Here is a 144179-nt window from a genome sequence, read left to right on the forward strand (position 1 = left end):
GAATTGGACTTCTAATTGCTTCCTCATCCCAGATAAATATTCACCAGCTCTGGCCCCCAGCGACTCTTTCCTGTTCTCAGATCTCAAAAGAATGCTCGCTGAGAAGAAATGTTAACTCGAAACTCAAAAGAGTTCCCAGCAATATTTCTACGACTTCTCATACGATATGGTTAGCGCTTAAAAAGGAAACTGAATAGCTTTTACACAGACCTACTTCCGATTTTTCGTCACATCAGTTCAGCAATAACGTTATACGTAAATATATCATTATTTTAGATTAAAAAAAATATGTGAAAACTTTGTACCTGTCTTTGAAATGTTTTTACTCGATTTCAACCCTCCCCCTCCCCCTTTCCCATCAAATCCTCACTTGGTTCCAACGGGACCACCTCGGAAGTACACTCTTTCGAATAAAAAAATTATTTTGAAAATCGGTTCATAATTGACCGAGAAATCGGCGAACATATATTAAAAAAATAGACAGCCGAACATAAAACTTCCAAGAAGTCTTCTATTTTCTTTTTAGAAGTCGTTTAATAAATAGATTTTACTTAAATAGGCGAAACCCAGTAAATATTTTGTGTAGTCCCTCCAATGAAGGAACTGAGACCACTTTTTTGATTATTTCGTTTGAATTAACCCACAAGGGCATTTGATTGGCTCATTTCTATAACGCGATTGTTTCTTTCAGTTTGTTTATGAATACCTTTTTGTGTGCCTGATATAAACTACGTTCATTATTGTAACTTAATTATAATCACTATTTTATTATAATTTATCTTGTGTATTTATCTTAAAATATTGTGTATATCCACTGTATGTAGGGAACTAAAAAAAAACGAGAAGTTCCTTGGAAGAAACAGTCCACGTTAGCTAGTCGCTAGCCCACCCCTATTACAATACAACTATCGCCTTGACCACAACAGCCTCAAGTCAGCGTAAATTATTATTATTATTATTACATAATTTATTATCCTGCTATTACATTCCAAAATAGTTTTTGGTCAACAAATAGGAATAGGAATAGGGCAAGCAAAATATCTTTATAGTTATTATACATCTGCATAATATTGTATTTATATTCCATCCAACCCTAGAAGACATATCTCAGTATTATATAAATATTTCCCCACTGTAATATAAATATTTAGATATCTTCATATTATATTTTGACATGAAGGAATTTTTTTATTAAAACATTTAATAACGTGTTTACCAAAGAAAAATTACTTGTTAGTCATGTTAGTCATTCTGTCTAACAATAAATATAGTAGGTGAAATATTTTAATAAAAAATAATTAACAACGTTCTTAATATTTGCTTAATATTGTCCTTTACTTTATTTACAAATTATTTATTATTATTTACTTTACTTACATAATTTCTCAAGTAATGTCCAAACAAAAGACATGGATATTTCTGTCAACTTATAAACATATTCGTTCGTTTTGTTCAATTGCTAGCTATATCAGTCATCGTTCAACCAATTTCAAAAAGTTCTTATCAAAATGGCACATGGCACTATACGAGAATGCTATACGAGACAATATTTTATAAGGGGATATATTGTTTTGGTGTCCTTCTACTACTACGGTAGTACCACGACTTGATAGATATTTCATCAAAAATTATTTTTTATTGCCGTGAAATTAGTTATATGTTAAGGATGCATTCATACGTTGACTTAATCCAACCCATATTATTACCTGAGCTATAAGCTCATGGTGCATCTCAATATCGCATCTGAAAACAAAGATCGGAATAAGCAGTTCCAAAACATTTATATCAAGATTATGTGATTTCTTTGGATTTTTTTTAAACGTTTTGTAGGACATCTATATATCATACATTCTTATATCAAGAATTTCTACAGAGTAAATTTACGAGTGCTGGTAATAATAAAAGGAGAAAAATAACGTGTTTAGATTATATCTTAATAAAAATCACATCACATTATTTGATTTAGCAAAGGAAGCTAGTGAAGATATTATTACATTTTTATTTAGAAATTGCTTTCAAAGCAATTATTTTAGTCATTCTTATCTCATCTAGCCACTATCAGATCATAACTTTTTAAACTTTATCAAATATAAGTATCTTCTAATAATTGTTTAGTTAAATTTGGCAATAAATGCGATGAGAAGTAACATTATATTTGTAATTATGGTTATATATAGTTTATTACAAAAACAATTCTACATAATTTGTTTTTCCTCCAAAATACTCTTACTTTACTGTCAGTTCGATTTACTGGAACGTATTATTTTTCTAGAAAATTTAAGAGCGATTTTTAATATTTTAAAGAGTGAGTCACTGATAGATAGCGTTTCACAAACTACTGTCCACTCAACCGAAGATTTTTTGATTTAGGTATGTAATTTTCTCCAGATCTGGCCCCCAACGATTATTTCTTAGTTCCCAAAAGGATGCTCGCTGGAAATAAATTTTCGTTGAATGAAGAGTTGATCGACGAAACTGAGACCTATTTTGGTGCAAAGGATAAATCGTACTACAAAAATAATGGTATCGAAAACATGGAGGGTCGCTATAATCAGTGTATCACCCTTGAAGGGAATTATGTTGAATAAAAAAAATTATTTTGCCAAAAAATTGTGTTTTACTATGGTAGGTTGGGGACTTTTCAATTGATCTGTTAAGATTTAAAAAAATTGAACGATGGAAGTTCTTTGTTAGATTAATAAGTGGTGATGTGAAGGAGATTTATTACGTAACGTGCAATTTAAGAATTTGTTTTGATTCAAAACTATGTAGAATTAATATTACATAGATATAATAAGATTAGTTTAAATTGATTAGAAAAATACGATGACACATACTTGACGGAAGCTAAATATCTTAACGGGAAATTATACGGCAATAAAACTTTCTCTAAATCAACATTACACATCCTGCGGAAGATTGGTTTGTATTCCTTTAATTTCTCTCATTGTGCCTTCCGCCCTCATCGCATATTCATATTATAATTAGAATTTTGGAAGTTTTGGAGTTTAGGCTATGAGGCGCTTAAGTATTACGGGCGCTGTCGCGGGTTCGATATAAGTTCGCTTTATGACAGTCGACTGAAAATTACCATTTCAACGGTTCTGAATTAGTTTCGCCGGATATGGGAGCAGGTTATTGTCTGCATGGGATGGAATGCGGTGGCAGGCCAGGTGGTTATTGTGGCCGCCATGATGCTTTGAGAAAGTCGTCTTGGTCTTGAATATCACCAACATAACATTTCGGTAGCCATCTTTCAAACCCTGAAGCGTGAATTAAACTAAATTAAATTTTAAAATTGTTTCCTATGGCCAGTTACTATTTTTTCATAGTTTAAGCAACATTTGGTAAGATTCTAGGTCCCATTCGACTTTAATTTTATCCCTTAGTATTGGTTATTGAATATTTATAGTTCTAATGTATAAAAAAAATCAGTTTCTTCAGCTTAGCTTATTAGTCATAATAATCAATACCGGCATTTACCATATTGTTCTTAAAAGCGGTTCAAAAGCATCGTATTATCTCAGCTAGAAGTAAATTCATCATCATCATCATCAATCCATAGCCAGAGCTCTGTCTACTTCTCAATCAACAAGCTGCTGTTGTTCCCGCAGGATTTCGAATATTCTTCACTAAATCTCGCCACATTTGACGATTGGCCGTAGATGTTCTGGCGTCAGACAACGTCAGTCTTACATTTCAGATAACTTTCGATGAGCTCTTTCGATCTATGTCTGTTTGGGTACTCTCCACTATATCTTACAAAAGGTTGATTTAGAAACTAAGAGCAATAGAGTTAAAGACTTCAAAGGGCTAATAAAAGGGGTAGCGCATATAAGGTACAATTTTGATTTTCAAAAGAGACAATTCACTCTGTCAAAAATTTTTATCATTTCAGGATGTAAATGAGCTTCATCTTAAACTGTAATCTGGGAAATTTATAAACTTAGTAACTAGTGGCTATTTCTGGACTATACGGTGAGTTCAATTTTTCTTTCGCTCTTTCTAATCATTGTTTTATCTAATACCAATAATTGTTTCACTAAAATCACTATAACTTTTAAACTACACATCATATTGTCATAAAATATTGATGGAAAATACTAGATACAGTTAGAGACTATACATTGCAGCGAAATGATAAAAACTTAATAAACGACTTTATATACAACCAAGTTGATTCAACCAAAATATACCGACAACCATCTTGACATCCGTTTAAATTAGAAATATCACGTTAAATCAAAAGTATAGTTGATAAAAAGAAGAAGTTGATCCTACTCAAAATCAAAGAAATGTACTGGTTACTCGGAAGATACTCTCAACTTGAATTTAGATACTACACTCAGTGTACATTCATGTGTTGGATTGTGTAGATAGTAAAGAGAAAACATTCCGGCGATGCATTTGGATTTTCCATATTTCTCTGAAAAATGCGTTGGCATTCTTAAATAATATAAAAAATGATAGGACCTAAGTCGAATACACTGTTATATATATATATAGGTAGATATATACAATTTGTGAAATATCATAAATTGTTTCGATATGACAACTAAATATATGTTTAAATAAATTAGTTTAGCAGCGAATTATAAATCCTCTATGGACTTATCGGGTGCAATTATGGAGTTGCACAAGACATCAACGATATCAAAAGTTCCAAAACTCAAAATAAAATGGATTTACGAATTTATCTAAGATTTCGCCTGAAAACATGAATAAAGATTACTAAATTACATTTTGCTAATTACAGTAATTACAGTATCGTGAAAGAAATATTGCTATAAAACTACACGTAAGCAATCAGAGAATTGAAGCAAACCAAACCACATGACTTTGTGTAGTGTAAAAGTGTTACTTCTAACGTAAGCTCAAATAGTCTAATTTAATTTATTTCAGGATATACATATTAATATATTTGTTCAGCATTCGTCTTGCTTGTGTTTGGCACAAGTATAGCAAAAAAATAGCAAAAGATTAATTTGTAAATTAAGATTGACCAACCATATCTAATGTGAGATAAAAATTCAATTGAAAAGTTCTCTGGCACATAGATGGCGTTACTAGAATTAAATCCATATATTGTTTAGTTAGCAATAACATTCAAAAGATGCGTGTATAAATTTCAGAGAGATATAAACTAAAGATTTAATAAATTAAAGAGACATATCACTCTGTCAAAAACTTTATCATTTCAGGATGCAAATGAGCTTCATCTTAAACTATAATCTGGGAAATTTAATTTTATTTATATTTAAATAGTAAATTAAAATACAATTAATTTGGTCAATAAATGGTCAGTGGTGTAGTAATTTAAACTTATTAATACATATTGATTATTAAAACTTAACGTAATTTAGTTGTATCGATATAAACATGGCACCAATCAACACCATTGCTCAAGAACAATAAAAGCATGAAAGGAGTAAAAAAAATAGCATAGTATGATGTATTTTATCTAATATCAAATTTGTTTTACAATAATTTAAAATATCTAAATAAACCATTATCTTAAATTATAATATTTTCGATTTTTCATAATTTCGAGGAGCATGATTAGCCTTTTATTATTAATATAGTAATTAGGTTTAAATTACTATATTTTTAATACAATTGTATATCCTATCTATATTTAGTTATTCATAAATTCATTTTCACATTTTAATCTAACCCTCAAAAGATGCGTGTATAAATTTCAGATATAAATTAAAGATTTCATAAATTAAAGAGACAAGTCACTCTGTCAAAAATCTTTATTATTTCAGAATGCAAATGAGCTTCATCTTAAACTATAATCTGGGAAATTTCAAGTTTATATTAAATTAAAATTGTATTTATATTTAAAAAGAAAATTTAAAAAATTTAAAAATTAATTTGAAAAAATCTACTTATATATGATATTCTACATGATACGTTTGTTATAATGGTCAGTGGTGTAGTAATTTAAACTTATTAATACATATTGATTATTAAAACTTAACGTAATTTAGTTGTATCGATATAAAGATGGCGCCAATCTACACCATTGCTCAAGAACAATAAAAGCATGAAAGGAGTAAAAAATAGCATAGTATTATGTATTTTATCTAATATCAGATTTGTTTTACAATAATTTAAAATATCTAAATAAACCATTATCTTAAATTAAAATATTTTCGATTTTTCATAATTTCGAGGAGTATGATTAGCTTTTTATTATTAATATAGTAATTAGGTTTAAATTACTATATTTTTTGATACAATTGTATATCCTATCTATATTTAGTTATTTATAAATTCATTTTCACATTTTAATCTAACCCTCAAAAGATGCGTGTAAAATTTCAGAGAGATATAAATTAAAGATTTCATAAATTAAAGAGACAGGTCACTCTGTTAAAAATCTTTATTATTTCAGAATGCAAATGAGTTTCATCTTAAACTATAATTTGGGAAATTTTAAGTTTATATTAAATTAAAATTGTATTTATATTTAAAAAGAAAATTTAAAAAATTTAAAAATTAATTTGAAAAAATCTACTTATATATGATATCCCACATGATACGTTATAATGGTCAGTGGTATAGTAATTTAAACTTATTAATACATATTGATTATTAAAACTTAACGTAATTTAGTTGTATCGATATAAAGATGGCGCCAATCTATACCACTGCTCAAGAACAATAAAACCATGAAAGGCGTAAAATAATAGCATAATATTATGCATTTAAGAGGAGTATGATTAGCCTTTTATTATTAATATAGTAATTAGGTTTAAATTACTATATTTTTGATACAATTGTATATCCTATCTATATTTAGTTATTCATAAATTCATTTTCATATTTTAATCTAACCCTCAAAAGACGCGTGTATAAATTTCAGAGAGATATAAATTAATGATTTCATAAATTAAAGAGACAAGTCACTCTGTTAAAAGTCTTTATTATTTCAGAATGCAAATGAGCTTCATCTTAAACTGTAATCTGGAAAATTTAATTTTATTTATATTAAATTAGAAAATTAAAAAAATAATTGATTTGAAAAAATCTACATATACATGATATCTCGCATGATACTTTTGTTATAATGGTCAGTGGTGTAGTAACTTAAACTTACTAATACATATTGATTATTAAAACTTAACGTAATTTAGTTGTAATAAAATATTATTTAAAAATGTTTAGTGAGTATTAGTTTTTAAGATAGATTACATATATTTTAACATCAAGAACATCAGAAACAAGATCAACTTAATAAATGCAGTCAAATTTCAACCACAGGGCAATCACTAGTATATATTAAATCATATATTCAAAGCAAAATGATTTAATTAGAATTGAACTATTTTACTCGAATTAATATATAACCTAAAGCATCATCATCCAATGAACGTTAATAATATGTGTAAATAATCCCTACCAGCAAACAACATTTCCAGAACTTTAAGCTTTTAAATCAATCTAATGAAGGTATTCCACGCGATAATAATTCAATACGGTACTGATTTCCAATTATATCGTAAATAGATGCCTCAATACATGAATGTTTCAGTGTAATTAGTTTAATCCAACAATTTGGTCTAATTCAATTACAGAGTTATATCTACTATAAATTAAACATCGGCTAGAACTCTACATTTCATCTCATGGAAGGCGTAAATATTTAAATAGAGAATCTATTTATAAATAACAAATGCATATTTTATTATGTTTATTAATATTCTCTAATGATTCAATAGAGTTTCAGCTTATATAGAACAACATATTTATGTATTTTAGGTACTCAAATTAAATTTTTTCTCTTTGGCAAATCTCAATAAACATAAATTCCTAAAATTTGGACTACAAAAAAGCAGAAAAAATCGTATTTGCTTAAAAATAATTAACAAATTATAATTCTAAAAAGATCTAATTAGTATAAAAGTAATATCAATTAAATTCCATGTAAATTAATGTTTTTTATAATACTTGATTTTCAAACACGTTATATACACAATAAATTAGTTTGAATAATGATTTAGGACTATACGAAATTTCTGTGAATATTTATATACACACTTGTATTTATTTTATATTATATTAGTAATAATAAAACAAAATTTACTATTAACAACGATATTTTGCATCTATTTTCATAGTTTTCCATTTACTCGTCTGTCAGATAAATTACACTTTACCATATACTCATATTATTTTAACAAATAAATCTCTATATTAAATTGCAAAATATTTCTAGAAATCTTGCCGTAATGATGTAAAATTTCGATGCAAAAATCAATAAAATTATAAAAAAAGCAAAATTAAAATAAAACACAATAACATACTATTTAATTCAATACTTAAATTTCTTTAACATAACTTTAAAATATATAAGTAACGTTTATATTAAAACTTTTAATATTGCAATTTTAAATAAATCTGGTTTCTCGTAATTCCGAGAAGTATGATTAGGCTTTGTTATTAATATGATTGTTAAAAATTATGTATGTCAAAATATGTATCCAAATCATATCAACAAAATACAATGGTCAATTGAAATTTTACGAAAAATGAACAAAACTAAACAGCAGCAAATATTAACAATGACCAATCGATTCAAATACAATAAATTCGAAAAACACACAATCAGGCAGAAAAAAATTAACAAGTTAATAGTAATTAACCAAACAAAAACAAAATAAACTTATTATTTTAAAGAAATCAATACTCCTTATTTTAAAATAATATTCAATAATATAATTTATAACACCGAATTTTCAAACAATTTTCAAATCTATAATATACATATTCAATTATTTTGTATAACAATCCGGACGTGTACGAAATTCAGTGAATATTCATATATACACTTGCATAGAAATACTATATACCGGTATTATTTTAACAACTAAATTTCAGTATTAAATTGTAAAAACTTTCTAGAAATTTTGTCTTGATTTTTAATTTCGATATAAAGATGGCGCCAATCTACACCATTGCTCAAGAACAATGAAAACACGAAAGGTGCAAAATAATAGCATAGTATTATGTATTTTATCTAATATCAAATTTCTTTTACAATAATTTAATATATCTAAATAAACCATTATCTTAAAATTATAATATTTTCGATTTTTCATAATTTCGAGGAGTGTGATTATCCTTTTATTATTAATATAGTAATTAGGTTTAAATTACTATATTTTTTGATACAATTGTATATCGTATATATATTTAGTTATTCATAAACTCATTTTCAGATATTAAATGATTTTCATAATTACTTACACATATTTATGAGTAAACAAACAATAATAACAAACACCGTAATTCACTGGTCACTATCCAAAGTAAATCTCGTTTTCAGAATGAGGAACATAAACATTTTGATACATGTCACAAGGGCAAGCGATATGAGACGCGCGTCAATTGCGCAAAAATAGGGGCTCACTGCGAAATATCGCCCGTTTTGAGGCAACGAGCGCTATGTAAGTGCTCCGGATGACACAAAGACACTGAATTCCGAATCAGTAAAGCGCGAAAAGTTTGGCCGGAGCGGCGCAAGTCCCGGAATCCACATTCTCCCTCTGGATCCGAATTATTTTAAAGTTTAATTTCTAAAAATATCCCTCATCCCTTTATTTTTATCAATCCATAATGTCGGCTTCATTATGATTGACAGAGGCAACAATAACCCTTCATTTTATACATACAGTATTCATATTTTAATAATTATTGCAAGAAAAAATACCAGAAAAGAAGTTATTCACTGTTAAAATAACCATCGCATGGATAACCAGCAACACGATCTAATCTATAGTTTATTCAAAACAACAGTGAACTCACATCATCAAGATGTTCAATGTATTTCAATTTATCATATTGTCCTTCTCATTTTATCTTATATATAAAAATGAATCGCAAAATATGTTCCTAAGCGCATAACTCAACAACGCCTGGACCAATTTGGCCAAATCTTTTTTTAAAATGTTCGTTGAAGTTCAGGGATGGTTTTTACGGCGAGAAAAATTAGAATTATTGCTGGAAAAACCCTAAAAATAGCCCTTTTTGTTTGAATTTGTTTCGTGTATCAGTTGACAATTCATCTGTCATCTGTCAAAAGTCATCTGTAACAGACAACTTTTTTTTTTTAAATTTGATATGACTTGAACTCAAATCCTTTTAATCCGTACGAATTGTTTTATTTATTTAAAATTTTTTATTTGTTTAAAATTTAATTCAAATTTTAAATAAATAAAACAATTTGTACGGCTTAAAAGGATTTGAGTTCAAGTCATATCAAATTTTAAAAAAAAAGTTGTCTGTTACAGATGACTTTTGACAGATGACAGATGAATTGTCAAGTGATACACGAAACAAATTCGTATATCGTGTTTTGTGCAGAGTGTTTAGTTAGTTAGTGTTTGTTTAGTTCGTGATTAGTGAAAAAATAATTTATATTTGATTCGCGTGAAGCGCGAGCGCGACATTCAACTAATAATCGCGCAAGTTTGAATCCAGCTGCTTTCAGTTACGATGTGTCAATTGACTACAGTAACTACCAATGTGTTGTTATTGGTTCTATGAACTTGGTTTGCTCACACTGTAAGGCATTAAAATACAAAAACGAAGCCAATGGATTGTGTTGCGCAAATGGTAAAGTGAAATTGATACAATTGGATCCACCACCAGAACCATTGTACTCATTGGTTTCTAGAATAGGAACAGATTCTATACACTTTTTGACACATATCCAACAATATAACAATTGCTTTCAAATGACTTCATTTGGGGCAACAAATGCAGTTCGGGAAAATTTTATGCCAACTTTCAAGGTATGTATTATAGCAGTTACTCATAATTATTTTAGCGAACAAAATTTTCTGTCACCAAAGTTAAGATGTGTTACTAATCTTCAATTTCTTAATCATTACGAAATATATCACTTAGTCATCATATTATATGGTGATTCAGTTTCAGTGACACTTTTATTATATTTTATATTTGATAGATATTAGTTAAAACTAAATATATACTTTTTAAGATCAAATATTATTTAAGTTTGATCATTGACAATCCATTAATTTATACCACACCATAATATTTTTTTTATTTACAGATACAAGGGCAAATATATCACAGAGCAGGTTCACTGTTACCAGTGTCAGATAGCGACAACAAATTCCTGCAAATTTATTTTATGGGCAATTCACCACAAGAAATTGATCTGCGTTGTGCACATAACAATTTAGTAAAAAGGTCTATTGTAGAACAATTACAAACTTTATTTCATCAACACAATCAATTGATTATATTGTTTAAAACTGCCCTGGATCTGATGCCATCCGATAATCACAAAATTGTAATCAGAGCTGATAAAACACCTGCAGGTCAACATACAAGACGTTTTAATGCACCAACTATTGACGAAGTTGCTATCGTTGTAGTTGGAGAAAACTTGGAATCCCGTGATATTGTTTTACATCGTCGGAATTTTCAATTACAACCTATAAAGGAAACACACCGCTCATATGATGCACTGCAATATCCCATTATATTTTGGCAAGGTGAAGATGGCTACGATTTATCAATAAAAATGATAAATCCCATTACAGGTAACTAAAATATTAGTTTAGCTATGGCGATAATATCTCAGTCACTATATTATGTATTTGAATGTTATTAAAACAAAATCTGTTTACAGGTTCTGAAACCAACAAAAAAGTCAGTTCAATGAACTATTATTCATACCGCCTAATGATTCGGGAAAATGCAGATAATCGCATATTGAAATGTCGGCGATTATATCACAAATATGTTGATGACATGTATGTTAAAATTGAAACGGAGAGATTAACATTCATCAGGTTGAATCAAACCAAACTCCGATCTGAAGAGTATATTCACCTTCGAGATGCGATTAATACTGATGGAAATGCACAGAATGTCGGTCGGATGACTATTCTTCCAGCAACATACATCGGAAGCCCTCGGCATATGCACGAATATGCTCAAGATGCCATGTCGTATGTTCGTCATTATGGTACAGCAGATTTGTTCATCACATTTACATGCAATCCGCAATGGATAGAAATTAAGCAGGAGTTATTACCTGGGAAATCATCCATTGATCGTCATGATATTACAGCCAGAGTCTTTAGACAAAAGTTGAAATCTTTAATGAATTTCATCGTAAAACATAATGTGTTTGGTGAGACACGCTGCTGGATGTATTCTGTGGAGTGGCAGAAACGAGGATTGCCACATGCACACATTTTGATTTGGTTGGTTGAAAAGATAAGGCCAAATGAAGTTGATGCAGTGATATCAGCTGAAATCCCTAATGTACAAGTAGATCCTGGATTGCATGAGGTAGTTATCAAAAACATGATACATGGTCCCTGTGGAACTCTTAATCAAAATTCACCGTGTATGATGGATGGTAAATGTTCAAAACGATATCCACGGACATTAATATCGGAAACAATTACTGGTAATGACGGTTATCCATTGTATCGTCGCAGATCGACAGCAGACAATGGAAAATCAACAATTGTCAAATTAAATCAACAAGATATTGAAATAGATAATCGTTGGATTGTTCCATATTCACCCATTTTATCAAAGACATTCAAAGCACACATCAACGTTGAATCTTGCCATTCAGTGAAATCGATTAAATACATTTGCAAATATGTAAGCAAAGGGAGTGATATGGCTGTGATTGAAATTGGTGCAGAGAATTCTAATGATGAAGTTACCCAATACCAAATGGGCCGCTATGTCAGTAGTAATGAAGCAGTTTGGCGAATATTTTCTTTTCCTATTCATGAGAGACACCCTTCTGTTGTTCACTTAGCTGTGCATTTAGAAAATGGACAAAGAGTGTATTTTACAGCACAGAACGCAGTACAAAGAGCTGCTCAGCCACCATCTACTACATTAACCAGTTTTTTTGAGACATGCCAAAACGATGATTTCGCACAAACATTGCTATATTCTGAAATGCCAAAATATTATACCTGGAATCAATCCTCAAGGAGATTTATACGACGGAAACAAGGAAAACCAGTTCCAGGATATACAGATGTATATTCCACCGATGCGATTGGCCGGATTTATTCAGTACATCCAAGCAATGATGAATGTTTTTATTTACGACTGCTATTAGTCAATGTACGTGGCCCAACATCATTCCAACAGTTACGAACTGTTGATGGTGAATTGTGTGGATCCTACAGAGAAGCCTGTCAACGTTTGCAATTGCTTGAAAATGACGCTCATTGGGATCAAACTCTCAATGATGCTGTAATATCATCACACACTCATCAAATACGAACATTGTTTTCTATAATCATATCTACATGCTTCCCATCAAACCCAATTGATTTGTGGATGAAGTACAAAGATTATATGTGTGATGATATTTTGTATCAAATACGGAATAGAATGGGAAATCCAAATATACAAATCAGTGAAGAAATTTACAATGAAGCATTGATTTCAATTGAGGACATGTGCTTGATAATGTCAAACAAACTATTAATTCAATTAGGCCTGACCGCGCCCAATCGTCCAATGCATGACGCTTTTAACCAAGAGTTGCATCGAGAAAGACTGTATGATCTCAACGCTTTGAAAGAATAAATTCAAACAAATCTTCCACTGTTAAATGAACAACAGAAGTATGTATTTGAAACTCTTATGAAAGTAACAAATGATGAAACTGGAGGGATTTATTTCTTAGATGCACCTGGTGGTACAGGAAAAACTTTTTTTATTTCATTAATATTAGCAACAATTCGCTCACAAAATAAAATTGCACTTGCACTCGCTTCGTCGGGAATCGCAGCAACTTTGCTTGAAGGTGGTCGAACAGCCCATTCAGCACTAAAATTGCCATTAAATATGCAAAGCAATGAAACTCCAACCTGCAACGTTTCGAAGAACTCTGCAATGGCAAAGGTTTTGCAGCAATGTAAATTGATTGTTTGGGATGAATGCACGATGGCACATAAAAAATCTTTGGAGGCTTTAGACAGAACCTTAAAAGATCTACGTAGCAATAATAACCGATTTGGTGGTGCAATGATTTTATTAGCAGGAGATTTTCGTCAAACATTGCCAGTGATTCCACGATCAACGCCAGCTGATGAACTCAATGCATGTCTAAAGTCCTCCAATTTGTGGAAACATGTTAAAGTACTTCATTTAAGCAAGAATATGCGTGTCGAGTTGCAAAATGACCAATCTGGAAACATATTCTCTAAATAACTCATTGACATTGGTAATGGCAAATTTCCTATAGACATGTTGACGGCTTGCTTTTGCTATGACTATAAACAAGTCCCAGGGGCAATCATTAAGTGTTTGTGGTATTAATCTAGAAAACCCATGTTTCTCACATGGTCAATTGTATGTTGCCTGTTCCCGTGTTGGAAAACCATCAGATTTGTTTATCTATGCGCCAGGTAATCAAACAAAAAACATCGTATACCACAAAGCAATATAATGATAATAATAATAATAATTATGATTCACATGATTAACAATAAAGCGATTACTTACTTTTCAATCCTTATATATGTTTTATTTAATTATTTTTTATTCACAACGCCCTATCACCAGGGTGATGGTTCTGTTCAGGAGAATTTTTTAAAATACGTAGGCACAAAAACTGCCACATTACAAATCTTTTTGACAGGACGAAGTCTGTCGGGTCAGCTAGTTCTAAATAAAAAGAGACAATGTTGTCTGATAAGTTCGAACATGTAACCGAACCAGCCTGCAAAAGTCGTTATAATAACTCTAGGTTATTAATCGGCAAATGTTTTAACGCTTTGCTTTGCTTGTTTTGATACATTTCAAATCGCTCCTTATTATTATTTTGTTAAATATTAATTTGCTGCGGTTTTATTGGGAATATTTTTAGCGTGTCGCAGCTGCGCTGAATACTAGTATGGAGACGGTCATTGAAATATGTCAAAAAATAAAATTACAATATTTTTATAATTATATAATTTACATTATATTATATTATGGATTCACCGAAACCGTGCTCATACGATGCGGTTGACAAATCAAGATCAACTTAATATTAACTCTGTCAAATATCAAATATATGAAATGTATAAAAATACTGAGTAGTTTTTTCAATATAAACTGATTTAATACAATTATTTCCGCGTAAAATGGTAAAATGGAACTTCCAGATATAGTTTTTAAAAGAATAAAATTTTAAGGAAGACTTTCTATATTTATTTGGATACTTAGAAGAGACATGGATATTTTTGAATGGGACCAATACATCTAACGGTCATGCACGGCAACATGATAATACAAATAGTGTTATGACAACGAAAGCTGATGGAGAAAGGTAAACCTTGGAATAATAATTGAATAGGTTTAATTGGTCAATACATTTATTAATAATTACAGATATATTGTTTCTCATGCTGGAAACAGGAATGGTAATAACACCTTTGGTTTGAATGAACTCGATGAGACACATTGAAGAAGAAATCGACAAAGGATAAAATTGTAAACAAATGTTAAATAAATAAATAACAGTTTTTATTTTCATTATTCAGTGAATGAAACTTTCTCAGTATGATTATCAATGATGACAATTTCCAAGACAGGATGATGAGAATGTAAACAACTAAAGGTGAGTATATAATTAATATACTACAACTGTAGGATATTGTATTATAGAGCGTGAAATATTATTTGATATGTGTGTAGTTGTGCAGAATATACATACATACAATAAATAAAAATTTTGAGGAGATAAAGAATACTTACTGTTTTACAGTAAGTACTGTAACTGAACGTAAAAGGTAAATATACTCTCAAATGGAATTAAAATGTATTACTTGGATCTACAATAATTAATAAGGCGAATCATGCTATTACAAAAAAAGCAGCGTTTCCTTTTGCCAATGGAACCTATTTCATTGTTGGGCCTCTCTAAATATCTAGTTTTCTAGATCTCTAAACAGCATTACTGAAAAGTAATAGTATTATATATAATACTAATATATTATATAAATTGTATTGCTATACTTGAGATGAAGTTCAAGAAAAATGAGGTAAAAATATATATATTAACATATACCTGCTGCAATCTCACAAACTCATAGAACCACTCGAGGACTTCCTTAAAAACGTTTTCTTACTAAAAATATCCTCGCACAAAATACCCAAGCGACAAGAAATACTCAAAGAATCATGATCTATACTATCCTGAAAACCCTTTACTATACTGAGGGATTTCTAACTACAATCAACTTCAATGTTATAGGGCACGATCAAAAAAGGTGCTGTTATGCAAGCGCTAGCCCCATCGATGCGAAAGCTTCTCATCCCAATGATTTTAATACTTCTTTGCTTGAATTTGTTGTATGAAACTGTGTTCAAATCACTACTGTGTCGAAAACACGTTTCACATGTGTCTATAGTTGGGGCATACTCACCGTAAGTCATTACCAGCAAACGGTGACTTTCAACAGCTTTTCAGACACAAAACTCAAAAAACGATAGAATGATAGAAAATGAGAGATCGTAACTTGTGCTGTTTTGATGTTAATGTCAGTAAAATAAAATTATATATGTATCAAAGCATGACACTATATAGTTATGGCTAATAAAATCTGTTACAAAAACCGGAAAGTAATTACCAACAGACCTGATAATGGAGAACAGTATCAATAGAGAATCCAGGACCAAAATAAATGTATAAACATAACACCATAACAAGGCTTAAGCAAGCTTGAAAATTGACTCTTGAAAAAGTGCAGATATATTCGAATAACTATTAATAAAATTACAAAAATTTGGATGAACCATCGTCGGAACGATGATCGGTTACTTTGCATTTCAACATTATGTGTTATATGTGTATTACAATAAAATTATTATATTTCAATCAAATCGTCCATGAAGAAAGCCCATTGCTGCATCCTTTTTATGGCACGTTCAATCTGAGATTTACAAAATTGCTTATCATTAGTCTACAGCGCTTGCCATTGATGGGATGAAGAAGTATATACTAATAACACCCCTAGGCTAAAAGCTTCACCAGGTAAACCTCGTATGGGTTGGTATGAAACATACCAATTTATCGAAAAAATGCACTTCTCAACTTGACTTTGAACCAAATTTGGGTCCCATTGATATGGACCCCAAATTTGAATCCTTTTCGTCATATTGATAATAAAATTTTAAAAATGTTACGATTTGTCATCAACTAAATATTAACAGATATGATAAACAGATTCACATATCCACCCTTATTGAAAATCCCCATAAGTAAATTACTACAATTATTTTACTTGTATAAAAAAATATGTTGATGCTTCTCTATATTCGAATCAAGAAGAAAAATAATAAAAATAAAACATTTCCAATATTCTTAGTGATGTAATCACACATTTAAAATATCAGATCGAGAACTATTATCAAGTAAAGTATTACTAGCTGTATGCAATATTAACGAACATTGCATGGGCTAATTATTGAAACGCTGAACTACCTATTTATAATTAAATTCTCAACCATTTAAACACAGTGAAATCAATAGGGAGTAATTAAGAGAATGTTGTTATTGCGCTCTAGTGTTCAAATCAGGCAGCTAAATCCAAATCAAAGTTGCACTTAATAACTGAGTTGTTTCATGTCCTGCAAACAATAAAAAAATCAAAATGCATTTCTATCATATCCATATTGCAAAAATCGGTCAGTTATGTAATTTAATCAGTTTATCCAATGCTAAAATAAGCTTATTAACTGATTCGGAAATACTCATTAAATTGATTATCACTATTTTGAAACGAAAACTAAAAATAACTTCTATAAGTATCTTATCTATCATTTACATTATATATATTTTTATATTATTTCATGTTTGTACGTGTAAAACCAATTTGTAACTAAATATAAGCATTAAGACATATCAATACATATATACTTTTTCAGCGGGATTATCTGAATAAAAACCCGAACTATTTCCATTAATGTTATTAAATATTTAAACTTTTTGAACATTGATTAGCTTAGTTCGAGTTTTTGACAGAGTGCATGCTAACACACATTCGCTATAGTAGAGAAGTGGAATAAGAAAAATAACATTAAACCACATTCACTTTTTGGCATTACTGTTAAAACAATATCTAACAATAACTATCGTTAATAATAAAGTTAACGAACAAGTTTCAAATATGTATAAACAAAATGAAAACATTTCAAAATTGTAGTAGTATTAGAATTAGGTAACAATGAAACAGCCCTAAAATGTATCTCGACTAAACTGTGTAAATAAAATTATATAAAATGAGATGTAAAAAAAGAAAGCCTGGCCAGAGCTTAGTTTAAAAAAACAGAAGTTTTTCTGAAAATGTTATTACTCCAAAGCAAGCTTAAAAATAATAAGCAAATAAAGGAACTATTCAACGAAACCACCAATAATTTTGTTTCAAAACCAAATACAAAATTAACAAACAAATGAAACATAAGTTGCAGTTCAAAAATTAAACCAAAAATATATATTTATAGATATAAACAAGGGTGTGGCATGCAGAAAATCCATAAACAGAAAGGAACAACTCTAGACTACCCACAATAATAGCATACTTGGCAACAATTAAACTTGGCTTACTTAATAATTTAAATTTGATAACCGTTTTAAAACACTAAAAAGCAATCTTTTTGATATTGTCACTGACTGAACTTGGGTAATTTTTTTTGTATAAAAACATCAAACCATTTAATATCTATTATTGCGGCAACTATGTTATCAATAATGAACTAAAGGTAGTATTATTTGTATGTACCACCATTGTAAGATAAAGCATTACTGATATATTATCACAGTTATCACAGTGATAATTGTTGACGAGTCCTCGAGCTAAAAAACTCTTGCACTATCTGCAAGATCAACTAATAGGAAATATAATCTACAAAAAAATTATTCTAAGTTTATATAAAATGTTACATTAAAATTAAGAACATAAAAATCTATGGCATATGTCTAGTTCAATCTAGATTCAGATAACAAACATGCGCAAACGAATAAAATACCAAAAAATTGTTAAATATTTTATTAAATATAAAGTATTACAATATTAAATATTATTACACAATTATTACAAGTTACAATTTATATTCGACCAATACAGCAAAATATCATTCGTTTAATATTCAAAGATCTAATATACAAGCCCTGAATGTCGAACATTGAACATGACAGGGTTTAAAATACTCGAGTTCTAAAACCATATAAAATTGTCAGAGATATGTATATATAAAGTAGGAATGTAAAATTATATCACAATGATTAAAGCTTAAACTATCACCTATAACAAAATATCATATTGACCCAACTAGCATTTTGTTCATTAATTAACACATTTTTACTTAGAATAAACATTCAATAAGTGTAAAAAATATAAATATGTATCAAAAATATCTAATCATAACCCACACCAGTAAAGCATCTATAGAAGTACTATGAGTAAAATATTCTAAAAGCATATATGTATTTTGATTTTCTTCTATTTATATGGCATATTTCGAATCCAAAAAATGCTACGGTATATATAGCATCATGACTCTGTACAGACACTGATTACAAATTTCAAAAAAGAAAATTAATAAACATCCCAAAATGAAGTTTAATATTATTTTTATATACATATTTTATATTTTAAAATCTCCTTTTTACCAAAGAGGGTTTATTTGCACTGGACCTACAGTTTAACGTGGGTTCCAAACCACAGTCCTCGGCATTAAGCCCACCGACTGGCGAGTGACCAACTTAGAAATCATCCCAGAAGATATCCGGTCATACCCAGCCTGATTGCTGGCCTGACTGGAATCATTTTCCTTGTTGGATTTTGCACTCTTGCCTTGGACAATCACAAACATACATTTACGACCACGCCCCAGCAGGAACCCGCGATTTTCACAACAGTAGGAGGACCGTCCTGTCACCTTTACCACTGCGCCAACCAAGCCGGCTATTAAATTTTTATAAAAGTAAATCTACATTTTCAAATTATATAAAACTGAATCCTTTACAGGTAATTAAATATCAAACAGTGTCTGAATACCTTCATAAAATGAAAAATGTAACTAGTAGAGAATGCATACCTTCAATATAGAGATTCTTTATAAACAATGGAGACAAAAGATACTATATATAAAAATGCTAGTTGGTGTATAATAACAAAAATATTAGAAACGTCATTAAGTAGAGTAAGGTAGACTGTGCGAGTAAAAATTCCACCACAATCTATTGGTCAAACGGTCGATTATGGTATTTAATACAATTTTACTTTTATAATGGTTACATGTTAATATACAATGTTACAATGGTTACGCTGAATACAAAATATATAATTTCAAATACAAATTTGACAAATGAATAGTCCGGACGAATACGTTCAACTGCCGATTCGAACTTCTACTCGCTCCACGATCTGCAAGTTTTCCAATGGTTCGCTGGACGACTCCCACGCGGTCCTGTACATAAAATTGTACTAAACCGCAGTGGGAGCCCTCAATTGTCAGTGATGCCATTTCGCTTTCTGAGCGAAAATATCAGCTCGCAAGTTTTGTGCGAAGCAGATGCCTAATATCTAAAATTACAATAAATCAATATTATCAAAGCAAATGGTATTTCACAAGTGGAAGACGCGACCTCAAAAACTAAATTCTGAATAAGATTTGATAGGTTTTCACTATAAACCTTAGCCTAGTGCTAAAAAGCACAAGCAACAATATCTTGAAAATTCAGGTCATAGTATTTACCTCTATGCAATTCCATTTTAAATACACTTTAACTAAATAAAGGCATATTAAATTTTATTACTGATTATGTACGTTCTTAACTATAAATCAAAAGCATTGATTTACAATCCTGTAATTATAAGCTCAGGAAAACGAGCATATATTCATAAATTAGTAACTGCATATTTATCAACAATAACTTAAAATATTTCATATATTACAATTCAAAAATTACAAAAATATTTACATGTAATATGTATGACCAAATTTATTATATTTATAAACCGTTGCCTGCATTTAAAACGTATATATTCCTAAATATTTTTAAAAAAAGTAAACGACCTCGGAATTTAGACAATAGAATCATTAATTAACTAGTCGACTTTGATTTTTCTGCAAGAGAGCTGTACAATTAAAGTTGAAAGAGCTCTTCCTTGAAATCGCCTGATTAGTTTTAGTATATGTATATGGGTAGACGTACATAAACTGTATACTGTAGCAAACTTATCAAATTCAATCACGCACTCAGTTTCATAGATCGCCTTTCAATAGCTAGTTGAAAAAATTCTATAACCTAAGCATATTAAAAATATATGTATATAGGTCTTATTTATTTCCTAAGCCCAATACAATTCTTAAACTTATAATTTTAATAGATTTCAAATCTTCAAAATCAACAAATATCAGACAAAACAACAAATCAGCAATCATAAACACGTATGCTGAAAATAAGAAATTGAAGCAAATTGATACAACCACCAAGCAGATGTATATACATATTTACGAATGATAAATGAAATAAGCGATACGATAAATGTAATTCCTTGCTCAAATTATATTTATGAACTCAAAAACAAGATTCTCTGAACAATATAAAACTCAAATAATTTAATAACGGAAACATATTTAAAATAAAAAATAACTTACTTGTAAAAATAAAATCACAAACGAACAGGACACAATAGATATAAAATTCTTCTCGGTCCATTCCTCCACAGCTTCAAGACAGCCTTGCTCATTTATAATTTTTGACACATCAAAAGCCTGAAATTTGTGCAAACATGCAAATACAACTAAGTAAACCGAAACTATTCATCATGCTGCAATGATGTGCTAATGAAGAAATTAAAAAATGAATGGAGACACAGTGAAGTTTGCAACTGGTACCTGTAGGATCATTGTTCCTACTTTAACAGCAGCCACAGGTACTAGATTGCTTTCAATCCATTCTTCACCAGCTCTTAAACAACCTCTTTCAAATATATGTCTTTCTCCTGGCTGCATGATTACAAAATATGAATAATTTGAAATAATATTGTACATATACATATTTGAATACTATTACACATATACAAATATACTTACAAATCCAGGCTTCCGAACATCATATCCACATTGCTTATTCTTAATAATTTCCTAAATCATATTTCATTTTAAGAGTAGATCTAACTTATATATATAAAAAATATCTTACATTTGGTTTACGTTTGCAGCAAGAAAAAGGAACTCCACAAGCTTCTCTACTTCCTACATCCTTTGAGGAACAATTAAAGTAATTATTTCTGTCCCAGTCTTTAGGGCCTTCAATTCCACAACATTGGAGCTGAGAAAACATAATCATATTAAAATAGATATTGTGTTAAAATATACAATTTTGTACCCAATCTTCTTGTATCCAATCTATTAAATTTTGTTGGTCTGGATCTTCCCTATAATGAATTATAAATGTTTGAAATCCAATAGCTGCCTGAGCTTTGATCTAAAAATGTTTGTTTACACTGTATAATTCTATGAATGATCAATACCATACTTACCCAATCCTTAAAAACAAATCCTAATATTCCTGCTGTCATTTCAAATAATAACAAAACTGACAAGAAAATTGCATACTAAAACATTGTGGTTTAGTTTTTTTTAGAACTATTGTCAATTAACTACTCACAGTTGCTAATAAACAGGTATTTTCTCTCAGTGCTCCCACACAACCCGTAAAACCTATCACAAATGTCACAGTTCCTAAAAATATTTAAATTGAGTATTACTTAGTCCAATTAACACTTTAATATAAAAAAACTTACCAACACATATTAATATAAATGCTGGATCAAGAGCAATGTTGGCAACTTTTCCTAAATTATTGAAGATATCTTTTTCTGACCAAGCCCATACACCTACAGTCAAAATGCAGAGACCCAAAAGCTACAAATATAAAATGCTAATTATGTAGATCATCAGGTCACATTATGAGGACACATTAAACTTACCCAAAATAATACATTAAAACCAAAAATCATATACTTTAAGCAGCTGCTCACTTCTGTTGTTTCACTTCGATACTTCCTGATTGTAGGCATTTTGGAAACTGTTACGGTCATTCCGTGTATTCCAAAAAGTTAAGACTTTTGTATGTGTTCACTAAATTCCCAGAAACATAGGTTTCATTGATTGTTTCCTCATATCCATGCCCTTGGAAATTTGTAATACTGCGTCAAACATTCTTAATTCCTCTTATCCTAATACACAAACATTTTTGATATACTAAAGTGACACACACACATAGGTTATCCGTGTATTTCACCAAACTACTTTTATTTGTATTCCATTTTTAAATATAAATCATAAATTAAACATTCCACATCCACCGAACATTGTATATTTTGACACCTTTGTCAACCACAATATGTAAAGAGTTTCCTATATCTTGTTAGTGGCAATTATATAGTTGCCTTTTTAAGTAGGAAACTGTAATATGGGATGATATATTTTGAAATTACAGATGTCGTCGGTAGATGACACTATATATAAAAAAATTAATATATTATGAAAGTTGTATTAAAAATATTAAAAAAGTCTGAATTTTATATTTAAGGGCATTGAAAAAAAGCACACATCAATTTTAAAAATACCTTTAATAAAAACAAACTATAACTAATATCTACATATATAACATACACATTTATATAGAATTTTAATCATATTTTAATTTTTAACTATAAAATACTTTCTAAAATCTAAATATTTGGTCTTTGGAACGGAATTTAATTCTTTACGTATCGACGCCCGAAAGAATTTGAGTTAACAGTTTCAGAAGTAATACTGATTTTTTTTCTGATTAAATAATTCAAAATTAACCTAATAATATCAAGAGGGAAAACTAATCATCGGATCTTTAAGAGTAATAGGTTAGAACCGATTGTTGATTACCCCTCACTAATAAAAAGGGCGGCATATCTTTCGTAAGTAATTCTAGCCAAGCCATATATAAAGGTGCGGATAGGTGACCTTTTCGTGGCATTGGAAGAGACCTATGAAATAAAAAAACGTAATTTTTATTATATTAAATACGCTCTAACAAGTGAAGTAACTTACATAACAATTAAATTGGCGTTTTGAGAATTTTCTAGTAATAATTCTCTTAATCTAAGTTGGCGAAGAGTTTTGTCATGGTTAGCGTTTAATTCAGCATCTGTTACTTGACAATCTGAAACATACGTCAAAATATATGGTTTTACATTGGGATTAGCGTCTAGTGATTGATTTTAGGAATGTGTGTAATTTCAAAAATTTGTAATATGTTCCCGGACCAAATGAATTATGACTTATGCCTGTTAAATGTATATTTTTGCTGTGGATAGAGAATTTAACGCCATTGTCATGTCCGATTATAAATTTTGAAACTATTTAATACAATTTTCTTATCATTGTAATTTTAATATTAAAACCTATATCGATCATTGAATTGAACGATTGAATTGACCAACTCATCGAAACAGAAGAAGAATAGATCGAAATAGATCTAATTAAAAGTAAATACAAATGTAAAATTTTTTCAGAGGAAGTTAATTGAGATGTTTAATAAGTAAAAACTAGCACAGTTTTCTCTACAGATGCTTTTGAAACAAGTGATAATGTGCCTTCAACTTTATGTTATTAAGAAGCAGGAAGTAAAACAACACAAAACAAAAGATTAAGAACTAAGTTTTTATGTAATAATGTTGCAAGCAGGATTTATTTTACTATTTTGCTATTATGTTATATCATCTAAACACTATTTAAGAGTACCCTAAAGCTATTTTAATTCATTTGAGTGTGAAACTAGCAATGTAGAAAACCAAATTTAACGAAAAATTAGGACATGGCAATGTAATAAGATAAATAATAATCAGTGTTTGCTTATTCTGATGGAGGGCAAGAATAAATAGGATTACAAAGGGCGAAAATGTAGTATTGAAATTAAAATTCAAATATATTATGCTCAGTTGTCAGATTAGATAAGGTGTTTGATATATGTTGAAAATGTGTCATGCAAATGTTAAGCAGTATTGAAATAAAATATTTTCACAAAGTCCTATTTTTCACTTCCTCCTAATAAATATTCCCTCTTTACGGTGAAATCATCAATGTGTAGGGTATTACAAATTGCTAAACCGAAGGGAATTGTAGTTGCAGAGGTCTAACAATGTCAATTAACTAAATTTAACGAATTATTCTTACAAAAAAGACATTATTGTGAGTAATTCGTAAGCTGAAAAATCTCGGGCCTAGCACATAGGTGGCGCTAGTTTTGTTACATTCAACGCTTTTTCAGTTATTACTCTTCTTCAAAATAAAGTTGTTAAAACTCATAAATTTAGAGTTATTATGCTAAGAGTGATACTACTTTAGTTATTTTCAAATAATGGATGAAAAATAATTTCGTGTTTTAATTTTAGACTGCTTCTTTATGGCAAAAAATACCGCTCAAGCGAAGCAATTACTTGAAGGGTGTTATAGGGACTCCGATCCTTCAGAAATAAAAATAAAACGTAGGGGTGCTAACTTCAAAAGTGTTCGTAAAGACACCGATGATGCAAAACCCAATGGACGTTCAAATGATGTGGTAACACACAAAAAAAAATACAAAATCGTTTTGAATAATCGAAAAGTGAAATTGGGTGAGTTAGCTACCATCGTAAAGATATTAAAAGAACGTGTTAGTTTTATATTGCATAAGCATTTTACTATGAGAAATCTCTGTTCAAAGTAGGTTCCGATTTTGCTCACTGTTGACCAAAAACAAGAACATGTTGATGATTCTGAGCAGTGTTTGACGATGTTTAAATGTAACAAACCGGAATTTTTGCGTCGATGCGTGACAGTGGATGACACATGGATCCATAAATTCACTCCGGAATCAAAACTATCGTTATCTGAGTTGACAGCAACTGGTGAACCTCGTCCAAAGCACCCACAACAATCGGCTGGAAATATTATTGCCTTGGTATTTTTGGATATGCATGGTGTAATATTCATCGACTACCTTTAGAAGAGAAATACCGTCAACGGTGAATATTATATAGCGTTATTGGAGCGTTTGAAGGTCGAAATTGCAAAGGAATGACCGCATATGGGAAAGAAAAGAATTGTTTCATCAAGACAACACATTGTGCCACAAGTGAATCAAAACATTGCCAAAACTACATGAATTGAAGTTCGAATTACTCCCACATCCACCGTATTCAGATTTGGGTTCCAGCGACGACTGTCTGTTCACAGGTCCCAAAAAAATGTTCACCGGTAAGATTTTTCAATCGAACGAAGAGGTTATCGCTGTAACTGAGGCCTGTTTTGAAGCAAAGGATAAATCGTTCTACAAAAGTAGTATTGAAATGTTAGAGCGGCGTTGCAATGATTGTGTGGCTTATTGCGTGTGGAGATTATCTTGATGAATAAAGCCAATTTTTAACGAAAAAAAAACGCGTTTTCTTTGTTACGCCCGGGACTTTCAGACCATGTGTTAATTGACACAAAGTCATACTCTTGACTTGATTTATAATACCTTTTCAGGTGAAATAATAACCAGCATACATGCAACCACCTAATATAATTTAAAAAAATGCAGTTATCATACCATTTTGTGCATCAGTTGCATTTTTAAAGTCATCCACAAGCGAATCGAACATAGATATAGTATCGTCATGAGGCTTGTCTGAGAGAGAAACCATTTTCAGAGATGTATAGTTCAATCTGAATTTCGACAATAAATGAGCCATACTGGAAATAAATTACAAAATTACTTAAACAATGGGACTCACTAAATTAGTATACTTACTTTCTTTCTTCTAGTGCGAGATCGTTCTTATTACTAGCTAAACCGAATACCCTCAGTTTGCAGTTAGACCAATCATGTCTGGTTGATATGATATACGGAAGTAGCATAGTTAATCCTCCATCATCATATAACCACCAAACATCAATGAATCTGCAAAATTACGCTTGCAATAATTCCGTTTGCATTTTTTATTTTATTCTATATTTACCCTTTATTTTGTTTCTTTCTAAACCTATTTATTTCTTCTACATGGAGTAATTCATCGTTGGACATTCCAAGAACAACGTCAAGTTTAATACTAGCCGTCTTTTCTTTTCTCTTTGATGCTGTTAACTTAACACCGTCATCTAGACGTAAAATATAATTATAACAAATCTTTCTTAATGATTTTTAGAATATCTAACCGTTTGATTTCTTATGTTCTTCAGTTATTACGTTACTGGTATTGATTACGATTCCTTCGCCACTTGCTTGTGTCACAGCTACGCCGGTATCATATTCAGACAGGTTCAGGTTTGAATCGGAATGCATCATAAGAGCGCTGGATGGGGACGTCCTCAGAAGTTGGTTGTTGGTTATCGTGTTTTCTGATGAATTGTTTTCCTCGATATCTGTGAGGCTGCTGTAATCCAGGCCACCTTGGACTCGAAGTATGGCAACGCCCAAATGTTGATCAAATGCCGCACTGTAAATTAATTTTAATTGTAGGATTTATTTTATAAGTTTTTTTAATATCAGCAGGATTCTTATTTGTAACAGAAACAGTTCACTATACAAAAATGTTAACCAAAACCTAACCCTGCAGATTGAAAATTAGAAAAAAGTTCTTTGAAACTGTAAAAAGCCACGAATAAAAAGTATCCTTAAAGTTAGTGACTTAAAGGTTATTTGCTTTATTTCAATGTTATTTTCTTGTACATAGACGGCTACTGTCGAAATTTCAGACGAATTAGATTCTTAGTTTTGTTTCGACAGCGTGTAGAAGCGGACGTATCCTCGGATTTTAGAGAAATGGAAAAAGAACAATATCTGTCGGTGATTCGATTCTTGTTTTTGGAAGGAAAATCGTGAATCGATATAAAAGACCGATTGGAAACTACAGTGACTCTTCTTCTTCGATGGCGACCATTAAAAATTGGTTTAACGAGTTTCAACGTGGAGGTACGTCGGTTTTTGCTGAGCCACGCCCAGGTGCCTGAAAACAGCTACCGCAGTGGATAAAATGACAAAAATCCACAACCTCTTATTGGCCTACCATCAATATTGAGGATATGAGGATGTCTGAGATAGATGAGGCTGTAAGTATCTCAACGGATGGCGTGGGTCATACTTTGCATGCAATTTTGGGCATTAGAAAGCTGTTGACGCAATGGGTGCTACGCCTGCTCACTCTGATGAACAAGCGCAACCGTGAGACCAGTTTCTGCCTCGTTTCACGATCACTGACGAGAAATGACATGACGATCCACTGATATACACCATATATTAAATACGTGCCCATAAATTACGAAAAATTACTAAAGGCGAAGACTATCCTATCGGTCGGAATGGTGATGGCCACCGTTTTCTGGGATTCACAAAGTGTGATCTACATCGACTACCTGGAGAAGGGCAAAATGGACACAGTACTATACTATGCCGAATTATTGAACCGATTCGATACCTAATTGTAGAAAAAATGGGTACATTTAGCGAACGGCCATTCGCCATTCGTCACGGGCAAATTGATCGAATTGGGCTACAAAATTCTATATTTTTTGTGTGCGTCTATATATTTTTTTCTTCAATATTTCTTTTTAACTTCAAAAGAGTCAATCGTCAGGCAGAAGTTTGAATCGAATGAGAATACAGTCACCGCCATGGGGATCCACTTTGCAGATCTCAAGAAAACGTATTTTCAGACGGGTTATAGAAGTTTGAGCATCGCTGGGTCACGTGTAGTGAGCTAAATGGAGACTACGTTGAGAAATAAATCGTCGCTTTTCCAAAATTTTTGTTTTCCTTTTGTAGGCTAAGTAATTATCGGACCACCATCGTATATCCAAAGTTAAAATTACGAATACAGGATATAATTTTGGGCTAATCTCATTCTAAAAAATTGGCTAGAAAATAGCTGTTAAATATTTATCTCTAATTACAACAAACATGTTCGTTAGTAGTAAAATTAATGTCAAAAATCTCTTCTAAGGCTAAGAAAAAGTGCAATTAGACAATTAGTGCAACACAAACACATTAGTGGGACACAAAGTGCAATTAGTGCACCAGGACCACGCTGTAACTAATAGGACGGAGAAAAAGAAAAGTCACCAGGAAAAACTCATGTCCAGAAAATAAAGGGAACCACAGAAGAATTTCAGCAGCAGAATTTTCAAAAGATCAAACAACTAATTAGCGCAATCCTTCTAATTATAAAACCAAAAATTCAATGCTATTACAGCGAAAACGTGTACATAGGACAAACTAATAAAAGAATGAATGTGCAACAAGGATCAACATCGCAATGTTGTCAATAAAAGCGAAGAAAATAGCATCCCACGTACAGCAAGTCGATTTTGGCAAGACAATAACAACCACTATATTGCAAAAGTAAAAAAAAACAATCGGAAGGCAACACATATTGAAAAACATACCCGAAACCTTAACATAAGAGAGATAACATAACGATATACCGTGTCTATCAGTATCTTGGAAGTATTGTTTCGAAGACAACAAAATACGGCGCTGTTTTAAAATTATTCACTACGTTAGTAATTTACTACACAGTTACTCAGCCTTATGCTATTGGAACTTGAGAATATCAAAACTTAGCCAAACACACCCAGTCCGTGAATTATTGGAAATTGGAAGTTCTGCAATACCAGAAATAGCACTAAGTAACACAGTTCAGAGTGTACTGCTTTGGATTATAAGGAATATTAAGTTAAGAAGCCTGATGGAATTTAAATAAACGTACGATAAAAAATCCTCAATATTTTTTACTAGGTTGATTAATTAAATGCACTTACTGTAAAACATTGAAATATGAAACAAGTTCTTTTCTTGGACACGTGGACCAATCGTTCTTGTAGCCCATCATCACCACGTTTGGAACTAACTTTCCTATACCGGACGTCTTCAAAAATGCTCTGGCACCCGATTCGAAGGTGGTGTTATCTAATGAACTGTAAAAAGCTTTAATCTTGTTCGCCTTCAGAAATCTGTAGGCATCGTTAGACCGTTGAGTTTGAGTTTTGTGGCTAATTTTATTCTGTAACACAATTAGTAAACATTGTTAAAAAAAACTCACTTTTAATGCTATATAACATTAGCTGTATAGTGTAATTTTTGCAAATTTTCTTCGAGCTTAAAATTATATCTAAATAGAGTTGTTTTATTTTGAATAGATGAAACATAATGATTCACAGACATAATCTGTCAGTATAACGGAGTTCACAATGCCAACTGATACGCAACACATTTGGCCATAATTTCTATGCATATTAACAAAAATGAATTGAAAAGTCCCCGGCCTGATACATAGATGGCGCTACTAGAATTAAATTCATGTTTTTAGTTAGCCCTAACCCTCAAAAGATGCGTGTATAAATTTGACAGCTGTCGGATAATTAGTTTGTGAATTATAGCATTTTGAGTGAAGCAACTTTTGTTATTGTGGAAAAAATTGATAAAAAGGAATTTCGCGTGTTGATAAAATGTTGCTTTTTGAAGGGAAAAAATACAGTTGAAGCAAAAACTTGGCTTGATGCCGAGTTTCCGGACATTGCCCAGGAAAATCAACCATCAAGGATTGGTATGCTAAGTATAAACGTGGTGAAATGAGCACCGAAGACAGTGAATGCAGTGGACACCCAAAAGAGTTTGTTACCGAAGAAAGCATTAAAAAAATCCACAAAATGATTTTGAATTACCGTAAATTGAAATTGAATGAAATAGCAGATACTCTGAAGATATCAACTGAACGCGTACATCATATCATTCACAAATATTGGGGTATGAGAAAGCTCTGTGCAAAGTGGGTGCCGCGCGAGCTCACTTTCGACCAAAAACAACGACGAGTTGATGATTCGGAGCAGTATTTGAAGATGATCAAGCGTAATAAACTCGAGTTTTTGGCACATTTCGACAGACATCAGAGTGGACTGCATACGATGAACCCGCTCCAAAGCGTGGGGTTATGGCGTCTGTATTTTGGGATGCGCATGTAATAATTTTCATTGACTACCTTGAAAACGGAAGGACCATCAACAGCTACCATTACATAACGTTATTGGACCGTTTGAAGGACGAAATTGTCGAAAAATGGCCGCCTTTGAAGAAAGAGAAAGTGCTGCTTCAGCAAGACAATGCACCGTGTCATAATTCAGTGAAAACGAAGGCAAAAATCCATGAGTTGGTCTTTGAATTGCTTCCGCATCCACCGTATTCTACAGATCTGCCCCACAGCGGCTATTTCCTGTTCTCAGATCTCAAAAGAATGCTCGCTGGGAAGAAAATTTCGTCGAATAAAAGGATGATCGCCAAAACTAAGGCCTATTTTGAAGAAAAGAAAAAATGGTACTACAAAATGGTATCGAAAAGTTGGAGGGTCGCTATAATCAGTATATCACACTTGAAGGGAATTATGTTATAATAACATTAGTAAAAAAAACTAATTTTGCCAAAAAAAAATATTATGGTAGGCTGGGGACTTTTCAATACACCTGTTAATTGTAGAAAATCCTATTATGTGTAAACATTTTTAGAAGGTTTTGGAAGGTAATTATGCAAAAATCAATTCATACACGTAATGTATTACACGATTGACGTACTTCGATGATATCTCCAACAATTAACAGGGAATGATTCTTGGTAATTAAATTAGCCATATCTAGCAGTGGTAACCGATGTTTAGGCAAACCGCACAACACCAAGATTTGCGGTTTATAATTTTTCACGTGCTCATTGACGTTTATTAACTTTAACGATGTCGTCAGTGCGGTTTTATAAGTTTGCGCCTGAGTTGATGATCCCCAATTAACGTCTGAAATAGAATAATATAAATGTATAACTTCATGATGGGTTATATTCTAGCGTTGGGAACTATCGACTATTTAGTAATTGACTACTTTATACTATCGACAGTTTCAGTCGTGTACTTTCAGTTACTATTTTCGTTTCTACTAGTTTCATTCGAATTATTTTTAACGTTCTGGCTTTGCCGTCCTAGCAGCGAACTTGAAAATAATGTGCCCAATTTATGCTTACATAGATATTATGTTTTGTTTGTAGTAAATAACAATATATTATACATCAATACAGCAGCATTTTGGAATACTATTTTCAAGATTATCTATTAATGTAACAAGGCAAGAGGAATAAAATTATGAATGATAAATAGTAAAATACTTTTGACTGTTGTTTGACAATAATAGTTAATGCTCTTTTGTTTGACTTTCGATTTTCACCACTTCTTGATGTTTATTCTAGCCTTTTGAATGTTTTCTTTCATTCAAGTTTCAATAAATAATAATGTTCATAATAATAAAATATTCCTTAATAACAATAAACTAAATTATTATTGTATTTAATAAGGGTGCGACGGTTATAGTTGATAAATATTGATTGAGAAAATACAATACAAGTATTTAGTGGTCATTACTCCCCTTTACAATCAAGTCAAATATATAAAATATAGAAATAATTTTAAATGTAATTGAATCCAGCAATTATCTCTTTCCCTTTCTTTCCCAAAGAAAGTTCGATAAGAAATATCTACATCTTTGTTTCACTTATGGTTGGAAAAAATAGTAACTCATATTAGAAGGAAATTGAAATAAACCCATTACTCTCAAAATCTCTCAAAAGACCCAAATCTCTCAAAATTAGTACGGGAAGAAATTCGTACATCTCAGTCTGTTATCGCCGAATAGAAAAACTGTTAATATGTGCATTTGACTCGAATAGTAATTACTATTTTCAGTCGCTAGTTTTTTTACTACCCAGTAGTTCAACTGTTTTGCGAGTATCGACTGTTTCTACTATTTCAATCCATAGCTCCCAACCTAACGTTAATACTATTAGTAATATTACCTGGATTTCTGTAAACAACGACTAAATAAAGTCCAAAGATAACAATGAAAGTAATTAAAGACGTTTTCCAGTTAATGAGAAACATGATTGCCAGGCAAGCAATGAAACCAAACAAACTTAGCCACGTATTATAGTACTGAAAGAAAAGGTTGAATTATCGTTATGACTATATTAAAAAAAATTAAAATACTTACTTTAAAGGTTGGTCTCCAGCCTAAAGGCTTTATAAGTGCCGCGTGGAACGTACAGAAATTGATTAAAGCGTATGAGGCTAAGTAAAAGTTTGATATCAGTGGAGCTATTGCATTCAATTCCCCTGAAAAAATAAATAAAAAATAATTACTAATTTATTGCTATAAGGATGAGCTGAATATTTAATTTTCTATATAACTGTTATTTATTTTATACACAAATCTCCATATCAGTATTTAACTTATTGTTTCCAAAATATTTGTTAGGAAAGCGTATCATTTGATATTGATGCACAAAATTATACCAATTGTCCCAACAATATAATAGTTTAAAAAACATCGCATTATTGTAAAGGTTTATTGGGATCATGCTCTATTTAGATGTACTTATGTATATTGGTCTTAATGATATACATATGGTGATTTTAATGTTAAAGGAAGAATGTTGAAATAAAAAACAATGTTACAAAAAATACATGCACGAAGGACTTTCGCATTATTCAACTTATTCAATTCAATTCATTATGAAAGAAATATTGACAATTATTTAAGATGGATTTAAATGAATACCCTCACAGTTCTACTAAACTGAAGACATACTATTTTTTGTGCATAATTGAGTGTCAGAATGTTAGAGCAAATTTACAACTTACCAATTAACAGGAAAGCAACAGATACAAAATAGGTTAATACATAACCTCGGTAGGGCTCTCCCGCTTTTCCGTAACCTTTTGAAAAGAAAATTAATCCTGGATATATTTCATCTATTCCTAAAGCCTGTATCAATCTAGGTACAGAGAGTAGATTGGTTAGCGCAGTACTCAGACAGGCTGCCCAACATCCAGCGTAAACTAAAGGCCACCAATATGAGATTATTGTCATCATCTACAAAAATAAATAGATTTATACACGATATTTATTTTTTCAATATAGAAAAATAAGAATAGAGAGATTTGTCTTTGGCTACGGCGTGGGTTCTTCACGAGGAGCTACTTTGCTGATGCTATCAAAAATAAACTTCAAGCGCCTAAACCTACTAGTAAAATAGTAAAAAATTCGGGCAGTTTTTAATTGGTCTGCATATGTTTTGTAGTTAAGTGGTTTCAAGTCGCAAAAACGAATAATATAACCCAGTAGATTCGCCGCTGTGTTATATGTGTTATAATGCCTTATAATATTGACAAGCAATAACAACAAGCAGGAACACTGCGGCTGCGGAATCACTCTATGTCATTTTGTCGTGCTCGTTGTTGCTGTATTTGATATGCACAAACTCGTTGCATTTTAAGCCTGTCTACTCCATTTCCAGTGGCTCTCAAAGTCAATTATGACATATTAATCCGATTATTATGATTTTCTGTCTTTCACTAGTTATAAGTGCTGTTAGCGCGTGAGATAACCCGTTGCAAATTTGACTGATTTAGATGACCCAAATCAGGTCGTCTTCTCCTTGTCATTGTGATTAGTGAATAATAAAAGTAAAGCAGTTATTGTACACTAAAGTTAAAACTAACAAACAAACGTAAAATACATACAAATTATGCCTTACCATAAACAGTCATTGCATATTTCGACTCTATACTTGTTAAATGTTTGCCGGACTGCAATTAGACTTGCAAGTTAGCACATAGTTATATCATATTATATATAACAGGTCAATTGAAAAGTCCTCGGCCGAGGATTACTATGGTAGGCCTACCATATTAAAACACATTTTTTGCCAAAATTATTGTTTTTTATTCAACATAATTCCCTTCAAGGGTTATACACTGATTATAGCGACCCTCCAACTTTTCGATACCACTTTTGTAGTACGATTTGTCCTTTGCTTTTTTAAAAAATAGCGTTTCAGCGATCAGTTTCAGTTTCGGCGATCACCTCTTCATTCGACGAAAATTTCTTCCCAGCAAGCATTCTTTTGAGATCTGAGAACAGGCAATAGTCGTTGGGGGCTAGATCTGCAGAATACGGTGGATAAGGAAGCAATTCGAAGCCCAATTCATAGATTTTTGCCATCGTTTTCACTGACTTGTGACACGGTGCATTGTCTAGGTGAAGCAGCACTTTCTTTTTCTTCAAATGCGGCGGTTTTTTGGCGATTTCATCCTTCTACGGCCCAATAACGCTATGTAATTGTCGCTGTTAATGGTCCTTCCTTTTTCAAGGTAGTCAATGAAAATTATTCCATGCGCATCCCAAAATACAGACGCCATAACCTTGCCAGCCGACTGTTGCGTTTTCCCATGCTTTGGATCGGATTCATCGTGTGCAATTCACTCGGATGACTGTCGATTGGACTTTGGAGTGAAATTTTGGAGCCATGTTTCATCCATTGGCACATATCGATGCTAAAACTCGGAATTATTAGGCTTGATCATATTCAAGCACTCCTCCAAATCTTCAACTCGTTGTTGCTTTTGGTCAAAAGTGGGATCGCGCGGGCACAGAACTTTCTCATACCCAAATATTCGTGAATGATATGATGATACATGTTCAATTGATATATTTAGAGTGTCTGCTATTTCATTTTCATTCAATTTCAGTTTACGTTCATTCAAAAACATTTTGGGTATTTTTTAAATGCTTTCATCGGTAACAACCTCTTTTGGGCGTCCACTGCCTTCACCGCCTTCGCCGCTCATTTCACCACGTCTAAACTTAGCATACCAATCCTTGATGTTGATTGATTTTCCTGGGGCAGTATCCGGATACTCGGCATCAAGCCAAGTTTTAGCTTCAACTGTATTTTTTCCCTTCAAAAAGCAATATTTTATCAACACGCGAAATTCCTTTTTATCCATTTTTTCCACAATGACAAAAGTTGCTTCGCTCAAAATGCTATAATTCACGAACTAATGATCCGACAGCTGTCAAATTTATACACGCATCTTTTGAGGGTTAGGGCTATCTAAAAAGCGTATGGGTTTAACTCTAGTAGCGCCAACTATGTGTCAGACCGGGGATTTTTCAATTGACCTGTTATTATTTAATATTATATATTATTATTTATGAGAAATTATCTTCAACGTTTATTATAAATTCTAACCGAGGTTTGATAATAGTGACCCATAAATATTTGACAACCAACAAAAATCACAGAGAAAATAGAGAATGTACTATATATGGAATTTTGAACAAATGTTTTGCCACGTCCAATATCTAGATGTCACTACTTTAAACTTATTACTTATTTTAATCGCTATGGTCAGAAGAACGAAGGCGATTGGTTAATTTTGTTTCTATGGTACGTTTTTTGTTTATTCATTTTTTAGGGTCATTTTCATTTCGTCATAAATTCGTTTGAATTGCGGCACAACTGCATTTGATTGGGAGGAGTTTATTTACTTAAACGAACATATTTTGATTAAGATATTTCTAATTAATATTTTGTATTACGGCTACTTAACCAAGATCGGTGGGATTTTATTGGATTAATTTTTTAACAAGCATGTTTAAAAAAATACATTAATACAAAATAAAACAATACAATTCGTACACTATCAAATTGAGATTAATTTAGTAGAAAAGATAATATCTCATGATTGTTTTGTATGCAATATAATATTGCTAATAGATCTTTAAGCTATCTCTTTAACTCTACGATTTTACCAAAATAAGAGGAAAGTAGTGATTTCGATAAATATCATATATTTTAAATTTTTGTTGCTGTTCTTTAAGATATTACTTTTTGTGTTTATATATGTTTATACATGTTTATATTACTCCATTGTGACGTAATTCATACAATTTAACGCTTTTAATTATCCGATCCACAATTTTCACAATAAAATTTTTTTAAAATTATAACTTGTCTCAATTAACTTTTGTGTTGAACAAGTACATGAAATATTAACGGACATAGACTTAGTTTGCTTTCGGTATGGGGGAACAAAAATAAGCAAGTTTAATATATCTATTTTATCTTATTTAAATTGATAACACTAAAGAAATATAAAAAAGAGAAAAGGCGCTATAGAAAATTTTGTTTATATTTGACAGGAGATATGTAGTGTTTCGAATTAGGTTGTAGCTTTTTCTATATTTCTTTCTCGATTCAACGATTTGATAATATATTTATATTATATTCAAATAGATATATTTATATTTCCAGATTATGTTTATTATTATACTTCTACAGAAGTTTATTTTTAAAAAATTTTTCGGAAATTAAATTGGTTTTTATTTAAATTTCATTGGTGAATGAAACGTGACGTCAGGGCTGTCATGTGCTGCACCCGCGTGGCACACTTTATCAAAGAACCAATCAGATGCTTTCACAGCAAAATTTTATCCTTACAGGAACCTATAATAGAGATTTAAACTGAATAATATCAAATTACTTGAATGGGCGATTATAACCCTTGTATATTGGACGTAACGAAACCTTTCTCTATAGAGTCCTTGAGTTTTCTCTCTATTACTCTATGACAAAAATGTTGATCCTGGACTTTATATGGGAAATATTTCGAAACCAAAATCAGCCATTTTCGAGTTCTAGAGACTAAACAAATCAGTGCGTTAATTATTTAAATTATAAACATTAAATTTTAATAATAAACATTAAATTTTTGGCAAGGTATTGTTTTAGTAATCTAATGATTTTTTAAGAACTCATTATTTTTAGGAAGTCATTTTTGTTGCTCTTATTTTTTGCGACTATTCAATAGTACGGTGTTGATATAAAGAGGGTGGGGCCAGGCATAAGGTGTATATATAAAATAATAAATTAATAAATAAATAAAATTAATAACACAAAGAGGGAGGCTAAATGTATAAATGGTGTATATACATTTTAAAAATGAACACTCAAAATGAACAATGAACACAGGGCTACAAACACAACCATAACGAAGTGGAGGTTTTATCCAGACAGCACACATCAGTACCCATACCGAAGTGGTAATAGTTTATGTGGCAGTAACTCTAAACTTAGCATAGGCTAGATTCGATGGAGAAAATTGATTTCTCGTAGAAATTCGAGGAGTCTGTCTGTATTTTCTCCTGTCAAGGCATTTCTAATATTTTGCAGCCTATACTTAGTTCTAATCTGGGTGAGCCATGGACAGCCGTTTAGACTGAAATATTGGCACAGTGACAACACTCACGGTGAGCAGGCGAGTTCGAAGTCATCAAGTGACCGTGCGAGAAACAACAGTGGCTCAACCTCAGTCAATTCAAAGGTACGGCATGGTGACGAAGAGAAGGAACGCGAAGATAATCAGCTTTAACCTCAAAGAGCCTGTTGTGGTTGGTCACCTGTGCTCAACGATGTTCTACCTCGTTATTTGTGTAACAAGAAATGTATGCGATAAGGTCAGGATGGACACAAACATCCCGTCGGTGGGAGAGGAAGCTGCAGATTTAACGGCACTATCCGCGCGCTCGTTTCCCGGTATACCAACGTGAGAAGGGATCCACAGTGTTACAATGGTTTGTTAACATTTTACCACAAAGCAAAAATGGTATATTCCCGGATGTGTTTATCATTCACTTGAAAAAGGTAATATGTTTCTCTAAACAGATTATTTAGAAATATTTCAAATAATGTTATACCCAAAAGTTCTACATGGGAACCAACCGAAGTTCTTGCATATGCATCAACTAAACCTGCATCAGGCAGTTTAGTATTGATAGTATATCACATCCTCTAAATTTTATCATCTTAGACGCCCTAAATAATATAAAAATGGAAATTGTGCCTATTATTTATGGGTGATTTCCTTGTCCTTGTATTGTACATTTGATGTCCTCTAAATTTTGTACACAAGAGATAGATTTCCTCTACATATAAATAACTTTCCATTCCCAGTATATTTCTCTAATATAAACAAATATTTTCGGACCAAAAAAATATCTTCATCAGGTAAACCGGGCCAGAATTATTGGAATCCGCATATATGGGTCCATACCGAGGCATTATTAGACATGACTAAATAAACGTAATTAACATATGTTATATAGTTGATGAACAAATTCAATGAACATTGACTTAAATTGTGATCATTTCTGTTTATAACTAAATTATTAGAATTCCTTTAAAACAAGTGTTTCACGGTCGTATTATAGTTGTTACCTGATAACTGTTAAAAAGACCATATTGACAGGAATAAGTTTCCACGCACTTTGATATTGTACCATTGGCAATATCACCGATGTATCCGCTAGCATCTCTTAAAACAGCAGATCCTGCGAACACTACGAATAAGGCGTATACCGTCATGGTAATTAAAAGAGACAGAAGTGTTCCTTTTGGTATGGCAGACGCAGGATCCTGAAAATGCAAAAGTAATTTAGTATTTCCATAAAAAAAAAGTTTGGCTATATTCTATATATCTAATTATATTTGGCTATATTTATGTGCCAAGCTAAGTTTGATACAAAACAATTAAGAAATAATTACAATTACAATTACATTAAAATATCAATAATCTTGCAGTTCAGTATTTTGTATTTCCACAACTATATAACTCCATATAATGCTGAGATAATATTCTTTCTTTTTTTGCTAATTACTAAGTTCAGTAGAACATTCAAGCCGGCTTCTTAACAAGTCAATTCTTGATATTTTTGGACAGAATGTACTTTAGTTTTGTTGAATTTGTCTACGAGGGTTCATATATGATGGAAACGAACGCTGTATATTGCGCGCATGTATATTTTGAAGGTTGTGGCTTTAGTATATGATAGCTGGGTCTCTTACGAACAATGTGGCATAGTATTCGTCGGGAGCGTATGTTTCACGTGCGTGCTACGACCATGAGTGAATGTCAAGTATCGACCGGCGTAGCGCAACGTATTATCATTCATTTTTTAGTGTGAGGATGCGAAGACCGAAATTTATCTGCGTTTGCAAAATCAGATCGGTAGTGAGTGCCTGAGTAGGGCTTCCGTGATTAAATGGGCCAAAGCATCCAAGGATAGCTGCGAAATCGTCGGGAATGAACCGCATGATCATCGACCGCGAACTAGCATTACACCTAATTCGCCGCGTCTTGGAGGACCGTAGGATGAATATTTGAGACATTTTGGCTGAACTCGGCATCAGTATTGGTAGTATAGAATTTATCATCCACGAACACATTCAATATCGCAAAATAATGGCGCGATGAGTTCCTAAAATGTATGTAGATGTACTGGAATACCCCCACCCCTACAGTCCGGATTTATCATCTTACGACTACCACATGTTTGAACCACTGAAAGAAGCCCTTGGAGGTCAAAGATTCAACACCGACGACGAGGTAGATGTCCGAGTTGCCCAAGGAATTCTTCGACACTGGCATCAAAAAACTTTCAGAAAGATGGACAAAATGCGTAACTAGCGAGGGAAAAGACTTAGAAGAGCTGTAAATTTTTTCAATAGTAAATAAACCTGTCAGAGTATTTGTCTCGATCATATTTGAACCAGCGTCGTATACAATTCAGTAATCTCAACATTATAATTATTCAGCATAATTTGGTATCTAATAATGCTCGATTAATGAGAATTTTCAATATTTTTAAAATATCTTTTAAATAACTATTAAAAAAATTAATGATACTAAATTACTATACCTTTAAGTCTCCAGAGATATTAGCTCCAGCTTGTATCCCAGTAACAGATGGGAAAAATATGGCGAATACTTGGAAGAAATTATAATTTGTGCCTTCAGATTCTCGATATTCTGGATACCAATTTTCAGACCACACAGTTGCTGCAATTTAAAAATTATATTAATATATAATAATAGTTATCATCGTCTATATAATGTATATAAAACTATAAATAAATTTTAATATAATTATAGCTTTCCCTACATACTTCATCCTTGAGAATGTATTTTAATAGAATCCAAGAAGCGACCCAACATTTGGTTTCTTCGTATGAAACTACACTTACTAATCACTATGCATTGGTAATTGGGTAGGGCCGATTTCTCTTTTCTAACATTTTTATGTTTTGCAAATTTTGCAGATATTGTAGAACGTTGTTATGTTGTAGAATAACATTTTTACGTACACTTTCACAATTATCTACAATATAACCATTTTCTTTATGTTTACCCTTTTCAATTTTGATACAAAATTGCCAAAACTTTAAGGTTATGTTGTTGACATGACTTTTCTTATTGGACATTTTATACGAGAAGAGAAAGAAAGCATTAAAAATATTGTTGTTAATTTTAGAACGGTTATTGTATATGAAAAATACTTTGGTCTTTTGGTTACCACAATCTGTATATTCCTAACAAACCATTGTCTGATATTTGTAGTAGCATCTTGTAAAACCTGGTTATTGCTAATAAATCGGAAACAAATTGTAGGTGTATAGACCTAAGATCGTCTTCATACATCGCGTGATGAATTTAGACTTACTACGTTAATTAAGCTGGTTAACTCAATATTGATTTCCATGACGAATATACCCGATACCTTAACTAATTTCTGTAATTTGTTCAATGTATGAAATTAACACCATCATAATAGTTTAGAAATATTTTGCAGCATAAAAAATTGCTAATTATGATGACACTCATCTTCGAACAACTATAGGTTTGGATGATTTTGATATAATCTGCTGTTTTTACAGAAAGAAAAAAAGAAACGCCCCTAAGAAACGTGACGACTCAAGATCTCATCTGATAATAAACAACACAAAGAACAAGTACATTTGGTAATAAGAAGTTTTCTCCTGTAACTATTCTATGATGTAAAACATGATTTCGTAAAATTTAATTGTAGTTGTAGGATTGTAGTAGCTCAATTTATTAGCCGTAAACTATTGGAATCTACAGTCACCAACTTGGGAAGCCATTAGATAGAGATACATCCACCTCCATTTTTCTACTATCTGGATGGTCAAAAAGTGAGATGGGTTGGACTGATTTTATCTTGTATATAATTGCATATGATGATTCTTGGTACTTTACAGTATACTAATAAAACAACAAATGCACGTCATCAAAATTTATGTTGTCAGCGTGTCTCAATGTTGCCGCATTATCACTAATGTTTTGACTGTTGCACTGTGATCTGAGAGGCCATCTCTTTTGAATGGTGTTGCCAGTGAGGTATCTAGAAATAGATGTCCGGTTGATTTTTACCTGTTTTTACCCTCAATGTCGCTTTGTATAGCCATTCAACTAGTCTCTTCTTTGCGTTAAATATATTTTTTAAAGATAAATTAATGGTTTTTCCATTAAAAAGCTTTCTCCATATTACTCTTATCATATTGTCATTGTCTATGTATACAATATAACTATAATGGAAAAGACATAAGTTTTTTCTATTTTATTGTTATATAAAATAATTTAAGTTTCAATATAATACTTTTAAGCTTATAGTATGCAGATATACTCACACAATTTACTAAAATATATTGATTAAAATAAAGCTAATTTTAAAAAATTCAAAATTTCGAATTTAAGACATTTGAGCAGGCCAACGTCTTCCATAAAAACTTTTGGTTTTTTAGGGCCGATGATAATAATGATGATGCATTGAATGAAATAATAATTTTTCTTGACAAAAATGCGATGAGCGTTAGGTACCATAATAAAGTTTACGTAACAATATTAATAAAATCTGTTAAATCGGTATCTGTATCGGTAAAAATCTGAAAAAGGTTCTTCTGATTCGTTCTTGTGCGGTATTTTATAAATGAACTAAAAATTAGGTCGATTCCTGTTTAGCTTCAGAATGTATAGCATTCTTCCGACGGAGAAATAATATGCAGTCGAAAAAGTAGTAAAAACTGAATTAACGAAATAACAGACTGAACGGATTTGTACTACCCATATCTTTTTTATGGTTCTGTTCATTTTATTTATCTTGCATTGTTTATTAACTATCGTTAAATCAACAACGTTCATGCATTCAAAGTTACAGAATAACAACATATTCCCCTGATAGTTAATTTCGTGTACTTACAATTAAATCCAGTGAAACCTTGAGCAATTTGTTCGTCATTGCGGGGACCAATGATTGTACCGGCTATAAAATCAACTATAGCGCCTCCAATAATAGCAATTAAGAAATTTTGTGCTTTACTTTCCCATTCCATTCCAAAAGAACATATCAATATCATTACCAAAGTAGCTACCGTACCTAAATAATAAGAGTGACTATCAAAATAATCGGTTAGGTTTTTATTATTCTTACCAACTACCCTGGCATCGTTCACACCACCATCGAACATTATAATGTCATACTTTTTAAGCAAGTCACTAAGTGAATTGCAAAATCCGATAGTATTCATAGATGCCGAAACTGCATTCGCAAAAGCAAATACAATACCAACGGATGCTCCAAATTCAGGTCCTAACGATCTGGATATAATGTAATAAATTCCACCTGAAAATAAAATAAACATTTAACTGATGAGTACACACAGGAAATGGATATTTAAATATATAGGCAGTTTTGGAGAAATGTTTCATGACCTCCGATATCTAGATACTACTTTGAACCAATTACTTGTTTTAATCATAGACTATTATACAGAGATTTAACTTAAATAAACGAAACTGAGAAATTGTTTTGCGTGGTCCCCCCAACGCAGGCTCTGAGACCACTCTTTTGATTGGTTCGTTTGAATTGTCCTACAAAGGCATTTGATTGGCTCATTTCTATAACGGGATTGCTTGATTCTATGGTTTCTTTCAGATTGTTTATAACGCCATTTGTGTGTACCTGTTATAGAGTACGTTCAGCATCTTTGTTTATTATTGTTATAATAACTATTATTTGATTATAATGTATCTTTAGTCTTAGATGTGTTGTGTATCCAGTGTATGCCCGGAAATAAAGAGACGAGTATATATTGTTTTTTTTTTTAACAGGAAACGTAGCCCACAGTTTAATCTCAAAATGTGTTCAAATAGACCGATAGTAACATTACATTGAAGGTAAATGCGATTATACTACATGAAGAGTTTTACTGTAAAGCCATTCACTATACGTATAGAGCCAAATTTTGTTCTTTAAAAAGTTGTTTGTAAAGTTCCATTAATTGCAATAAAACTTACTTAGTTTGAAGGGGTTCATTTACTTAAACTAATGTATATTGATTAAGATATTTATAATTAACATTTTTGTAACTTAACCGAGATAGGTGGAATTTTTTTGGGTCTACGAATGGAGTCAGAAAAATGCATTCTTCAACAAGTATATTTTAAAAAATACATAATACTAGAAGATAGTATCTCATAATATTTATATTTTTTAGATGTTTTTATATTAATTTAATTTTTTTACTGGATTTTATTTAATAACTTTGTAAATAAATTAAATTGTTTTTTATTTAAATTTCATTGGTCATCTCGCTTGGTAGCACTCAGCTACACATTGCAAGAATTTTGAAAGATACACTGTTGCAACTCAAATGCAAGATTCTGTTGTAGACGTGACGGTTTCTGATTAATGTACAGGTCGCAAAAACTAATTGTACATATTGATACAGTACGGCTTGCCTGTCACACGGTTTCGAAAGTTCAAAAATGGACCCCTTCCAAACCAACATTAAAACGTTAAAAAGTACATGTAAATGCCTAATGAATGTTTTTGACAAATATATATCTTAAAAATCTACTGTCCCAATTAAAAATCAATAACCGAAAGAGCAATTTTGTGAAAATGGACCGAACTAATTTCAACTCCTGATATATAAATTACGGTACGGTAAAAAACATATTTCTTGTTGAAAAATATTTTAATCAGAATTATTTCTCATTTTTGAGGACCAAACTTATTAAATCACCTTTTACGACGTGAAAATACTCTAAAGAATCCTCCTCGTATAAATCGGAAATGATCGTTCAGCTGACGATAACAGGTGTTTATTAGACAATAAGTGGATGACTGGGAAATTTACCATTACTCCGTTTTGATTATAAATCTGGAAAAGCTAGCGCTCGACGATGTGACGGTAATAACTATCGCGTTCATCAATCAAATATTTAATTAATATTGCATACGAGATACATTATAATTTGAAAATTAAACTTCTAAAAAAACGAGGACATTAATCAAACGGCAGTATAATGGCCATTGTTTTCAACGTCGTAACGTAATTATAAATATCCTTTTTTACTGAATATAAAAATTATAAATTAATTAAATATTATTCCTATATATTTATATACTTAGTTACTGATTTTAACGTAATTTTGTATACTATATATTATGTATGTATAATTGTTAAAACTATTTACACCAAATATAATGTTTGAACGATAAGTGGTTTATAAGAATTAAGTAAACATGAAAAACAAATCTCTGAAATACAGTGAGTAAAGTACGGCCTCATAATGAAATCATAATGAGTTAGATTGTAAAAAATAAAAAAATACGACGATTTATATTTTGGCACTAATGTTTAACAATAATAAAAAAGAAAAATTTTAGCATATCCTACAGCTTATTCTTTTCTGTACGTTTTGAAGATCAAGCTAAAGATTATCGAACAAGGTTCAATGTAAAAGTATTTAATACAGACTATCCGGAAATCAATTTTTTTGACCACCTGAATGGTAAACGAGTGAGACGGGTTGGTCTGTTTTTACCCACACTGTCGCTTTGTATAGCCATTCAATAAGTGTCGTGCAGAATCATATTTAGATCTGTCTTCAGATAATTCACCAATAGTAGTAACAATATCTTTCAAAATTACCATCAAAGATACACCTCCCTTTCTGTGTAATAATAGAACTAACTGGCCACCATTTAGAGAAAACATAGACCGAAACATCTCTCTAAATTTACCATTACAAACTGAATTTGATATAGAAATAGCAGCAGTAACTATTACAAAAAATATACAGGAGGAAGCATATTCCGCGACTTCTAACAGTGAAACATTTCTAAGAAAAAACATACATATATCATTTACAATTCAGAAAAAGATAGCAGAAAAAAGAAAGTTACGGTTGATTTGGCAACAGCAAAGAATTGAAGAGAATAAAAGAGCTGAAAGATCTGATCCAAAATAAACAAAACCAATTCATGCAAGAATACGTAGAAAAGTTGACACCAACTGAGGCTATAGACTATTCGTTGTGGAACACAACAAAAAGCTTACGAGACCCCAGCAGCATAAGCCACCTATTAAAACAAATGAAAATAGTTGGGCTAGAAGCAATGAAGAGAAGGCCGACATTTTCTCAAAACACTTAAAGAATGTTTTTAAACCTTTCCGGTTTCAGCTACATAAAGATGGCGAAAGCAAAATTACTAGATTTAATAGTTTATCTTTTATATACTGCCGATTTACCCACCATAAAAATAACTACTGTGGCAACATACGCAGACTCTGCATCTCATGAAGATCTAGTCACAGCATCAATGAACCTACAAAGCCACCTGGAGTAAATACAGCTGTGGTTGAAGACATGGTTCATTAAAGCCAATGAAAAAATCCACCCACATAACTTTTACAGCTCCAAAATAAAGTGTTGCGTGCCAATGTTGCTCCATACTATGCTTCAGATGAAGTGATACAACGCGATATTTCTCTAGAACCTATATCTAGTATAATTCAATGTGTTTGTGTGAAATACTTTGAAAGAGTATCAGTGAATCACAGTGTACTCGCAAATCAGCTAATATACGACATGATAGTGAAGTGCGTAGACTAAAACATTTAACACCATCTGATGTGATTACTAGACATATATAGATTTTAGAATAATCTTCAGAATAAGACTAATTAATTTAGATAGTATTTTATACAGGACATCACTTAATGAAGTGACTGAATGACTTAATGAATACTTATTGCCTATTGGGCAGATTGTGGAACCACTAGGAGTAATAAAAAAAATAAATTGATAGTTTTTGTTTTCTAAACCTTTTCACATATTATAAATGACGCAGTCAGTAGGAGTCCGAGGAGATTATAAGACTGTTCTTTTTTGAATTCGTCAAATTAAACGAAAACAAATTAATTATCAAGAAAATAAAAAGGTTGACGTTGGATTGGCAATCGTTTCGCAGTTACTCGAAGCATTTTTTAGTGTAGTTAAATGGAGATCGGGCAAAAGTATCACAGATGAAGCTGTAACGTTACAAAAGGTGAGTTGAAGACGAGTTGCTCAACGACTTCTAGCTATAAACAATTCCATTTATTCGAAGCGTTTCTTAGTGTACTTTAGTAGAGTTCATGCAAAAATATCGCAGCTAATGTTGTAAGGTTGCAAAAGATGGTCTATAGTCATAAACTATTCCAATAAGAAACATTCAAACTTCTTCTATTTCAGACACCCCTAGTTCGTGGATTCCCGGCACACGCATCACAGTTCAAGGTTTAAGTCTATCAAAGGCCTTACTCGAATTTGAACAGAAGCTTGCAGTTGAGGGTGAACAGCCACGAAATGCGAATTGCAGTAGCTCACTTTCTTAGCTGTAAACTACTGGAATTTGGATTTGGAATTTGAATTAGAATACCATTTCATAGAGGGATACCATGGAAATTTACTTAAACAAAAATTGACAATAACTATAAACTGTCCAGACGGATTAACAATCCGTCAGGAGGGTGGGATATACGGTCCAGTCTATCCGAGCATCTCTTTTTGTTTCACTACCTGAGTGGCGAATGAGTAAGACGGATTGGTCTGTATTTTTATCTTGTACTTAATTGCATATGATGATTCTTGGTACTTTACAGTCTATCCAATAAAACAGTCAATGCAAGTAACCAAAATGTATGACTTCATCACGTCGCAATGTTTCCGCGTCAATTATCACTAATGTTTTGATGAATTTTTTAGACATATGACAACCGTTACATGTTTTAACGCATTACACATGATCTTGACAGTTTTTATCTAGGAAAGTTACACTAGTAAAAATGAGAAGAAAAAATCCGCTCAGTGTTTAAAACAAATTTTACTAACTGCATTTGGCGATATATTCCACGTCACCTATGACGTGCATTGATTGTTTTATTGAAAGGGCTATATTAAAGTTGCCAATAAGAATACAAGCTAAGGATTAGTTCTATTCAATATGACTTTTTTATTTCAAGATATGTATAAGAAAGACGGAGAATGTTTAAAATTGAAAGTGATCTTCTTATGAATGACTGATGGTAATTTTTAGGTAAAAAATTAAAAAGAGTATTAAGTATAATATTATTATGCCTGAAAATAATCCGGGAGTAATATATTAGATTGAAATGATGAAATGTTAAAACCGAGATAAATTTTAGCAATATGCAACCATAAAACAAGCGTTGATCAATTCTCTATATATGCATGAATTAGCTATAAAAGTAAATAGAAATTAATTATAAATTAGAGTTTCAGGAAAAATATCACTGCTGCTCTTATATCATATTAAGTATATTCGAAAATTGCTACCTACTTTTAAATCATAACAAATTAATTATAATATATCTTTTTATTATACTTTATTTCTTTATCTAGTATTTTGGGAGTCCCGCTGGATTACCATCTACTTTTCAGATTACATGTGTATACTCAAAAGAGTTAAGATAAGACTAGATGATTTCTGGCACCAGCATATTGTATACTGTTCCATAGTAATAAATAAGGTGGTGCAACAAGAGAAAACAAAAAAAGAAAATGGGTTTTAAAAAGTTGAAATGTTGATGTTAAATTTAATGGTGATATAAAACAAACTTGTTACAAATAAAGTCATCTACCAAATAAAATTGATAGGCCAATAAAAGCGCAAGAAGTAGATGAATTTTTATTGTATATTGCTTCACCTCTTCACTTTCATTATTGGTTTTATTTTTGTATTATATGTGGATTTGTAATAATTATCTTTCCATTATATAATAGTCATCTAAGCTGTTTGGAAAGAATATTATTTTAGACAGCTATTTATATACAAATTCTTTGATTATGATCCTAGTATTATATATCCTTACCTCCTTTAACTTCTCCATTGGTACATATAGCTGAGAGGGACAGAGTTGTTATAACACAAACTACAGCAGATATCGCTATTATCAATAGTGAAAGCCCTGAAACACATAAAAAATAAATGCATATTAGATGATTAATTTCAATGCTTTTAGTCAATTTTAAAATGATATAAAATTTTATGTTGGTTTTGTAAACCACTTAATCCCTAAATGATTTATTTCAAAATTAGTGTAAACTTTTGTTTATCGTAAATAATAGAAACATTTTGGGAATAAATAATACCTATATAATTAATCTGATAGCTTTCCAAGAAATCGACTTTCAGAAAAGCCATTGTTTTTCAATTAGCTAATATCAATTTAATTCTCGCATAGAGGTAAATCACTTTTTCTCGAAATTTGTTCAGTCGTCTATTAATTTACGAGATACTATAAGATTTGATGCAAGTTTATGTTGATTTTAAGTTTAAATTATGTTGGAAGGTCTTTGTTTCGTTTAACCATATTTCATTAAATAGTTTAGGTACCAATTTTTACTAAAAATATATTATTCAATTATGGAAACCAAGAGAAACTATTAATTTACGTAAATTAATGTAAAGTAATGTAGACAAAAATACATGGATTAAAAGATTAAATATGCTGCGCTCTTTTTATAAGCATATTCTAGGTATTCAGTAATTCTCCTGATTATAAATGAAACAAAAATCTCAAATATTCGAAAATTCGTGATGTTGTTCATTTTGAATTTCTTTCCAGGTCAAGCTGTAAGCAACTGTTATTACTGCTTGTTTTTAGCTTCGTTGAACTTCTGATTATATCATGATCGAACATCGTTTTAACTCGACTAAGAGAATAAGAGACGACTAGGCGGGATTATCCCTTGTTTTGTGCGATTTGTCGCCTTTGCGAATACTCAGCAACATAAATAATTACCAGTCATTTGAAGAGTTTATTTGTGAAAATACAACGCTCAGAGTCACTACGATTTTCATATTCAATTGATTTTACTGTGTTTAGTGCTGAGTTTGTTCACATAGTATTCCTTTTTAATTCCTATTTATTAATCTTTGTTTATTAATCTCTGTTTGTTATTTATCTATTTATCTATATCTATTTTATTCTCGTCTATTGTATTGTTTATTAGTATCTTCGCACCCTCATAATTCTTATACAACTATAGTATAAGTATAAATTATATCTTAAACCAGAAACTGACACCAAAGTGGCCAAAGCAACTGATGTGTAGTTATGATTAATGGCTCTTGATGGCAGTGTATCCTGAGTATGGCCTTTGGCTTTTCTTTTGTGCGCATTGCCCCTTCATCATAGTCGGAGCTGGAGAAGCGAGTGCACAATAGTAAGAGTGTTGCTTATTTATAAGTGAGGCCTTAGTGTGGCCTTAATAACCTTAGTGGCAGAGTTTCGTGCGTCTGCTTCCCTTGATCTCATTGCACGTCCATTATTGTTAGTGTTAGGGTAGAAGCTGGTAGGACGCGTGTTACTTTCCCTTCGTACCGTTTGTACATGTCATACTTCATCCTAGTATAGTTTTGATAGCATCCTGGCATTGATGTTATGATTACCATCTATTTTCATTACCATTATTTAGTCAGTACTATACAGTAATATTATTTATCAATACTATGACTCGCCAGCATAATTAATTACCCGTACTATTAGCTGCCAGTAATATTAATTGTCAGTATTATTATATTTTATTATTACCTGATATTAATAGTGTCTGTCGTAATAATCACCGATCCTTCATATATTTCATGTTTATTTTTCACCCTTGTCATTGAAAATTAGTTCCTCAGGTACGTCTTCATTTCGATTTCAGATCTGTCACCCGACCACTTCAACATCAAGATGTCGAACGCTTAGAATTTTCTTTATTTATTTTGCCATTTATTGTGTCAGTAGCTGTTCTATCATTTACTTTGTTCTCTGTTTTAATTTATTTAAAATGTTAAATTATTTTATATTTTATAAAATTAGTCTTACAGAATGTTTTAGACGCCATTCAAGATTTTGTTCCCTATTTCGAAAACCGAAGAAGCGATCGCTACGGGTGAGACCTGGGTCCATCATCATGAATTGACATTAAAATCGAAAGCTCAAGTGAAATATAAAAAGCAGTCGATTGTGAGATGTATCAAATTTAAAAATCAATTACAATTTTATAATAATCATGCGGTACTTGATTTACGCAATCCTAAGTACTGCAAACTCTTTAGTAATCCAGAAATATCCACGATTTGAGAGCATATATTATTTTATTATGAAAATATTAGGTCTTTTGATGTATTCTGGTAATCTTTTTACTTTAAAAAGCCATTTATTGAAAAACATTTGTACAATATATATTAATCAAAATAACTTCCATAATTTTCTATAACTTTTTCCTGTCTCATCGCGTCGAAAAAATGGCATTGGTTTACCAGCGATCCAATTACTGATTTATTTTCTGTGTCGTTCTGAACAATTGTGAGTGGTGATTAGAAGGTTCTATGTATGGTGAGTACACCACTAGTAGCAGAACTTTCCAACTTTATGAACTTCACAATTATTGCAACGTGTGACTGAACATTGTCATGTAAGAGGGTGACTTTACGTGTGTAACTAGCTATTGCTGGTCTTTTTTTCAATATAGTACGTCGTTGAATTTATACAACTAATATCGTTAGACATCTGCAATAACAATTCTCTTCAAACATTGAAATCAATACGCAGCGACACCATACGTTTTTTAAAGTATTTGAAAGGCCTGCAGCAGATTTGTTCAAATCATACAACAAAAGTAACGAATATCGAAAATGTAATTTTGAGAGTTCCATAATTAGAGTCCGTATACACTGAATATGTCAATAATAAGAAAAGAAAACTGTTATTTTATGTTGACAAATTTCAAAACCATCTAATTATTAAGAGTTAAGTTAGGTCGATTACCATGTTACTTCGCATTTTCATCAACAGATGTCGCTGGTCAAAACACATGAAAGCGCCTAAAATAATTCTAGATTTTCTGATCGGTATAGAAAAAAAAACTAGAGCTTAATAATTGTTAGCGATTTATCGTCATCATCATTGGTTACAGTGCCCCCATACCAGCGTTTTTTACTAATCTTTCCTAATAACTTAAAAATAAACCATCAATTTAAGAAATATTTTAAACAGAAATTTAAAAAAACAGATCAAATATACTTTTCAGTTTTTATTAATATTTTATATTGTATGTATTTTTACATCATAGAAGGTTATTTATTGTATGTACACATATAATTATAACAATAGCCTTGTTGTTTTCTAACATAAACTAAATCATTCCACTCTATTAATACATGCTATATTCAATCACAATACAACAATATGCAACTATATTTTTAATTGTTTATTTCCAAGTGATAATTGCCTTTATTTATTAACACAAAAGTATAATTATACAAGGTATGACTCTAAAATTATAAAAACTGATGCTACTTCAATTTGCTGGTATAGTTTGTTCAATGCTTTTGTTTGTTTTGTTTATTTAATAAAACAATAAATTGATATGAAAGCTTTTATGCCAGTTTGATAGCCTAGTAGTCAAGTACCTTAACATTTTAGGATCACGTAATACAATTTGTAACAATTTAACATAAAAATCAGTATTTCTTTCACATTTTTTGTTTGTTCTTACTCATTTATTACAGCAGTGCCTTAGTAATTTAAAACACTAAATATAACTGAAGGCTTGGTTAGCGCAGTCAAGGCAACAGAACGGTCCTTCTAATATAACGATAGTCGTTACTTCAAATCCTGCTAAGGCATCGATGTACTTTATGTTTGTGATTGAAATTATAAATGTCTTTATAGACAACAGCGGAAAATTCGATAAGGAATAATCATCCCAGTCACGCGAGTAACCAGGCCGGATAAGACCGGATATTTTCTGGGATGGTCTATAAGTTGGCCGTTGACCAGTCGGTAGGCTTAATGCCGAGGACCGTGATTCGACGTCCACGTTAAACAGTAGCTCCAGTCCAAATATATATAAAAACAAATTAAATATATTAACACATTGATTAAAACATTTTTATATAAAACTCATTGGCATTATAATTTTGAAAAAGAATAATAGAAAATTTTACATTAAGAATTTATCGTTTTCCACACTATTTAAAATGGTTTGAAACAAATCTGTAAAGTAATAAAGCTTGTTTATGCTCATTAAAGAGACATTAAAATACCACGAGAATATTTTTAAGCCAAATGTAATATAATATCACCTTAGTTATTGATAATTCTCGTGGTTTTCGAGAAATGTACAAGTGTGCGAATAAAAAATTGTGTAATTTATATCTAGTTCAAAAACGTGCCAAAAATAACCCATATGTTATGGTTGTACTTTGCTACCGATTTAATGCCTTGGAATTTCCTGTGCTGTATATCATATTTATGATTTAGGGTTATATTCATTTTAACGACTGTGAATGTATTGATTAAAATTGTAGCTTTTGATTTTGAATTGATCTTAGTAGGAATAAATATTTAGATACTCTGCGTTTTATTGATTTATTGACATCTTACGTCACAGCCGATACTATGAATTCTCAATTGTACTTTTGTTGTGTCTTTCTCTCAATTATTATATATTACTGTATTACCGTGATTAGTAAATTAGGTGAGAATTAAGAACGTGATGTAGCTTGGTAGTAGCAGTTCTACTGCTGCCAGAGTCGCGAGTTCGAATTCCGCCAGGGTATGGTTATAAATATAATGGTTAATATAATGGTTCCTGATTATCCTCCGGAAGGAATGTAAAACCCGACAAACACAACCATACTTGTCGCTCTAGTAACCAGGCTTAGAAAACTAGAAATCCTAGAAAAAGTTTTCTAGGATGGCATCTTAATTGCTCACCCGCCAGTCAGTAAGCTAAATGCCGAAGGCCGTGGTTCAGAGCGTACTTTAAACAGTAGTTACAGTTCAGATAAATGCTCTAGTCGGTATGATAAAGAAAAGACTCTCAAATATTCGAGTGATGTTGTTCATTATGAATTACTTTCCAGGTCAAGCTACAAACAACTGTCATTAATGCTTGTTTTTAGCTCCGTTGAACTTCTGATTATATCGGGCCTCGAACATCGTTTTGAGTGGACTGAGAGACCAAGAGACTAGGAGGGATTATCGCTTAATAATTACCATAAGCGGCAACATTGTTAATACTTTTTCGTGGACCGCTATTGCCAGATGTGATATCTCAATATACCCAAGGGACGTTAGATCTTCATTTCAAGAATTCATTTGTGAAAACGCAACACTCAGAGTCCACCATATTCTATTGATTTTACTGTGATTGGTGCTGCCCAACCTGAGTTTCATCAAACGGTGATTTTGTTCATAGAGTATTCCTTTTTAATTCCTATTTATTAGTCATTGTTTATTAATCTCTATTTATTATTTATCCAGTTATCTACATCTATTTTATTATCCTCTATTTTATTATTTATTCGTAACTTTCTGAAAACTGACGCCAAAGTGGCCAAAGCAACTGATGTGTAGTTATGATCTATGGCTCTTGATGGCAGCTTATCTAGCGTGTTTGTGTACTTTGCGCGTTCAACATAGTCGGAGCAGGAGAAGTTAGTGCACAATAGCAAGAGTTTCATATTTATTAGCAAGATCTAGTAACCTTAGTGGCAGAATTTCGTGCTTCTGCTTCCCTTGATCTCATTGCACGTCCATTATTGTTAGTGTTAGGGTAGAAGATGGTCCTTTCGTACCGTTTGTACATGTCATACTTCATCCTAGCACAGTTCGATAGCATCCTAACATTGATGTTATAAATACCATCTATTTTCAGTACCGTTATTCCGGCAGTACCATACAGTAATATTATAATATAGTAATATTAATTACGCTTACTCTTAACTGCCAGTAACTGTCAGTATTACATTTCTGTTGTTACTGTTTCATTATTACCCGGTATTAGAAGGGCCTATCAAAATAATCACCGATACTTGATATATTTCATGTGTATTTTTAAGTTCACCCTTGTCATTGAAAATTAGTTGCTCGGTTACCTTTCGATTTTAAAACTGTCACCCGACCACCTCGACACCAAGATGTTGAACGCCTAGAAATTGCATCATTTATTTTGCCATTTATTGTGTAAATAGCTGTTCTATCATTTATTCTGTTCTCTGTTTTTATTTGTTTAAGATGTTAAAATTAGCTCTACAGAATGTTTTAGACTCCATTCAAGATCTTGTTCACTATTTCGAAAACCGAAGAAATGTTCGCATAACTGCTTCAAAAACTATTATAATGCATTATAATAAATTTTGCTCTATATCGCAACACTTTAGATGACATTACATGGATGAGTGTACATTATGATCTATCATAATATAACGTCAAAAGAAAGCTTAGAAAAAATATAATAATTCTTCAGTATATCAGTTAAGTAAAGCGTGAGTTGTTGCAGCATCTAGCTTATTCATCAGATATAGCACCTTATCACTTATAACTGTTTTGAATGATATACAAATTTTTTTTGAGCGTCAATTTTACGAATGTTGGCTTCGATAGTGGACCAAGTTTATTGTAATTCAACGATAGCTTTAATTAAATAATAAAATTTATAAAAAAAATAAACAACACAAACAATTATTTACATTTAAACATTTAAACTAAGTTTGCTTGTTCTTCATGTTACGTAATAAAAATTTGACACAACAATGTTATTTCCCGCAACAATGCCATACTAATTTAGGCAGAAATTACAGGAAGATCAGTATATTAGCTCCACGGACTATTAAGCTCCTATCATGAATTAAGAAACATTATATCATTTTTTACATGAACATAACATAGTGTATAAATAAAAAATTAGCCTTTAAGCAATTTTTAACTATCCTATATTACTGTTAATATAAAGAATAAATATAATTACACAAAGCTTTTTTTAATAACTTAGAAATTGTTTACGATATTTAGTTTTTTATTAGAAGTAATTATTAATTCTTTGTTATTTATTATTGATTTGGTTCGACCACGACCACAATTTAACACTCTATGGTGTATTGGCTAATTCGTGACGACAACTGATAAAGGTAGAGTTTATCTCCAAATGCATCCGGCTTTACCCATAGTAGTTGTTGGCATAATTGAAATTAGTATTCTGTTTTAGTTGAGTTATTTGATTGAATTATATTACAACATGCATACAGTATCTCGTCGAGTGTTGATTGAAAATAAATAGAATTGTATAATACCGAACAGAAATTGTAGGCTAGATGATCTAGGAGTAGCATCCCATAATATTTAGTAAAGACATTAGTACTTATACTAATTTCTTTTTACATTTTCAGTATTTATTAGTCTATTAGGTATTTGCATAAGTTAGAGCTATTGATGAAATGGCGAAAAATCACACAACGTGATTGCACAACTGTCATTCAATAAAACAAAAATATTAAATTCGATAGTTTTGATATATCTTTACATAAAATAACAGTTTTCCATTTGTGCATTGTTGAGTTATTCAGTGTACACAGATGCTAGTCATGGAATGTCCAAGCCCAATCAAACACTTTTAGAAACTTGTGTTATTGTAAATATCTACGGAATTCAATTGAATAAATTAAATAACATATTTTTGCAAAAAAGACTCAGAAGGTCATCCTCTTGCATGACAATGCTGGACCAAACGTCGCAAGAGTTATGAAAGATACACTACTCGTTGACTCTGATGTTGTACCTCGAATGAAAAGTTCTGCGGTAGTCACAGCCGATACTATGAATTCTCAGTTGTACTTTTGTTGTGGTTTTCTCTCAATTATTATATATTACTGTAATACCGTGATTAATAAATTAAGTGAGAATTAAGAATCGTGATGGTAGCTTGGTAGTAGCAGTCCTACTGCTGCCAGAGTCGCGAGTTCGAATTCCTCCGGGGTATGGTTATAAATTTATGTTTCTAATTATCCTCCTGAAGGAATCTAAAACCCAACAAAAACAACCATACTTGTCGCTCCACTAACTAGGCTTAGTAAAACCCGAGGGCCGTGGTTCAGAGCGCACTTTAAACAGTAGTTCCAGTTCAGAAAAACGCGCTAGTCGGTATGATAAAGAACAGACTATCAAATATTGAGTCATGTTGTTCATTATGAATTACTTTCCAGGTCAAGCTACAAACAACTGTCATTAATGCTTGTTTTTAACTCCGTTGAATTTCTGATATTAAATTCGATAGTTTTGATATTTCTTTACATAAAATAACAGTTTGTACATTGTTGTGTTATTCAGTGTACACAGATGCTAGTCATGGAATTTCCAAGCCCAATCAAACACTTTTAGAAACTTGTGTTATTGCAAATGTCTACCGAAGTCAATTAAATAAATTAAATAACATATTTTTGCAAAAAAGACTCAGAAGGTCATCCTCTTGCATGACAATGCTGGACGAAACGTTGCAAGAGTTATGAAAGATACACTGCTCGTTGACTCTGATATTGTACCTCGAATGAAAAGTTCTGCGGCAGTCAGCGTACTTCTCAGACATAGCGCCTTGTGATCACTTGTTTAGATCAATGAAACATGTCTTGCTTAGCACACGGTTTCCAAATGCTGAAAAAGTGCGAATATGGGTCGATTATTGAATCGTTGTCAAATCAACATGGTTTTTTCGACACGGTATCGACATGTTACCACAAAAACTGACAAGAATTGTACAGAATCATATAAGATATATTGATTAATATATATTGTATCAATATTTCTCAAAAAAAACCGCTTAAAGTGAATTAAACTACGAAACTATTAGTACTACACTACCTATTTTACATTCTTGTATTTATCTGCAAGATCATCTAGACAGAACTTTAATTAAATAAATAATAAGAATTTTAAATAGAGTAATCTTGTTGTTGAAAATAGAATAAAATAAATTCGTTTTCGATATATTTAATACTTATTATTTCAATATATTTCAATAAAGATAGCAAATATATATATTTTATTTAACAAAAGAACACTATAATTAAATGACTAAATGACTAATTAAATTAAATGGCAGTCAAATACTGTTAAAGTAAATAATAAATAATTATTTATATACAAATCTATAACAACGAATATAATGTTATTATTATTTATGTTATTTAATGTATAACATAATATTTAACAATTTTAATTCAATTTTTTGTCAATAAATTAATATTCAAATAATTAATAGTAAATAATATAAAAAATTGTTCACAAATTTTTACAATTTTCACAATTTTCTTTTAATATGTATACTTTTAATTCTGAATTATAATTTTATTAAAATTAAAAATAATTGATGATTACTATCGAAGATACAGTTTTTAAAAAATTATAAAATATATGTCCCTGAAATATCCAGTTTGAACCAGATGAAACTGAAGGATGAACTGCGTTCTTAATAATCGATAGACCCTACTGGCTAACAACAGTAGCCTCATTTGATTGTAACTACATGTATACAGTTAAAGTTCGTTTCGTTGATATAAAAAGAAATTGCAAACTAAATCAAATAGTTTATACCTGTAACACCGTTTTATTACTGTAGGATTAGGAAAAATGTGTTTATGTTATACATATATCTATAATACATGTTTTAGAAAAGTGTTCATTAAAAACATTCAATAAATGAATTAATAAAGTTAGCTTATCAGAGTTATTTTCACCTATACAAACAATATTTGTGCGGTTACAATTAAGGAAGAAAAAGTAAATTACAAATTTCAAACACTTACTGGTTTATTTCAACACCCAGTAAATGCATATATTATTTCATATTACTTGTTTTTCATTTACTGGGAAATACTGTACTTCCCCATAAGTGATATATTATAAAGAACCTATTTCACAAGGATATTAGAATTTCTACAATATTATTAAACCTTCCTAATCGCAGGAAACTAAGCTTTCCAGTCAAGAACTCGATGGCTGATCTAATTTTCAAGGTACTAGCTTGAATACGTAAGCAAGTACCTGTACAACGGGGACGAGACCGCCACAACCAGATAGTACTGGTTCGTACTACTGACAGCTGAATCTTTTGAGTTCGTACCCAACGACGATTTCACAGCGAGAATTTTTTATAACTTGTTTGTTTTGTATCTTTCTGACATTCGCGGTATGGGAAAATTTTGTTTAAGCCTAATCTAACAATCACCAGTCATGTGTGAAATGTAACTTACTCATTTGAACGATATTGTTACGCGTGTCATCAATTAACATGTTTTCGTTGTATAAATATTAGGTCCTTGCATGTGCACCGATATCTATTGGTGAAAATGCGAAGTATTAGTGTAAACAACTGTTAAACAACCTAACCTAATTGCTCGTTGACTGTGATGTTGTACCTCGAATGAAAAGTTCTGCGGCAGTCACAGCCGATACTATTAATTCTCAATTGTACTTTTGTTGTGGTTTTCTCTCAATTATTATATATTACTGTAATACCGTGATTAATAAATTAAGTGAGAATTAAGAATTGTGATGGTAGCTTGGTAGTAGCAGTCCTACTGCCGCCCGAATCGCGAGTTCGAATTCCGCCGGGGTATGGTTATAAATTTATGTTCCTAATTATCCTCCAGAAGGAATGTAAAACCCAACAAAAACAACCATACTTGTCGCTCCACTAACTAGGCTTAGTAAAACCCGAGGGCCGTGGTTCAGAGCGCACTTTAAACAGTAGTTCCAGTTCAGAAAAACGCGCTAGTCGGTATGATAAAGAACAGACTATCAAATATTGAGTCATGTTGTTCATTATGAATTACTTTCCAGGTCAAGCTACAAACAACTGTCATTAATGCTTTTTTTAGCTCCGTTGAACTTCTTATATTAAATTCGATAGTTTTGATATTTCTTTACATAAAATAACAGTTTTCCATTTGTGCATTGTTGAGTTATTCAGTGTACACAGATGCTAGTCATGGAATTTCCAAGCCCAATCAAACACTTTTAGAAACTTGTGTTATTGCAAATGTCTACCGAAGTCAATTAAATAAATTAAATAACATATTTTTGCAAAAAAGACTCAGAAGGTCATCCTCTTGCATGACAATGCTGGACGAAACGTTGCAAGAGTTATGAAAGATACACTGCTCGTTGACTCTGATATTGTACCTCGAATGAAAAGTTCTGCGGCAGTCAGCGTACTTCTCAGACATAGCGCCTTGTGATCACTTGTTTAGATCAATGAAACATGTCTTGCTTAGCACACGGTTTCCAAATGCTGAAAAAGTGCGAATATGGGTCGATTATTGAATCGTTGTCAAATCAACATGGTTTTTTCGACACGGTATCGACATGTTACCACAAAAACTGACAAGAATTGTACAGAATCATATAAGATATATTGATTAATATATATTGTATCAATATTTCTCAAAAAAAACCGCTTAAAGTGAATTAAACTACGAAACTATTAGTACTACACTACCTATTTTACATTCTTGTATTTATCTGCAAGATCATCTAGACAGAACTTTAATTAAATAAATAATAAGAATTTTAAATAGAGTAATCTTGTTGTTGAAAATAGAATAAAATAAATTCGTTTTCGATATATTTAATACTTATTATTTCAATATATTTCAATAAAGATAGCAAATATATATATTTTATTTAACAAAAGAACACTATAATTAAATGACTAAATGACTAATTAAATTAAATGGCAGTCAAATACTGTTAAAGTAAATAATAAATAATTATTTATATACAAATCTATAACAACGAATATAATGTTATTATTATTTATGTTATTTAATGTATAACATAATATTTAACAATTTTAATTCAATTTTTTGTCAATAAATTAATATTCAAATAATTAATAGTAAATAATATAAAAAATTGTTCACAAATTTTTACAATTTTCACAATTTTCTTTTAATATGTATACTTTTAATTCTGAATTATAATTTTATTAAAATTAAAAATAATTGATGATTACTATCGAAGATACAGTTTTTAAAAAATTATAAAATATATGTCCCTGAAATATCCAGTTTGAACCAGATGAAACTGAAGGATGAACTGCGTTCTTAATAATCGATAGACCCTACTGGCTAACAACAGTAGCCTCATTTGATTGTAACTACATGTATACAGTTAAAGTTCGTTTCGTTGATATAAAAAGAAATTGCAAACTAAATCAAATAGTTTATACCTGTAACGCCGTTTTATTACTGTAGGATTAGGAAAAATGTGTTTATGTTATACATATATCTATAATACATGTTTTAGAAAAGTGTTCATTAAAAACATTCAATAAATGAATTAATAAAGTTAGCTTATCAGAGTTATTTTCACCTATACAAACAATATTTGTGCGGTTACAATTAAGGAAGAAAAAGTAAATTACAAATTTCAAACACTTACTGGTTTATTTCAACACCCAGTAAATGCATATATTATTTCATATTACTTGTTTTTCATTTACTGGGAAATACTGTACTTCCCCATAAGTGATATATTATAAAGAACCTATTTCACAAGGATATTAGAATTTCTACAATATTATTAAACCTTCCTAATCGCAGGAAACTAAGCTTTCCAGTCAAGAACTCGATGGCTGATCTAATTTTCAAGGTACTAGCTTGAATACGTAAGCAAGTACCTGTACAACGGGGACGAGACCGCCACAACCAGATAGTACTGGTTCGTACTACTGACAGCTGAATCTTTTGAGTTCGTACCCAACGACGATTTCACAGCGAGAATTTTTTATAACTTGTTTGTTTTGTATCTTTCTGACATTCGCGGTATGGGAAAATTTTGTTTAAGCCTAATCTAACAATCACCAGTCATGTGTGAAATGTAACTTACTCATTTGAACGATATTGTTACGCGTGTCATCAATTAACATGTTTTCGTTGTATAAATATTAGGTCCTTGCATGTGCACCGATATCTATTGGTGAAAATGCGAAGTATTAGTGTAAACAACTGTTAAACAACCTAACCTAATTGTCAAATTCAATGATTTTGACACTTTACGACACAAAATAGTAGTTTTCAGTATACATTGACGCTCAAAATTATATTTTCGATATTCATTATCTCTGTTGTTTGATATGGAGAAATATGCAGCCGAAACCTATCAAACATTTTTAGAAACATATGGTGTTTCACCATATCCCAATTGTTGGTTTCAAAAGAGGTGATTTTGATTTCGATAACAAAGAACGGCCTGGAGGACCAAGAAGTTCGAAGAAAATTAATTGCAGAACTTGTTGGACGAACACGCAGCTCAAACATCGCGATTTTATTGTTCGCCAGGCAAATTAGAAAGGTTTCCTGTGGCTTATTTGAGAAAAAATGAAAAATAGATCAACTACAATAATCCAAAACGCACACATCAATGCCGAAGTGGAACATTCATGGCCATGCTAATTGGCCAACTATTGCTATGCATATGTAGCATGTGATGAGCATCATGTAGTGTTTTAAGATCCGAATGAAAAATTGAATTAAACCGCCACTAATACTTCTATATCAAATAATATGCAAGTATCTGATATAATAAATTGTAATGATGACGATTTTTAACAAAAGAAGAACGTTTTGTATCTTTTAAAGGTACATCAGTAATAATACATCGGCCCTGGAAAAGATTAAAAAAACAATTAAACTTCTCTGATTAACAAAGGGTATTGAAGAATAATATTGTTTGTGACCTCAAATTCTCTAAATATTAAAGGTTACTGGTTGTATTATAGTAGAATAATAATATATACTTAACTGTTCATATATTTCAGATATTACTGGATTATGTTAGTTTATACCAAATGTGTACTACTAATAATTTCTTTCAATATTGGAAAATTATTGCAGTATTTTTATCAACACAAATATTTCGCATTATGTCTGTAATTATTTGAAATGTAATCAAACGATTTTCTTCTTAGCATGTAGCTAAATAATAATAGGTTTTCACTATATATTGATAGGTCATGAAAGGATATAATAAAAAAATATTAAAAAAAAAAACATCTTGATTATATTATCATTGAAAATGATAACTAACAGCAATACTTCTTTTGTTAGAATACGTCTCTTTAGAGTCATTCTGTTAAAATATAATCTATTAATCATTCAGATTGATATTTGGCACTATTTATCACAAGGAGCTGCCAATATACCAGATTGAAATCATGGCTAACCAAGATTTTATACATCCATCGAATGCTTATTATTATTTTTAATTATTACTATTATCTATTGTTTAGTCCAGAAGCGTTTGTGACCAAAAAATGGTGGTACTACTCTGTCTGAAGTCCGAAATGAAGTGCCTTCTCACACAGCTTTGATTATTTGCGAGTTTTCGTCATGTATTCAACTCGTATCATTCTGCAACCGCCATATTGCTCTAATTTATCTTCGTTGAAAATCATAAAATATGTCAAGGAGCACTAGCATGATAGAGGAACTTTTCCAGAAATCGTATTCAACGACTGTTCAGGACTTGAAATCGTTGACATGAATGTATTTTATATACGAAACGAAAATAAATTTGAAACTATAACCCACTTGTATCTTATTTTAAAAATCGTCCCATTTTCTGGTCACAGAGGTATATGTTATATATACATCATATCTAAAGCTAATTTAAGATATTACCTCTGTGATCCCATAGTATACATCTCCATGGTACTCGGCAGTAAGCCTACAAAGTGGCCATCCAATCTTACTTAGTCTGTTTACTGGCTTGATTTTTGGTGGTCCTTCTCGAATTTTACACTGTTGTCCATAGACATTTTCAATTATAATCCCTAACTTAAAAGTTTATCCATGTCTTGCGGTTAGAACCAATGCATATAAGAGGATTGTCTTGTCGCCTTAACCGCTGCGGTTACCAAGCCAAAATTATCTCATAATATATTATATCTATCATTTATTATATGTGCATTTATTTAAATTAAATAGTGTCAATATATTCGTATAAATCTATAGGCGCTGTAAAACGAATATCATTAATTTAAGAAATGGAAAATTACCATCAATTGTTAAATGAGTTTGAGAAAGACGCTTTATAAACAACAAAATAGTAAACAAATTAGAAGCTAATCATAAAATACATCGTTATACACACCGGTTTGATATTACAAAACTTGCATATACCTTCTGGTTAATTTGAATAACGAAAAATAATTGTTAGAGTTTTCCCATTTTCTTATGTAATACATATTAAATAATGTAGAATTGACAAATCTGAAGAAATTACTTTCTTTCTGTAAAATAAATATATTAAGTTCAATTCCCTTCTAATTTTTAACAGTTTAATTACAGTGCTAAATATTATGACTGTGATTAAAAGTAGTTTTATTTCAAACCAATTTATCAATCTAGTCAAGTTCATTAGCAACTATTCGACATAACAAAAAATGTTCTTTCATTTTCGGTTTTTTTCTTGGTTCATTAAAAACTCCGTTACAAAAAAAATTATAAATTTATTATACTAATTTGTTTAAATTTGTTATCCAGTTATATTCTAGGACGTAGAAAGCTGGTATCATGTTGCAGAAATATTTTGCGATATAAAACATTTGCTCACGCCTCCACTCAGTTAAGCACTTTGCAGTTTTCTTAAAATACTTTCCATGTTGGCATATGTTTTTTTTTATATTTTTAGAGCCATTTCCATTTTATAGAGCTATGCATCAATATAGTTTTTCCCCAAAACAACTAGCATTTCTATTGATTATCTTTTAAAGTATTGACTTTGTTTAATATAGGTTTTTTATTATTTATTAGATGTCATATAATCAATAATATAAAAAGCGTAAATTAATTTTGAGGGATTCTTTGTTTGCTTCACAAATTTGTTGTCAAAAATTGTTACTAATAACTACATGAACAGCGATCTTTGTATCACCTAAATCCCGTCACCGAATTATCCGTCAATAATACAGTAAGGTACTTGTCTTATAGCCACCAGGTTCAGAATCTGAATTCAGATCTGAATGCTGAATCAACTCAAGGATATAAGCAGGTAAACCAACTAAATTGGGAGCTCCTGGAGAGCAATAGAGCAAGAAAATGTAAAAGAACTGCATAATGTCAATTTTCAATCCCATTTCACTAACAGATTTAGGAAGAAGCTGTCTCTGCTCCGAAAAAATTCGTCCAAAATCTCGTCTGGGCTTAAAATGATAGATGAATGTCAAATGATTTTACTACATAAGACCTTAAGGGTACCTATAAGATCTCAGTTGGACTTGAAGGAACAACCTCTAATATAGGAATGCTGACAAAATCGTAAACTTTTTAATATGACCTAGTTGACTAAAACAAAACAACAGCTTAATGCCTTCTCTCATCTCTAGTTGGCTTTGCTATATTTCTGTATTTGTTATTGTTTTTATTATATTCACTTTAACTCATCCACAATTGCGGCGAATTGCTGTTTAGACTCTACCTATATGTATATATGTGTCACATAATATTTTTAATTATTTTTTTGCCTATGTATTTGTTTAATTATATTCTTTATATATATTCTTATATTCATCATTTATTATCTGTAGATTTAATCTTAGTTTATATAAAATGTATTGCATTTGTTAATGTTTGTGAAAAGCCCTTGAAGATAACATCAATTATATAATTAATTAGTATAAATAAATTTTAATAAATATTTAGCCAAATTTTATACAATTTATAGAAAATAATAATAGTTGTATAATATTTTTTTAATTTTTAACAAGCTATTTGTTATTTATTTTTGCATTTTTCATTTATTGTTCGTAACTGCTTTTTCTGTTAGTTAGTTTTAGTTTTTTATCTTTTTTTATTGGACACGTGGGCCTTTGTGGAAAACCGTAGTACGTAGAAAATATTCTGATGGTGTTCACATTTTTAGGCTATTCAGATACCGACGATGTAAATAAAATATATGATTTCTAGCAACACTTGTCAACTCTATACTTTAATCTGATTTTTCTTATATTTTCAATAAAAATAATTTTAAATATTTCAATATAATCATATCTAGCAAAAATGTATGATATGATAAGTAATAAGTCTAAGGATTCAGGATTGAAAATAGCTCTGCTGTAAAGGCAGAAACCAAACCAAGTTAGTTTACAAAATAACAACTTCATCAAGTTAACATCAAAATGGATGCTGTTAGAAAATTGACCGCAACTGTTTAGATACAATATACCATTCTATTCTTTATCAAAAATAATCAATTTTTAATAAGAAATGTTGAAAAGTATTGATACTTCTAATATATTTAGTTTATACGATCTACTAATCTACCTACTAATTTAAATATGTTTTAAGAGCCAATTAATGCGTATCTGAATACATTTAAAACATAACTAATAGTTCTATGTTTGATTTGTAAGAACTCAGGAAGAATCTACAGAACATCCGTTATTTATGTAGCTCCTAAACCTGTTATATTACTATAGTTATGCCTATTAAAATATTCGATAATTGTATTAACGATCTGCTTTTTTGGCAAGTCGTTGTGTGTAATAAAAAAAACTAATTTGACTAGACATACGCCACCAAAGAGATTTGTTTAATTTTAAATTTAGTTAAGCATATTTTCTTTAATTGACGCAGAAAACAAAATAGGATCAAGACAACTGGGAACTTACTTTAAAAAATTATTTCTTTATTAGAGAATAAAAGTTTTTAATGGTTAAAAAATTAAAAGAAATTATATAATGGCATTCTAACGCTAGGAATTTAATACAGAATGATGGTTTAAGACATACGAATAGTTCATTAAAAATAGAAAGGTGTAATTGTTGTATCGTTAACGTTACTATAAAAAGTTAATATTACTAGAATAACCTGAGTTGATAGTTTTGATTGATTGGCAGTAGCTAAGAAAATGATCATCTAATACTATATTAGCTCTTTGTAGGTTTTATCTTACCTGTTCCTGCTTCAGCAACTACCCAGGACAAACGCAAAAATAACATAACACCAAATATGTTGAGCATACATGGTATGAGGACCCCTTGAATCCAGCCAAGTTTAATACCCGCATGACCGCTGCCTTGATTTGTCTGAGAATCAACACTAGTCCCAGATTTTTCCTAAAAAGGAATAAAAATAGTTGAATTGATATCTACAATATATTTTTTTTATTATTATTTAATTATTACATTGTTACTAGTGGTTTCCGACTAATCTATAATTTGTCTTTATGATAACTTAAATCTAGGTATATAACAAGGACCTAGGCATATAACGAGGACCCATCGGCCCTATCTCAGCCTCTGGTGAGATAATATTTATACATGTTACTGCTGTATTTTTTTATTATATGCACCTCACTACACAACACTACACAAGATCAGATGGTTTGATTCTTTTGAGTCTGTATCCTGTTCTGGTGGTGTCCAAAAGCAGCAATACTTCAATATTCTCATGAGAGTGGAGTCTTCCTTCATGCCCCCATTCAGACTTTGTTCTAAAAAATTGTATTTTATTTATGTTACCCTTTGCAGAAAATTCCCATAATTGAACTCCGTATGTCCATATAGGTTACAGTATTTGCTTATATAATAGCAATTTATTATGTACCGTACAATTCCACACATAGTACAAAGCCAGCATATTTTTCTATATATCAATTCCAATTAACTTCTTTTCTTCTTAATATGTTCGTTCCAGCGAAGTTTTGCAGATTAATTCCGAGATATTTAGCGCTGTTGTTATATGAAATGATAGTATTCTTTAATATTATAGGTGCTTGTATGATCTGATTGTAGGTGAACTGCACGTGCACAGATCTACTTTCTTTAATTTTTATTTTCCAAGCTTGTATCCAATTATTGATGTTGTCACTTGCCTGTTGTAATCTTCGTGGGGCTTCTTCACTATTGTCTCCGACAGCTATAATCACAGTATCATCAGCAGATGTAGCCATCGTAACATTCTCCATTTGTGGTATATAACAAGTTTAGAGTAGATAAAACATTGGACCCAGTACACTTCCTTGTGATACACCTGCTTTAGATTCTTTTATTGTAGAGTAAGTTTCTTCTTATTTGACTGTAAACATTCTGGTTGTAATGTACGATTTTAATACTTCGATATGTTGCTTTGGTAACATTTTCTGTAGTTTATGAACAAGGCCTGCATGCCAAACCTTATCGAAGGCTTGTGCTACATATAAAAATATAGCTGAGCATACCTTTTACTTTCGTATGCTTTTTCACTAACATCTGTTATTCTGTGGACCTCGTCAATTGTTGAATGCTTGTTAATAAACCCAAACTGGTGTGATGGTATTAGGTGTTTTCTCTCTAGGAACCTACAATATTGATTTAATGTTTTCAATTTTGGTACTTTTGGGTTTAAATCAACAGAAAAAGGGAAATTATTCCTATTCGATTCTGATTTAAATGTAGTTTTAATCTTGTCAAATATTTAGATGAGACACGGATATAAAATTTAGATGGTGAAAGCGAAGTATTAATGTAATTCGATAATTTCAATATTCTTCTACACAAAATATCAGTTTTCCATTTAGTGTTATTAAGTTATCCACCGTATACAGACGCTAATCATTCAACGTCTAGAATTGCATTTTCGACATTCGACTTTTGTTGTTTGATTTAAAGTTACTGGATGCCAGAAACCATGAAACACTTTTGGAAAATTATGTTAATGCTGTCCATCATATCGCAATTGTCGGTTTTTGGTTTCAATGAAAAAAAGCTCGAAGACCAATGAATTGCAAGACTTATTGAATGAAAACCCAAAAAAACTTTTACAAAACTGAGCAGCTAATGAATCAAATATTTGCAAACGTTCATAGGCGATAGGATAGATCCAAAATGAAGCTATCGCACGAATTGACTAGAAATGTTATTTCGAACTGTTTTTAAATCGGATTTTATTGCTTGTCTAGCAAAAAATTACTTTTCTATGGCGCATTGTGACTGGGGATGAAAAGTTAATCTGTTACTACAATCCCAAGCGTAAAACTCATGGGTTAGTCTATGATAACCATCTTTCACTGAGACAAGAAATTGAAGTTTATTAAGATAACAGTTTTATTCAAGATAAATATGGATAATTCGTTGATTACAACCTGTTTAAAACTTATAAGATTCAAAATTTTTTTGAATACAACTGATTTAAAAGGTATTATTTTATATTCTAAACACTTTCCTTATCAAAAAAAAAATAATTTAATAAAAATTCAATGAGAGTTAAAGTAAGATTGGTCCAATAGAATAAAAATTTGCTTGTAAAGTTTGTAGAATATCAGTTTTCATAAGAATATCGTTTCAATCACACAATACTTATTGTTTATACGTTAATATATATTTGTAGATAGTTTCGTATCAACATTTCGTGCATTTTAAAAATCAAAACTTACTCATTTCTCCGCTAATTAGCTAGGCACGGTGCCATAATTATAATGACAATCAACAAGTACGATATTATGTAGTTTGTAAACACTAGTTCTTTGTAAATAGTTTTATTCACACATTTACTCTTTAACAACAGACACTGAAAGAAACTAAACATATTATGGTACAGTAGAACTCATTATAACCTATTAACTTAGTTGTAAAGCGATAAAATCCATAAATTATTTTAAAAGTAAATGCCATTTTTACTATAAAATATACATTACATTATATTAAATGGTGAAACTTTCAACATTTATATAACATTAAAATTAAAACAAGATAATATATGAGTTTTTGTTAAATCTAATATACTTTCTTGTATATAAGTCCATTATATTTAAGCAGCATATTTTTACATGAAAATAATTTAGATGCTTTTAAAACAAATTTGCATGTTTATCATACACTTTTAAAATGTCTCAGTTTTTTTTAGAAAATGTATATGGAACTAAAACTAATTAGTTTTAGTTACACTTAGATCATCAGTTTAATTTTGGCCTTGCTTCATAGAGTGGTGTGGCATTAATATTATCTTTAAATTTGCTTCTTGTCATATTTGCAACTATAATTTTATATGTAAAAATAAATTTGCGCTGTTTGATAAACGGAAAAGCCATCCTTAGATTATGATAAATTTGCGCAAAGAAATTTATAGCTGAGGCTTCTCGATTGAGGTAAATTTGTTGACGGAAAGAAAGTAGAGAATAGCTGAAATTGCATGAAGATGACACCTTATATGTGTTTGAAATGAAGACTACAAAAAAAACTGGTGTAGAGAAAGTATGACTACAAGTTATTTTACAAAATAAGTACCATATGTTAGGGATCCCAAAACTATATCGAGATTTTTAAGCCAATTTTCACCAATTTTTCTATAAATGATAAAGATATCGGTCACAAAGAAAAATATCTATATATCGATATTTTTTAATATTAAAATCGGACATGTACAATAAAATGGACAATGTGTGTTGCCAGAGAAGTGGTGAAAATTAGTAGAATAACTATTGAACATATGAGTATAACATAAAATTCTAGTATTTGCCAGAACTGTCCAATTCTTGATAAAAACGATGGAATCCTATTTGTAGCAATATATTTATTTTATTGGGGCAATATAATTTTAACACTTTTACTAACTAATTACTAACACAGTTTTAAAATAACTAACTCTCTAGAAATTTGTACGAACTCATGATGAAGCTGATAACTTCTGTTAGACCTGTTAAAATATTCTGTTGTTTTTTCTAGAAGATAGATTAGATTAGAGTTAATAACAAAAACGAATCTTGATGAGATATAAGTGATCAAAAAGATTTTTTATTTAATAGGACCAGGAACATCCATGAAAAAATCCTTCTATTGATAAAGTAACCAGAAGATATTCAGTAAAATTGTTCTTGTTTACTTTTGACATAAGATGAAAACTCGCCAATTTCAATTTCTGTTAGATTAATAAAAATATATTTATCTGAAAGAATATAAGACCAGCTAAGAAACTCTATGTTTTAAAGAGTAACAGACCAGCTGAAATTGTAAAAGTTTGGAAATTATTACATTATTATTATATTACTATTACATATATATATATATATATATATATATATATATATATATATATATATATATAATAGTAATATGCAGAGTGCTTGAGACCAGTTCTAATAAAAAGAGTCAGAAAAACTACCAACTGATATTTGTTATATTTTATAAAAATATATTTATAACGAAACTCAAACCTAATGTATTTTGTAATATGTTGGATATATTTTATTTTTATCTTATGAATATCGCGCCCACAAAGCCCAACAAGTTTAAAACTTGTCTAAGGTTTTTGACCCTTGTATTTTCAGGTATTTTTAGCACACCCATTGCACCTACATCAAATGCAAAACATGGTGTTTCTCTCAATCTTACAGATACATTGAACATTTCATTCAACTCACAAGATTCATGAATTTTCTGAAAATTAAAAAAAAAAATTAAGAAATCCCTCAGATTATTCTATTTTACATTATTTTATTTGTTGTTTATATGGATTAGTGTACCCCTTTTGTAAAAATCGATTGCTCATCGTTTGATTGCTAAATACCTGCGGCTGATAAATGTAATAAAACCAGATTGATAATATTCAACCTGTTTCTATTTAAATTGCTGATAAAATTTTCAATTAAACTTATATTTCCGATAAAATGTGTTACTTAGTAATAAATACTTTGTATAAGTTGAATTGAGATACTTGATTTATCTTGAGTAAAATGTCATTAGCGCTATAGTACACATAAATATAACCAATATTTTATGATTAAATGAGATTTTTTAAATATTTTAAAGAGCAAACTGTTTCCAAAATGAATTCGCTAATAATTCAGCAGAAACACAATAGAGTGCGACTTTTTAATGAACAAGAGACTAACGAGTACAAATCTAGTTTTTCGACTCCCCACATTTTGACTTCATAAACCAGTTAAGTTAGCGTCAGTTCTTCAAAACTAACAGATTAACTTCAAAATAGTAAAACGATACACTTGGATGTAAAAATCTAGAAAATAGATCCGACTTTCAGAACAAAACAAAAATTTCCTACAGAAGTTTTCCAGAAAACTACGAAAGGGATCCATAAACTGGATATTCTGTTGAAGTGTGTTGTACATAGTTATACAATGAGTATTTTTAATCAATTTTATCCTAAAGTAATTCTAAATGTAAAACAATAATAATTACTTGTCACTTGTTTATTTACATTTAAGATATGTAATAAAGTTTTAGTAAAACAATATGAATTATAACACAATATAATGCATAATTGGAAAAATATTGAATAAAAATAATAAAACTGCTCTATGATATCCGTTTATGCTTGAGATATTTTATAGAAATACGTAATATCAACAACAACAAACAATTTTTGTGATTACTGATACGTTCATTAGAAATTCTTGTGAATTACTAGAACCATGTGATATTTCAATATGAAACAACGCAGATTCCAATTTATACCGGACTTTGATATATCAACTTTGTAAACTTTGATTGTAAACTAACGGTAAAGATAATTGGCATGTCTGAGAAGATCCCTTGATTACTTTCTTTCAAATGTACATTTATATCTCTAATGGACACTAAAATGTAAGCTTTCAATGTTTATTTAACAGACAATAACTTTATAAGTTAGAAGTTAATTAGTTATATATCAAATACGTAGTAACGTAAACGTTTAAAAACAACAACATATATGTTTACTTTGTTATGAATTTTATAACAAGATTGTAAATTATCAGCAACAAATAACGTACTTATATACAAAAAGGCTTTAGAAAACCGAAAGTTTACTGCCTTTTTTAAGTGGTTTTATTCTTTTTAGTTACAAAAATAATAGTTTTAGTTACAAAAAATTTTCTTTTATAATAATATATTTTAAAACATTTGGGAAACAATATGTACCGAAGAATAATTTATTCTAGAGAAATAATATTAGAATTTTGTTGGAAATTTTAGTTTTTATAGAAAGATGAAATTATTAATAATATCGATGATTTGTTTCACAGTTGTTTTGTCAATGTTAATTTAGTATTTTGTTTGAAAGAACCGTATAAGGATTAAAAACTTACACTGACATATTCTTCAGTACCATGTAACTCGCCCAACGAGGGTCTTTTCACCGCTCTCCTCGAATTTCTATAGTTCTCTAATCGAGGAAGAACTTCCTTGGTTATTTGCACTAAGCTCTTCTTTCTCTTTTTGTCCGCGAAATCGATGCTGAACCGAGCTTTCTGAGTCCCGTTACCGATACCGCCGCTTTCCTGCATCTGAAACGCTGGATTCTCGTACGTCGCCTTCTCCATTTTCGACCTGTTCTCCATTACCTACGCGCCGACACTGAAACGCGCTGTTTTCAAAACAAAAATCACTCTCCCCGGTGGAAGTCGCTCACGGCTGCCAAACGCCAACCGAGAAGGACCGCGAAAATCCCACGAGCAACGCGACTCAGACGACCTGTCGGATCATCGACGAGAAACACGGAGCGATGGAAATCATGAATATGATGCGGGTGAAGATGTGTCGATCGGTTTTTATAGAACCGGAGTTCTGACGTTCCGGACGACACTTCACGGAACACTGGAATGGTTTAAAACGGTTCCAGGCAGACGCGGGTGGTATTTACCATCATTAATTAGAACAATTAATGTGCGCGCTTCAGTCTGACTCATTTCAATTCGAATTTTCGATTTTCCCCTAACTGCCGCTCATCGGATTTGCTCTGTATTGTTGGTCAAATAAGTCTCTTTTTCATCTCTTCCTTTGGATGGTTAGACTAAGCGTTAAATTCATTAATTGCTTTAAATTTAAATATATATTACTTTACCATTTCGATATCTTGCGACTTTTAAGTGTTTTAAATATTGGTAATAATGAATAATCAATAATTATTTAGACAATAATAATTATTCTATTACCGTCTTATTTCATATATCATGTTATATTTCATATGTGATGTATTACTGTATATATATACAGTGTATATGTAACGATATATGCAACTCTGGTTCTATAGGATATACAACAATAAACAAATGGTTGGTTTCTTTTTCAATTAATTATTTTTCGTAATAGTCTACATATATTTTATAATTATTATCACATACATTTCAGAAAATGTTTCAGTATTTTTTGCAGTTTCCACTATTTCAATAATAAATAACACAGTATTGTTTTCTTTCAAAACAATATTTTTTATTTTATTAGTATCAATGAATATGTGTATAGTCCTAGCTATTATAACTAAAATACAGTATTTTTCAATAAACAAGTTAGTATTGTTTTTTCCAAATAAGTGCACATTTCCATTTGTGTAAATAATATCATCAAGCTGATGTATTTTTCATTAATTATTATATTTTTATTTCTGAAATAAGTAAGTGACGGAACTCACTTCTTGCCAAATAAATAAATGTTCATATTATTAAAATAATAACTATGACATGTTTATAAAATCAAGTTATTACCATATAAAACTGAGTTTTTAATTTTTTTTAAGTTTAATAATTTTTGAATATTCAAAATAAAATGTTATTCAATAAACAAATTATTATTATTATTATTATTAATGGTAATGTAGTGAATAAACTATCTTATTAATACTGACATAAACGTTCAAAATGTTATAATATAAAACTGAAAATATTTTTTAGCAATGTTTATATATTTATAAAAAATAGTTTTCAAAAAATTTGTTAAATAAATCAGTATTGTTTTCTTCCAAATCAACTGTTTTTGATGCTGTTAGTAATAACTGATAGGTGTATATGTTATGATTGCTATCATATAAATTGAATGAATGAATATATGAATATTACTAATTTCCATTACATTCATTAGCAAATATTTTATATAATATAGAATTTTCGTATCAATAATACTTATTATATATATATATATATATATATATATATATATATATATATATATATATATAAATATTATATATAATAATATTAATGATATTATATATATATATATATATATATATATATATATATATATAATATCATTAATATTATTATATATAATATTATATAATTTTCATATTATTAGTAAATAAAAAAATCAAATAAATAAAAGACAAAACTGCAATTTCTATTTATTTAAAATAAATTATTTTTCAGAAAATATATAGATAAGTATAGCTTCTTTCCAAGTAAAATAATTTATTTTATTAGGGCTAACTGTATTGTATGTATTTAAAATAAAATATTTCTTAATAAATAAATGAATATTGTTAATTTCCATTTTATTCATTAGTAAATAGTTTATGTAATATCTAATTCCTATATTAATAATATTTTATATATAATATTATATAGTAATATATTAATAATATATTGTATATTTATTAATAATATTATAATAATATTATATAGTTTTCATATTATTAGTAAATAAAATAAATAAAAGACAAATCTGGATATTTTCTGATCATTGTCATAAAAATTAAAAACATTCTTCAACAAATAAATAAATCGGTTTTGCTGTAAATTAATATCTTTTAGTTTATTGTAATAACTGGCACATGTGTATCATTATTATCATATATAAGAGAGAACGTTTTTTAAATTTTATAATAAAAAAGTATTTCTTAATAAATAAATAAATGGCTATTGTTACTTTCGGAATGAATAAAACCTTTCTATCATTAGTAAAAACTGAGACATCTGTATATTTCCTCATAATTATTATAAATATTGAAAGCAATTGCGTTTTTCATTTTATTAGGGCTAAATGACCCATATTTTCTAATTATTGGCATATAAAATTAAGAATGTTTTTCATGAATTTGTATGTATTTAAAATAAAATATTTTTCTATAAATAAATAAATGAGTATTATTGTCTTCCAATTGATTTTTATCATATAAGACTGAGAACATTTTTCAATTTGTATATATTTAAAATAAGACATATCTTAATTGATTTATTATTTCCTTTTTTCCAAGTGAACTAACTTTTGTATTATTACAATAATAACAGAAATATGTGTATATTTTCTAAATATTATCACGCAAAATTCGGAACGTTCTTCAGTAATATCACTATATTATTAATCCTGCAATATAGTAAATTATATCATCACATTTTATTATTGTTTAGTCAATGCTTATAGTTTTACGATGTTAAATCTCACAGTGCTCTTTAAGTTAAAGCAATTAGGTTATTTTTTAATTAATATCCTTGTTCGTGAATTATACTGATTGCATATAAAGATCGCAGTGAAAATTTGAATAAATGAATAAATTTCCTAAAATAATAATAGTAAATTATTGTAATTTTTGAATTTTAAAAGAATTTTTGGTAGGAACAATCACTAAGTATAGTAAATTCATTTATATTGTATTCTATAGTATGTAACTATAAACTAGAAATTATTGTGGGATTTTAAATAATCATCAATAAGTATATTTGGGCAGTGTCAACAACAAAAATATAATTGAATATATTCCCCAAGTAAATCGTGAAATGTGTATCTCAGTAGCATATCGGTAGCAACAATTTGTCGTTAGAGTGTTATGACTCTTTGTGTTGATGTTTCATATCAATTTAATCACTATTTCTGCTAACCTAACACAGTACTGATTTGTTTCACTATATTCTATTTCTTAAATCACATAAATCACATTCAATTTTTTCACTATTATTCTAATTATTTTATCCACTTGGCACTGACTTCATAATTGCTTTTAGACAGTTTTCCAAATATCACAATAACAGATGTATTAAGACAAAATTTTGCCAGTACTTCCATGCATTCCATTGCATACATTTCAATTATTAATATTTGAAAATTCATCAACTATGTATTGTCCACTCTCATTGTATGATCACTATCTGAAGCATATAATACACTCCTAACTAACTATTTAGTTTTGGTTACACAATTTTGATTTTCACTTTTAGGTAATACCTTCCAAAAACATCAAAATGGTGAAGTTTTTGATCGTTAACTGGCGTTTGTTTTTCTTCGCCTACCTCGACCGCGAACTTTCGGATTTTATTTCGGCCTTTTGCTACGTTGAATTAATCAAAACGGAGTAGAACTTCTAAACAAAACTTAAAACGATGTTCACTGTTATCAGCCAAAAAATAATATGTTTCTAATACAGGTTGAAGACCATTTTACTGATAGCCGATATGATTTGGTTACGTTAAAACTCAGTTTCAGCTGGATTATACCAGTTTTCAGAAGAGGCGAGATTGCCATTCACCAATCTAAACTAAATGATTAATCGTCGAATAATTATTAACAATGTCTCTATCGAAACGAACTGACAAGTCATTCAATGTGGATTTTCCACCGGACACAGGTATTCAACTATGATAATTATGGCCTTTTTACTACTGATAAAGATGTAACGAATGGTGAAAGAATTTCGCGTATTTTTACTAAACCTGATAATACAGTATGCCTTTAATAATTGATAATTATTCATTTTTTATTATCCAAGCATTTTAGAACGAATGAATCGAACAAAATGTTTATTCAAGAAATATTTTACCTCTGAAGAATGTTGATAATAAAATTCAACTACATTCTTATATGCCTAGTTATTTTTCTGCTTTTATACAGCAAATATACCTTAATGTTTATCCTTCTTTTCGTCCAGTTATTTCAGGTTCTACCCGGTTCAGCTTACACTAAGAATTGATAGAAATTCTTGTCGATGACAAACTATTTGATTTAAAATATTTAAATGCTAAAAATCAACTTGATTTTATGTTTCTCAATGTTTTTTATTATGTTTTTATATGAAAGGCTACGAATTATATTATTTAAAATATTATGTAAGATGTTGGAATTAATTAGTAATATTTTAAAAAGATGGCGTTGGTAATAAAACGCTTGTTCCCTTCAACGATCTATTTCAGCCAAAACCAACTGTTTTTAGATAAATTTTACTCAACTAAAGAGAAAAAAACGAAAGACAGATATCCTTTATTACACAACTACCAAGCTAAGTATTTTTGCAGCCAGTTTTAGTAAACAATTTAAATATGAAACTTGCTGTTGCTTAATATCATAAGCTAAGTCATTATACTTTTGCAAACCATATAGAGAGTATGTCTAGCAAAGTTAAAGTATTGAAAATGTTATGAGTGCTTTGGGGTTAGCGATTTAGATTTGCAAACAAAGAAATAACTTGAGAAAGAGCAAAAAAGTATTAGTTCAAAAAAACTAACCCAAATACTTCTATAATTATCTAAACTGTTGATCTCTCTCTCTCTCTCTCTCTCTCTCTCTCTGTCTCTTTCTCTTTCTCTGTCTTTCTCTCTCTCTTTCTCTCTGTTTATGTATTTAGCCATGTTTATAATCAGTGATGAACCCCTTCAACGAGGTGATCCTTGCCAGATAGGGTTGCTCTTATAATAAGAGCAACCCTATCTGGCAAGGATTAACCTTTGTTTAGAATATCCTTGATAGATCTAATATAAATCTCAAAACCCTCTCGATACTATACCCAAAATAGTCTGGTGAGTGAGTCTTTTATCCGTACTTATAAATCTGAGAACGAGAGCTACATAGCATCAACCAATTTTATTCAATAAACGCGGATCTAATGCCGATAATAAATTTATAAACAACCGCGCAAGTCTAAATATGTAAAATATTGTTGAGCAACCATTGGAGCTGTAATTAATTCAAATAATAGTCACTAATTTATATGAATGAAGTATATATATGAATTCTTGAATATAGTATCGATCTATTTGACTTTCGTTTTATGGTGGACTTTCCTTTCTGGGATACCCCGTGTTATAATAAGGTATTTTATTGGGTTTGTATATAAGCATGTATTATTTATGTTAAATACTACATGTGTACTATTTCCTGTTGGGTTAATTTAAAATTTACCAACTCTGAAATGTTACACATCGTCATTGATTCATTATGATCATATTTCTTTTTATTTTTGGATATATTTGCCTATTTTTCTATGTTAGTGTATAATTTTAATGAAATTTGTCTTCTTAACGGTAAATATTATTTGTTTAAATATAGAATGCTTTATTTTCCAAAAGATCTTGCTCTAGTCCAGAAAACCTTTTTCAAAATAAACAATAACGAACTTAAGGGAATCTCATATGAGCTTGTATATAAGTACAGAAAGTTTTGCCCTTTGCATTTAAGACCGGCTGTTATACACCTAAAGGTGGAAGAGAATTGTTTAAGAAAAGTGAATTTTCTAATTATTATAATTTAAAATTTATTTGATTTTTTTCCTAATTTCAAGTTATAAATAATTCGGGGTTGGGGTCCCTCCTGGTTTTTCAGAAGTTCTATATCGCATTATTTTATGTTTAGGTTTAATAAAAATGGAGCACAGTACAAGATTTACGCTGCGGACCTTCCGGCTAGTAGGGTTACAATGACTGTATTGAGTATATTTTAACCCAAAAAGTGATTCGTTCCAACTCCAATACCATCAGAATAAAACAGCGAAATATTTTAACCACTGGAGATAAAAGGCAAACCATAACAAGTCCACCATGCTACTTACACTCAAAGAAAAGAAACCTGTCTGTCGATGAAATTATACAACCAAAACCATCCGACAAGAGGAACACGTAGAATAAATGAGCCTTTACTTTGGCCACAGGTTAACTTGGCAAAATCATATCTGTACCAAGCGTAAACTAGTTAATAGCAAACTTCGTAGTCTGAATTGGTAAACTGGTCGTCATTCAGCAATGAGCATCTGGCATACGGCATTAAATTATGAGGCATAGCAAACAATAGTAATAATAAAGCGTTCAAAGCAACCCTTTAAGGAACATAGCCAATAATTAATTTATAAACAACCGCCCAAGTTTAACTATGTAAAATATTGTTGAGTAACATTTGGGGCTGTAATTAATTGTATTAATAAATCTTTATCTAGTTTTAAATATTTACACCTTTTACACACTATCTTAAAATTATCATGTTAAAAATGCACATGCCATTATTTAGTAATTAATGTTTCTTAAAAATTAACAGTAATTTTCCATAGTACTTCATATTGTAATAAAATGATATGATGAAACCTCATGCACATGAAGTTAATCGGGATAAACTTATAAACCACATTTTCTTATGTTTAAAATAAATATTATAAACATAAAAGTGAAATGTTATCATCGCCACTATCAAAATCACAACCTTCTGATAATTTAAATACTCTATTTTATTAAACTAAACCCGATATTCTATTTTAGGATAAAAAATTGTTGTTGTTTAAATAATAATAAAGGCTTCAGAGTAACGCTTTAAAGAGCATAATATTCAAGGAACAACAGAACTATTCCTTAAAGCATGAACAACAACTTTATGTGCCGGCTTGGTTAGCACAGTGGTAAAGGGGACAGGACGGTACACATGCTGTTGCGATATTCGCGGGTTGAAATCCTGCTGGGACATGGTTGTAAATTTATCTTTGTGATTGTTTAAAATTTGTGACTGTCCTAGGTATGAGTGCAAAATTCTACATGGAAAATAATCCCAGTCACGTCACTAACCAGGCTGGGTAAGACCGGATGTCTTCTGGGATGATTTCTAAGGTGGTCACTCGCCAGTCGGTAAGCTTAATACCGAGGACCGTGGTTCGGAGCCCACGTTAAAGAGTAGGTCTGGTCCAGAAAAGCCCTCGTTGGTAAAAAGGTGACTTTAAAATATAAAAACAAATATATATATATATATATATATATGAATCTCGGTGTGCAAACAGTAAAGCATGAAATAATGCATACATAAACTATTAGAGGAAACTTGAGCAACATACAAACTAGCTGGTATTAGCTCAGATTCTAATTTATACCGGACTGCCATATATCAACTTTGTAAACTTTGATTGTAAACTAACGGTAAAGATAATTGGTGCGCCTGAGAAGATCGCTTGAATACTTTCTTTCAAATGTACATTTATATCTCTAATGGACACTAAAATGTAAGCTTACAATGTTTATTTAAAAGAAAATAACTTTATAAGTTAGAAGTTAATTAGTTGTATATCAAATACGTAGTAACGTAAACGTTCAAAAACAACAACATATATGTTTACTTTGTTGTTATCAATTATATATCAAGATTGTAAATTATCAGCAACAAATAACGTACTTATATTCAAAAAGGCTTTAGAAAACCGAAAGTTTACTGGCTTTTTTAAGTGGCTTTATTCTTTTTAGTTACAAAAATTATGGTTTTAGTTACAAAAAAATTTCTTTTATAATAATATATTTTAAAATATTTAGGAAACAATATGTACCGAAGAATAATTTATTCTAGAGAAATAATATTAGAATTTTGTTAGAAATTATAGTTTTTATAGAAAGTTGAATTTATTAATAATATCGACGATTTGTTTCACAGTTGGTTTGTCAATGTTAATTTAGTATTTTGTTTGAAACAACCGTATTAATAAAAACTTACACTGACATATTCTTCAGTACCATGTAACTCGCCCAACGAGGGTCTTTTCACCGCTCTCCTCGAATTTCTATAGTTCTCTGATCGAGGAAGAACTTCCTTGGTTATTTGCACTAAGCTCTTCTTTATCTTTTTGTCCGCGAAATCGATGCTGAACCGAGCTTTCTGAGTCCCGTTACCCATACCGCCGTTTTCCTGCATCTGAAACGCTGGATTCTCGTACGTCGTCTTCTCCATTTTCGACCTGATTCGATTCGAAATTTATCTTTGTGATTATTTAAAATTTGTGAATGTCGACCGGATGTCTTCTGGGATGATGTCTAAGGTGGTCACTCGCCAGTCGGTAGGCTTAATGCAGAGGACCATGGTTCGGAGCCCACGTTAAACAGTAGGTCCGGCCCAGAAAAGCCCTCGTTGGTAAAAAGGTGACTTTAAAATATTAAAGGAGATTTGAGCAACATACGAACTAGCTGGTATTAGCGCTGAGTGAAATAAGAAGACAACAGCATGCTCAAGAGATGCGACATCCTTGATGACATCCCATCTTAACCCCTGGGGGTCCACGAGTATGTGCATGGGGATTCGACGTCTTGGCTATGAACATTTAAATTAATAAATAAATGCCAGCTCTTGCTCTGGTATGCATCAAGATACAAATAGAGAGAGATTTTACAATTGCAATCCGATTTGGGATTAAGACTAAGTAAAAACATCAACCCAAATATTATTAATTTAGTTGTAAAAAAGCAGCACGAACCTTCACATTAATACAACATGTGTTTTTTTAATGTATTTATTTTTCAGTACTAAAATAAATTGTCTTAAATTTAAACCTGTGTTTTGTGCTTGATTTTCTGGGGTTCTATGGTCTAAAAAAGATTAAGAAACGCCGATATAGAGGGATGAGAGTTACGCCTACAGATTGAAGCTCTTCATGAAAAAAATAACAAACGGTCTAGAAGATGGGCAACGTAGTGACTTACTGCTCTGAAACAGATTGTGCAGAACAGAGGAGGTAAATAAAAACTGTACAAGAGCAAGAATGCATTTTCGTTATTGAACAAGAACAGAGTAACCGGATGTCATCAAAATTCTAAAAGTTTAATCATTAACTCACCCATACCCCATAAACCCACTGGTTATCTAATATCTATATCACGACTATCTAGTTGGTCAGATATTAACATCGAAGCAATGAGTGAGAGTATTGGGGAAATTTTAGGAACATCAATTCGACGTGGTGGACAAGAATTGTAAATTTTAAGACATCCTATGCGTCTTATCACCATTAAGCTCATCTGTATCTTCATTATTACGTATTCCAATTAACGCTATAACTAAAGTGACTATGAGCCGAGAAGAATTTCCAAACATCAACAATTTAATAGGTTCGTTAATTAATCAAATTACCGCAGTTAGGCTAAGAAAAGCAAAGTTAATGACAATGTATGTAGATTTTAGACTAGAGGCATCATTCGATCATTTGGAAGCATCTTGTTTAAAAATAAGTCTGATCAACCAATAATTGGTACTGGTGCTGATTAGACTAGGCAACCGAGTTCCTACCTAAATTGGAGTTAAAGGTTTATGCCAAAAATCCCATTACCATCCGTAAATTGAAGGGAGGAATTCAACGCTGAATCAAGAAAATTCTGCCACATTTATGTAAAATGCTTATGAAAGATTTTGATAACAAGGTATAGGTGATTTGTCCAATTTATTCCATTCCATATATAACTCTAGTTTAATTACCAGATTAAGATTGAATAAAAATAATAATTTAGAAAAAATTGCTTCCAGTTAAGGTGACAAGTCTGTCTCCTTACTTCGGTGATCGCGGGTTCGAATCACATTGGTAAAAATATAAGCCTCACAAAGAAAACGATCCTTACGTCACCAAACCTGGTCACTCCACTAATGACCCAGTAGGACTAGATATTTTCCGGAGTCTCTAAGTTAGTAACTCGGTAGGTCTAATGTTGATAATGTGGTTCAAAGCTTAAGTTAAACACTAGATCCATTAACTGAATATTCAAGAGTTTAACGGGACTAATATCTACATACTTACATAAATAAATAATCTTTAAGGCAGATATTGTCGATATTTAATATTTTCTATTGATTCTCATTTACAATAATAATTGCTGTATCTCTACCGCTAAACATTGTTTTCTGAATTTCATGTAATCGTTGAGATATATAAAATTCTACTTATACGGGGTCATTTCAAGGTGTCATTGCATACTAGCTGAGTGTTACGTATCGTATTACTGTGAAGTATTTATTAGATTAAAATTTATTACATTATATTTATTGATACTCGAGAAACACTTCAGCCTCTTTTTTATTCGAGATTGTACGTAATCTTATTTGAACGGCTTGAACAAGCTTCATTAAAAATTGTTACATGGCCACCCTTGAATTAAGCTGCCCTATATTTTTTGGTTGATATTGAAAATGTAAAATCGCTATAAATTTCTGTGAGCTCGGATTTAGGTGTTTATTACTATCTAATATTGAATTCCATTGTCGTAGAGTTTCTAATATATTCATTCCACTAAGGTATCTAGGAAGACCCAATGGTACTTAATTTAGAATAAAAGAAAAGTTAATAGCACTTTTTAATGTTTTGTCATTTAGTGCACTACACAACTACACAAGATCACAGGGTTTGGTTCTTCTGAATATTCGTCCTAGTCAAGTGTTTTCTAAGAGTTACAGCACTTTGGTGTTAACAGGAGAGTGAAGCAGTTACTCATGACTTATTGCAAATCTTTCATTTTTTCTATGATATTTGATATTTCTCTATAAGTCCCCGGCCTACCATAGTAAAACACATTTTCTTGGCAAATTTTTTTTTTATTTAACATAATTCCCTTCGAGGGTGTTACATTGATTATATCGACCCTCTTTTCTATACCATTTTTGTAGTACGACTTGTCCTTTGCTTCAAAATAGACCTCTTCATTCGACGAAAATTTATTCCCAGCGAACATTCTTTTGAGATCTGAGAACAGGAAATAGTCGCTGAGGGCCAGATCTGGAGAATACGGTGGATGAGGAAGCAATTCGAACTCCAATTCATGGATTTTTGCCATCGTTTTTACTGACTTGTAACACGATGCATTGTCTCGGTGAAGCAACACTTTCTCTTTCTTCAAATGCGGCATTTTCTCGCCAATCTCATTCTTCAAACAGCCCAATAACGCTACGTAATAGTCGCTGTTGATGGTCCTTCGTTTTTCAAGGTAGTCAATGAAAATTATTCCATACGCATCCCAAAATATAGACGCAACAACCTTGCCAGCCGACTGTTGCGTTTTCCCACCCTTTGGAGCGGGTTCTACGTATGCAGTCCTCTCGGATGACTGTGGATTGGACTTCGGAGTAAAATGAAAGAGCCAGTTTCATCCATTGTCACATATCGACGCAAATACTCGGGTTTATTACCCTTGATCATCTTCAAACACTGCTCCGAATCATCAATTCGTCATTGTTTTTGGTCAAAAGTGAGCTCCGCGGCACCCACTCTGCACAGCGGCTTTATCATACCCAAATATTCCTGAATTATATGATGTACACGTTCAGCTAATATCTTTTGAGTGTCTGCTATTTCATTCAATTGCAATTTACGGTCATTCAAAATTATTTTGTGGATTTTTTAAATGTTTCCGTCGGTAAAAACATCTCTTGGGCATCCAGTGCGTTCACCGCCTTCGGTTCTCATTTCACCACCTCTAGCTTAGCATACCAATCCATTATGGTTGATTTTCCTGGAACAGTGTCCGGAAACTGGGCATCAAGACAAATTTTTGCTTCAACTGTATTTTTCCCTTTAAAAAACATATGGATTTAATACTATATATGTTTAATCTATGCATCAGGTCGGGGAGTTTTATATTGACCTGTTACGTCTTAGTATCTCCTTGCACAGCAGCAACTTACGTACTTATACAATAATACGAATAATTTGGATTTAATTTTCTTCGAAATAACAAATATATATATATATATATATATATATATATATATATATATATATATATATATATTAATTCATAGTGTTCAGATTAATGCTGCGAAAAAGATCGATAATTAGACCGCCGCTAAACATCGTTCTTTTAACACATGTTGCCAGAAAGATGTAAAAAAGTTGATATAAAGATGATGAAAAATATTGTGATTAATTTTTATAAAGTTATCAGAGTACCTACAAGCGCCTAATACATGTACTCTGTATTAAATACATATACATGTATTAAAGTACTAGAGAGTGGTACTTTTCCAGTAGCATAATTGTTTTTTCACCTAATAAATTAAGTATATTTTAAGTGTAAATTGATACAATTGTTTAAACCAATTATTTCTACTTAATATATGATAAAAAAATTCCAAAATATTTATGATATCTATTCAATTAAGTGTTGCAAGTACTTTTTTCTAGTATACCTTTGATGTCACGTTAAATAATTACATAATATTATATTGCTACAAGTTTGAAGATCAATAATAATTTATCTATTGGACAATGTTTGTTTTACATGATTTTTAAAAATACCTTCTGTTCTTATCAGTGGAAATAGATTTGCTGTAAGCAATATTTATTATAAGTTAACAAGTGCGCATTGTATGTATTGCATGTTTATATCATAATTTTTGAGATACTGCAATAATTTTTCCCTTTAGAGGCTAGTCAAAAAATGAGCAAAATGGCAGCCTTAATTTGTGTACCAATATATCCAAAACGCGACATCCAAAATTCGCAAAAATCACGTAATAAATCTAATTGACGATTTTAATACACAATTAGAGAAAGAAAGAAAGTTCAGGAAAATGTTCGGTGAATTCGCTGCTTATAAATGAAAAAAAAACAAAATGGGAGAAGACCGATGGAACTTTACAGAAACTTCAAACTCAAAATTATATCAACCCGTTTTAAAAAGAATCCCTCAAAATATTAAAACTTATCCAGAGTATGGGAGAATTCCAAATTGATCATATATCAGTCTCTTATAAATATCACAAGGAGACTCTAAACGTTCAAGTTCACAAAGGAACAAAATTGATACAGACACTACTTAACTCTGGTAAAATCTGAGTTCCCATAATTTCAGCAAAAAGACACCAATAATCCTTAAATTTGACATTTTTTTAAATCCAACCGGCCAATAGCAACCGAATTAGGCGAAACAGAAGCAAATAATTGGGAACAAAATAAACGGAAAATTATCAGAACAGAACAAGACATTATTCCAATGCTGACTGAATGATAAACCGATGGAATATTTTGCGTGGTCCAATGCTGACTGACTCTGAGACCACTTTTTTTATTGCTTCATTTGAATGGGCCTACAAAGGCATTTGATTGGCTCATTTCTATAATGAGATTGTTTTTTTTTTCAGATTGTTTACAACGTCATTTTTGTGTGTCTAACATAAAATACAATTAACATTCTTATGTCTTAAATATAATCACTATTATTTGATTAAAATGTATCTTCATCCTCAAAAGTGTTGTGTATCCAGTTATGTGTGGAAATAAAAAAATAGACGTAGTTTTCTTTGGAAGAAACAACCCAAGTTAGCTAGATTAAGGATGTGTAACTTAGCATTGCTATTACTTGGTACGTATGTGATTATTTATATAACGCATTTGTATTCATATATATTATTATTTAGAGAAATACAACAGAAGAAATCACGATAATATTACGTACATTATATTAAACACAAATTGTGTCCAAATGGGGCAATGGCTAAATGACATTGAAGGTAAATATGATTATACTACATCAAAAGATTTTCTTACCCTTTAAAAAGTTGTTTGCAAAACGCCATAAATTAAAAACCTAATTATTTTGAATGAGTTCATTTGCTTCACGCACGTGTATATTGGTCAATAAACATATAACTAATATTTTGGCTTAAGGCTTCTTAACCGAAATAACCTTTTCAACAAGGATATTAATAAAATACATTAATACAAAATAATATAATACAATTTGTAGACTAACAAGGTGAGCTTTATTTAATAGACAAGAGGTTATCATGCCTGTTTTATTATATTGTTAATAACCGATGCTTAAGCTATCTTTTTAATCCTTCGATTTTACCATAATAAGAGCACAGCAATAAGTTTTCTTTATTCTGACACATATTGATTGAACTGTTTCAATTATCTGTTCCATAATTTTCACAATAACATTGTACTATATTAATAATTATATGTTGTCTTAATAAATTTTTGTGTTGAACAAGTAAGACTTTCAACTGTGCTGTTCTGCTTTCACTATGAGGGAACAACAAGATAGAAACTTTAATACATCTTATTTGAATTCATAGCCCTAAAGAATATATATATATATATATATATATATATATATATATATATATATATATATATAGTTATAGTTTATATACTTATAGTTTAGCTTTTTGATATTGTATAATATTTGTGTTTATATGAAATTTTATATTAATAATTCGTTTTGAAAAATTATATTAGTAGAATGTGACATCATAGGTTAGTCACGTGATGCGTATGAAATTGTCAACCAATGAATTAAATGAATAAAATATTTTCATTACAGGGACCTGCAATGTCAATTTGAACTAACCAATGAAATTCAGCGAAATGACGTTCTCAGCTCCTTTCTGCTGAGACCGCGCAAAACAATTCTGAACTTACATGTATTAAGTTAACACTCTATATATTACTCCATGAAGGTATTCAAAACATGAAACAATAACAAGTCACATATGGTATATAAGAGATTTCTGGCAGCCGGATAATTTTAAAGGTAATAAGAGAACAGTCAACTCGTGGAAATTGAAGAAGACTTCTAGAAAAACACCAGGAATTTTCATAAAACATTTGAAACCAAGTGAAATGGGTGCCAGCTTGAGAATATCTGTTTCAAGAAAGGCATTTGGAACTTAACCACCAAGAAAAATGCAGAGAAATTGCTAAATATTTTTAGAAAATTCTCAATTTCCCAGAGATCACAGAAATATGTCTACCCTAAAATTTATCCCAAAACCAACCCAAATTTACAGACATCAAGAAGAAGAAGAAGAAGAAGTTATCAAACAAATGTAAAAAGACTGTAAAAGACAAAAAAAAGTTGTGTTGGGAACTATCGACTGAAATCGACTATCGACTGTTTAATAATTGACTACTTTTTACTATCGACTGTTTGAGTGGCTATTTTTGGTTCGACTGATTTTACTACTGTTTCAGTCGCGTACTTTTAGTTACTATTGATCGTTCTACTAATTTCATTCGACTGATTTTGGAACGATATTTTTCAGGATTGTTAACGTAATAGGGTAAAAAATTAAAACTGTAAATGATAAACAGTAAAATACTTTTGACTGTTTTTATGGCAATAATAGGTAATATTTCAATTACTCTCTGGATTTTTGTTAATAAATATTTCCGTTCAATAATAAATAAAGTATTTTCTTAATTTAAAAGAGATCTAGTAGTTATTGTGCCATCATTTTTAATTACGTCATGAATTAGTTTTTTTTCTATGATTAGGTGTATTTTTAATATTTATTTAGTATTTATTGCTTTTGTTCATTTTTAGTTTTTTGGTTTTGTTTCACTTCTATTGTATTGTCTTTATTTATTATAGTATATTATTTGAAAATAGCCATTAACATATTAAAATACGAAACAACAAGGCACCAGGTGAAAACGGAATTGTTGCAGAACTCTTGAAATCAGTCGGTCCAGGGATTGTAAGCGAAATTATGTTGATCATGCAAGACACTTGGCAAACTGAAAAGTTTCCTGATACGTGAACCTTGAATACTGCCTTAATCCATCCACTACACAAACAATGAGATAAAACCGATATAAATAATTACAGAGAAATCCCCCTTTTGCCAGTCACCTACAAAATTTGCTCCCAATATCTGTTGGACTCAACAACATGAATGCAAAATTGATGAATATTAAGCGGACAGACTAGACAGATCTTATCCAGAACAAATATTAATTTTAAAACTAATTCTCGGACAACAGAAACTTTATAGTAAGAAAGTGGCCTGCACATTTGTAGACTTTAAAAAGGCCTATGACTCTATGAACCATTATTCTCCGGATCATTATTTAAAATTATGGAAGAACAAGGTCTGGATTTGAAAACCAATGCAATTACGAGATAAGCAGTAACTGGTATAAAATTCAAGGTAGTAATATCAAAGCCCTTCGAATTTAAAACAGGAGCGAGGCAAAGTTTTGTCTCAATTAACTTGCGTCTTAGAGACAGTAATACAAGAATACCACAAAACAAAGTCGGATTTTAAAATTGACCAACTAATCAAATTAGGAAAAACCAAAATTAGTATCAAGACACTCAAACAACTCAAAACCAAATAGAGATTCTAAAAGAGGCAGCAGAAAAAGTAGACCTTCAAATTTAATATGAGAAAATAGTTTTTATGGCTGGCAACAAATTCGCTCCAACATTTTTAGAAACTAAATACGGCAAAATACAAATAGAATCTCATTTCAAATATTTGGACAAAACTATTCAAGAAATTGGACTAGAAATGATTGCTAATATGATTCTCTGTCAAAAAATGGATACAGCTTTAAGACTTAACAAAATACATCTACAACAAAAAATATATCTTAAATATACAAAACTGAGATCAAGACGGAGTGCTTTTATGGAGCTGAAGCTCTCATTTTAAACCGAAGGAGGAACATTGCAGGAATCCAAAAGAAAGAAAGAAGAATTATTAGACAAATTTTATGTCCAAAACACACTGAAGAAGAAACATACTGTCAGAAAACTGTCAATGAAACAGCCAAAACAGAATGAAAATATAAGTTCTAAGCAAGAGTTTAGAACTCCTTATTTTATTTTTTCGTAGGTTATTTTAAGAGAAGTTATAGTTATAGTTAAGGTTATATTGTTATATATTATATTATTTATTATCAGAATATTCTCTGTCCTATTCTACAACTTTTTAAATTTTACTGGTAACATAGCGGCACCATATGGAAAGAAGGATGTTGGTATCGGAGCGATCCAATAATCGATATATGTTCGAACATATTCATCCTTTCGAAACATTATGCCAGCCAAACTACGGAGCATTGACCTGAACAAATGATAATCAGAAAGTGTGGTAGAACTTTCTGTTAACTGAAATAATGTTTCATCTTACACATCTTTACAACTTTTGCAACACGGTAACTGTGTTGTTATTCAAGAAAATGGATTTGCCGATCCGGTACTTGGTATTGCTGATTATTCGTTAAAATGTATAGAGTATTTTCAATTTATTGTTCAATTGGTCATGTATAGTCGGTATCGATGTAGTCGAAGTGTCTTCTGTGGACAGTTTATATACCAGATTTGGCCCTGCTCATGGAAATACCGAATCAGGTCCTAGTTTTAGCACCAATCCCAATACGCCACTGAAAATTATTCCTATGTTATGTAGAAACAATAAAACCAGGATTTGAACCAGTTCAAAATGGCTTTTTAAACATCACCACTTTTAACAGATCAATTGAAAAGTCTCCGGCCTGCTACATAGATGGCGCTACTATAATTAAATCCATATGTTTTTTTGTTATCCCTAAGCCTCAAAAGGTGCTTGTATAAATTTGACAGCTGTGGGATCATTAGTTTGTGAATTATAGCATTTTGATTGAAGCAACTTTTGTTATTGTGAAAAAAATAGATTGAAAGAAATTTCGCCTGCTGATAAAATATTGCTTTTTGAAGGGAAAAAGTACAATTGAAGCAAAAACTTGGCTTGATGCCGAGTTTCTGGATACTGCCCCAAGCATATCAACCATCAAGGATTGATATGTTAAGTTTAGACGTGGTGAAATGAGCACCGAAGATGGTGAACGCAGTGGACGCCCAAAAGAAGTTGTTACCGACGAAAACATTTAAAAAAAATCCACAATATTATTTTGAATGACCGTAAATTGAAATTTAATGAAATAGCAGACACTCTAAAGATATTAACTGAACGTATATGTCATATCATTCACGAATATTTAAGTATGAGAAGGCTATGTTCAAAGTGGGTGCCGACCGAGCTCACTTTCGACCAAAAACAACGATGAGTTGATGATTCGGAGCAGTATTTCAAGATGATGGCTTCTATCATTTCACTCCGAAGTTCAATCAACAGTCATCCAAGTGGACTACACACGATGAACCCGCTCCAAAGCGTGGGAAAACGCAATAGACGGCTGGCAAGTTTATGACGTCTATATTTTGGGATGCGCATGGAATAATTTTCATTGACTACCTTGAAAAAGGAGCACCATCAACAGCGACAATTACATAGCGTTATTGGACCGTTTGAATGACGAAATCACTAAAAAACGGCCGCATTTGAAGAAAAAGAGTGTTGCTTCACCCCAAGACAATGCACCGTGTCACAAGTCAGTGAAAACGATGGCAAAAATCCATGAATTGGGCTTCGAATTGCTTCCTCGTCTACCGCATTCACCAGATCTGGCCCCCAGCGACTATTTTCTGTTCTCAGACCTCAAAAGAATGCTCGCTGGGAACAAATTTTCGTCGAATGAAGAGGTGATCGCCGAAACACGCCTCTTTTGAAGCAAAGGACAAATCGTATTACAAAAATGGTATCGAAAAGTTGAAGAATCGCTATAATCAGTGTATCACCATTAAAAGGAATTATGTTGAATAAAAAAAAAATTGCCAAAAATATTTGTTTTACTATCGTAGGCCGGGGACTTTTCAATTGACCAGTTAAATAATTTAAACCAAAAGAAATTGGTTTTGTAATTGAACTTGAAAATGCATTTTTAAGTATTTCATAATCAGTGGCTGTATTCTGTGTAGAGAAATATTAAAACCATTAAATTTAGCAGTTATGTTATGGTATTTAAAGTTTTTTTACATTGGTATTGATCAAAATACACGCAAGCAGCTAATAATTCAATTTCAGCGTTGTACACACACGTTGCATTTTGATAAAATTTAGGTTTCCTTCGTACTCTTTAACTAATTACTGTATGAAAAATTTATTATTTTGCCAAGAAATGAAAATTAGGTATTAGAAAAATATTCTAGTTAAAAATACCACAATGTATATTTTTGATGTTAATCAAGAGATGGAAGTGAAATGCAATGAAAATGAATATGTGCTTATCATATAATATCAATAAAACCATGTTACTACTTCGTTTAATGCAATTTATTAATTGTATTAGTAAAATATTCTGATACGGGTGTGATGTTTACCAAACGTATAAAGTTACTTTGGTGACATTGTTTACATTTAATTTAGATAAAGATCCTTTATATTAACCTTGAATTTATTGGTTAATAATTCTAACAATTTGGCAGAAAACTACCACTTTGAAAAAAACACTTAAATACTTTTGAAAAGGAAAGTTAACGGATTATTATATATTTCGGCCCTTTCGAAGTAAACCTTTTTAAATGCAATGTATTTATGTCAACTTTCTTACATTTCTCGTAACAGCTATTCTATTTGATTTCTGAAATAATCGTTAGAGCTTTCTTCTATTTCTCTTTGAAAACTATAATGAGCCAAAGAATAGAAAGAAGCTCCATGGAGCTAACTTAGGTAATAAAGTGTACATAAACCACATGACCTTTACAATACTAACTCTTTACGTTTATAATCACAGTAGTAATCGTATAAAATTATGTTGATAATATAAAACACTTTTTTATATGTGATTTAATATTTCTAGGAATCATGTTTGTTTTGCAACATGCCTCGATGCGAAAAAACCACATTAATAAATAAGCTTGGAAATAAACGAAACGCGAAGGAATTAACGCTGTTAAATTGCCCCAGTAAAAGAACGTGTCGTAGCTCGGAAGTTGTTTGAATCTGATATAACCGGCTCAAACAGATTTTCGGTGATTATTTCAACAACCGACTGAATAATCTCTCTCTCTCCAAAAGTGGCAATGGCGGTTTTACGTCGCACATCAATATAATTTTTGTTTAAATTGAATCCATGTGGTTAATTAATTTGTTGGCTCTATGGTAGATGGCGGTGTTGGAAGCTTACGTGATTCAGATTGTCGTAACCCGTAATGGTCAGTACGTCTTCCAACCTAAGAGTAGTTTAAAAGTTTTCTTTCTAGTGAGTATAGTAGTAATTTAAACTAAAATAATTATTTTTTTATATAGTATTTCAATTTTGTAGTTCGTTTTTGTTCCTTTTTAATGTTTTGAAATTTAATTAATCTCTATCAAACGAATTTATTAATATTTTTAATTCTTATCATCCGCCGCATCAACAAAATAGATAAGAAATAGTTCCAATACGTGGCGAAGATAATGCCGACACTAAAATTAAGTCTAAAACTAAATAAGTTAAATTTCAATTAAAAATGTTGAAATACTATGGGCGAAAAGGTAACACCCAAAAGATCAAGTAATTACAAAGTACCTTTTATGATAATCAATCTTATAATACAAGAGAGCGATATTAGATTTAATGCTCCAACCCTTCAAAGATGATACACTTATTATACCAACTTCAACCGTCCAACTTTTCGATACCATTTTTGAAATACGATTTGTCCTTTACTTCAAAATAGGCCTCAGTTTCGGCGATCAACTTTTCATTCGACGAAAATTTCTTCCCGGCGAGTATTCTTTTGAGATCTGTGAACGGGAAATAGTCGATGGAGCCAGATCTGGAGAATACAATGGATGAGGAAGCAGTTCGAAGCCCAATTCAAGGATTTTTGCCATCGTTTTCACTGACTTATGACACGGTGCATTGTCTTGGTCAAGCAGCACTTTCTTTTTCTTCATTTTTTTCACAATAATAAACTTTTCTTCACTCAAAATGCTATAATTCACCAACTCATGATCCGACAGCTATCAAATTTATACACCCATCTTTTGAGGGTTAGTAACTAAAAAACATATGGATTTAATTCTAGTAGCGACATCTATGTGTCAGGCCGGGGCCTTTTCAATTAACTTGTTAATATAAATTCTAAAAAAGGCTTCTGGATTTGACTTAATTACAGGAGAAATTCTAAAGCAGTCTCTAGATACATCAATGGTTATAACATATACATCTAATTAAGGCATTTTTTAAATTAAAATATGCACTCAAAATATAAAAATAGCGGAAGTGATAATAATACCAAGACACGGAAAGTAAAAAGTTGCTAAGCCCAACTAATTTGAAAGAAATGTATTTAAAAGACCGAAGGCAGTTTTAACCGTGACCAAAATCAAAAGATTACTAACATAACTGAAAAGTCCTACGAGGAAAGAAAATGTTTTCTTAACTTCTCTTGACATGACAAAGGCTTTTTATGATATGTTTAGAAGGTACAATATTTTGAATTGTCACAATTTTATATTTCGCATAGGACTTTTAGGTTAAACATGAATATGAGTACTAGAATCAAAAAAGTACCAGGTATACCAGTAGGTCATTACGGTTGTTTTTTTTTAAACTACATAATTTCAGAGAAAATGGAAAAATTTATTCAAAGTATTAGCAATTTGATTCTATACATCTTGCCTGTCTTTCAGGCAAATTATGGATTCCATCCCAAAAAAAACTGTTTGTATCCTTTGAGTAACACCATTCATCGGGCCATATTCTAAATTCTTCGACATTGGCGAAGTACTGCTTTGCTGATGACGGTATTACTTTCGCAAAATATAACATGTATAGATTTAAAGCTTGATGTCAGTGGATTAAAATGACATATTCAAATCATAACAAACTTAACTCTAGCGACATCTGTTAGAAAACCCGGTAATGACTTTCCGGTACACCTCGCAAAAGTAGCAGGGTAGTGTATTAGGACCGGTATTTTACCTGATGTATACTGGTGATATTCCTGAGTCGCAAACATAATACAATAACTAGTTGCAGCTTGACAATGTTTCCGTAAAGGCTATAGATAAAAATAGCAAGAAATAGAAGAATAAATATAATTGATGGACATAGAATGGACATTGGAGACAGAGCTATGCTGGAAAGCTTATATGAAGAAACAACAGAATAAGTGAGTATCCAATTTAGAAAAATGTCTTGGTTATTTGAAAGAACTACCCTGTCAACTTACAATAAGACATTTCCGTAAAAACAAATCCTTAAGCCCAAATGAACATATGATATCCAAATATGGGCTGTTAACGGCACCGTGGTACTTCAGGAACAATGATCTCCATACTGACTTAAAAATTGTTACCATCAACCAGACCATTCAAAATATATCAAGAGTCATGAATACACTTCTTCATCAAGGCATTACCGAAGCAATCCAATTTTTGGGCAGCGCAAATGACTCAAGATGACTCAAATTATATGGAGTGACTTAGAAGTTAATCATGAACAGCTCAAAGTAGAATTTTCAATGATTTTAATAAATCTGGAGCCGAAGCTCAATATTTCAAAAACTTATAATGATTCTGCAGAGTCATATCCAAATTGTCAGTTTCTATTTCATTGATTAAAAAGTGGATTTTTAAAGCTCTTAATTCATCGAATCGAGATATATCACTAAAATACCGTTTAACCTTATTCATACATGCGTTATATGACAATGAATTGAGCACTACAATCTCAAATGAAAATGAAACTAATCTGCATTAATATAAATGCCGAGAGCTGGACAATGTAACCAAAAACACAACAGTCAATACGATTTAATTAAGCAATATTATTCATCAGTTATTCTTAGATCAGTAACTGTTATATATTTGTTTCTATATTCTGTAATGAATGAAAAGTTCTCTTAGTGATTGTTTAGTATGTATTAATTTATAATTATTTAAATAAAACCATGAATGCTCCAAATGGTTTGATATAAAATATGATTTTAGGTGAAAATTTGAAATAAAAAACAAAATTTCATATTCAAAAATATAATCATTTTAGTGACACATTTATGTACATCTAACTTACATCTAATATATATTCTAATTTATTACATAAAATACATCTTTTCAAACGAAATATGCTACAAACATATACACTACAAAATAGATACATATATCACAAAAAATTTGTTCCAACAAATAGAAACTTAAAAAATAACTCAAAAATCATCATGATCATTGTGCTTTTATAGATTTGTTCTATATCTAGTAACCGAAATGTTAGAAATTTTCTAAAGCTCCTCCGGTAAGCTTTGTTGCATAAAGGCTCACCACCTGAAAAAAAAATAAAGATAATCTATATCATTAGCGAGATATAACTAAAATATAATATCAAATAAATAATATAGCAATTACGGTTAATTAATTTGCAAAATATTTCTAAACATGAAAAAAGTTTAAAAAACGCTGTATAGTAAGTACATGTCTAGATCGCTGTCACTTTATAAAATGTGACACTTTTCATTGATTATTATTCTAGGAAAACGTTGTGAATGTAAAATATAGAACACCAACAATTCATCTGAAAAAGCTTTCATTAGAATAAATGCTGATACTCCTCACAATTTACAGTAAACGCACACATGTATCAATTACAAAAAATGTAATCAGAATTATTTTGATACCATTAGGTAACTGTGACGAAATCTGGATTTATCAGAGCACAAAAGAGGTCATCGAGCAATCACGTGAACATAAATTTTAAACAGTCCAATTAGGTATGTTGTTAAAAGAAAATATAAAACATTAAAGGCATGTATATATGTTCCGAATTAAAAAGTGAAAAATATAATACATTTTAGATATAATTTTCTTATTAAGTGCTCATCATCCATCGTATTGTCCAGTTTACACTTTTTAATAAAAATGTAATGAATAGAAAATAGATATAGACAAGCATACCTTATAAATAAACTGATATTGCTCTTTAGATTGCACAGCACCGGCTCTACCTCTTCTTATTTTATACACGATTTTGGGAATATCAACCAATCTGGTGCTTTCAAACTCCCTGATAGCAATATCAGATGCTATGACAACTCCTGCAAAAGGACTACATCATTAAACACCTTTATCTCAACAATATGCTTATAACAGACCTGTCCTACCAGTTCCGGGACTGCAATGCACCACAACTGGATTGTGTTCATTATTGGTACCACCATTTTGCATTCCATTAACTGCATTTCTCTAAAATAATGAACAATTTTGCCCCAGCTTATAAATAAAGATAAGAATCGACTTACATTGTCTAATGTCATTGTTTTCATATAACTTCTTGCTTCTATTAAAAAGGCTATTAATGAGTTGGCTTCAGTTGGTACACCTTTCTCTGGCCATCCTAAATACCAGAAATGAGTAACCTCCCTCCAACTATTAGATACCATGTTCTAAAATGTATATATCATTAGAAATACAAAGAATATAATATACAGTTTATCTCTTAAGATACCTTCAATTGGATGCTGGAAATTATATATTTCTCCTTCACCTCCCTTCGCTTAAGAATAACTTGGAAATCACCAAAGGATCTACTACAATTCAGTACCTCAGACTCAGGCAGATAATCAACACATTTTTCCTGAAAAAAAACGTGAACTCATCAAAAATTGTCTGAGAACGAGAAGCAAAAAACATAAATAAGAAAACTTGGATTAGAACTTGTGATGAAGTGGATTTAAAATGCGTTAAATGATTAAACTACTAATATTCTTGTAATTTAAGTTCAAACATTTTGGCGAATGCGCTTGGTTCGATGACTTTTTCCAGTCTCAAAATTAAATCCTATCCTTAAATGTTTATTACTTTATTTGTATATAAAAATTAAAAAACATACGAGTCCATTTTCAACCAAATGAGTGAGCATCAGTACAACTTTGACTTGTTGTTCCCAAATCATTCTCCAAAAGTCATCAACGGTATTCTGCATGGGTGCCTGTGTAGCAATATAGTAACCTCGAACATTCTTAGGCCCCTGTAGGAAATGAGTTAATTGTAAAACAGGATTATATATGAAATGTCATTACGATAATGAATACTTACAGTAACATAATTAGCGTTAATATAATCGCTGTTCTCATATTCATCTAGGGATCTTAAAATCACTCTGGTTTCTGGTAGAGGTATTACATTGGCATACCTATTTTTCGAATCACAACCTTCAGGTAGTTCTGAAGTTCGAGCCGAAATTTGTGGTATTTCTTCGTATTCTGCTCTAATGTCCTCAACATTCGTGGAAAACTTTGCAAGTGCTGGGAAATTGAGTGGATGTGACGGTGAGGTCTAAAAGATGGTAATTTAATGAAACTGTTCCGAAAAATATCATGAAAGCAACGTACAGGATCTTCAAAAGCAGGGTTTCCAAATGATCTTTTCGACATTCGGTCGGCTTTCCTTCTGACACTGTTGTAAACTGATAAGTTGTCTATACTGTAATCATCCAGACTCACAGGTCTACATCTTGGGCCATAGTTTAGACGCCTTTGCCTCTTTTTCATTACATACTGTAAAATAAAATATAATTTTAAGCAAAATTAAAATAAAAATCGTTGAAAACTCACTAGAAGTCCTGCTAGTAAAACTAAACAGACAGCCGCAACCGAAGATATTGCAATAGCAGCAATTTTTCCTTTGTTGGTACCTTCGGTTCCATCATTAGTTAAACTATGTTCAGTTGGTACAGTTTCTGTATTTCCCTCGGTTGCTGTGGAGTTACTAATGGTAGGTGGAGTGGTATCATCATATGGAATCAAATTGTCAGTTATCACCTTCTTATATATAATATCATTTATTGTTTCATTGGTGAGAATTGGAGTAGAATAATTCAAACTAGGACTAAGAGTTTCTGGGTGAAGTGTGGTCTGGTTGCTTCCTGATTCTTCGATATGTACAAAAGCGTATTCGGTTGTGGTCGCCTCTTCCTCTGATGTGGTTTCCGGAGTTAGAGCTGTGTTAACAGAAGTAGGGACAGGAGTAGTTGAAGATGAAATGGTTTCCCACACGGTTTCCGTCATTTTATTCTGATCGGTATGTTTTGCGATTATATTTTCATCAATGTCATTAATAGCTTCTGTGATAGTAACGCTCTCCGTTGTTTCCGTGGTGATTACAGGTGATGTTGGGGTTAATTCAGAACTTGGTTCAGTAGTAATGTTTTCATTAGGAGTGGTTGTTTGAGATGAACTCGAGAGTATATTTAAACTTTTATATGTTCCTTGTACTATTTCTGTTGTAATCGATTCAGTGGAAATGTCATCTATGCTTAGTTCGGTAACATTATCCGTTAGCATTTCAGTTGTTTCTATTTCTGTAGTTGATTCAATGTTTTGCATGGTGCTAGTATTTAATGTAGTGGACTCAGTAGGTAATGTAGTAGGTTCAGTAAATTCTGTGGTAGTTTCAGTAGATAGTGTAGTGGTATCTGTGGATAATGTAGTAGGATTAGTGGATAACGTGGTAGTGTCGGAAGATGTTGTAGTGGTATCAGTTGATAATATAGTAGTGTATGTATATAAAGTAGTGGTAATCATTTCTTCTGTGGTGGTACCTTCTTCAGCTAATCTAGCAGTGATGTTATGTTGTTTATCAACAAATTCACTCAGCTCTGTTACTTTTGGAAGAACTGTAATGGACGACTCGATGGTTTCAGGTGTATTAGGTATTATCACATTTTTCCTTTCAGTAACAAACTGAACTGGCACGACTTGATTATCCCAATCTGATATATTTGGTGCCTGAGTTACTATCGGAATATGAACCGAACTTTCACTTTCATGGATATTCTCAATTTCTCCTTTGGATTTCGCAGTTGTACTAGGAATAATCGTGCTGGTAATAAATTTGATGGGTTCTCTGGTTTCTGTTTCAATTTTATTGCTTAATATTTGATTGTTAATTTTTTCTGTGGTGGAATCCTTAATAAATGATGCTTTTCTAGTAAAATCAACAGTGCTTATAACAGGTATTTTCTCACTAATCGGTTCAAAAGTATCTCCTTTAGTCGTTTCCTCGGAATACGTGCTGGTATCATTAAAGGTATTTTCAAAATCGATTTTTCTGGTTTGTTCAATATCTAGATCTCTATGAATCGAGTTCTTGTCAACTGTTTCATTTTTCACGATGCTTTTAGTCTGTAGATACTCATTAGTGTCGTTTCCAAGTGGCCCAAGCACTTCTTCATCAGATTCTAATTCATCCTCGGGTTGAATTTTGCTTTCCCTGTATCCTTCTTCGATGGTCTGATCGACGCTTTCTACGGTTTCCTTAAATTTTTTATCGAATAGCTCTGACTTGGGGGTGGTCAGTTCGAATTTCGACAGGAAGCTCGATCGGTGAGTGTTGTCGAAAGATTCTTCATCCGGTTCACGGAACTTGTCGATATCTGGAAGCGGTGGAATGGTGAACACGTTGTTTTTGCTGGACCAAAATTTCGAAGTGTCCAAGTCTATCGATCTCGATCCCTTAAAGAGATGTTTCTCCTTGTCCTTGACGACGTCTCTAAACTCGCTGTTGCTGATGTCGTCCTCCTCGGGTTTTCCGAATTTCAAGGGGAATGTTTCTAGGTTATGTACATTATTTACAGGTTTGATTTTTGAGTCCAATAGGTCAGTCTTCGGATCGTCCGTAACTATTTTGTTCAGGTCCCTGTTGTTGATTTCGGTGGCATTCTGGACAGGCGTGGACGGGGAAGACGATAGTTTTTCCCTGGAGTGTCGGGGACTATCTCCATCGGCTATGCTATGCTGCGATAAAACCAGGACTAATCCTAAAAAATAAAAACACTGCTAATACATATTCATTAGAATTGGAATGTATTATTTTAGTTAAAATAATTTAATTATAAAAAATTATAGAAAATGAACTAGTGACATAAATTTTGGGACACACTGTACCATTAAATATATATAGTTATATTAAAATAAAGACAACCCGATGAATATCATGCTAGTTTCTACATTTCATGGCTATTCTGGTGGTTGGATGAGTTGAGAGTTATTTTTTGTGTGGAAACGTAATAATGCAAAAAAGCAGAATGACCCTGTAGACCGTTACATTATTGGCGCTCGATCACAATCACTCTTTACATAAAATTACGACCTTGGTACCTTTCACGTACTGTTGGTACATTTGCTGGTATTTATAACAGCAATTTAATGATTTTATATGGTTCTATTGAAAGGTCAATAGCTTATAGTTAACTCAAGCCTACAGACATTCTTGAAGGTGCAGAACCCAACAACATATTAGGGTTTAAGAACTGTTTTGAACTTTTAACGGAAATGAAATAGGTTATTTGGTAATAGTTAAAATGTCAGAAATATTAAGCAAACGACTCAGGTTTGATTTAAATCTGGTGAAATTAAAATAGGAATATTAATTATATGATTTATAATTTTAAAATAAGTGAAATTAATTAGGTGCATATTAAAGTAAAATATTTAATAAAACTTAATAATTTAATTAAAGATAACTATCAATTTTTAGCAATAACATAAATACAGGAATCTATAGCAGATTCTATATATGTATTTTTTATATCAATATACAGAAGAATAACGTTTCTCTCTTCTATTCTATTTTTACAAACAGCATATTTTTTTACAAATTCCAAGTATAGTCCTTACGGTTACAATTAAATGTACAGGCAAAAAAACCATTATAGGTATCCAGTAAATACACCAAAAACTAAAGAGTATAATTAAAGTTTTTTTGTTATATTTTAGAGACTCCAACTAGGTTTTATTTGGACTGGACCTACCTAACGTGGACATTGAACCACGGTCCTCGGCATTTAGTCTACCAACTTGGAAATCAACCCAGAAGACATTCAGTTTTACCCAGCCTAGTTACTACCATGACTGGGGTCATTTTACTTGTCGGATTTTGCACTATTTCCTCTTATACAATCACGATAATAAACAATTACAAACATTAATTTACCACCAACTCGATCCGGATTCTACCCTGCGTTTATCAACATTAACTAAAGTTTTATATTGTAAAAAAAGTTCACACTAACTTATTGACGGGTTTCTCTTCATCTAAATCGAGTTTTTTACAGTAGTTATAATTGAAAAAATACTAGATAAACCTATAAAAAACTCTTTTGTACTGTACTTTAAGTTCAACTTAACAATTATAGTTATTGTTACAGATTTGTTGAAGATATACGAAATATAACGTGAGAGATAAAAGATAAGGAAAAAAATAGAAAAAACAAAAACGGAATATAAAATAGAAATTAAAAACTTAAAGTACCGTGAGAATATTTAATGTGTAATAGTACCACTTACCGCCGTAACGAAAGCATAAAACATAACCGGAAATTAATTATTATGTAATAACACAAATCCAATAATATATCTAAAATGTGTTCAAAACCTAATTGATACTGTTATGTAACATGCTCTTTTCATCTAATTGTGTTTGAAAAATTATATATACATGGGTGTACCAAAATATAAAAGTGCCGACCCCCAAAGTAAAGAACACTTTAGGAATTAACTACACTACACTTCATAAAATCCGGCGATTAGATTAAAGATTACGGTGATTTTAGTGAAATAACTTTTTTTTAAATATTACAACGTGTCACAAGCCGATGAAAACGATTTTGCCACCGTGTAACACAGTTATGGTCTCCAATGACTATTGACGTTTAAGGCAAAGGCAAATCGTGTTTTTGGTATTACAAATTATAGTCTAAGAGCTAACAACGTTTTTGAGAGAGAATTTCAGGCAAGCTGATCATCTCTTTCACTCTCTCGGTCAGCACCCGGCCCATCCATTTGACGGCAGGGTTTGTGTTTATCAGTGCACATCGTACATCTACAGGTAAAATACTCTATTTTGAAATTAATTGAGAACGAATACTTTTTTTATGACCTTTGATAATCTTTAAAACTGATTTTCTTTAAAATAATTTTAAAATAACTTTTAAATATTTTTTTAATAAGCTTTTTAAATTGGTACTTAATTTGAAAGGTTTAGTGTCTTTTGATAATTAATTCTTCTTAATATTTAATTTTCCGGACATTATCAGGGTTCCTTATTACTTAACAGTAGAACAATAGAATTATATATATATATATATATATATATATATATATATATAATCGATATCAAAATGAAATACTTATACTGTAAAGTAATGCAATGCTTATCATACTAAAGAGAGAAGTGAAGCAACGATTAATATTTTTGGAGGATGTTGCTATGTGAACATTATTAAATTTTTTATCACGGAATCCATCTGTGTGCTAGAAAGTATTGTATGAACTATTATATTATATACTGCATAACATTTAACTAATTAGCTAGCTAATGCATATACTTATTATTGGGTTATAAGGTGTTTTTAACACTATTAATATATTTAAATGAGTTGGGAGGGTGATATAATACGTTCTTTTATAGCTACCACGGTTACATACTATAAATAAAGACCGTAATAGACTTATAGTTTCTTCAAAGTTTTTTGTAACTACGTTATCAAGATTTTTAATGTAATGCCTGCAGCAATTTGTAAATTCGTTTTAGAATCAGACAATAATTTCCTTCTCATTTTATTCTGGTTAAAAAGAGACACAATGCTGTCTGATTAGTTCGAATATATAAACGAATGAGCCTGTCAAAGTCGTCCGGTTGTCAGAGGTATGCAAAATTCTTGCAAGCAATAGTGATAAGCGGTTATAACTCGAACCTATAAAATATTGTGGATGTATAATTAACTGTAGCTTTTAGGTGTACCATAATGTTAAAATAAATTATATTTGATAACATTTTTGTTCAATTATTTTATTTAGATTAGAATTTTTTTGTACGTCAAAGCCAGACTGAACTAAAACTGAGAATAAATTTAAATGACGTATGTACAAAATAACTTTAAACAGATAATTTTTTTTTCTAATAAAGGTATTTAATAAAATTAACGTGATCTTAACTTACGTTACCAACGTGTAGATAAGATTTTCGCACTTCGCCAGTTCATAGAGAAATGTAGTGAAATGGGGGAAGGGTGCGATAGTCGTTTTTATTCAAATCAGCTCTGCTTAAGACTCTATACACTAGTCTTCACTTTGGGCAGCTTTAGATGCTGAATACGTTTAACATGGTGGTGGATGGAATTATATGAAAACTTTTAAAAAACCGACCTGGTGTTCAATATGCTGTTACAAACTTCTTGACTGAGCTGATATTCGCTGATGTCGCGTTATATTCGCTGATCCAGATCTTGATGCTTTCTTCATGATATGACTGAGAAATGACAAAGAAAGTATCAAAGTATTTACAGCTGATGTAGCGCATGTTATTGTAAATCCAAACAGGACCCAGTTAGAGCAAGCACGAATTCAAGTACTTTGGAATAGTAATATAGAAGAAGAAAGTGACATCTATTAGTGCCATAATATATGTCATCATCAATTAGTACGTATGGAATAGAGGAATATACTCAAAAGAATAGTTTGGATTGTCGGATGAAAGATATACGAATTCGTCGCAAATTGTAATAAAATCGACCTATTCTCTCGAAGACGTAGTGAACAGCTCTGAATTGATAATGATGATGTTGGTAAATTACTAACAAATGTATCTTGACCACGGTAAAAAATTCATCCACAGATGTTCTAAAATATCAAAATATTCATATTTTTACAAAATAAGGATTTAAATAAACAACGGTAACTTGATTATTGCATCATCCCGTATATTTTTTAATCACTCTGCGTATCAAAATACCATCCAAATGATTTACGAACTAATTTAAAAATTGTTTACGATTTTTTACATAAAAAACACTTAATTATACCCATTTACAATTTAGCAGCGGAAATGGTTTGCTTTTAAATTGCCATATTCATCTAAAACATAAATAAAATACTGGTATGAAAAAAAAAAGGTATATTAAGAACCTTGAAATATTGATGTTAATATGTATCTAATGAAACTACTATATCTGTTAAATGTACAGTTAAGTTCTTTCGTTTGATCATGTATTATTAACATAACCTTTAAATAAAAGTAAAAATGATTTTATTTTGAACCCAGAAAGCTTCATTTAACATATCAATTGAAAAGTCCCCGGCCTTACACATAGATGGCTCTACTAGAATTAAATCCATATGTATAATTTTTAGTTAGCCATAACCCTCAAAAGATGCGTGTATAAATTTGTATAGCATTTTGAGTGAATTTTTGAACTTTTGTTGAAAAAAATTTATAAAAAGAAAAAATACAGTTGCAGCAAAAACTTGGCTTGACGATGAGTTTCCGGACACTGCCTCAGGAAAATCAACCATTAAGGATTGGTATGCTAAGTTTAGACGTAGTGAAATGAGTACCAAACACGGTGAACGCAATGGACGCCTAAAAGAGGTTTTTACCGACGAAAACATTAAAAAAATCTTCAAAATGATTTTGAATGACCGTAAATTCAAAATTTAATAAAATAGCAGACACTCTAAAGATATCAACTGAACGTTACATCATATCATTCACGAATATTTGGGTAAGAGAAAGCTCTGTGCAAAGTGGGTGGCTAGCGAGCTCACTTTTGACCAAAAACAACAAAGAGTTAATGATTCGTAGCAGTATTTGAAGATGATCAAGCGTAATTAACCCGAGTTTTTGCGTCGATATGTGACAATGGATAAAATATTGCTCCATCATTTCGCTCCGAAGTTCAATCGACAGTCTTCTGAGTGGACTGCACACGATGAACCTGCTCCAAAGCGTGGAAAAACGCTACAGTTGACTGGCAAGGCTATGGCGCCTGTATTTTGGGATTTTTTGATTCCGCCGCTATTTCCCAATGCATTAAACTTGCATCATCGAGCTATTTGCCTGAATCACATTAAATAACTAATGATGGTGAAAATGTTGGTTGGCGAACGAGTGAGGACATTAAATCAGAATCAAAGATGGCGTAAAGGAACATTCCAGAAATCTAAATCAATAACTCTTTTGTCAGACAAGGAAGGACATCAACAAAATAACTCTGATTGTTAATAGTACTCAAGAGAGCCTGTGAAATAGAGTGAACAGCCTAGAAGGAAGCCTAGATAATTACGTATTAAAATAATGTATTATTGACGAAAAAATATATAAAAATATATAATGAACAATTATTATTCTTTCATGTATAGCTTACTCATATATGTGCTTATCTTTGAATTACATATGTTTGGGAGTAAATTACGATTTCTATGTACATTATAAAAACACTTCCAACCTTATTTTTTTTGTAGTAAAAGGTCAAAATAAATTCATTATGTCTGAAATCTTGCTACGCCCTTAAAAATTGTTTATCGATTCTGATCAAGTATAAGCCACTGACCTTTCACAGGCCATTATGAAAACTAGTAATATCCTTGTTTAAAGTCAAACCTTCAAAGAATATGGAAGTTAAGAAATACCGTAAATAGTATATATTTTCATGCACATCAGTAATACCAGCTGACGTGAATTATAAGTACTATATTGCGTATAAATATGCCTGGTACTATTACAATAAAATGGTGTAAAAAAATAAAATATAGTAATTTTCAACATTAGCAACTTAATATAAATCCGGTTTTTATGTAAGGTTATTAATTCATAATCAACACTCAATGACTCTCATTTTCCTTATATTTTAATTTATATTACTACGGAAAAGCGACAAATGAGAAGATTCATTGAAAATTGTGTGATCTTTATTGTGATGACAGCTTAAGTAAACGCTAGTGTGAGAATTGCTTTGCTCATTTTCGTTCCGGAAGGCTTGATGTTAATGATCAAAGTCGCTATAGCTGACTAAAAAGCCAACTAAATTCTAAATATATCGAAGTAGAGCAACATATTTCGTCTCGCGACATCGCTGGGAAACTAAACATCAGCCATAAAACAGATTTGAATTATTTATATATTGTTGAACAGTGAAATATTTAATGGGCCGAGTTTCCATTTGTAAATCGCTGGTGAAACCATATAAAATAGAACTATTCCTGTACAATAATCATGAGCTACTTACACTTAACTAAACCATTAATATAATGGCAAACGACATATCTCTGCCTAGGGCAATAGAAAAAATACAAGTGGCAGTCAACAAAATCTACAAATGGGCGAAAGATTGGAAAATTCCCCATGAATGGATGCCCAATTCCTCAAGCAGAATCAGCTAAATACCTTGGAAACCATCTTGATGAATCTCATTAGAACCAAAATAAAACAACTATACTGGTTAGTCGGAAGATACTCTCAACTTGATCTAAAATCATGGAGATTGATCTATAAGACAATTATAAAGCCAATTTGGACCTATGTGGTGCAAATATGGGGATTCACTAAAGATTCAATGAACTAGTCATACAACGCTGTCAAAACAAGGTTCTTCGATAGATTACCAATGCCTATCGCTACGTAACCAACAAAGAACTGCACGATGACCTGGAAATCAAATGGATTTGCGAAGTTATCCAAGATTTCACCTTGAAACACGAAAGAAGATTACTAAATCATACTAACGTGGAAGCAATACAACTGCTGGACAGCGCGCAGTATGTCAGGAGATTGAAGCGAACCAAACCATACGAACTTATATAAAGTGTATACCTTTAGTGTAAACTATAGCTATAAGTTATCATAATTTTATTATTGAGGACTACATATTGATGTATTTTCTCGCACTCGCCTTGCTTGTGAATAAATATAAGTACAAATGAAAAGTAGTAATAAATTAATGTATAATTAAGTTTGTGCTAAGCGTTTCTAATAAAGATGTTATAAAAAAAATTGCGTTTTATATAAAAATTATTTTTTAATCTGAAGAAAAGACCTAGAAGTATACCTTCCAAGGTGATCCCATTGAAACCAAATTAAGATCTGGTGGGGGGTGGGGGGGATATCGAGGGAAATGCTTAAATTACACACATTTGTCAAATCACATAGGCTAGGTAGCAGACCCCGGAGCCAGAAACGCTCCTTAATTTCAATTATTGTTTCTTTATTCCCATTCTTCCTCATACGGGCTGCACCTTTACTTGGCCTACCCATTGTAATGTTGAATAAAATAACTGCGTTTTTTCCTTAATGTGTTAATATCTATCACTAAAAGGAGAAAAATATGTTTAACAAAAAAATTGAACTGACTTTAAAAAAGATATAAGGAACTCCTAAAAATTAAAAAAATTGTAAAACTTATAGGATATATAGCTTATACATAGGTTTAGAGAAGTATGAAACTAAATTGTGTGTATATAGTAGAATATAAATTACGTCTAGTAGATAGGTTAAATAAGGTTTTTATTTATTTTTAATAGTTATTACATCGGTTATTATGTAAATATTTTGTTTTAAAATTTATTTTTGTATTAAAAATCTAAGTTTGATTATTTTTAAAATTTTAGGGGCTCCTTATTTATTTTATGAAGTCGGTTAAATTTTTTTTGTTAAAAATATTTTTTTAAGATTAATATGAATGGTCCATAATAATAGTTTACTATAATGTTATCCACTCTAGTAAACTAACTATGTATGTATTAGAAACCCAATGAAACCCTTTTTATAAATTCTACAATCCAATATAGCAAAACAAGTTTGGCTTGAACTTGATATAGAAACAATTTACAGCTACACTAATTACGTTATTACATAAACGGTCAAACAACAGTGGCAATGTTGATCAACAAGTTTCCGTAACTTGACTAACTGTATATGTCTCTCGATAGAAGAATACTATAAATAATTTCTAAGCACAATTAAACGACTTGTCTTACTCTGACCTAGTTATCTCCATTAGCGCTACTTAACCAACATCCCATTGTTATTCGCAGGTTTCTAGTAATAACGTTTAATCATAATTTCACCGACATCAATTTCGTGCCATAGTAGTGGTAGCTGAACGGTTTTGATACATACCTAGAACGATTTGAAACGTAACCATCATACTGTGGCATTTTCGCAGCTACTGTCTTATCTGAAAAAAAAATTAATTAAATTAAACATATTATCGAGATATGTCCTTAAAATATTTGTGATACATTTGTGTTGTTTAGCCACTTCAAATATCTATTATTTTTAATAAACCTTTTAATAATTTGCACTAGGTCTTTTAACAAACGTTAGCTCCAACGAGATTCAACCCTCATACGTCAGTGACGGCAAGCTGGACTTTCCAGTCTGCACTAGGTATACCGAAAAAATATCGATATATTTTTGAGCGATATTTTTTGGACCGATATATCAATATATCAATAGTTTTGTAAGGCGATAGTTTACGATATTTCAAAAAAATTAAATATATTTCTTAAACATTGAAAAAAAACCATTTAATTACTTTTAAATCTTCTAAATCAGTACTAAAAGTTTAGTATATTTTGGTACTTAATTGTAATGGTAAATATATTATATATAATAAAAGAATAAAACCAATCATAGAGGGAAAAAACCTAATACCAGCACACCAGTTTGGGTATATTAACAAGCATTCAACAATTGGCCAGGTTCACAGAATAACAGATGTTATTGAAAAAGCCTACGAAAGTAAAATTCGATAAGGTTTAGCATTTTGCCTTGTTCATAAACTGCATAAAATGTTACCAAAGCAACACACTGAACTTATAATATACTACATTACAGCCAGAATGTTTAGAGTTAAACAAGAAGGAGCTTACTCAACAGTTAAAGAAGCTAAATCAGGTGTACCACAAGGAAGAATACTAAAACCTATATGGACATACGAAGTTCAATTATGGGGATATTCGGCAAAGAGCAACATAAACAAAATACAACTTTTTCAGAACAATATCCTGAGAAGTATTGTGGGTACCTAAATACTATAGGACTGACCCACATACTCACAGTCAGTCAAGAAATCAAGAGAATTTCAAGGGGACATGAGGAAAGACTACGATATATCGATAAGTATCGATATATTCTCCGGGGATTGCCAATACTTTATGTTCTTCAATATACCGACAATTAAAAAAAAATTACATTACTTAAAATTAAATATTTTGAACTGTGTTAACTTTCTTTGATGATGCTAATGGTTTTCTCAATGTTAATTTACTAACGTAATAGTGGAGTACGATCAAAGGCAAATTATTTAAATTTTTTTCACACAATTCAATTAACTTGTCAATTAATGTTGATATGTTATTATCGATATTTTAAAAAGAACTAATTTTAAAGAAAAAATTAAAGTAGATAATTATATTTGAAAGACTGTCTGAGCTTATGCAGTAAACTTTGAATTTTACGAGAAGTTAGTAGCCTCCTCTGAATCGAAATTATTTAGTTTATGACTACTTATGTTTCCAGTCATGTCGTGCTTGAAGTATGCATCTCTCGAACAGTTTTGTTAGTAGCGTGATGTCTATAACGACTATATGAAAGGAAGAAACGTCTCTTTTATAAATTGAATATTAGAACTTGAAGTTTTAATGAGTTATGCACTCTAAAGGTATATATAGTACCTTTAGCTTAATACTATCTTTTAACTGTTTCCTATATTAAGTTTAAAAATAAAGGTATAGTTAGTTTCAGGATATTAAAAATAATATGTATCTTTAGATAAAAAGTATCTATGAAGCATTTAAATAATTGTGCTAATGAAGGTTCAAATTTATTGTTTTTTTTTCAACATTTAGGAGGACAAAGGCTTCACTGTTTCTATCGATTATGAAAAAGAATTGAAACGCCATTTAATTTCGTTACAATTGTAGTTAGTACGTCTGACTTGATTTGATTGGTGTAACTTTGATTGACGTTAAAAATGAAGTAATTTTAATCCTGAATAATTTATTTCATATAGAACCTGATTGAAGACACGTTCTTCTTCAAAGTATTATCCAATGCCAGCTGATACCTGAGAGACGTGTAATGTAGCAACGGTCGTACCAAGTCATAATCAAAAGAATCAAAATTCTGTTTATATAATGAGAAATATTCAGTTAATACTCAGCAGCCAAGTCTGGATAATCTTTGACATATCTTGTATATACCACAACAAATACATATTTTACAAATACTAAAGGTACCACTTGAATCCTCCACATCAGGCCATCAAAAGGGCGAAAGAGATTTTACTATATCAAGGCAAAACAAATATTTGTCCACAATTTTTGACCATCACGTTTGTGAATTAATTCTCAACTAGGAGTTTCTTTATCTTGAACGTTGAAATCACCGGATTTGAATTGTCGAAACCACGTTTCACATGTTCATATGGTTAGAGCATCATCACTGTAAGCTTCTACCAGTGGATTTTTTCTTTTAATGAAGCAAGAAAAGTAATACGCGCTGCAAATGCAGGAAATTCAGGTTATCGGGAACAAAATTTCACTTTTCAAAATGTTCTAAATCTATAACGCTGTGATTTTGGCGGAACATAAGTTGTGTAGCTTTGTAGATAAAGTCAGTAGAGTAAAATGACATATATATCAAATCTCTTAACATTGCATACTTATGGCTGGTGAAAACTGTTACAAAAAATGGATAAATAATTACCGACACACCCGGTATATCCACTAAAACCCTTTCTCTATTGTAAAAATGTATAATAAGTAAAATAATTCAATAGTAACAATAATTTAGCAGTATCTGGATCAGTTTAATCTGAATGATTGACATCTCAACGAGAGAAATTACACAGAAATAACAGTATGATGTAAAATAAGAGGAAATGAATGCATTCGCTTTCAAAATTATCGTTCTATAAATAAACAGTGGTACTATTAAAGATTTATTGTACCTTTCGCAGTACTACTGTGACCAAAAAATAGTAAGGCATAAAAATCGTGTGTTGTTTACTACAAGTTTCTCTTGCAGGACCAAACTGTCAATAAAGAATATTATTATAGAACTTTTGTTATTGTAAAAAAAATGGATAACACGGAATTTCGCGTGTTGATAAAACATTACTTTTTGAAGGAAAAAAATTCAGGTGAAGCAAAAACTTGGCTTGATACCGATTTTGGCGGAACATACCTTGTTTAGCTTTGTGGATATAGTTAGTGGAGTAAAATGACATATGTGTCAAATCTTAACATTGCATACTTATGGCTAGTGAAATCTGTTAAAAAACCGGATAAATAATTACCGACACACCCGGTATATCCACTAAAACCCTTTCTCTATAGTAAAAATATATAATAAGTAAAATAATTCAATAACAACAATAATGAAACAAAAGGACACAGCCGAAACAATCAACTACCTTTCGAATCGCTCAATAGATAGTTTCTAGTCGATTACTTCCATCGCTGTTTCGTTTATGTATCGAATTAAGAAATCCTGTAAGTCGGTTAGCGCAATATAAACCAAGTTTGTACCCAATGACCATTGAAAGTGTGTCACCGGCTGCAGAATAACTAAAAAGAGAACAGAAAAAAAACCACACGTAATGGTGAACATGACAGAAAGGATAATTGTTGTTTCAAATTCAAATAAACGCACATGCAAATTGTGTAGCGGAATATTAGAAACCATCGACGTTGTAGTGTAACAAATTGCTACGATTTTAATAAGTGTTATTGCTTAATTTTAATACGCGGTTATGTACTGGATTCGTTATGAAACCGATTATCTAAATCCTGTTGTTTCTTTTTCGCTTCGGTCCCTGCCATATTTTTACTAGGATAATTTTAGGAATATTAATTTGTTTCTCATGGTATTAAGATAAAAAAAATAAATATCGAAAAGCAATTTGCATATATTTATTCTAGAAATACTATATATATATATATATATATATATATATATATATATATATATATACATATATATATATATATACATATATATATATATATATATATATATATATATATATATATATATATATACATATATATATATATATATATATACATATATATATATATATATATATATATATATATATATATATATACATATATATATATATATATATATATATATATATATATATATATATATATATATATATATAACATTGAACTTCAAATTATACATACAAAACGTATTTCAACTTATACAGAATCAAATCAAAAATAATTAAAAGGTAAATCCTTCTTTTTTTATATATATTTTATTTATTGAGACTGGACCTACAGTTTTAAGTAACCTGGGATTCGAACCTCGGCCCCCGGCAATAAGCCGACCGACTGGCTTACTGGATTACTTAAAAATCAACTATTGTTATCAACTTAGAAATCATTCTAGAAGATATCCGGTCTAACCCAGCCTGGTTACTGGCGTGACTAGAATCATTTTTCTTGCCGGATTTTGCACTCTTAAGTTAACTAAGGTTTTTGTTTATTTTTATTTAGTTATTACAACTAAATTATGTACACATTTTACTATAAAATGTTTTTTTGTGTTAAAAATCTAAGTTTGATTATTTTTAAATGTTTTTAGTGTTAGATATTTGTTCAATAAATTACGCAGTTATTTTATTTAATATTATAATGGGGAGACCAAGTAGAGGTGCAGCCTATATGAGGAAAGGTAGGAATAAAGAAAGTATATTTGAAAATGAGCAGCGCTCGGGGTCCGCGACATAGTCTAGATGATTTAACAATTGTCCTAACAGCAGCTAACAGGTGACGCAGTGGTAAAGGCGATGGGACAGTACTCCTACTGTTGCGATAGCCGCGGGTTCGAATCCTGCTGGGGCATGGTCGTAAATTTATGTTTGTGATTGTTTAAAATTTGTGAATGTTCTAGGCAAAAATCCGACAAGGAAAATGATCCCAGTCACGCCAGTAACCAAGCTGGGTAAGACCGGATGTTTTCTGGGATGATTTCTAAAGTTGGTGCCGCCAGTCGGTAGGCTTTAATGCTGAGGACCGTGGTTTGGAGCCCACGTTAAACTGTAGGTCCAGTCCAGATAAACCCATAATTGGTAAAAGGAGACCTTAAAATACATTTTAAAAAAATATTGGCTGCGCCGGGAATCCGTGCCGCCACATCCGATTGGTAGCTAAACATTTTAACCATTACACCATGGAAGCAGGTGTTTAAAATATTTCTACGAGACCTTATATGATATAGTTAGCGCTTAAAAAGCAAACGACTTCCGATTTTCCGTCACATCAAGTCAGCAATAACATTATACATAAATATCCGATTATTTTAAATAAAAAATATGTGACTTGTGACCTTATACGTGGCTTTGAAATCTGAGCATTTCCCTCGATTTAACCCCCTTCTCCCCTGAGATCTAATGGGACCTCCTCGCAAGTGCACAATTTCGAATAAAAAATAATTCGTCGGTCCACAATTGACGGAGAAATCGGCGAACATACTTAAAAAAAAATATATATACAGCCGAACATAGAACCTCCTCCTTTTTCGAAGTCGTTGTCGAAGTATACGAAAATAATATTGTCCATATGTAAACTTCATTCATAAACTATTATACACTATATATAATATAATAGCAATATATCTATAAATCATTTTCTACGATTGATAAAGCTCATCAATTCTGTAGCTTTTAGGTTTTACTTTTTTTTAGTTGTATTGGTCAAGATTGTTGACCTATGTTCAAACGCCGGGAATGTTTGATGCACCATTACAGTATCAAAATGGCCATTAAAATGTTAAGAAACGCTCCATAGCAAACAAATTAATTTGAAAGAGCCAGGCTACCCATTAACATATAAAATATAAAATTTCTTTTGGAACACCTTGTACAAAAATAACGAAACTATGATCTTTAAAATGTACTATAACAATTTATTTCAGTTATCGAAATCAAGATTTCCTGTTGATGGGCAGTGAAAGAAGACAAAAATAGGGGCGATCTCATATAGAATATATCAAAGTTCAATATTATTACCTTTTATTAAAGAAGAACAAACAAAAAATCAAAATAATTAAAGAAAGCTATAGTAAACAAGATCATAAAAAAAACAAAACTAGATCATTGCTTTTACCACAATCAAAGAATTTTAAACAAAGATGATATCATCAGCAGAAAAACAGGTTTAATTTGAGGAAACAACGAATGATTAAGGTTAACTAGATTGATATCGCTCTAATGTTACTTTTAAAATTGGGTGAACATTAAATCAACAAACATTTACACCTATGAGTAGATTAACTCGAAAAAAAATCATACAAATTGACTTAATTATAAATAGGCAGGATGAAGAGTAAAAAACTAAAAGAACAGATGGCTATAAGACGCTTTACACTTGCATATGGAAATGTTTATATTATTTTAAATAATCAAATATATATGCAAAAGATAGACCACATGTTGCATGACTGACGTATTCGCTTTCACCGGAACAAAGAGGCAGCAAATATACATTTTAGCAGTATCTGGATCAGTTTAATCTGAACGTTTGACATCTCAACAAGAGAAATTACACAGAAATAACAGTATGATGTAAAATAAGAGGAAATGAATGCATTCACTTTCAAAGTTATCGTTCTATAAATAGTGATACTGTTAAAGATTTATTGTATTTTTGGCAGTACTACTGTAGCCAAAAAAAAGTAAACCATAAAAATCGTGTGTTGTTTATTACAAGTTTCTCTTGAAGGACCAAACTGTCAATAGAGAATATTATTTCGGAGTTTATTCGAAATTATACGTTGATAACACTTAGTTTCTTTCATTACAATAATATCCTCTTCTAGCATAAATATTCTTGGAAGAATCTGATATATTTCCGTCTGGTTTCTAGATATAAATTTTAAAAAAATCTCCGGTTGAAACGGAATAATAGAAGTATTTAAAGAAGCAGCACACCAGCAGATGATGGATGGAGTTAGCTTTGAGGTAAATTAAATAAAATCGTCAATATAAATAAATATATTCCAAAAATCTTACTGTTTATTGATCGAGTAGTATAATAATTTAGCATAAAATTCTTAACAGAAAACCTGATTTATATATCATTATAAACTATTACGTACCAATGTTTTCTCAATTCATGCCTCTAAAACCGAAATTTTAAAAGCGTTTTTCTAAAAATTCGTTTAAGAAGACTGTTTAAATTTATAATCAAAACAGTAAAAATTTTTTGGCGAAAAAAAATTGTTTGAAAAAAGCTTTTTTTTCTTTGTACGAAAGCAGCACTATCCTAGATTAAGAATTTTCTTTTATTGTTTTGTTTCAGATTACTAGAAAATATTTTAAGTCTCCCACATCATTAGCCTTTTAACTTTTGAAAAGATTATTTTCACTTTTTTCTTTTATGTTTTTTGAAAATATTTTACCAACTAGTATTTATCTGGACTGGACCTACTGTTTAACGTGGGCTCCAAATCACGGTACTCGGCACTAAGTCTACTGATTGACGAGTAACCAATTTGGAGATCGTCCCAGAAGACATCCGGTCCTACCCAGCCTGGTTGCTGGCGAGACTGGGGTCATTTTCCTGGCCGGATTTTGTACTCTTGCCTAATGACAATCAAAAATGATAAATAATAACAAACATACATTTACAACCATGCCCCAGCAGGATTTTTCTTGGATTTCACTTGATAAATACCAAAAATTAATTCCTTTAGAATAGATCAAAATTTAATTATTTTTTAAATTATTTAATTTAATTATTTGAATTATTTGATATATTTGAAATATTACAATTTATAATTACTAACAAATACTATAATTACTAACCAATCATTAAGAACAGTCTTAAAAACCTCTATATAGTCATTTAAGTGCGTTTCCCTCACTTCTTACAGTTGTATGTAGCTAATAAATATATGTATGTAATAATAGGAAACACGTACAATGATAGACATCTATAAAAACGCCAAGTTCATCTTTATATTAACTGTAAACACGGATAGTTGGTAACTACACGGATGCATCCATAAAACCTTGAAAAGATCTCCGGAACAGTGAGCAGCACTATTTCGGTACCCTTCTTTTAAAAAATACATAAAAAGAACTAGATGATTATCTTAATAGTCTAAAACCTAAAAGAACAACGTTGATGGCAATGGTGTCGGTCTTACTCATTAGTATTCATACAAAGTTTATTGTGTATGTCAGTATATGTACAGAAGAAACAATAGCTTTTTATGTCACAATAAAAATTATTACATTCATATAAAATATTACTTGTATGATGAATAAGGATATCTTTATTGGTCAACTATGGTAATTATCCTTGCAAATGAAAGAAATATACATATCTGAGGTTAAACTTTTTCCGTTGTTAAAAAAAATTGAAAGCTGAAGCATATTATTCAAGAACACGTCCTCAACCTTGGTACAAATAAAAAGTACGTATTGTTATATACCAACGCTGAATAATTAATACCACAATGGAAGATTCTTTTAGTAACTATGTTCCAATAATTTTTATATAATTATTGGTAAACTGAAATGTTATTTGATATCCTGTCAATGACTATCATCGGGAATATAAGTAACATAATTTAAATATCTGCCATTTATAAAGACACGATTCCAAGTGATAATTCCGAATTTTTAATTTAGAGATAAAAGAATGAAATATAATATTAAATTTGAATTTAACAACAGAAGATGTTGTCTTTTCGGATTTCAACTCATTTTGCGGTAATTAAGATCAATAACTAAAAATCCTAAGAAGATAAAAAAGTAAATGTTCAGCTATATTCTTAGATGTAGCACAAGCCTTCGGTAAGGTATAGCATGACAACTATTAATATCTTACATTCTGGCTTTAGAATGTTTAAGAGTCTATTATATACTATTAATACACATATCGATCATATATATTTTTAGATAGATGTATATATGTTGTATTAATGACTAGATATATGATTTGTTTCCATTGGCGAAACTAATTTTCCTGCTTATATAATATTTTTAATACGTTAATTTTTCTTATTTAGAAATTTTTGCGAATCTGTAGTAGCCATGCGAGAACTCACAAGAAAAATCAAACATGTTCAGTATGAAACGTAAGGTATAATTTACGACATTTGGAGCAGAAAACTTAACAGTTTCCATCATTCTAAATATATACTGTAATTACTAGAAGGCTAGCTGTAGACAATAACAGTATTGTTCGTTAAAAAGACTATGTACTATGTGAAAAAAAAACACAAATAACGATTATCTAGAATTGCGACACACCTTTCGACAAACAATAACAAATTTATGGCTTCGTGATTAATGTTGACCTATCCTGCAACAATGACATAAAACGTCGAAAATTCACAGAAAATATAGTACGGGGGAGACAATACGGATCAAAAAATATTTAGACAATGGTTTTTTACTGATTAAAATTCATGGTTTTTTATTATTGTATCAGTCCTGATTTTTTTATTTTGTATTAGATAATTGTATGTAATTAGGTGCTTGCATATATTCAGATTATATTTAAGATCAAATTAATCGAATTTCTATTCGATTGAGATATATGGACAAATCTGCTGCTAAACCCCATAAAACTCGTATAGAAACTTATGATGATTCTGCTTCATCGTATTCCAAATGTCAATTTTAGTTTCAGTGACAAAAACGCACTAATTGACTATATACAACCGTTTCAATATCATGCCAAGCAAATAACGAAGAGTTTCCATACTACATTAATCCAAGTGCCAAAAACCATGTGTCAGTGCAGGAGACACAGACAACATATTTACACATTAACAAAATAACATAAAAGTTACATCACGGATATCGGCATTATAAAGTAAACAATTAATTCGAATTTATTAACTACCGTTTTCTATGTTTCCAAATCTCGAAGTTAATTAAACTGTTCCACTTTCATTAACGCCCAGCATGTTTTCCATTAACGGACTCATGATCCGGACCCTGCAAGAATAAATAGCGTATAGATTAACGTTTAGATATCCCATGGAATCCTCAGCATCTATAAATTCAATTATCTGATGATTTCGAGTAATAATTTTGCTGTTCAGTGGAAGCTTGCTAAGAAATGTATTGCTTGCGTATATTTGTAATGTAGTTTATGTCTATATATATTAATCATGTTGTTAATCTATCTTTTATCTATTATTTATATTAGAATTTAATATAATACATTGATTATATATTATTGCTAAATGGTCTTACTAAATATTGTGACTATATATAGATATTTACAATTAATATTAATTACTTATTATTTTGACCCATTTTACAATATTATGTAACACACCTATTCCTATTTAATTTCTTTCCACCCATTATGATATTTAACGGCTTATTGAATTGTTCAATTTTCCATGTCCAAGTTAACTTTTTGTCTTAAGCTTACTTTATCTGATTCATTAACATCCTAACATATCTATTATTTAACTACTTACTGCTTTTTCTAAACAATTATTCAAACTTTAATCACTTCAGGTGGAGATATCAGTGATCCAGTCACTTACATATATATATATATATATATATATATATATATATATATATATATATATATATATATATTACATAGTTTATATTTCAGTTGAATTATAAAACAATTAGTAAGTCGTCTCTAAAAATATTCAGACAGAAAATTATAAAAAGCATTGAAAGAAGTTACCAAATTGAATATAAAACAAAACCTAATAATAGGTCTTATAAAAATTGTTACTAGTGGCAGTGATTTAGGGTTTAATGAATGATGAAAACAGATGTTGAAAAGGAGAAAATATTGTAAAACGTATGTTATACTTCAGAGAAACACCTTTTGTAAACATTTCTTTTGAAAAATAGAACAATTTATTTATTCATAGAATAGGCCATTTGATTCTATACATCTTACCTTGAGAAGATGGAAAGACTCTTGGAAATTGACGAAGTGTCACATGGAGAACTGTCTGGAGAGTGTTTTCAACGCTTCTTTGGCCTATTTTGCTTCATAACACGGAGAGTCATCGTGCAGTAAAATCACTTTACTGTGTCTTCGGGGCCATTCTGGATGCTTTTCGATCAATGCATGGTTGAAATTGATCATTTGTTGTATTTTTTTTTTTTTAATTTCTTTTTAAAGATCAGCACTAATCTGAAACCATGTGACAGTTCTTTCTTTTCTTATACCTTTGTTTCGTCACTTTTAGGTCTTGGTGAAAGCGTTCTCGCTGTTTCTCACTCTAATTTTCCAGATTCCCAGAAAATCCATCCAGAGGACTATAGAGAAAGTGTAAATTTATGATCAAATTTACTACTATTGAAGCTTGCCCTCATGTTCTTTATAATTCGGAGCTTTATTATTACCTGAAAAGTTTTCTACCAACAACACGAAACTACTGCATCTCCTATTATTTTCAGAATCAGTCAAAACCTCTATAAAGGTCTATCAAAAGTATCCCTTAAAAAAATGTTTGTTCTTTGAATAAAATCATTCATCGAGACACTTTCTAATTACTTTGAAATTGGCGATATATTGTCTGTAAGCGCGTATTTCATTCATGCGAAAAGTTGATAGTCGGATATAGCAAAGTTTGGAGAGTATTGCTATAATATGTCCCATCTAAGTGCTTTGAATGCTTCCCTGACCGGTTTTGCTTTACGGTACAGCGCATTATCATGCTGTAAAATCACTTAACAGTATCTTCTGGCCCATTCTAGACGTTTTTAGATCAATTTGTGTTTCAAATTGACCATTTGTTGTCGGTAGCGATCACTATTAATCTCTAGTTGTTTCATCAAGTTTCAATAGTTTGTAATACACCATGACACTCTGGTCCCGCCAAACATATTTGGCCTTCAGTCGGTCGGCTTCACCAGGTGATAACCATCATTTCTTTACATTTAGGTTTTCAAAATAAATCCACTTTTCATCACTCGTCACTATTCAGTGCAGAAATGACTTCCGATCATATCTTTGAAACAGCATTTCACAGACGACTTGATTCAATTGCTGTTGCAACCATCTGCTCGTCTTTCGGATTTTCCTCATATCTCGTAATCGGTCGCTAATCATTTCTTAGACCACATTGAAGAAAAGTGATACATACTGCAAGGTGGTGAAGGTGGTGTAAATGTATGACGGTGTTATTTTCGCAAAATATAACAAGTATAGCATTGAAGCTTGATATCAGTTGAATAAATTGACATATTTGTTAAATGATAACAATGCATACTTAAGTTTACCGACATCTGTTAGAAAAACTAGTAATGGCTTTCCACTACATTTGGTAAGTTATAAAATCTGGACACACTAGGTGTGTTGAATGTTTCATAAGGAAGCTTCTAACTTTATGAAAAGTTATAATTATGACTTAAAAAAACGACACTCGAATAACTGTCGATTGGACTTCGGAGTGAAATGATGGAGCCATGTTTCATCCATTGTCACATATCGATGCAAAAGTTTGGGTTTATTACGCTTGATCATCCACTGCATTCACCGTCTTCGGTGCTCATTTCACCACGTCCAAACTTTGCATACCAACCCTTGATGGTTGATTTTCCTGGAGGCAGTATCCGGAAACTCGGCATCAAGCCAAGTTTTTGCTTCAACTGTATGTTTTCCCTTCAAAAAGCAATATTTTGTCAATACGAGAAATTCCTTTTTATCCATTATTTCACAATAACAAAAATTGGTTCATTCAAAATGTTATAATTCACAAACTAATGATCCGACAGCTATCAAATTTATACAGGCATCTTTTGAGCTGTAGGGCTAACTAAAAAACAAATGGATTTAATTCTAGTATCGCCATCTATGTGCATATCATAGATGAACTCTAAAAAAACAAAAACGAAATATATAATTATTTCATTACACCTCCATTCCTAACATATTACCAACTCGATTACAGGGTACGATTCCCATTAACGCCCAGTGTATTTCCTTATAATGACTCACGATTTCATCCGATACGAACCCTGCAAGAATAAATATCACCTATGCGACCGGCGAAATGTTCCAGCAACGCCTCTGGGGGGAAATTGCACGCCGTCCCGTTTGCTTCACGTTTATGACCTTTACAATATTCCGTGCACATTGAAGCTTACCCAACCCAAATGAAATATTCTCGTTCAACATTCATAAACTATTAATTTCCATCTACATCGAATAACAATGATATCAGCAGACCGCATACAAACCTTTGCCGTTTCCTTTTATTCTCACAATCGCGGCGTCTTATTTCTTTTTTTTTCTTCATTCGGCCTCTATTTTCGTTGCTTTGCACGCGTTTAATTTTTAGAAGGTTGGTAGAAGGACAGCGCGATAAAGAACTATAAATTATGCAAAACGATTCAGTTTAGTGCTTTCGATTTTTTTTTAAACCGAAGACGTCTTGGGTTATTTATAACATTGTTCGAAGCAATTAATTCCATTGGATAAAAGATTTAACTAAAACCAATTTATATACCAATACACATTATATATTTATTGTTTAAATATTAGAATAGAATATGATAATTCTTGATAATAATAATTTTGATCAATAGAAAAATGTGTTAGTAGGGTTATCTGAAAATTCCTCAGCCTGAAAGGACTGTGATTTTCAATTGAAAAACTATATTATCACTAATGTTTTGGTGAATTTTGCAGATATTTGATAACCAGACGATTTTTGCAGGCTGATTTAGATACACGGTCGAACCTATCAGACAGAATTGTATCCCTTTATAACCAGAATAAAATAAGATGGAAAATATTCTCTGGTATTAAAACGAATTTTTTAAGACTGAAATAGGCAATGCATTATAAATCTTGATGACGTGAGTTCACTGCTCTTTTGTATACACTATATTTTATCTTTATATATTTTTTTACATATTTAAGTCTCCTTTTGCCATGTAGGCTTTATTGGGATTGGACATATTGTTTAACATGGGGCCGATCCACATTAAGCAAGCATTAAGCCAGCCGACTGGCGAGTGATAAACTTAGAGATCATCCTAGACGACATCCGGTCTTACCCAGACTAGTTAATGGCGTACCTGGGTTAATTTTCCTTGTCGTATTTTGTATCACCACCTTATGGACAACAATCGCAAACATATAAATACGACCACGCCGTAGCAGGATTCGAATCCGTAACTATCGCAACAGTAGGAGGATCGTCCTGTCGCCATGCTGTTGACCATCGTGCCAATCAATCCGACTCTACAAACTATTCACCATATTTGTTCTAGCGCTTCTCAAATACCAATAGCCTTCCCAGTATCTAAAGATATCTATCTCAACTTCTTTATTGGATGCGAAACCATTACAGAAACAAAAGTTTTGGAACAGAAGTCTGAGAATGCCAACGAAAATTGAGGGGCTACAACAGAAAAATAAGGGAAAATCCATTAGCAGTTATAGTGCTTAGGATTTAAAACTCAACTAAACTTACAATAAAAAAAACAAGCAAACAAATAATTAAACAAATAAATAAAGTTATAAGCTGGCTGCAACATAAGATAGCTTCTTAAAATAAAAGTAAATTTAGATTTTAAAATATAGACCAATTTTCTTGAAGAAATAAAATACTTTGAACAGGTTTGGACACCCAATGAATGAATTCAATCGAGTCAATGAATTATACAAGCCATAACTTCTTCTAATAGTGAATAAGTTTCTGCATCTCGCTAAAATATTAGTCAATTCGTTCAGGTAAATTGGCAGTGACCAATTAGTAGCATGTTTTATGACAAAGCTTGTTTTCATCCTTCAGCAGGTCCTGCTCAAGCCGACCAGGCTATCTATCTTCCGATCTATAAATCCCAGGTAAGGCCTTGTGCCTAGGGTATAATGGAAGAAATAGCCACAAAATTCTGAATTAGAACTAGAGGCTAAGAACTGATAAGATTAATGTTAGCTTTTTGATGCTAAAAATTGATATTGTTCATTATTCTTATAATTAACCTGTACAGATACAGTGGGTACATTAACGCAATACACAGACATTTAAAATGGAGTTGGCTTCCTTAAAGATAAACGCAAAAAGTTTACCATCTTTGAACGCTATCTAAATATAAAAAATGTGTTCATACAATATAACACAAGTTTGTGTTCATCAGGGCCTGTATCTAAAAATTTCGTGTTCATAAAATGAATTCTTCTTGCGATATTTTGTAATTTGAATTTTATTTAAAGCAAATCAAGTATTTTGCCCAACTCCAATCTCATGATACTTTCAAAATAACACAATAAAATACGGGATACATACATTATAAAATTACTCACCCTGTACAGATACGGTGGGTGGACTTGTCTCGTATCGTATGACTAATTACGTTAGTCGAAAAATAAAAATGATATATTTAACATTGAATCTACATAAAATATAGGTTACGAGACAATTTCAATGTGTTCGCAGAATACCATCGCAACAAATCAGAAATATACTTATATTCGAAAGCTTTTAAAGCGATTACTGATAGATATAACAGACGGCATGAACAGCACTGAGAAATGTATCCTTTAACAAACCAATAAAAGTTAATGTAGTTAACCTTATACACTTGTTAGGTTGACTTACTTATAAAGGTTGAGGTACCAGGCCACAGACCGCGTATATTTAGATGATGATTTCAACAATAATAGTTATTAATAACCGGCTTTTGTTAATATTAATTCTCGACTGACATTATCTAGATCACTACCATTTACAAGGTCACTGTTATTCGACAGTATCTCGTTGATTCCTGAGCGCATTTTGCTATTTTAATTAAATATATATAATATATTAAATACCGAAATTTTTAGTATATTCTTAGATATTTAAAATACTAACAAGTCAATTGAAAAGTTCCCGACCTGACAAATCGATGGCGCTACTAGAATTAAGTCAATGTATTTTATAGTAAGTAGTAGTCCCCGGCCTACCATAGTAAAACACACTTTTTTGGCAAAATTAGTTATTTTTATTCAACATAATTCCCTTCAAGGGTGATACACTGATTATAGCAACCCTCCAACTTTTCGATACCATTTTTGTAGTACGATTTGTCCTTTGTTTCAAAATAGGCCTCAGTTTCGGCGATCACCTCTTCATTCGACGAAAATTTCTTCCCAGCAAGCATTATTTCAAGATCTGAGAACAGGAAATAGTCGCTGGGGGCCAGATCCGGAGTGGACGAGGAAGCAATCCGAAGCTCAATTCAAGGATTTTTGCCATCGTTTTCAGTGACTTGTGACACAGTGCATTGTAAGGGACTATAAGTCATAATATATTAATTACTTATTTGTCCATTAAACTATTAAATTTATTCCGAAATTGTCATAGCTATAGTTATAGTTCTAGATAGCAAATAATTTAACCAAAATAATGTCGATTTTTGTGAACCAGAAAATATCTAATAAAATGGATTAATAATAATACCCTATTGGTGCAAAAGCAAAGAAAATCCATGAATATAATATCAATGTTAAAGGCGCCAATTAATGATAGGAAATTTTAATCAATATGCAAATATACGTAACCGGTTTCTAGATTTATTTCCTTTTGATTAACATCTTTATTTACATGTTAGACTCCGTTATAAATGCTAGCTGTGCTTGACATCACCATCTATTAAGACGTCTCAAATAAAGTTGGAGGTAATTAATGACCAAAACAACTTGATTAACGTACACATATTTAATAGAAATATTTCTTAAATTACATTATTATTGGTCATTACCAACTCTCAAGTTTTACCCATGTATTACTTTTCATATAATATTTGTCGAAATTCAATATTTTCACAAGATTTCTCAAAAAAAAAACAAAAAATCTAAACTAAAAATGCCATGTCAACGAAAGCGTAGATAATTTTAAAAATAAAAACTGAATGGATTTCTAAATGAAATGATTAAAAAATATATTATACATACACAATGAAATACTTTTACTTTAGTTCGAGATAACTACTAGTATTTTGTATATAAATATTATAGAAAAAAAAACAAGAATTTTATTAAAATACTATTTAGCTATATAAGCATAGCTAATATAGCCTTCGTTTTTTACTAAGGCTATATCAGCATAAACATAACAGATACATTGGAAAGTCCCCGGCCTACCATTGTAAAACCATGTGTCAGGCTGGGGATTTTTCAATTGGCCTGTTATTTTATTAAATAGTTGCTGAGTTGCTATCGAATAAAGAGTTTATTATAGAAATTATTTTTTTCTCCATTATTTTAGAGCCTCCTTTTTACTAATTAGGGCTTGTCTAGACTAGAACGACGACTTGGGGTTCCAGATCTCGAACTTCGGCTCGTGATCTATTCAGAGTCTATTCCAGAGGTTGCCTATAAACACACAAAACAAAAAGTCACAAATATCGCTGTATTTGTCGATGAGGGTATCAAATAAAATATTAGAATTATAACAAATTGTCTCTAGACAGCAGTACAAAGTCCAATAAAAAAGACCATCCCAGTCACGCTCAAGGCTCGGTATGATCGGACATCTTCTAGGATAATCTCTAGTTGGTCACTGACTGGAATCGTAGATTGGAACGCACGTTAAGCAATAGGCTCAGTCTAATAAATTCTAGTTGACAAAAAGGAGACTTTAGAATATAATTTTAAAAAATAACAATTTTAAAATTATATTTAACAAGTTTTACAAATAAATGAAATGAAATGTCATAGTTTATTACCCTAACGTCCATTATTTAGCTTTAAAATATTTGTTTTTGTCTTGAAATGTATGGAATAATACAGAATATATTAGGATAATATACACGGAACAACTATTATAACAAACCACATCTACTTAAACGACCAAAGTTATGAATAAAAAAACCAAACATGTTTACGAATTTCTATATGGGTTTTTCCTAATTCATATTTTATATATCACATTGTCAATGATATACCAGTTATATAATGTTACAAACAAAAAACAAGAAACCTCTCATTCTAACAAAGCCACATAAAACCTGATATTTTTTGGTTGTCAAAAAGAGGATTAAAAAATACTTTTACTTTTTTTAGTTCACTTTTTTTCACTATTTTGTCGTAATTATCATATATAACTTGCAATATATAACAACAGAATTATATTAATGGTGATTAGAAAAATGTTCTTTTATGTCGATTGGTACTATTATAAAAAATAAATAATCATATTAAAATATCTTGAGCATAGTTCTTGATTAATATTACACAAATCACGTAAAGAAACCGAAATTAGAAACAAAAGAATATTACACATTTCAACGCAGTTCTCTCAAAATATCAGATTGAATTAAATTGTAAAATATTTAATTACTAATTTTGCCTTTCTGTTATCATTTTTAGTCGGTAACAAGATCAAAACAATATGTGATAGGATTAAGTGAAGACTAAACCTAGTCTTTATTCAATAATTAGCCTTGGAGGTAATACAGTCTCAATTCTCTTAATTCAGTTAATAATACATATATGGTATATTCGAAGTTTTTTGTACATACGTCATCAAGATGTTTAATGTATTACCTGCCGCAATTTGCAAATTCGCTTTAGAATCAGACAATATTTTCCTTCGCATTTTAATCTAGTTAAAAAGAGACACAATGATTTCCGATTAGTTAGAACACATAAATGAATGAGCCTGTCAAAATCGTCCGGTTGTCAGACGTATGCAAAATTCTTGGAAGCAATAGTGATAAGAGGTTATAACTCTAACTTATAAACTATTGTGACTGTATAATTAACTGTGGTTTTTAGAAGTATTATAATGTTAAAATAAATTATATTTAATACGATTATGTTTGTTTCACCATTAGATTTGCATTAGAGTTAGTGAAAGTAAACTAAATGTCAAAACTGCTGCGGCATCACTGCGACGTCTTGATGTCATACATTTTGGTGGCTTCCAACCGAATGCTGTGTTGGAAAGAACTGTGATCAATTTAATTTACAATATTTAGAATAACTTGCATCATTTTGTTGACTACACATATATAATGCAAATATAAACAATTGAGACTGAAACCCATTTTTTGGTTGGTTGGATATTGGCGGATTTTTTGCATCAGTACCTCATTGAATCGAAACAATTGTTATTTGTACTGCCCCACGGTAACCGTTTCATTCAGTTGCAATAACTTATGTGAGGGCACGCCTTCCTGGTCATACTAAATAAGGAACAATGCCTTATAAATTTCAGTATACTCCATTGGCGTCGAAGCAGATAATATTTGCGAAGAAGACATCCAACAACATCGAGCTGACATCCATTTCACAGTCACTATTTAACATATATAACGGAGATATGAGTCACCTTTAATTCCTCTATTGAAATCTACCAGAAAAATATAATTTTAGTTATTAGAAAATAGGTGTTATGTAACGGTCAAGAATTCTTAGAACATTTAAAAATAATTCATTGCAAAATATAAACAAATTAAAATCACGAAAATAAAAAAAAACCTAATTAATCAACTCTCATAAAAAGATCGACAATATTTACGGTTACTAACCAGAACCAGATTAAATTTAATTAACTACAGTCTCTCTAATTGTTAAAATTAATTACACGGATTAATTAGTCTAATTAAATTTATAATGTTTAATGTGAATGGAGGACACACAAAAATGTCGTATAATTTCATAAAAAGTCATAAGATGTGTTTAGTTACAGATAACGGTGTACAAAATAATAATATATAAAAAAATAATTATGCTAAAGAAACCGATGAGACATGCCTATTGTTACTAAATCATAAAATTACGATTATTTTTGTTGGGGCATGGATTTTCTTATTTGTTTACAGGTCTGAATGAAAAAATATCTGTCGAGTTAAGAAAATCTGATGCCAATTAATGTGAACGAGGCTATGATAGACTGAATATTCCGGGAAAACTTGATCTTGGTCATTTGCCAGTTATTAGGTACCAAGATACTGAGGAATAATAAGTTTCAAAAACTTTCAAACTGCCTGAAGGTTCTTTGAGAGATTGAATTGAGCTTTCGTATAATAAGTTATGTAATTCATTGTCTTCGAACTTTTTCGGATAACTAGACCGTTCTTTGTCATTAATATTAAAGTCGCCTATTTTAATCGTTAAAACCAAAACCGGCAATTGGGATTTTAATTCTAAACATGATTGAAGGGCTTCGATACCAGATTTCCTCAAGTCAAACAACAAAAATAATGAATATCTAAAATAACTTTTATTAAGCAATTTTAAACAAACGGCTTAGTTTCTTTACCCAATCCACTAAATGTAAACTTGTTTTGAAAAAACTGATTTTCTTGTAGATTTTGGCGTTTTTATCTTGTCATAAAAAACGATAATTAACGAGCTAAAATAAGAATATAAAACAAACACTCAATATTTTTTGAAAATCCGCTCTCTTAATGAACAAACAATAAAAATAAACATACAGTTTCTCATAATGCAGTATGCGTAATGAAAAAATTACTTTTATATGTAACAAATTTCATTGTTAAAAGCAATTACATCAGCCTGATCAGTTAAAATTAAAATACGAAACAATTAAAGTGCACAATACCAGACCGTGATTACATAACGCTTTTGGTTTTGTTTCGTTACAGTAACGCTAAGCACAATAGGTTCGACTAGCAAAACTGAGAACTTTCAAAATTCTTTTTTTTTTAGATCTATCTAACCCATATATTTCTTTAGTCTGCAAAATTTGTTACTAAAAAATAAAAAGACGTTAAAACAGTGGTGTTGGTCATGTCCCTAGTACTTTCCACCAGTTCAAACTGTTAAAAAAGGATTATAGTTCATAATAAATACTCATTAAAAATACGAACTCTCATAAATACTTAATATTAATAAGGAATGGCTTAAAGGACACTTAAGGTTAGTTGGTAAATATAAATGAAATATTTAATTGCATTTTATGTAATTTACTTTTTTAGAAATAAGCCTGAGAAAAGATACATAGTAGATCCCGATAGTGAGATACACAGTTCCTCCAAGATACCAAGACAGGGTGATGAAATAGGAAACCACTAAAGGTCAGTATACAATTAATATACTTTAGTTGTAGGGAATTGTATTATAGAGTGTGAAAGCTTTATAAGCATGTCTGTTATTATTCAAAATATACATGAACGTTTAGTTAACATGTATTAGGATGGAAATAATACTAACTGTTTTGCAGATATGGCAAATGTATTAAGGAGAATGCGGTGATTAAATGTAGTTTTATCGAGAAATATGTATACAGATAGTAATAAGACAAACTAAACAGAAATATAGTAATATCGTGATGACTTTACAAGGATACATGGCATCAAAAGAAACAAGAACTAGCGTAAAACATAAACATGCTCTCTAATGAAATTACATTTCTCAGATACACAATTGTTAATTATGTCGATTAGGACTTCGGGGGATACCACTACATACGAAAATGCGCCTAGAACCCTACCGATACTAGTGTGGAAAAAAGCTAAATATGTATATATAATAAAACAACTCTAACCTATAAATTATTGCAGCTGTAAAATTAATTGCAGTTTTAAGTTCTTCCATAATAAATTCATTTGATGTACTATAATGTTAAAATAAATTATATTTTTAGAATTAGAATTTTTGTTCAATTATTTTATTTATATTAAATTATATTTATTATATATCAGAGCCAAAATGTACTAAAACTCAGAGTTGCTGCGGCAATATTGCGACGTTTTGACAGTTCTCCCGTGTCACTGCTATTTTGAATTAACTATAGATCATTTATTATATTAATAGACAAAGAATACCTAACATAATTAACTTTAGCATAATATACTCTGAGGGTTATTGAATTCTTCCTTGTTTAATTTTTTATTATATCAAATGCAAATTAACTTTAAGCCATAGTATGTCTAAAATAAAATTCATAATCGATAGATATATGCGACCTACAAGGACTACACAATTGATAAGGAATTTTTAATGTAAATTATGCAAAACAAACAATTGGAATATATTAATGTGAATGATTATTTAATAAAAAATACGGTAACGGTGTTGAAAATGGACACAATTAAAATACAGTACATCTACAATTACTATTACGGATCGTCATTACATAACCTTCCGACACAATATGTTTAAGTAGTAAATATGGGAATCATTTTTCAAGTTAACAACATAACTGTAGAAGGAAATTTAATTTTGTAAACATGCATTCATGAAAATAGCAAAGATAACAGTAGTTAATTTTATTTTCTGTTATTTCATGTTACTTTGTGCAATAAAATTATAATTGTTTCTATTCTATTTATATTAATAGTTTTATATAGATCTTAAACCTCAAACCTCACTATACTCCTTTTTTGTTATATTTTACATTCTTTTTCAGAATCTCATCGACGTAAAATCTACCTGCGAGTGACCAACTTAAAAGATATCCCGTCTTACCCAGCCTGATGGCAGGTATGACAGGTATTGTTGCACCTATTCGGATTTAAAAAAAAAATAAATTTACGTTCATTCCCAGCCAATTGCCTTAATAAATATGGTTACTAAGGGGCTGTAACGCACAAATAACGAACTTAGTGAAGTCACTGTAGCTATCTGCTAGTGATAATTGTTTAATATTAATGTAATTAATTTGAAACATAATTTTATAAGAGATAAAAAATATGTTTGAAGTTTATTACTTAATGGTAATCATTATATTATTCTTGACATATATTATAGTAATATATTGATATAGTAATATATTAACAGATATTATTATTAAAAATATTATTGGGTGGCGTTATATATTATAAAATAAAATAGTAAATGATAACAGATGAAATGATCAGATTGATTAAATTTTAAAAACTATTAACTATTTAAATTTTGGTAAATGATTCTAAAAACTGCAGTAAAGCTTTTCTTTTGGAGTCTCCAGTTAGCTTATTAATTTCATATTTTGAATTAAAGATATTGTTCATCATGTGTACTACTTTCAACAGACATTATCTTATTAGATATATGAGAACATCATCATAGATCGCTAAAGAAACTTCAGCGTTAAACATTTGGAACAAACTAACAGAAAATTAAATTATTAGATTACATGTAGTCTGGTCATTTTTTAACTTTAGAAAACCATTTATTGATAAAAATTGGTACAATATATACTAATGATATATACTAGTGATCGAATTTTGCACTTCTTGAGCATTTTGAATAATGCACCAGAAAAGCCATGCTTCATGGATTTGAACCGAGTGTGGTAATCCGATGACGCTATGTCTGATGAGTAACCCAGCTGCAAAAGTATATCCTTTCCATAGTTTACAATATGTAGCTAACCGCTGTCATGCAAAATAATAATTTTACGTCTGTTACACGCAATTTTTGTTCTTTTCTGCAATAATACGTCGTTTAGTTTGTTCAATTGAGGCCGGTATACATCTCCAGTAACAGTTTGATTCAATTTTGGTAGTTCTTAATAGACTACAACTTGCTAATGCCATCTTTATAACCATGAAAATTCCACTCCAGTGTCGATGTTGACATTGACGTAGTAGATCCACTGTTCATCACATGTCTGGATAGAGTTAATTCATAGACCGGTAAAGTGTCTGAAAATTCTTTGAGAATTTGAGCTAGCAGTAAATCTTGCAATTTATTATCTTCGAACATTCTCTATGCCATTGTTTGTCATGGATATCAAAATAACCACTTCTATGTCGTTAAAACCAAAACCGAAAACAAGTTGATGGGTTTCCACAGCAGATTTCCTTAAACTTAACAAGAATAATGAATGTCGAAAATGAAATTTTGAGTCTTAATAGTTAGGTTAGGTTGTTTTTCAATACTTTATATTAATACTTTAATTTTCACCAATAGATGTCTCTTTTCAAAATATATGCTCTTATTATTTATCATGTAAACTTAATGAAGAACGTGGTAGTTCATGTTTGCACTACTGTTGATTTAATGTATTACCTCTTTTGATATGTGGTAAATAGTCTCACAGTTCTATTCTCTGATTATCTAAAATATAATATCTCACATGTTACAACATTCTGAAATATTTTTAAAACAATTAATGTATCAATTTATTTGCTTCACATAATAGTAATATATTTCATCGACCTTAAACTAGATTTTATTAGTTGAAATGCAATAAACAATTTCAAATTTTGCACATTTTAGAGTAAGCGAACGGTATTTTACCTATTTTGATATTATACAGTAATCATTATGTTCTATGTCACTTGTTAGAAAAATTATTGGGCCGTGAAATATAATAGAGAAATAAATAAAATTATGTGTTTTTAACCGGAAATCTAGCGTACTCGAATTCAGTTGTTTGAAAGTGTATTTTATGGTTAGATAATATTTCGTTATCTAAAAAAAACGTTCTTAATTAATGTATCTTAATTGCCACACTGTGATAAAAAGTACTAAGACTTAATTGAGGTGATGCTGTTTATTTTGAATTCGTTTTATGTCTCATATGTGTAAAGCTGCTCCAATGCACGAAGAAGCTCGGGCGTGGGTTCGATTTTTTCACCAAGATAATGGACTTGCACATATAATATTCCTTCTTCGGCAATTTTTCATCAAAAATTTAACATATCATTACGTAATCCAGCATCGAGGACATCGTTTTGAATATAGAGTTGACTTTATTCAGCAGAAAAAATGCATTTTACAACAGGGTAAAATAAATAACCTTAAGTCTTTCTTTTTTATTATAATTATTCATTTCTAAATCTCTATACTGGTAGAATTTTAAAATAATACTTAAAAATAACTCCAGCAGTATTGTTATCTAAATTTCTTTTGAATCAAAACCATAATGTATTGAATATTGTCGATGCATAATTATAGATATCTTAAACATATAATTAATTATTAAATTATAGATGATGATTGTGATAAATTAAAAGGTTTTTTAAATAGGTATGATGACCAATTTTGGAAATAAACATTTTATGATAATACTGGTTGGTTTGACTCATTTATACATTATTTTAAAAATTGTATGTTATAATTTGACAATTTAATGTGTATCGATGAACCGAGGTCCCTCCTAATTTAGTTATACATCAAGGCAGAAAAAAGTTATAGAAATGCAAGGTTCGAACCCTCCGTTATAGCTAGAACATCGCTAATTTATTGGTGTGCAGACCATTTTAATGTAAGGATTTACTTGTAACTAACTTTAAGTATGTCTAAAGTATCTTATAGACGTAATATCGAGGTAAGTCCCTTATAATTTGGTTCTTTTTTCAGTTACTAAGTAATATAGAAAATTATATTTAATGAGATATGATCGATTTAGTTTTACAAGTCAGCATAAGGTCAACATAGATGTCTATAAGATTCGAATACCATCCAGATAGACGAAAATTAGCATCTCGCTGAACTCACTGAACATTCACTGCTGTTTCATTCACCGAATCACCATATATTCCCAAAATACAAAATTATATGTTAATTAAATCCAGTGTTAGATTACAAAGAGCCGATATCAAATATACGATTTCTTGAACATGAAACAGTTATATGAGCTATATATACATCATCAGTTTAAGGATAAGTGATACATATTTGATCGAATAATGTGATTTTATCAAGTTCTCTGTAGATTGGTATATTCAAAGACATTTGAACAATATTCAGATATAAAAATGGATAATCTGAAATGTTACCTTACTGTTAAGTAAAGTAAAAGAAAGTAAGCAGAGATCTAGTCTAAGCAATCCTAGGAGTTTTTGATATATTAAGGCATGTTTAAACTAAGTTTTTATAAAACAGTTGATGAAGTATTGCTGTTGTATGAGCTTATAAGTTTAAAACTTAATATGGCAATTTTTTAATCTGCTTTTATTTTTACTAAAATCTCAGTAATTACAATTGTAATAAATAATAAATAATATTAATAAAGTAATGTATAATAAATATTTTTTAAGAATATATCGATGATTTCGATGTACAGGACAATGAACGTTCTGGTGGACCAACAAATTTTGAAAAATCCAACCTAAACTCAAAAACTATGCATTGCATTGATCGAAAAATGTCCAGAATTGGCCCGAAGATGCGGTAAAGTGATTTTACAACATGATAAAGCGCCGTATCATAAAGAAAAACTGGTCAAGGAGGCGTTAAAAGTACTTAGATGGAACAAATATCGCACCGCTTTTCACTTTCTACTAATTTCCAGACCTTTCCCCGTCTGACTATCAAATTTTCGCATCAATGAGGATCAATGAGAATTATTTGCGCTTTCTAAGAAGTTAGAAAATGGATGGACAATGAATGATTTTGCTCAAAAGACAAACAGTTTTTTTATGACGGCATCCATAAATTGCCTGAAAGATGAAAGAGGTATAGAATCAAATAACCAATACCTTGAAAAAATAAATTTTTCCATTCTTCAAAATTAAGTAGTTATTTCCAAAAAAACGATAATGACTTTTCGGTATACCTGGTATATGATCATATATCATCATTTTAACTTCTACCAATTTAAATAATAACTCTTACACAAGTTTTTTATTAATTTTGCATTTATATGTGCACCTATCTATAAATACAAATTAGATAACATTGTCATACTTATTCCGAAATTGTTTTTGTCGGCCTGTAATCATTAACTGTTACCATGGAAGATATTTCAATATCTGACTAACATTGAGTAAAGTTTCATACATTGTATATACTGTTTATAAATTCACGTATAATTGGCGTTAGAATTATTTTAAGTACTATTTAGAAATTGGTTTACCCTATAATATATTAAATTATTACGTTTTCGTGCTAGTAGAATGAATAACATGCATGTTCATTCGTTGTAAATGGGCAATATAAATATATATATATATATATATATATATATATATATATATATATATATATATATATATATATATATGTATATATTCGGGATTTCCTGATATACGTTGTTGTTATATACTTTTTACGTAATCCACCATAAAAACCAACAAGTTTTTTTCCTCTTGCAAAAACCGGTACATCTCAAGATTTAAAACGACGTTTCCAAGAAGTATTTGATATTTGCATCGAGATATAAATTGTTTTGTCGTGAAACTCGTGACTGCCTGATCCAAATCATGGTCATACGCTAGTTTTCTGTTATTGTTGATCAATAATACATCATTGGGGTCATAATAGATGTTGTAATATCAAGATCGTTTCCCATTGCGGCGTGCAACTTGAATAAAATTTCCCAGACGTTGTATTGTTTATGAAACTTATGTAATTGTTAGATGTAGTGATCATGTATTCGTTGCCTGTTGATTAGTTTGATTTATTAGTCACTGGTTACCAAGCTGATGTACATATACATAATAGATTTGAGGATGAATAATTAATAAATTAATACTTTATGACCGTACTACGTTAAGAATTGTTTAAAAACTGAAATGGTATTTAGGAAGTTTTGAAATATCGAATATAATATATATTCGAACACAGATCGACAGTTGAAAAAAGTTCAATGTAAGACCCTAAATATAAACTAAAATTATTAATATATGATAAGAAAAAGACTTGAAGTTTTAAGGAAATGATATATGTAAAATTCTATTACAAAACTAAAATCCTAATTAAAAAAATTATAATGGACCACCTTCTTATAAAAACATTATGTTAATCATTTTTAACAAAATCAATATCAGCTAGTTCTTTCATTTCATTTTCTTTACTTTATATCTTTATAGCCTCTGTATTTTTTTTAAATTCCATTCTACAATTTAATCATGGATCTGGATCATAATCATCTTCTTATCATCAGTCAAATTTTGCAAGAAACTGATTATGTCCTTTTTGTATTCTGTTAATTTGGCTGAAACTTAAACAAATATTTTAGGAATTCAAGGATTTAATTAAAATGTAACAAGTTGTATTTTAGATCTTTTAGAAATATTGAGCATATTTCTTAAGCTTTGACGAATTAACCCCCAGATTTTGACGTATACTTATTTATTATATATTTCTATTAGTTAATATGTTCATATTTTCATAATAATTCACAAAACTCTTATAAAACGAATACTTTATTTTATATTGTAAATATATATATTTTTTTATATTGGTACTAGCGACCCGCCCCGGCTTCGCACGGGTGCAATGCTGATACTAAATTAAATACACTACAGAAAAAATATGAACGTTGTATATAAAAACATAGCGGCCCGCTCCGACTTTGCACGGGCATAAAATATATATGCCTATGTCACTCACTGAAAACATGATTAAAATCGATCCAGTATTTTCGGTTCATTCATTACTGCCCTTGGCCTGCACGCATTAAATTTGGAGTAAAACAATTCCTCTTCCCCTATACTTACTATGAAGATTTCCTGCTATCTTTGGAATATCTAAATTCATACAATTTTTATTACATTACACATTTTTAAACGAAAATTTTAAATTTGTAATATCTCCGAAAATATTTGTTTAATTTACATGCTGTAAGGAACCATATTGATCTATATTAATTGCACACTGTATTTAAGGTACTTAATTCGATAAGGATTAATGCCGTATTGCTTAAAATAGCTTCGTAAATAAGCCATTTTCTCACGTAAAAAGTAAACAATAAAAATGGTTAATGTGGGTTATCCCTAAAAGATAAACATATACCATCGCGGACTTTTTTGTAGACCTTTTTATGGTCTACAATACTGTAGTACATTAATTTGATCTAACTTGTAAGGTTAGGCAGCGTTTTTGCTAATTGCTAAATAAGCCTAAAAAAATAGGTTAATTTACGACATCACGTTAGAAACCTCTAAAATTAGCAATGTTGCCTTAGTATATTATGCATGTATTATACATATAAACCTTCCTCTTGAATCAAAATTCGTTGCGTAGTTTTAAAGATTTAAGCGCACATAGGGATATAGGGACAGAAAAGGCGACTTTGTTTTATACTATGTAGTGATTTGAATTATGTTATCTTTGATAAGAACACAATCAAAATTTTGAAATTAAAATAAACTAAATCGAATATTAAAGATACAGTATGCACAACATCTTTATTAGATACGCTTAGTACAATCTTAATTTACAATTAATTTATTGCTACTTTTCCTATGTACTTGGATTAATTAACAAGCAAGACGAGTGCAATAAAATGTATTCCTCAATTATAAAATTATAATTATTTATTAATTATTAACTTATAGCTACAGTTTACACTAAATGCATACACTTTATATACGTTCGTATGGTTTTGTTCATTTCAATCTCCTGACATCCTGCGCGCTGTCCAGAAGTTGTATTTCTTCCACGTTAGTATGATTTAGTAATCTTCTTTCGTGTTTCAATGCGAAATCTTGGATAACTTCGTAAATCCATTTGATTTCCAGGCCATCGTGCAGTTCTTCATTAGTTACATAGCGACAGGCATTGGTAATCAATCGAAGAACCTTATTTTGACAGCGTTGTATGACTAGTTGACTTGAATTTTTAGTGCAACCCCATATTTGCACCCCATAGGTCAAATTTGGCTTTATAATTGTATTACAGATCAACTTCTTTGATTTTAAATCAAGTTGAGAGTATCTTCCGACTAACCAGTATAGTTGTTTTATTTTGGTTCAAACGTGTTTTGCTTTTTGTCTAACGTGATGCTTCCAATTTAATCTACCGTCAAGATGGATTCCAAGGTATTTAGCTGATTCTGCTTGAGGAATCGGGCAACCGTTGAATGATATAATTAAGTTTTTATTATTTCTCCTCAATGCAAAATTAACGTGGACAGATTTGGAGCTATTAAATTGAATTTTCCAATCTTTCGTTCATTTGTAGGTTTTGTTGACTGCCACTTGCACTTTTTCTATTACCCTATTCAGAGATATATCTCTTGCCATAATAATTGTGTCGTCAGCAAAGGTTCCAAGAAGTGTTTCTTTTGTTGGTGGAATGTCAGCAGTGTAGAGCAGATAAGAAAATATTAATGTCAGTTTTATTGGCATATAAAAGAATTTTTTCGTGAGTTCAGAATGATAAAACAATAAACTCAAATTATAATTGTAAAATTTTGAACCAATTGCTGTAAAAAATCGTGAAAATAGAGCCGGTTCACATAAGAGAAAACTAATTTTCTTTTAAGGTATTATACGACTTGTTCACCAAAACCATAATTAAGATCAATAAATTAAAACAGGAATTGTTTACACAACCAGCATATTCCCCCGGTTATTATATATTAAAACATTTTTTCAGGAACGTTCTAAGTAACGTTATTTATTTCGTTATTTAAATATTGCAGAAAATAGTAACATGCATTGATCGGTGCACTGTAGCTTAAACAAATTATATGGAAAAATACCATTATTAGCACTGCAGATCGACTTTTTTTATATTACTTTATTTATTTATTCGGAAATTTCCGTTCGATTTCCGCAAACTTATCCAACAAACTTGTAAAATTAGCGATAATATACTAATAGCAATTAAAATTAAAACTAATGTTTTATTAAACAATATTAAGTAGTGGAAACTATTACTATGAATTTGACATACTAAAAAGTAAATAATTATATTTTCTAATGTTCCATCCCAGAAAACTATGAAAATTTTGTTTCAATACAGCAATTGTCGAACTTTTAGAAATCGACTGGTGGCCGAAATTTCTCTCATAATAAGAGTAAATAAACTAATTTAAAAATTATATGTTAATAAAAACTAAAACAGGTTTTCCATATTTTCAATATAAGATTAAAAATATATTTGATATATACTATTAATTAAGGTTATATACGTCTATATTAAAACATAACATGTTAAAATATATGTAAATTATCTCAATAACTAACATGAACAAACTATAGAATCTTATAATAAATGTGAGATTATTTGCAGAACTGTAAATACTTCGGAGCGTCCAATATACGTATACATGACTACTTCTTACTTTTATTCCATAAACATAAATATGGAATATTAAAACAGGGAATATATAGATAAAACAACTTTGAAATTATTCTTTGACTTTAGAATGTATATTAGAACAATAAGGAACACAATTAGGCATTTTATTTTTTAAATTTTTTACAACTTAGAAGTATATATTAAAGAAATGTATTTACAATAAAATAAACTATTGACTTTTCAAAGCTTATATCTATAAAGTAAATAAATGAAATGTCTGATAACAGGCTAAAATAATAAGCCATTCTCATATTCAGCCAATATTTACTAAATTATTCTACTAAATTCTTCTATTTGTCCTATATGTTTATTTATGTATTCTTTTTATTTCTGTTTTATCTTTTAGTCTACGAAGCTATTTTATAATTGCTAATATCCTTTACAACATTCATTTTAACTCTTAATATACAAATTTAGTATCTGCAATATTTAGTCAGTGATTTGTTACTAAAAGCATTTACTAATGAAACCTAAAATTGATTCGAACTTAACACTAACCAAAAAATCTTAAAAACTTTTACAATCACCACTAGTATAATCAGATAATATCTCTCCAGAATCATATTAATTACTGTCAGTTCTAAAGCAACAATATCTTTTCTTGAAGAAGAAATTCAAGTCCCCGGCCTACCATAATAAAATACATTTCTTGGCAAAATTAGTTTGTTTTATTCAACATAATTGTCTTCAAGGATGATACACTAATTATAGCGACCCTCCAACTTTTCGATACCATTATTGTAGTACGATTTGTCCTTTGCTTCAAAACAGGCCTCAGTTTAGGCGATCACCTCTTCATTCGATGAAAATTTCTTCCCAGCGAGCATTGTTTTGAGACCTGAGAACATTAAATAGTTACTAGGGGCTAGTTCTGGAGAATACGATGGATAAGGAAGCAATTCGAAGCCCAATTCATGGATTTTTGCCATCTTTTTCACTGACTTGTGACACGGTGCATTGTCTTGGTGAAGAAGAATTTTCTTTTTCTTCAAATGCGTCCGTTTTTCGGCAATTTCGTCCTTCAAACGGTCCTATAACTATAGACTATAGAATAGTCGCCGTTGATGGATCTTTTCTTTTTAAAGGTAGCCAATGAAAATTATTCCATGCGCATACCAAAATACAGAAGCCATAACCCTGCCAGCCCGACTTTTGCGTTTTCCCACGCTTTGGAGCGGGTTCATCGTGTACAGGCCACTCGGATGACTGTCGATTCGACTTCGGAGTGAAATGATGGAGTCATGTTTCATCCATTCTTATCGATGCAAAAACTCGGGTTTATTACACTTGATCATCTTCAAACACTGCTCCGAATCATCAACTCGTCGTTGTTTTTGGTCAAAAGTGAGTTCGCGCGGCATCCACTTTGCACAGAGCTTTCTGACATCCAAATATTCGTGAATTATATGACGCACACGTTCAGTTGATTCTTTAGAGTGTCTGCTGTTTCATTAAATTTCAACTTACGGCCATTCAAAATCATTTTGTGGATTTGTTTAATGTTTTCGTCGGTAACAACCTCTTTTAGCCGTCCAGTGCGTTCATCGTCTTCGGTGCTCATTTCACCACGTATACACCTAGCACTCCAATCCTAGATGGTTGATTTTCCTGGGGCAGTGTCCGAAAACTATCCATTTCAGTCGAACAAAAGTTGCTTCACTCAAAATACTTAATTCACAAACTAATGACAGCTGTCAATATATTTATACACTAATCTTTTGAGGGTTAGGGATGACTAAAAACATATGGATTTAATTCTAGTAGCGCCATCTATTTGTCAGGCTGAGGACTTTTCAATTGACTTGCTAGAATAGAATTCCGATAAAGTTTCTACAACAAAATGAAAAATGTAACTTTAAATGATCATACAATTCTTAACAATTCGGTTTTTGTCCAAACTTTTAATGACCGTAACTCTTCTATAGTTCTCACAATAGGAGAAAACCGAAAGTAATACAAAATCTTTAACAACATTGCTTAAAATTAAATCATTTTAAAAACATCGTTTAATAATGTTCCTTAACACTCCTCAAAAAGGAAGGCAATTTTTTTCTAAGCCGATTAATATATAGAGATAATAAAAATATAAAGAATTAATGAAATACAACGAATATATACCAGTTGTTGGCATAGATATATCATTCTTAAAATCTTAAACCTTGAAAATCAAAAATACTTTCCATTAATTAATTATCGTCCTCATTTCATAGGTACTCTTGATATTTTATGAAATCATAAATAATGTAGCTATATAAAGATATCCGTATGTAGACGAATTTTTTTGTTTTATAATTATTGTGAAATGATTGTCGTTATCAAACGCTCTTGAAATGCAAGGTGACTCGAAATTTCGTCGGCCTTGAAAGCGTAGATATAAAGTAGTAGTTAGTAAATATTGCCACAGTTTCTTAAGCACGTATTATTTGTTTACAAAGAGGATACAGAATTATTAATTAAACTATTAATTACGTTTCAATTATAATATGAATTGCTATTTGGGTGACCCCTGACTGGGCTACTGTTGCGTTTGCAATGAGTCTTTATCAGCAAATCTACGAATGCCGGATTCCTCAAGCAAAATGTTATATCGGAAAAGGTTAAATTTTAGAATAAAAAAGCAGTTAAGATAAGACCCCAAATCAAGAAACTTTACTGGTTAGTCGGAAGATATATCTAACTTAAACTAAAATCAAAGAGATTGGTTTCATCAGTCAATTCTAAAACCTATTTGGACTTACAGCGTGCAAAACTGGGGTTTACTAAAATATAAAACCAATTAGCAACCCAACACTGCCAAAATAATGTTCTTCAACTAATTGCCTATGATTATCACTATGTAACCAACGACGAACTGCACGATGACGTTGAAATCGAATGGATTTACGAAGATTTTGCCTTAATGTTTAAATGCCTTCCTAGATATAATGCCTCGACTATGATACCTGATTTTATTCTGAAATCTATGATAGATATTGATAAATATGTTACCGCAGAGTTAATATTATTAGCCCTATAGATTAACGTTAAAAAAATAACAGATGATGTTGCTGTGTGTCAAATCGCATCGAGTACATTTGTAACCACGTACATTTGAACACTGACAAACTTCACTTTTCAATATGTATCATTTCGTCGAAGCGTGAAGAAAGGTGTTTCTTAATGCGCTGAAAAGGTCTGAATTTGTACCGGGTAAATCACATTTTCAGGAAGTTTCTCTTTTATCCTTCAATTTGAAGAAAAAGGTGGCTGAAGGTCACAAGATGTTATTTGAAGCTTATGGAAATCATGCTCCATCAATTTCAACGTGTAAATACTGCTTTCAACGTTTTAAAAATGGCTATTCGTTATCGACTACAACTGATTGAGCCGAGTACTGTGCGAAATATGACCGGAATAGGAGCAAATATATGTTATTCCTCAGCATGACAACGCTCGAACACATGTAGCAAAATCAGCGAAAACATTAAAATGGGAAGTTTCTTCTAAATACTAGTTGTTCCGACATATGAGCCGCGAGCTGTCTGAGCAGCGCTTGACTCTTGTGAAAATACTAACAAACGAGTCGATTCTTGAATAGTTCCAAAAAATGCATCGTTCTTTTAAGATGAAATAAAATTTACCTAAAATATGGAAAAAATAAGCAAATCTTGCAACTCCGCATCTACTTTTCCTACCTGTCCATGGTGAGTCTGTTCACTAAGACTGAAATCGTCATTTTGAAAAAGCTCTTTATCTTAATATACGAGGGGGAATCAAATTATTTTATTAATATATTGTTACTAGTCGTTTCCGTCTAACCGACAATTTGTCTTTATGCTAACTTAAATCTAGATATATAACTAGGAGGACCTATCGGCCCTAACTCAGTCTCTGGTGAAATTATGTTTATACATGTCACTGCTGAATTTTTAATATATGCACCTCACTACACAACACTACACAAGATCAGATGGTTTGGCTCTTTTGAGTCTGTGTCCTGTTCTGGTGGTATCCAAAAGTTGCAATATTTCAATATTAGTATGAGAATGGAGTCTTTCCTCATGCCCCCTTGCAATTCTTTTGATTTCTTGCCTGACTGTGGGTATCTGAAGGTCTCGATGTAGGTAATCAATCCTATAGTATTTGGGTGCACCCACAATACCTCTCAGGACTTTGTTCTGAAAAATTTGTATTTTATTAATGTTACTCTTTGCAGAACATCCCCGTAATTGAACTCCGTATGTCCATATAGGTTTCAATATTTGCTTAT

At 30.8% G+C, this 144179-nt stretch overlaps 4 protein-coding genes and 1 long non-coding RNA gene across 11 annotated transcripts in view; 2 read left to right on the forward strand and 3 right to left on the reverse strand.

Annotated features, from left to right (window-relative positions):
* The first annotated feature begins 11964 nt into the window (after positions 1-11964).
* On the forward strand, positions 11965-13808 carry LOC143196311 (uncharacterized). Its single transcript, XM_076403973.1, has 2 exons — positions 11965-13652; positions 13715-13808. Exon 1 carries the CDS (start codon positions 11965-11967, stop codon positions 13612-13614), a length of 1650 nt encoding a protein of 549 aa, XP_076260088.1. The 3' UTR covers positions 13615-13652; positions 13715-13808.
* A 5241-nt stretch (positions 13809-19049) lies between these two features.
* On the reverse strand, positions 19050-23442 carry Tsp26A (Tetraspanin 26A). Of its 3 annotated transcripts, none has more exons than XR_013005780.1 (9): positions 23019-23439; positions 22833-22953; positions 22697-22770; positions 22569-22643; positions 22415-22513; positions 22229-22357; positions 22120-22170; positions 21682-22032; positions 19050-20603 (listed from the first exon to the last, which is right to left on the reverse strand). XR_013005780.1 is itself a non-coding variant. In XM_076404534.1 (9 exons), exons 1-9 carry the CDS (start codon positions 23127-23129, stop codon positions 20532-20534), a joined length of 849 nt encoding a protein of 282 aa, XP_076260649.1. In that variant the 5' UTR covers positions 23130-23442; the 3' UTR covers positions 19050-20531. The 3 variants fall into 3 exon arrangements, 2 of the variants coding, with proteins under 2 accessions (XP_076260649.1, XP_076260648.1); XM_076404534.1 differs by having other exon boundaries at positions 21682-21798; positions 23019-23442; XM_076404533.1 differs by having other exon boundaries at positions 21922-22032.
* Positions 23443-23644: 202 nt separating this feature from the next.
* On the reverse strand, positions 23645-77037 carry NKCC (sodium potassium chloride cotransporter). 3 transcript variants are annotated; one of them, XM_076404539.1, is made up of 18 exons: positions 76916-77037; positions 66896-67058; positions 48980-49075; positions 43246-43437; positions 43015-43191; positions 40660-40799; positions 39179-39376; positions 33759-33990; positions 33109-33230; positions 32915-33050; positions 31654-31865; positions 29851-30092; positions 27250-27530; positions 27054-27192; positions 26846-26995; positions 26645-26787; positions 24124-24235; positions 23645-24059 (listed from the first exon to the last, which is right to left on the reverse strand). In XM_076404539.1, the coding sequence occupies exons 2-18, from the start codon at positions 66960-66962 to the stop codon at positions 23924-23926; spliced, it is 2775 nt and encodes a 924-aa protein (XP_076260654.1). In that variant the 5' UTR covers positions 66963-67058; positions 76916-77037; the 3' UTR covers positions 23645-23923. The 3 variants fall into 3 exon arrangements, with proteins under 3 accessions (XP_076260654.1, XP_076260653.1, XP_076260652.1); XM_076404538.1 differs by having other exon boundaries at positions 76851-76974; XM_076404537.1 differs by lacking the exon at positions 76916-77037 and adding an exon at positions 73004-73439.
* A 19192-nt stretch (positions 77038-96229) lies between these two features.
* Positions 96230-144179, reverse strand: part of LOC143196660 (uncharacterized) — a 76613-nt gene continuing 28663 nt past the window's right edge. Inside the window, exons 2-11 of one of the 2 annotated variants that reach the window (XM_076404535.1) lie at positions 109158-109215; positions 98819-101022; positions 98597-98761; positions 98301-98540; positions 98095-98232; positions 97711-97839; positions 97505-97648; positions 97358-97448; positions 97161-97300; positions 96230-96533 (exon numbers count right to left, since the gene is read on the reverse strand). In XM_076404535.1, coding sequence (XP_076260650.1) covers positions 96480-96533; positions 97161-97300; positions 97358-97448; positions 97505-97648; positions 97711-97839; positions 98095-98232; positions 98301-98540; positions 98597-98761; positions 98819-101022; positions 109158-109185 — 3333 coding nt within the window. In that variant the 5' untranslated portion in view covers positions 109186-109215 and the 3' untranslated portion in view covers positions 96230-96479. The remainder of the gene's footprint in view (positions 96534-97160; positions 97301-97357; positions 97449-97504; positions 97649-97710; positions 97840-98094; positions 98233-98300; positions 98541-98596; positions 98762-98818; positions 101023-109157; positions 109216-144179) is intronic. The other variant, XM_076404536.1, reaches the window with a different exon arrangement.
* On the forward strand, positions 129504-130618 carry LOC143194946 (uncharacterized). Of its 2 annotated transcripts, none has more exons than XR_013005412.1 (3): positions 129504-129891; positions 129943-130041; positions 130188-130618. It is a non-coding gene; the product is annotated as an uncharacterized LOC143194946 (long non-coding RNA). The 2 variants fall into 2 exon arrangements; XR_013005413.1 differs by having other exon boundaries at positions 129505-129883.

Source organism: Rhynchophorus ferrugineus, unplaced genomic scaffold (genome assembly GCF_030347505.1).
Source record: "Rhynchophorus ferrugineus isolate W39M unplaced genomic scaffold, kcgeb_rfMv2 rfM4, whole genome shotgun sequence".
Lineage (NCBI taxonomy): Eukaryota > Metazoa > Arthropoda > Insecta > Coleoptera > Curculionidae > Rhynchophorus > Rhynchophorus ferrugineus.

Coding starts and splice junctions, on each gene's coding strand:
- LOC143196311 (XM_076403973.1), top strand. CDS start 11,965: ATGCACGAATATGCTCAAGATGCCATGTCGTATGTTCGTCATTATGGT.
- Tsp26A (XM_076404534.1), bottom strand. CDS start 23,129: ATGACCGTAACAGTTTCCAAAATGCCTACAATCAGGAAGTATCGAAGT. Junction 22,954..23,018: donor GTTTTAATGTATTATTTTGG/GTAAGTTTAATG, acceptor TTATATTTGTAG/CTTTTGGGTCTCTGCATTTT. Junction 22,358..22,414: donor ATTGGATACAAGAAGATTGG/GTACAAAATTGT, acceptor ATGTTTTCTCAG/CTCCAATGTTGTGGAATTGA.
- NKCC (XM_076404537.1), bottom strand. CDS start 73,255: ATGGAGAACAGGTCGAAAATGGAGAAGGCGACGTACGAGAATCCAGCG. Junction 27,193..27,249: donor AGAACATAAGAAATCAAACG/GTTAGATATTCT, acceptor TTTTACGTCTAG/ATGACGGTGTTAAGTTAACA. Junction 26,788..26,845: donor CTCGCACTAGAAGAAAGAAA/GTAAGTATACTA, acceptor ATTTATTTCCAG/TATGGCTCATTTATTGTCGA.